At 43.3% G+C, this 121,896-nt stretch overlaps 1 protein-coding gene across 1 annotated transcript; it reads right to left on the bottom strand.

Moving 5' to 3' along the window:
- Window positions 1-16,826: 16,826 nt before the first annotated feature.
- Window positions 16,827-88,503, bottom strand: TET2 (tet methylcytosine dioxygenase 2). Its single transcript, XM_032108384.1, is given in 22 exon segments — window positions 16,827-21,594; window positions 22,817-23,174; window positions 24,507-24,644; window positions 27,184-27,273; window positions 29,439-29,589; window positions 30,406-30,614; window positions 31,722-31,815; window positions 35,292-35,382; window positions 37,548-37,620; window positions 37,623-37,652; window positions 37,655-37,717; window positions 37,720-38,414; window positions 38,417-38,536; window positions 38,539-38,857; window positions 38,860-39,186; window positions 39,188-39,234; window positions 39,237-39,290; window positions 39,293-39,346; window positions 39,349-39,424; window positions 39,426-39,524; window positions 39,526-40,950; window positions 88,374-88,503. Coding segments are annotated over 22 exon segments (5,955 nt in total). The 5' UTR covers window positions 88,404-88,503; the 3' UTR covers window positions 16,827-20,182.
- Window positions 88,504-121,896: the final 33,393 nt, after the last annotated feature.

Genomic DNA, 121,896 nt, shown 5'->3' with positions numbered 1-121,896 from the left:
ATCCTGGATTGCTGGTTAGCCATAAAACATGGGAAATTGTGGGCAAATTATTAGCAGATACACAGTTTTAGCATCGTTTCTTTTTGGGAAATTTTAATAAGTAACAGGGAAGCAAGCATGGCCTTGGATTTTGTTTCATTTTCTGAATGAGCAGATAGTCCTGTGATTTGTTTATATCTGGGCTGTTGGGAAGCACTGTGCTTGGGCTCTGTTCTGTTGGGCCTGGTTATCATAGACAAGAGGTGCCGACTGTCCTGCCTCTGATCTGGAGCATAGAAGTACAAGCACTGGTCTGCAGGAAGAACTAGTACAGCTCCTATTGCAGCCCACTTGTGGCCATCTAACCTTGGAAACTATCCATGATCCTTGGTTTTCATACATAAATCCTTGGACTTCGACTGTCCTGCTGTTGCTGTTCTCAGAAACACCTCTGTTCTTTTCTTCATGGCTAAGTGCCATGGCACATCTGTGTCACCTGAGCCACAGACAGGCTGCTCTCCCTGCAGTGCTCAATCCAAGCAGCTTCCAGACAGGTCATTTTATGCAATGGCTCAGTGTTCAGTTCTCAAATTTCTGAGGAAATTCAGCCCTTGCAAAACTGAACAGATGGATCTGAGTTCCAGTATGTAGACACGGAACTATGTTTTATTCCCACATCCTGAATGAGTGCTGTAACTGCTAAGGAAGGGCAAGGAAACTGCTGCTTCCTCTGGTCGTGCTGTGTAGTAGCGATGTTGTCCTTCCTCACAAAAGCAAAGGGGTAAGCAGGGCAGAGCTCAGCATGCTGAACTGCAGATGAAAAGCAGGGCCTCCTGTTGCCCTGCATGAACAGCCTGAGCCCCCTGAAGAGGGGGATTTAAGGAGCTTCTCCCTCCTTGGTGCTCCCTGGTGCTGGTTGAACCAGTTCATGGTGCAGACAGCAGTCTGCATGGATTGTGCTCTTTCCTGCACATTGCATGGGGAACTTACTTGCTGAAATCACAACTGTTGCTTCTGCTGCAAAATCTGGAGACTACAATAGTTTTATGTCCTTTTGTGTAGCCCTGCTGTGCCAAAAACCTAGGTCCACAAATAGATTAACAGCTTGTTCCTTAGGGGCCATTAACACCACAATACTCTGGAAGTATGTGCTTGTACAGAGGAAAAGTAGCGTTTGGCACTGCTTTCTTCCCAAGCCTTCCTCCCAGCAGGTTGCATATTAAATATACATTAACTCCCCCAATAACTACACAATTATGACAGCTGAAATAGAATTAGAGGAGCTACCATAAAGCCCAGACCCCGTGTCCCACCTTCACTGGAGGCTGCTGGCGAGCACCTGTCAGTTGTGATTTGCATCGGTGCGATTGTTTCTTCCCTGAACAAAAAACCCAAAAAAAGCAGGCTTGCTCTCAGCCATCTACCCCGAAAAGCTTATCAGTCACAGTAACAGCTATGCAGCATAGCCAGCATAGCTTCTAAAGAGTGCATCACCATGCTCTTAGAAGCACAGGTGACACAGCACTGACAATCAGTTCCTTGCATCTTGTTGCACTTCTGCTGCTGGTGAGACATCTACCAGCTGTTAAAAAAAAAAAAAAAAAAATCCAGCTGGTAGCATATCCAAAGTCTGCACCAGTATTTTTGTCAATCAATTTCTTAGTCTTCTGCTTGTATATAGCATACACAATAAAATAGCCATACAAGAAAAAAACCAGTCCACTTTCTCTAGAATGCTCTAAGCTGCCTGGGAAGGTCTAACATCCAGAGTCCTGGTGGTACATGCATTAGCACCATACAAAAATAGATGGCATCTTTCTCCTGATTAAGCAACATGCTTAGCAGGAGAAATAAGAAAAAGTGTATTCCAAATACCTGGTATAATGCATTGGCATTTTCAAAGGTTGATCTGGACTTTCAGCATTTATTCTGGTAGCCCTAACACTGAAATTGCAGTATATTGTATTCCTTGCTTTAGGTGGATCCCTTGTTTCTAAGCTAAGACCAAGCACAGAGGCAGTTGCAGTGTAAACATAATAATGTCTTTAGCTAAATAAGCCCAAGACTGCCATTTTTTTTAAATGTAGCTCTAACTCATTTGTTGCAAATTATGACTTTCTGTGTTTGCACTGCTGTGACTATGCTCCTGTGACTATGTTCCTGATGTGGGCTCATTAATAGATTATTTCCTTGTTAGCTGTAGGTAAAGCTTTGACCTAGAGCTGATTAGGGAAAAGAACTTCTGTATCTATTATCTTTTCTCTCTCATAATTAGTATAATTATGTTTCTGTGCCCCAGACAGCAGTCTCAGACAGTCTGCTGTGGAGCCACAGAAACCGTCTGGACTCCCAGAATGGGAGTTTGCTGTTAAGCAAGGGATAGCTGGGTTCTGTAGTGTCAGGGAAAAGCTGAATTACAGCATTACACTGAAAGTAACCAAACCAGTGGAGAGAGATTTCCCTTCCTCCCCACCCCGTTAAATCCAATTAAGTGTGAGGAATGCAAATAGCAGGTTTTGTCATTTCCACTTTTTTAAAGATAAACTGGCACACCTATGAGACAGAATCAGTCAAGGGCACAGTATTTCAGTTTATAGGTGAAAATGAGAGACATTGTTGAGGAGGAGAGCACTCAGCTGAAACTGCTCTGGTTTTGACACAATACTACAGCTTTTTAGTAATATGTTCACCTGCTCTCCATTAGCTGATTGAGAGTGTGTGCAGCTGGGCAGAGTGGGTGTGACTGGGACTAGTCCAGCACTGGGCTGGGGGCTACTCTTCAGCAGTGAGGGGAGGGTTTTCCCTTCCCAGGGTGCACCTGCTGCCACTTAAGTGAGGTTACAAAATAAGTGCAAAGGAGGGAAGAGTTCTTTTCAAGGTAGATCATGGCAGCTTTTAGGAGAAAGCAAGAAGGTGAGTTCAGTTTAATACCTACTACTGGTGTGTCTGGAAGGCACTGGGCAGTGTAACTGGCAAGAAATCTTGACGCTTAAGATTGGAAGGATTTTAAGAGTATGTTGGAAAGCAGTAACAACTGTCTTTTCTGTTGCCTCTTACCCTTCCCACTGTGTTTGCACCTCAGAGTATGTGTTACTCTTCCTTGTAGTGTAACTGCTCTGACAGGATTTAGCAGGACTTGTTCTTTGTGGCCATCTTGGGTATCGTTGCTCTGGTAGTGTAATTCCCTACATGAAATGGCAGCTGTGACTGAAATGCAAAGCTCAGTAGAAGGAGAAAGGAGATTATGGTAGTAGGTAATTGTGAGGAGGCAGTAATTTAACTCCTTCCTTGAGCTCAGGGCTTGGAGTCACTGCCTTGTGCCTTACAGTGGAGTTTTCCAGTGAGGTGGAAACAACTGGTTGTTCAGTGGGAGCAGCCTTCATCCAACTTTTTGAATTAATCTTACAACCTGAGAGATCTGCAGTCTGAGTGCCTATGCCTGAAGTGAAGAGGGAGGGTCGAGTGTTTTGTGCTCTTTTCCATGTAATGACAAATGCATGAGCAGCCACTGGAAGAGAGGAGAAAGCTTCAGGCTCTGGGATACTGTTAGCTTAAGTGTTAAGATGCTGTCTTGGGAACTAAGAATTATAAATTTGGATCCCCTCCAGAATGGAGAGGGTGTAAGGCCTAATCTGCTACACCTCAGCTAAATGCCAAATTAGTTGTGGTCTAAAATCAAGGACTCCTACCTTTAAAGTAGGACTAGAGGTGTTTTCTTTTAATCAGAGGATGTGCATTATGGATCAGTGGTGCTGCTTCTTTATAAAGACCTGTAGGTCACAGGGAGGCTGTAGGAGCTTCTGCCAGAGAGCCTGGGCTCTGCCACTTGTCTGCCACTGCATTTCCTGAGGAACCTCATTGCCTCTTGGACTTTGGGTAAGCTTAGTGCTTCTGTTGGCACCGTCCCAAGTTCCACTCAAGGCCTAGTGTTTGGTTAGATCCTGCAGTGCTATCTGTGGAGCTCGAGTCCCACTGTGGCTGAATTCCTTGCTGTTAGCCCTCAGCACTGTCAGAAAAGAAATCACTGAAACATGTGAAAATACTTTGTGTAATAAAGCACCTGGTAACTGACAAAGGATAGTTGGATTTTACTTTTTTGGTTGACTGTTTCTACTATATGAAATTTAGAAATTAATTTCTAAAAAAAGAAATTAAAAAAACCCGCATTAAATAAAAATATAACCCAGTTGGAAAACGATAAAAGCTCTCTGGGTTGTGCTGTGGTGTAACTATCCATGTTCTTTCTGTGCTCCACAAGTGATAAAATAGCCTGGGAGAGGGTCGAGTGTCTGTAATACCGTGCCAGGCTCCTTGCCTGGAGGTGTTCCATGAGCAAACCCAAGGATGGGCTGTGATAAGGGGTGTGTCGTGTTTGATGGGTGGGGGAATGAGGGTGAGGCTGTCATTAAGGCTCCTGTGAGGGACCCGTGAGAAAGTGAAAGGCTTGTCTGTGTTGTCACTGGAAATTGAAAAGGACTTTTGTGATGTAGGGACGAGTCTGCTCCCACATTTAACCATTTCCAGGCTGTGGTTAAATGCTCTTACAGCTAATGACTGTCTGATTTTTTTTTTTTTAAATACAGCATTGGTAATACTGTTTTGTTAGTGTAATAATGAACAGATTTTGGAAGTAAATATGTGATTGAGCACAAGAGCTTGTGTGTTTAGATTAGTTACTTTGGGCCCAAGAAAATAGGTAAAACCTCCTGTCAAGAGGAATGTTGCCATTAAATCCTGGGTTACCAAAGAGAAATTTGAGGTGCTGCCTGCATGTGGCACCGTTTCAGGCTTCAGCTAGATCTTTACTAACTTTGAGACTGAGTTCCCGTTAAAAAGCACAAATTAGTTTATTAACTGGCTGCTACTGACCTTTCTGTTTATTCACACTGCTAATGCTTTCTGTGCCTTACAGAAGGAATCACAGCTTAGGTTCTCTTCCTGTGGAGCTTGCAAGCATTTACTTTGCAGAGTGAAACCTCTCCCTTCAGCTGATAAGGAGCAAACCGTGTTAGAAGTGTAACTATTCAAACGGAGACAGCTCCCGGCTGGGCAGGGTGGAGGCTTGGAGTGCTCGTTAGCAATGGTATGTCCCTGTTCCAATGGGGACAAGCCCAGGGTGAGCAAGGCTGGCACGGAGCAGGTGAAGGAGCCTGGTGATCTTACGCTGTTTACACAACTTACTGCCAGTTGACCAAATAAATAAACTTGCCTGCTGACTGTATCCAGAATGAGTCAGGCCATTTTACAAGAGGCCTGTTTTGGCTACAGAAGTGTAGGAGTTTTCTTTTTGTGGAAGACATTGAAAAAGGGTGAGACAGACTTGCTTCTGATGCGTGTGCAAGTTCTGGCATTTGCTCATTGGCTTTCCTTGCCTCCTGTTTGCTAGTTGCGTTAGTGTGTATTACGTATTTCCTAGACTTTCTGAATATAATATATTTTTATTAGCTATCCAGTCAGCATGCCATCTTCCAGCCTAAGGGAATTAGTCATCCCCAGGTCCATTTTAACTTTCTCATTTTCAAGATGTCTTAAAATCAAAAATTTTAAGTTTGGGTGTGGCTCCCATGTGAGAGTACTTGAAAAGAGTGTTGTTCACTGACTTTCCTTTCAAAGTATCCAAAGTGAGGGTTTTATTGCTCATCTTTTTGTTTCTCTTAAAAGGGAAGATGTAGAAGGGTCACAATGCATGTCAATGAATTTTGAGTCCTACATAGTATCTTGGTTTAGATCCCATTCCTTGCCACTTTGTGAGAAAAGCTTTTTTATTAATTTTCTTACAGGTCATGAGTATTCTTTTTATAATACTTGTTTCTGTAGTCAGGGTCAACTGGTTATTGAGTTGCTGTGAAGGGGGGTAGGGAGGATTAAAAAAAAGAGGAGGGGAATAAAGAGAGCTGATAGGTATGATTCTTCTGGAAACTCTGACAAGCACCAAGAGATGGGCATTTCAGTGGCTGCAAAACCTGGTATGATGTTCCCTTCTAGAGTCCTATGTGAGTGCCTGTTGATGGTTGAAGTCTTTTGTTCATTTTCTGGGATTAGTACTGATGGCCATAGTAATAAAGATCTGTGGCAGGAAAATGTTATGAAGGCATAAGCAGGTTTGGACTTTTTTGACTGATGGAAGGTAGTGCACAATTGTACAATTTATTAAAATACTCCACTGTGAACAGAAATCACATAATGACAAGTAGAATTCACCTAATAGTCCTCAGAATGGCTTTTTATTTTTGCTCTCAAAATTTCTTTGCCAGCTGATGCTGTTGAGTCAGAGTGGTGAGCCTGGTAGAAGAGGTGACAGCTCTGAAAGACTCCTGCAAAGCTGCAGTCACCATGCAGTGAGGTGTAAAGGTCTGAGGCTATTGAGGGATGAGGGAAGAAGGATTTCTCAGTAGATGTAAGAGATCTTGTAAATGATGCATAAAAGTCTGGCTGTCCCAAGCAGACGTAACAGCCTGGGAAATGGTGTTGACTAAAGACCCTCCTTCTCTATTAGGAGAAATCTGTTTCTAACCTCTTGGGCAAATAGATCTCTTCAGCACCTGAAAATGGATGCAAAGAAGGAAGTCTTCAAATCCCTGGAGGAATTTGCAAGCTGCAGAAACTCCCAGGGCCCTGCATAGAATTGAGAGTTTTTTGTGGTTTTTATTGATGTCTTGGTACTCCCATGCTGCAGCTCTGAAAACTGAATTCTGGATGCCGGGATCGATTTCTCTGCCATTCCCATGGATGCACTTTACACGGTGCTCAGTTCCCAGGGGCTGCTCTGTAGGTAGTGCTGTCTGGTCATGGTTCGTGTTCAGGTCCCTGCTTATGAGGCCCATGGAGAAACTGGACACTCAGTAGGTTGCCTTTGCAGTGTAAGTGATCCTCTTTGTCTTGGCCTGACTCCTCCAGCTTGTAACAGGCAACGGTGAAATCACATCCACAGCAAAAAACTTACAGTTTCTCTCCCCTAAGACTGTCCTCCCTCTCCTTCCCCTTTCTGTTGTGCCAGGGTTGTGCTGCTTTTCACTATTTCTGTTACTTTTTTTTTTCTTTTTCTATAAAGAGATTATTGAATGAGATGGAGCATTTTCCTTTTTCTTTCTTTCAAGCCAGCCTTTCCTCTGTCACACACCATCCACTCAGAAATCCCTGGTCCATGTCTTGTTGTGATTGGTAGCAGTTACCAGATGGCGCTTCTGGTTCAGTGTAATTTGTGTGCATCTTGGAGTAAAAACTGTGGTGAGCCTGGCTGGAGTTCTGCCCATTTGTACTGCTGACTAATAAATAGGCAAGGGTGAGCGCAGTTCCCTGGCTTCTATGTCAGTTCTTACACCTTCGTGGTTGTTCTGTAGCACTCTGCAGAATGGCTACATTGTCTTGCCTTGAACTTTCCCACAAGTCCTATATCCACTGTCATCTTAGTGCTTTTAAACTTTAGGAATTGCCTTTTGGGAAGGACCTTTGGAGAACTAGGTTGTTGCGAGAGTTTCTTGGATCTTAACAGGGCAAGAGGGTCAGAGCAGTATCGTGTGAAACAGTTCTCGCAAGCTGAGCTCAGCCTTGTAAAGCAAGGCTCTGAGAAAGCCCTGGATTTCATAAAACCACTTCCCAGAATCTGCACTACTTATATCCCAGGTTTTGCAGTGTATTTAGACTGTTTTGTGAGCAATCAAAAATTGTGTAAAAAAAAAAGGTTTACCTTTGTAAATTTGTAATTGGGGGAAGAAAAAAAAAGATGTTTCAATAAGTAAGGAAATGGATGTTACTGTAGTCTGATCCACAGTTAGTCTGCACTCAAATACTTCTCAAAGTGGCCAGCTGAGTGTTGGCTAGTTAATGTGAGATGTTAAAAAGAAGGTGAAGTACCTGTTTACATTAAAATAATCAGGTGGCTTTCTAAGGTTTTCAGCAGGCACAGCTTGAAACCTTTTAAGGTTCCAAGAGTTTGTAGTGTTTTTGGGCACATACTTTCTATAGACTTCAAGATTTGTTTCTCACAGAATATTCTGAGTTGGAAGGGACCCACAGTGATCATCAAGTCCAATTCTAAAGTGAATGGCCCTTCAGTCACAGTGATATGAGGGTTTTGCTTTCTACACATACAGATTTATACTCAAGGAAGAGAATTTCACTGTCTTCACCTCCAATTATCTTACCCCAATGGGCCAAAGAATGCATTTGAGTAGAAAACACCTTTTTTGCTGGTGCCATTTACAATCCCCATCAGCTCTTCAAGGTCACTGCTGATGAGTTGGGATAGGGCCTTTCTGCTTGCACTGTCAGCCAGTGGCAAGGTGCACTTCTCAGTCTGACATTTGGGGGAGTTCACTGCAAGCTGGTAAAGTTTGGGGTGGGGGGGGGGAATGCTTTGTTTAGTGTTCTGTGCTGTTATTTCCAAACAAGGGAATAAAAAGGAATACAGTGTGCCTGTAATGCTGAGGGCCAGTCCCATTACACTGCTCTTGCTGTTGAGGCAACTACAAGCATGGTTGTTGAATTGTGTGGCACTTCTCCAGCTGAAAGTTGATTCCAGCCCGTGGGGTTTGGTTTTTTGCCCTTGCCAGTAGTTGATGGGATTAGAATTGGAAAGGAAACCATTTTGTATGGACTTCTACTGGGGAAAAGCAGTAAGTAGATCTACATTTCTGTTTCTGGGTTTTTTTAGTGTTTTGGGTTGGGTTTTTTTTCTGTTCAGCATCTTTCCCATCTTTTGATGACGCACTCTGGTTTTATGGATCAGAGTGAAATATTTGATTGATCATATTATGAAAAATCAATGAAAAGGCTGTCAGTTTTGTGCTGCCTGCTATGTATGCAGTGATGGGTTTGAGTGCTCACCATTGTGAACAAGAAGAAGATACCTTGGGGTGCCCAATTATAGCAGCAGTGAGAGGAAATTCAGAAGAGTAATTTTGGCTTCCTTCATTGCCTTTATGTTGGCCTCTGAGAGAGTGGCCATTCCACTCCTTTCAGGTTTCACAGCAGCAAAAGCACTAATGGCAGCTCTGTGCCATCCTGACTTCTTGTGTCTGTGAGACTCAATCAATGCTTTTCCTTCCACATTTAGTAAAACAATTTTACATGCACACTGAGCAGCTATTCTTATCTATACGTGCTTTGAGGTGGACTAGATGAACTGGAAGGTTTTATAGAAAGCCATCTCTTTCATTTGTTCTCCCTCACCCACCCTTTTTCTGGTTTTTTGTTTTGTTGGTTTTTTTTTAATAAACTGCTTGACAATGGAACAGTTCTATAAAGGAGGTATTTTTAAAGCAAAGATGAGGAAAAGCCAAGTGTTTTAATAGGGTTAAAGAAAGTTAACATAAACAGAAAAAAAGCAGTTGAGCTCTCCCAGTTCAAGCAGGTGCTGTTACCACAGTAACAGGACCTGTAAGTATCTGAACACTTAAATTGATAATGTGTTTATTGCTATAACATTCCCATGTAGTTTGGAGCAGAACCTTTTGGAAGGGAGCTGTGAGCTAGAAACTGAGTTTAGGGGCTTGGATACCTAAAGTAGACTCTAAGCAGGGTTTAGATGCTGAAATCAATGACTACAGTCTGTCTGTTCCCTGTTCAGTCACTACTTAGCCTTGGAGGTGATGAACTTCCCTGACATCCAAGACCAGGTGGATTTTCCTTTCATACCCACCCAGGACTGCTCAGAATGGGAGTCCCACAGCACAGCTCATAGGGAAATGTGATCTGACCCCAAAATGAAGAGTTTCTTTGCCTAAGTTGTGATCAAATCAGACTCATTGCTCAGGGGAACCAAGTTCCTGACAAGCATCACACCTCTGTTTTGGCAGCTTTTAAATTGTAGCTGGGAAAGAAGAGAGCCTACAGGGGAAGGTTCTTGCCTGTGAACAGGAAAGCAGGGGTCAAGTGCTGTTTCTGAGCACTGTCTTTTAATGTGCTGTTTAATAATAACATCACATTCATAAGCAGAAATGAGAACAGGCAGCAAAGCTCTTCATTCCCACACTACAGAGTCATGCTTCCCCTTAGGCATAGTTCTCTCTCTGGCCCAGCACATGCATTATTATCATTTGGGTTGAGTGGCAGGAGGAATCCCCTTCCTCGAGGAGAGGCATGTCTTGGACTAAAGCTCTCTCCCCTACACTGCAGGTTTGAATCTCTTCTGGCAGTCATTTAAAAACACTGACCCTGCTTTGTAACAGAAACCCAGGTGCATTTTGGAAGATGTTTGTGTGTGTGGTAGGCAAGAGATCTCTTTCCAGCCTCTGTGGCAAGAGGTTGTGTAATGTATAATCTCTCTTCTTAACTGTAATTGATTGATCAGTATTAACTGAACAGGCAAGCACTTACTTTGCTCTTTTGAAGGAGTTGTTTGGGAATACTTGCTAGCAGCAGGGCCTTCCATGGGTCAAACAGTGTCTGCTCACTGCTTAGTCTGTGATTTAGAGGCAAGCAGGTGGGCATCACATATGCAGCAAACCTTTGGGTTGTTTATCAGCACAAGTATAACACATGACCCTCCTAAAAGAGGGTGCTGGCTTTCCTAGGGTGACAATCCATGGCTTTCTCTGTAGGTAGGTCTTCACAGTGTAACTTAACGGCCATGTGTAACTTGTGACTATCAACTGGCTGCAAAGTACTTTTTAGGAAGAGGGAGAAAGTAGCTGCTAATATTCCCAGCTAGTCAAATATCAGCTGCACCTGACCATATGCATAGGGAAGAATAACCCCAGGCACCAGCACAGGCTGGGGGGCTGAACTGCTGGAAGCAGCTCTGTGGAGAAGGACCTGGGGGTCTTGGTGGACAACAAGCTGTCCATGAGCCAGCAGTGCCCTTGTGGCCAAGAAGGCCAATGGTATCCTGAGGTGCAGTAGGAAGAGCATTGCCAGCAGGTTGAGGGAGGTGATCCTGCCCCTCTACTCAGCCCTGGTGGGGCACATCTGGAATGCTGTGTCCAGTTCTGGGTCCTCAGCGCAAGAGGGACATGGAGCTCCTGGGGCAGGTCCAGCAGAGGCCACAAGGGGCGATGAGGGGACTGGAGCATCTCTTACGAGGAAAGGCTGAGGGAGCTGGGCCTGTTCAGCCTCGAGAGGAGACAACAGAGCGGGGAACTCATCAATGTCTCTTAAGTGTCTGAAGAGAGGGTGTCAGGAGGACAGAACCACGCTCTGCTCAGTGGTTCCAGGCAATAGGACAAGAGGCAACAGGCAGAAACTGATGCACAGGAAGTTCCACCTAAACATGAGGAAGAACTTCTTTACTACTGGAACAGTAGTAGCAGCACTGGAACAGGTTGCCCAGAGAGGCTGTGGAGTCTCTCTCACTGGAGATACTAAAGAACTGTCTGGATACAATCCTGTACCATGTGCTTGAGGAGGGAGGTTGGACCAGATGAGCCACTGTGGTCCCTTCCAGCCTGACCCATCCTGTGGCTCTGTGCTATGTATACTTAGCTGTATATTTGGGTAGTTCCATAGTGCCTAACTGCAAATGCATGAAGAGAGCACATAAGAATACCTGCTGGATTCACAGAAACTTGTTCTCTTCAGACTTTATAAAGCTTTCTTCTTTCCCTCACACTTAAAATGTGTTTTTCTGGGGGGAGTCTGAGAATATGTAACTAAGCTGCTTGCCTGGCTTTCCCAAGGAAGCAGCTGCTGCTGTGCAGCAGCAGAGAATGTGGTGGAGGAGGAGGCAACACTGCTTTCTTCATGTAACAGCTGCAGGAGATCTGAAACCTTGTGGCTACACTTGACCTGGTTTTCTTGTCAAAAGCACATCTGGTTTTCAATTTGATTTAACTTGGAAACTCTCCTCTGCCTGTGCTGGGGCTAGGAGTCCTGAGATGCAAATCCTTCAGTTAAAATTCCAGTGTGTCGCTGCTGGGAAAACTACCAAGAGAGCAGATCTAAATGTCGTCTTGGTAGTCCTGTGAGAGAGGCTCACCTTTGTCTTGTCACCTTATGTGGCTGGGATTTGTGCCTGGCAATTTGAGTGCTCCAGGACCTGTCAGACCCCCTTCTCCTCCTTGTACTGTTTTGGTTTGGCTGGTATCATCTGGTATTCCCTCACAGTGGCGTTGTCTTAGTACAGGTGACTTTCCTCTGAGCTAGTATTTCTTACCTGGCATTGTGGACAAGAGGAGCCCAGAGTGTCCTCTGCAAGGCATGTTCACTGTGCCATGGACTTGATCCCTGTCTTCCCTGAAGCAGTTTGTCTGAGGAGTTTCTGCGGCTCGCTGAAGGCTCCTGCAGGAGCTGGGTTGAGGTGGAAACAGGCTACTCTTGGCTGCATACTGTGCCAGAGATCTAGGAATTCTTTGGTGCAAATGAGCAATCCTTTTCATCTTAAGAGCTGGGAGAAAAAATGCCTGCAAACTGCAGCCCTCTGACAAAATGCTTGCTTGCTTGTGGTATGGAGAGTGTTAATAGCAGAGACAAACAGAGGGGAGATTTGCCAGGGTTTCTGATTATAAGACTGTATAAATTCTTGAAGAGCAGGCAAGCCTGAGGTTTTAAAATTCTGCCTTATACAGTCCCTTCCAGAATCTTGTCTTAGGAAGGTTGCGTGGATGCTGCAAAGGTTCAAATACAGACCCAATATTTGGAGTCTGGATGTTTTAAACCAGGGCCTGAACTGAAGGGCTGTCGTGCAAAACAAATGTACTGGGGTGGCAGTGGAGGAGGGAACAGCTAATAGATGTTTTCCCTTTGCATGACATCTGTCACCTTCCCCCATGCCAACCCTTCCTCTGTTTATAGCAAACCATTTGCTCCCATTAATTAGAACTGGATTGCTGCCATCTGACCAGCTTTGTGCCTGTACAAATGTCAACAGAGCCAGGACTACACAGGTGGGCAGAAGGGCCAGTCAGAGGAGATCTGTTGCATCTGTTTAGGGAGGGATAGATGGGGGAAAATGCCCCCCCCCCCCCCCCCTTCCCAAATCAGGCACATTGGCCTACAACAATAATTGAAATGCAGACTGGGAGCCCCAGGATGCCACTTTACCCAGCCCTTTTCAGAGCAGACTGCACTTTAAGCCATCCCCTCCAGTTAAATCTCTTTACCAAAGTGGTCTGTATGAAGCCTTACATACAAGAACATAATGGTGCTGTCATTTTTACAAATAATCACAACGGGACAGAAAAATAAGAGGAAGATGATTACGCCTGAAAATCCAATGAAGTTCCAGTTGCTAATGCAGTGGAAACTTAAAAGAAGCTGAACACAATCCCAAGCTGTTCCTGCCAGGCTGGCTTTTCTGCTGTGATTTAGGAGTGTACAGCTGTGTTGCCATGACATTAGGAAGAAATGTACCTACCCTGGGATGGTTTTCTTCGTGTAAAATACTATGAAGACAAAGTATTTAATGTGGTAGTTGAAGCAAATCTTGAATGGGAGAAATGGGTTAACCTAGTTCGGCTTCGCTGGGTTGTAAAAGAAAAATCCCTGCAAATCCTCCCATGGCTGCCTCCAGCAGTGATGCTCTGCTTCTGCTGGGACCTTGAAACAAGAGGGTGGCACTGGTTTTAACACTGAGGATTAAACCCCATCTTAAAAGGCAGTAGAACAGAAAGGCTTCCCTCACTCCTTCATATAATGGTGGGAAGTGTTTCTTTGTGATGTGGGATGGAGGGGGTTGATGGGATGTGCCTGCGTGTACCCCAGAGTACCTCAAGCCTTTTATATCCTGGAAGATGATCTGAATCTGTTCAGACATGGAGGACCTGAATGCCAAGGTTGTGAGTACTCCAAACACCTGAACTAATGGCAAAATGGTCTGGGGGAGAAAGAAGGGTGCCTTGTTCTCACAAACTTGCAAGGAAGGAGACTTTTTGAAGTCAAGAGTAAAGAGATTTCTAAACAGAAAAGCTTTGGAGATGTTTTTACACCGTGTAGGAAGTATGTCATTCCCTTCTCCATGGCCTGGCATCTGGGGATTCATCCTTTGTGTTCCCCTGCATGAACAGGGGGCCCTAGCCCCTACTCTGCTGGAGTGGCAGTCGTGTTTGTCTGGGCCTTAAGTGCCTCTTGCTGCAACATCCAAGTCAAGTATGCAGCTTCCAGCTTCAGTGTTCTCTGATCAGAAAGGACAGCAGTAGATCTTTAACAGACCTCTTCTGTCTTTCTCATGTTCTCACCCTCAGTGCAAGATTTTTCTTCCCCCTAAAAATGAGCATTTTTTGTTTCTTTATATCACCAGCACTTTCTGTGCTAATGACAGATGCTCCATTTGCTGGTTAGAGGTGAGGCAAGTAAAACATAGAGCTGACTTATCTCCCAAGTTCTGCAAGAATCTCTCCTGGCACAATATTTTTGCTAATTTAACTTAGGGAATCGTTTCCAGGTCAAAGTAAATGGACTCACTTAGTGCATAAACATAGTTGGAAGGCAGAGTGTCTCACAGAGTGATGGACGGAGAGCTGTCATTGTGGCTCATGGGTTGGTGGGGGTGGAACTGTCAGTCCTCTGAGACAAAACATGTGATTTCTGAGTGCCTCAAAATTATTAGTTGTGTCTGCATTAGGTAAATAGAGTGTAACGGGAACTTGACAGATGCATCTTTTTCAGGAAAAATAAATGTTACTGTGTCAGTTAAATAGCAGAGTATTAATTTGCTGCTGAGATGATGATATGTGCCAGCTTTAGTAACGGTGCTGCTGGATTACCAGCAAGCTTTTGGAGGTCTGGGGTGATGCTCGTGGCACATGTAAAAGTAAGGGAGAACTCTGCCGGCAGGGCTATGCTCTTGGGAACAGCCTACAGGCAAGAGAATGTGCATTTTTGTATGTTTTCTATGTTTTGCAGACAGGGTAAACCACGGGGTTCATGTTTAAATACAAGGTCTTGTCCCCCTGCTTGGAGTTTTACTTGTGAAAAGATTTGAGCTTTTCTTAAATATTTCCTATTTGAAGTGTGTTGAAAATGTGCATATGGAGAAACCACCATTACCCACCACTTAATCTCTGCCTTCTGTAAGGTGCTTTGCCTCTTTAAGAGAAATCTGTTGTGTTTTTCCTTTCCTCCTTTTTGTGTTGGATACTTTTCCATATCTCTGAGCATCATCACCTGTTGCTCTTAATTTTTGCTTGCTTGGGGTTTGTTCACCCTAGTTTGGCTTGTCACCACAGGCTTTTCAGTCATTCCCATAAAAAAGCTGTATTGTTGTCTCTGAGACGTCAAAAGGGGGAAAATGACAGAATAGATAGGGAAGTGAAGAAGAAAGGTGAGGCAGATGGATGCTCAGCTGGGCATTCCCGGTTGTAACTACTGTATGGGGGCTACAGCCAGTGATTTGGGTAGTGATGGTGAGCGGTGCCTTGTCACGGCCCCCCCAGGGCACAGGAGCAAGGTCTCGGGAAGAGCCTGTGCTCCTAGGGGAAGCACTGTGGGCAGATCTGGTTTGACCTCTCTGTGGTCTTGGCTATGAGCGCATTATGCCCATGTTAGCAGCGCCTCTGGAATGAGATCTCTGGAAGTGCACTGAAGAAATTATGCTGAAAGGCAGCCGATGGGAAAGTTCATTAATGGCTTTTCTGAGGATTCTTTTCTGAGGAAGGCTAAAGGGGTGCGAGAGCTGTGTTTAAGCCTGTGCATCAGTCTGTTCAGCCATCTAATGCAGGAAAGTGCACCTGTGCACAGCAAAGAGCAACACTTGGCTGCTGCAGGGTGCTGCCCTGCCTCAAGACATTCCCATCTGGGAATACATGCAGAGCTGGGGGGAATGTTACGGATTGCTGAGCGTTAAATCACTGCATTCCCAAGACACTGAGTGATCTGAATGTGCATAGCAGGGGGCTTTCCAAGGTGTGTGGCGTTGATGGATGGGGTAACCAGCACTGACAACAAACTCGGGCTCTTTATAAAGGAAACTTGAGAATTCTTGTAATTGTCACAGAAACATTTTGTAACTGTGGAGAGAGCAATTTCTGTCTCTTCCCACAAATAGGCTATTTCAGAATTCAGTCCTGATTTCCCCTGAAATTAAACAAAGGGACCAGAACAAGCTTTTGTCTGATGCCGCCAAGACCATATGTCCTGGTATTGATTCAGACACTCTTTCTTATGGCTTCTGCTTTTCTCTAGCTTGTGAGCTTGTGATTTAGATTATACCTGAGGTTTTAAGCTTTTATAATTTTGGATTTTTTCTTGGTCACAGAATAGTTTAGGTTGGAAAAGACACTTAAGGTCATTAAGTCCAACTGTAAACCTACACTGCCAAGTCCACCACTAAACCATGTCCCCAGGTGCCCCATGTGCAGGTCTTTTGAGTACCTCTGGGGATGGTGGCTCAACCACTTCCCTGGAGAGCCTTTTCCAGTGCTTACAACCCTCTTGGTGATGAAATTTTTCCTGACATCCAGTCTAACCCTCCTGTGGCACAATACTATTTGTTGCAGCATTCCACCATTTGGGAGTGATTTGAAATCAGGTAGAAAAATGCTTACCCAGGTACAGGTAAATACCCTAAACAAACCAATGAATGCTTAGAGTCTCCCCCTTGTTCTGCCTCTGCCAGGTGTGCATTTGTGGCTGTTACTTGAGCAGTGAGGCCACTGGAACAGTGAATATGCCAGATTCATTTGTGTACACAAACACCAATGGAAAACCAGCAGTGAAGCTCTACTGTCTCTTCCTCCCGATAGAAATGCCTCCCTCCTTCCCTGTCAACACAGATTTTATGGAGCAGTAGCCTGAGCTCAGCAGCCTGTGTCCCAGCCTGTTAGAGGTAAGAGTCAAAGCAGAGCTAGGAGTAAATGTGATGCTTAGGCCTCCTGTTTTGAAGTCCCCAGTGATGCACTTTGTTTGAGCATGATGCCTGCTTTGTTGTCAGCTGACAAAAATGACAAGGAAAGACACGTTTCTGCAAGACAGACTTAGAGTGCATTAAATAAATATAAATTTTATTAAAAACACCCACATCTCAGCGTTATCAGGAATGATATAATAATAAACAGCTTTCAAATAACCTGCATTACATTACAATACTTACAGTATTTATAACCATCCTCAGATTCTTTTTATAGACATACCAAACATCTCATGAAAATGAATGAAACTAAAGTAAAAAAAAAGTAGAACATAAGCATAGAAAATGCACACAGAAGTTCATTACCTTAGTGTCAAACTGCTAAAGTTTCCTACACAAGTTAACCACTAGCTTTAGAAGTGAACTTTATACTGCTGTGCGTCAATCAAGATGAAAAATTCATTCAAGTAAAGTTGACAACTCTCAGAAGCATCTTCAAGTATGGCTATAGTCAACCTGATAATCCTATACAAGCAACTCTGTCTGTTTTGTCATTCATTCCAACTGAGGCAGGGTTCTGTACACCAAAAATTACAGCTCAGGTATTTACAATACAAAACTGATTTCACCAACTAAGCTTCCTGCTCCTGCTGCCAGCAGTTTGGCAAATGATGGTGCACGGCATAGTAACCAAAAATCTACTATGGATTACATGAATTATATAGGATTAAAAAAAAAATCACCAAAATATGAAGATATATAATGATTTACTTAATCTGACATATAACCATCTTTTTTTTTTTTTTTTTTTTAAAGATGAAACTTTTGTTTCAATGAGTGGGTAAAGTCACAGACTGAGAAAAAACATAATTGCCATAATAAATATTTGACCATTAAACCCAAAGGCCTCCTTTGATTTGAGTTAGGTTGTGATTCTGTTGGATAGAATTTTTTTCGACCAAACTTAATCTTACAGTATATTGCACAAAATATAGCTGGGACATGGAGGTTTGCATGTTTAGGGAAGCCCTTGTACAGACTGTACCTTTTTATATTTTATTTTATTCATTACAGTATCTAAGAAGCCTTATTTAGAGAGTGACTTGAACAACTCTAGCAAACAGTCACTTGCCAAACCCCTGCCTTACATTTTTCCCTTTAATCAGCTCAGTGCATTCTACTTTCTTTTTGTTTATTCATTTGAAACAGTCAAAACATTCTAAATCTCTTAAACACTTCTGTTACAATAAAAAGAGCTAACGAATTTACAAAATTAGTTTTAGTTACACAATACATGTACAAGAAAAGTAAGAGAAGGGATTCAAAAGAAAAACATTAAATCCCTGAAAAAAACAAAACAAAACAAAAAAACCCCAAGAATAATATATTTAACCTACAACAGCTTTACATACACACAGGTGACACGTTGGCATAGGAGAACATGAGCTGAAATATCCCTGAATTTTTAGAACCAAAAAAAAAAGAAGAAAAAAAACAAGTTGAAGTTCAAGTTATACTTGCTAAAATGTCAAGTATTGAGAGTTTTTTTGTTTAGGTTTTTTTTTGTTTGTTTTTTTTTTCAAAGGCTATTGGGGGAAAAAGATGGTATACAATATATAAACTTTCACACTCAGTTCAATATCCTATTGCCAAACTAGTGTTGAGGTATATGACAAGTAGGAACATCACTCAAACCTTTTAATGTATTTTAGCTCACATTATGATATATTTGTAGCAGGCTGAGTAGCACCATGATGTGAATTCAGCTCAAAACCCAAATATATATAGATTTAATATTTTTACAGTACTAAAATACTAAAGCATTGCGTTAAAAAAAGTTTTGTTTACAATTTAATTTACTATACAACTCTCCTGCTTTTTTTTTTTAATAGAAATTAATGATTTAAAACCACCACAGCAAGCCAGCTGCCTATTTTTTTTTTTTCTATTTAATCAACGGAATCGCACAGAACTAACCCTGTTTCATTCACCTTGTGTAGGCATCGGTCTGCTCAGTCTTCCTGGAAAAGAGGCCACTTGCACCGAGAAAGGACTTGCACCACAATGTACATAATTATCAACACTAAAGCAGTTCTGCCATTCCAGTGGGAGCGCACAGATCTCGAGAAACAGCAGAAGCCCAAGCTAACTAGGTGTAGTTTGCTGCATGCTGCTAATTATTACCTGTGGTTAATATAAAATTCTCTCCTTAAAACTGTACATATTTGAGCAATGAACTTGTCATAATAATTGTAGAAAACAGTTTACAGTATAGCTGTGTGAGATGAGCACCAGAAAAAATGTGTTTTGTGTACTAAAGTATTCCCTTATATCCAGTAAGCCCCATTTTTACCATAACTGACTGTATTAAAAATGGATATGTAGCCCACTAGCTAATGCATGGCTAAACCAAAAGTATTTAAAAGCTTTTTTAGTTTAAAAAAATTATCTTTGCATTTTAAAATCAAAGTAAACTCTTCTTTTTTTTTTTTTTTTTTTTTTTTAATGTCTTAGTACCTTAGCATTGTTCAAGTTGCCAAGCTTAGGTAGACAAAGTGCTTTTGAAACACTATTTAAAAAAAAATATCTTTCTCTCTATTTTATTGTCCTTTTCTAGGACTTGACTGGATGAGCAAAATCCAGAGGTCTTTGTACTTCCCATATGTTAAAAAGTAAGCTTATTTTAACACCAGGTAACTTCAATACATACATGAATGAAAACATCCTCCCCGTTGCTGAAGAACATTTGACTACATCATTGACGTTTTGTTATAAAGGCATTAACTGTTTAACTGATAAAATAAAGACACCATTCTCTTAGATAGCACCATGGTTTTAGGATATTCAAACAAATTCAGTGTTTTGCTGTCTATTTGTTTTATACTTATCTACTTCGTTAAATAAAATCAAAAGACTATTAAGATTACAGTAAAAACTGCATGTTAAAAAGCCATAATTCCAGTATTTCAGTACATCATAGATTCAGCACCAGATGTTATTTTAAGATTCCTGCAGTTGTAATACTACAGTATTATTTTTTAGGGTTTTCTTTTGCTCCTGTTCCATGACTATGCAAACTTGATGACGTTAAAAGTGGCCACAGATGTGCAAAACTGTAAGAAAAAAAAATCTGTTTGCAGATTATCTCTTTCAGTAATAGAGCCAGTGTTTTCCAATGTAAATTGTGAAACACTTTTTTGTTGTGTTCTCTCTTTTTTTTTCCCTTTCCTTTTCTTCTTTTTTTTTTTTTTTTTTTGCATAGGATGCTTTGGTCTTGTTTCCTACATGCTATCTGTGACCACTTCAAAATCCATGGAAAACAAGTGCTCTAGTGAGATTTACCTCTTTTTGCTGGTGTGCCGAGGCTTTTTCCACTGATGAGTTCCGTTTCCTTCTCCACCCTTGCCTTCCCCGAAATCTAAAGCACTACTACCCTAGTGACAAGGTGTTGTTTCAAATGAGGTAACCAACCAAGGTGTGAAGTCAGATATATCGGTTGTAAGGCCCTGTAACCCGTGTAAAGGCATATGGAGATGTGGTTACTGTGGAGTCCGTGGTGACCGACAGTGTCCTTTGTGCCAGGGACTTGATGAAGCGCACGTACGTTGGCTCAGAGGGCTCGTGGGGCTCCGCAGGCTCCCGCTTGGCTTTTTTGCCGTAGGATTTCTGAGGCACGTAGTCTGGGCCGTACTTCTCGCATTCCTCTTCTTTCTCTCTTGCCTTCTCAGCCATCTTTGCCTCCCACAGAGCCAGACCATGTTTTGGCTCATTCATGCTCTTGTGCTGGTAAAATACAAGGGATATTCTGGTGGGATGGTTCCTGTTGGGATTTTTTAAGGGAGTCGTTGCATGGAGCTCACGTTTTGCACACTCTATGAGAATTGACCCATGAGATGGAGCAACTGCCACTCCTCCAATTTCTGGATCCAGAAAGTTCTGCTCACTATCTGACCAGACTTCATCGGGATCCTCTGCTTTTTCTGGATTCAGCACATCAGTTTTATCTAAACCACCCTGGGGAGTAGTCCTGTCATGGTTTTGACCTGGAAGCATGTTAGACAAACCATTAACTGCATGTGAAATCATTTCGTTATCCTTATTCTGGAGATGCAGTGAATTAGGAAGACCACTAAACATATTTGGAGCAGAATGGTAGTCATGTGGTAAATGTGGAGGGGGTTGCATGTGATGATGTTCACTTGTTTTACTCATGGAGGCATAATCCATGCTTGGATTACTCAGATTAGATTTTAACCTTGAGGCAACCTCCATAAAATGGCCATTGGCATCATGGGTGGAGTAAGAGGAAAATGGCCCTAGGTGGTGTAAATTTGGTCTAATGGTGCAGTTACTGAAGGAGTCTACTGGCATATTTTGGTTTCCATAATTCAAGTACTTGGGACCAAAACTCTGATTATTCCCAAACCTATGCTGGTATAATGTTTGAATGGGTGGTAGACTGAGTTTAGACATATGGTCTTGGCTCTGGCAACTATACAAGTCCATGTGCTGATGCTGGGAAGGGTAGGAGCCCAAGTAAGAGGGGCAGTTGTCCATAGCTATGTTTCCATTGCATTGGTAGGGGGGATATTGGTTATTTTGACTTAAAGACCCTGAATAAGGGTTCATGGGACTGGAAGAATTCAAATAAGACCCCACAGACTGTGATGAGGTTGTATAGAGGTTCATGGGATTGGACCCTCCATATGGATCTGAAGTGTACGAAGAGTTTGGATAAGCATTGGCTGGATTAGGCAACCTTCCATAGAGATTTGCAGAACCTGAACCCGAGTAAGAGTTAATGGGATTTGACTGAGGGTTGTTAGGGAGAGTGCGCTGTGGATGTTGCTGCTGCTGCTGTTGTTGTGTGGCTGGTCCTGAAAGACGTAAAAGATCTGTAGATGTAAAAAGGAAAAAAACAAACAACCACACAACAAACAGGCTTTAAAAAAAAGGCCCCAAACCAAACAACCACCCAAGAAATTACATACTTTATATGAAATTTATAAGAAAAGTAGATTCATTAGCAGACACTCCCTTTCTCGTATCTCAAACACCATCCTTTAAGAAGCTGAATAAATACTAAGGCTACTCTTCCTTTTTGGCATGTATCCAACGAGATCAGATGCTAGTGGCAGTGAGGAAAAGAGGACAGTGCAGTCTGTTCAGAGTCACATGCACAAAATCCAAAGAGTTGAATCATCTTTTAAGTAGCCCATGAACTGGAGCATCAAAGTGCTCCCAAATAGCCGTGCACAAAGTGACTTTCTTTTCCCCAAGGATAAATAATTCTTTTCATCTACATGAACAGAACTGTCTTCAAGAAATGTATGTTAAAACCAACATTCACTGATAGACAGAACAGCGCAGTAATAAGTGAGATCAACTGACGACATAAGAGCAAAAATACCATTCATTAAAGTGCAATGGCATCATTTAATGGTCACAACCCTTGCCTGGGTTATGGGACAGCTGACTTCTATTCATAGGTATTTCAGTGACCTTCTGGGTGGCCCTGGAGGTATCCCTTTTTTCCTCTCTGAAAACTGCTGTAATAATAAAATAGTTCTGATTACTCCTTTGCTCAGGACTCTCAAATCTGCTGCTGAGAACTGCCATAAACTCTTACTCCACTATGGAAAACCTGCTTTGCTTTTGGTCTTGAGGCAGAGAGTATAAATAGTGGTAAAGAGGTTACACTTGTATCTCCTCAAATTAGGAGGTTCTCTTTAACAGATTGAGTGATGTGTAAGTCATTCTTTCTTTGGCAGCAGCACCACACACTTCTCTTCATGGCTTCTAGCACTACTAGTCTTTTAAAGATACTTTACGATACACTGAATGGCAAGCAGAGTTTGCTTCTAGATTTCTACAAGTGTTAACTATCCAACAGTAAAGGATTTCTCAGTGCAGCTTTTTTTTTCTTCTCAGGAGTTGTACCAAATTTGGCACTCTAGTATTTATATAATATTGATATTCACTTTCAAGAATTCTCTTGCCTTTTTACTTCAATACATTCTTGGGCTGAAAAAAATTGTTTTCTTGAGGCTGTTTATAACTGGCCCTGATTTGTAGGATGCTTACCACTGCTGACCCTGCTCAGATTCCTGTGTTTACCTGCCAGCTGCTTTGCATGACCTGCTGCTTCAGAGGTGCCTTGCTTGTTGCGTGCTGCAGCAGACTTCTCTCTCTCTTTGCTAGACCCATTCTCCAAGGAGGCAAGCTTTTCTGCAGCTGCTTTCTTTGCTTCTAGCTTCCTTTGCCGACAGGTCTTAACAGGCTCTGCTAACATCCTTACTTTTCGTCGAAAGGAGGTAAGGACCTGGATGCTGCCATTCCTCTTCTTCTCCTCCTGGCCCTCAGTGCTTCCGAACTCATCCACATCAGAGACTTTGTATAACGGGAGCACATGGAGCTGCTCATCTTCTGGTGTTTGGCCAATTTCACGATTGTCTTCTCTAGTCAGTGTGCAAACCTGTCAGAAAGGTGTATTAGAGATGTGAAACTCTACCTCTGCATTGTGCCTTGTCCTGCCACTGTCAGCACTGGCATCTGGCAAGCTCTTTGTAAGTGGTGAGTTTCTGTGCAATTTTTGCGTACCACAACAAGCCTGCAAATGTAATTTCTTCCATTACTTTGTTAAAAGAAACAGAAGGTGTATAGATACCTATTTCTTTTACCTGTGCTGAAATGAACAGTATAGTTAGGGATTACCCTCATGTGAAATAAACTCCAATCCACTGTATAGCGGCCAGAGAGATAAAGCAGTAAAATCTGGGGCTTTGTACTCACCTGAAAAGTCTTTCACTACAATACATGAGGTAACTACCTATTAGAGACAGTGTGCAATACAACACACTGGTGTTGTATTTCACACTCCCTTACGGTGTAATAACATTACAGTGTCACAGTAATGTTAATACCAAGATTTAGGGAAGTTACTGTTGTTATGCAGCAGGCTTGTGTTAGTTCCAGCTAGAACAGGTATTAGGAGGATCTTTGTGGAAAAAGATGCCGATAGAGATAAATTGTTGTCCCAACTTTGGGAAAAAAACCTCAGCTGGAAATATACTTTGTACTGGTGGTGATTAACTTGTGAATTAAGTCAGACCCTGGAAACATTTAGTTGGAATTAAAAGGGCAGATACTCTCTTTGGTTGTAATAAGAGCTGTGAATCTAGGGAGCTACTTCAAACTACAGCCACGATGATTTTTCATAACTGGAGAGTATTCTTTCTCATGTTTGCCCCAACTGTTTTGTCACGGAAATAATCCAATACACATTGAAAACCAGCTTCCTTTTCTAGTATCTTCTACCAAGCTTCTGCAGTACATGCCAGAAATCAGAACTGAGGAGAGTAAAGGGTGCATGTACTTGCAGACTTTCTGCTCATCCCAAGCAGGAACAAAATCCAAAATTTCCAAAACTCTCTCAGAAAGAAGTTATTTTATTAGAAGATAGTCTCCAAAGTTGTTAGGAAAAAAAAAAGTGTTTCAAGAGGATAAATATAAACTGGTTTGTGCCAGGAACACTGAAATAGGCATTTCAGCTCTGCTGGGACCTTCTTTCCATTGTCTCCACACTCCTTCTTTTACCAGTTCTGCATTAAAATGTTCTTTAATACACTGTAAGCTCATTCATTTGAAAGAAAAATGTGTAGGGGGTAATAAGTTAGCTCAGTTACTGCCTAATTTATTTTTTACTAATCTGCATTATGCAGTATAACTTTAAACAGAGAGGAGATAATGAATCAAAGCCACGAGCTGAGTGCTGGAGTGAGGAGGCTGTTACACATCCCAGACTTACCAGAGTACTCCCGTTCTGCATATTGTGCAAGTCTCTGTGAGCATGAGCACAGAAGTCAAGGCAGGCAGTGACCCCTGAGAATGGGCGACCTTCCTTCAACCCCAGGCGACACTCGGGGGCTCTGTGTTCGTACTCGATCTGGAGAGACAGGACAGGTTTCACTGGGTGCTCCAGGACACCGAGTGCACAAGGAATGCTCTGCTGTGACAACAGGCAGGTCTCCCTCACATCTTGGAGGTGACAACAAACACATCTTGAAGGCAAATAAAACTACAGCAGTTCAATGGCCATTTTGTATCCATGCTTCATTCCTCGCTTCTTTGTTCCCTGGTACCTTCTTTCTCTGGTGTGATTGTGAAATTAACCAATAATACTTTTCCTTGTGTATTACTCCTGATTTTCTGCCGGGGGTTTGTGTTTTTACATGACAAATGCGGTGCATGGTTTCCGTGACTGGCACTGTGAGAGTGATATGTTTGTGTAGACTGGAAGTATACCAAGCTATTAAGGGAAAATGGCTTTAGAAAACTGACTTCAGAATGACTTAATGAAAAATAATAATTTGCTTTTAGATTTGTAATATTTTGGCACCTTAAACATGTATTTCATTAGTTTAAGTCAAATCTAACCCCTGACTGAAAAGAGAGAGAATTCAGTCAAGACAGTGCTTTGTACCCATGCAGTCATTATTAAGGAGCTTTACAAAGAATTCATAATGCAACAATAGACCTTACACAAAAAGTAAGGATTTTGTAATGGAAGATAAATCCTTAGAAAAACGATGGTTTCATGTTACATTTAGAAAATTTAAAATGAAACCACATTTATAAAATGCTTTGCTGAAATTCCTGAACCTTTCAAATGAATGCACAGAACATCTACACTTAATGGAACTTAATGGATCCCTTTTTAAGTTAAGGTCAAATTAGAAGCTTTGCCAAGTCTTCATTCAAAACCACTAAAAATATGTCTAGTTTGCTCACAGATATTTATTTTTCAAATCTGGACTATTTATTTCCCTGGAATCTGAAAATAAAAGCAGAACAGAACTTGAAAACTGTCTAAACTTCATTGGAATTAAATGTGAGTGGTCTGAAATGTTAGCCAGACTATAATTATCTGATCAAACTATACTGGTGCAGCTGCTCTCTAAGATGTTCCGTTTGGTCCAGTTGGGAAAACAGATCCTTTCCAATTCTTGATTGTAATCCAGAAGTGGTCCAGATTTGGATTAGAATAAATCTGGGAATTTGAAATTTGGTTTTAGGGCTTTTTTGGTTTTAGAACCTTTTATAATATCATACAAATTAGGACTCAATCATCTCTCTTTAAAGCCACTGACAGTAGCTCGAGTACAGTTTCCCCACAAATATAAGGTCTACATGAACCTCCTGAAATAGGCCAAGCTGTACACATGCCTTATTCCATAAGGTAAAAATTGAAGCTTGTAAAAGCATGTATTTTCAACAAACGTTGGGTAGAAGAACCACACCTTACTTGGAGAAAAGTTCTTTAGTGAATTTTTGTGGGAAAAGAAAAGAAGCCCAAACAAAGAAACATTTTATTGTTCCCCACCTTATTTTTTTTTCTTCCTCTTCCTTTTTTCTCTTGCAGAATGTCTCTCAGATATTTGGACAGATAACCACAGCTAGTGGGCACACAGCCACAGTTTTCTCCATAATGAATCTCCAGACATTATCTGATCAGGTAAGTGAAACTGGGTACGTCTGCACTGAGTCTGCTTACCCTGTCTAGCTGCTACTAAAAATGCAGTAAAGGAGTAAATTTTACAGCAGATAATAATGGACAGTTTTGTGTTTGTTTACTGTTTCTGCTAAAGCTGAAAATCTGTCTTGTGCTGGTTGTACAAGGCTGTCAACAGGAAAGCAGGATGATGTCCCAGTTTGCAGTAGATGCTCAAAGTTTGGGGCCTGTAAATTCTGTGAACGTTCCTAACAGTAGTAAACCTGAGCAATGAGAATGAAGGCCAACAGTTACGTGTTTGCAGGTGGTGTGGTGTCAAATTTTGGTGTAACTGTCTGAAAGACATTTTGTAATGAAATGTCGATGAGCTGCAGTCACACTGGGAACCTCATCAGAGCTCTGAACGTGCTGGTGTCTGAGAACACCGATCCACAGAAAACAGGTGCACATGGTCCCCCTCATGCAAGAAGGCTGATGCAGGCACTTGTGTGCCTATGCAGGGATGAGTGTGTTCAAATATAAAACTTCGCTTTGAAAGCATGTTTATAAAGGCTATTTTGGTGAAAACTAAATTCATCTGCTGCTTGAGAGAGCAGAACTGAAACTGTGGCTTCAGGGCTTGAGTGCAAACTGTTGCCAATCTCACACCAGATTCATGGTAGCTTTGCTGGTTTGGCTGGTAAGTCAGGCTAAATCAAGAAATTTGTATTTTAGAGCTGAAGAGTGAAATAATTTCATTGTGTTGATGTAGGTGAAAAGATTAGTTCTATTTAGTGGACCAAATCCTGCTAGTTTTACTTGTGAGAGAATTTTAAGTGTAATCATTCATTTCTATTTATCTTCATGCTGATGTCCAAGAAATGTTGGCACAAAATGTATATAATGGTTTGGTGCAAGGCTGAAGCATTGGGAAGTGTGTTAAAAATCAGGTTATTTCCATGACTGCTCATGTTCCTTTTTTCCCCCATCATACCTGGTTGTTATATGCATCAGGTGCAAGCTTCTTGTAGGTAGGTGCCATCAGGGTTGACAGATTCTGCAGATTGGATTCTAGTTTTTCTTCCTGTTAGAAGATGAAACAGGGTTCAATGACATTTCCATACTGCACGTCTGGGATCCAACAAGTTAGGGTCTTTACACAATTATGTTTACACTGATAGTTGTGGAAAGGCATAAACCAGTATCATTGGTGTTTAGACAGTAACTGTTGTGAATCTCCTTTTAATTTTATTGTTCCAAGGCCTTTAAAGGAATGGAGCAGTTACAGCAGTGTAGTGGGATACCTTCAATAGGATGTCATGTATTATTCTTGTAATTTGTTTTATATTAAGATAAATCACATTCTTCAACATGGATATGTTTTAGATCTAAGTGTGATAATCCTCATTATTTTCCTTTTTGGAGTTTTGGGAAAATAATTATCTTCAGATAGCTTGAGAGAAATAACATCAGAATGGTCCATCAAGTAAATCTGGCTAATTTTAAGGGTTTTGCACATTGCAATGACAACACTTTGACATACTGAGACATTTTTACATGCAGCAATTTAAAAATATTTAAATACTGCAGCCTTCAGAAAGTTCCCAATCCTTAAGCAATGCAGAATAATCATGGATGTGTCTAGTAACTGGAGATATGGAGGTGGGAATTACCATAGCTCCTTTTTTCTTTGAATTGTATGCTCTCAAAATAAAGCACTCTTTAAAAATAATGCAATAACATACTCCAGAGTTGTTCCCCATCCTCTAAGGATGAGAATCCTGAATTCAAAACCTCGCTTATATAAGGCCCTTATCTTTAATTTTAAGTGCATAAAGGACAGTGGCATACTGGAGTGGTGTACTCATTTTTAGGAGTTTTTGTATTTTAGGAAGATGTGAAGAGCTGTGAAAAAACAGGTTTCAGAGAGGTATGTATTTGGTGTGTTTAAAGTTTGTATCCCATACTACAGGGCAATATCCTAGTTTGGTTTGACATGAAATTGTCAAAAATATCTTGCTGTGACCTTGTGGCTGCTGCCAGAATGTGGAGCTTTGGTATGGCCAGTATGTTAGCATTTGTTAGTGCAACTTCTAGTTCTTTCGGTGAGAATTCTGTTTGTGCAGTCTATAAACTGTATCTATGCTGTGGAACCCAGCCCCTGGTCTGGATGCATGCTTTGGCTCACCCCAACTTTGGGACCAAGACTGGAGGGTAAAACCCTCTTTCCTGCCCAAGTCTGGCCTCCATAGGAAGTAAATGCAAGAATGCAAGTTGGAAGAGTGCCCTGGTGTGCTCTGGCCAGGTATCCATCTTAGAAATGTAGGTAGTTTAGGATTGCAGGCTGTGATAAAGAAGGCATTGTGCCACAGCATGTTTGGAGGAGAGCTATTCTGCAGTTCTTGGTGCTGTAGAAGAGCAGTGGGCAGGAAAATCTGTATGTTAGTGATGATGCACTCTTTTCAGCACAGACTGCAGGATGGAGAAGTACTTGTCTCTCTGATCATGTGAGAGGAATGCTTGGATTTGAGTAAGACACCAGAATACAGTGAAACTGTGGTCGTACGTGCCAGTACACAAGCAAGGGACTAAATTTGCGTGTCCGTGCCAGAAAGCAGACTGGGCCACTGGAGCTTCACATGACTTGCTGGAGGTGTCCAGGAATCATTGCAGTCATAACTTCAGGCTATCTTGTGTCCAGGCTAAGGTCAATGTTTATTACTCTGGCTTATTTTAAACATTTGCCAGTTTGCTGTAACACAGAGCCCAGTCTGGAAACATTCAGTGGGGCAGGACGGTATGTAGAATGAGTCTTCCTAACCTCTTCTTCCTATTGTCATCTCAGAGTCTCATCATGTTTATCTCCATTGAACCAGTCTGCTCTGGTTCTCAGTTGCAGTGTTAGGTGCCATTAGCTGGTAAACCTTCCATTGTGCCACTGGGGAATGCTCAATTGCAGGCCTAATAACAGCCAGAATTATTCAGGCCGTGCCCTCTCCTCTAATTGTGAAAGCCTGCAAACATGGTTTCAAGTCTCAGGACTTTTACCAGCTGTCAGAATTTGGACAGTCGATTCAGCTGGCTCAGTGACTGGAATCAATCGGTTTTGACTGGCAGTTATTTAATTACCCTACATGTACAGCACTCAGGGAGGCCTCAGGCCCTGCTCTTTTGTACTGTATCTCTATTTACAGAGTGACAGAAAACACTTCTTTGGAAATGAAGCTCATTTTGGAAATGGACACCAACCTCTTTTGGGTCATCTCCCATCAGCTTAAACTTTCTTGGAATCTTGCTTCTGGCAAACTTACAACCATTGTAGTACATGCTCCAGGAGCAACCAAAGGAAAATGAAGCACCACAAGTTTCAGGGTCCAGCCCTTGGCATGCACAAGTCCGTCTAAAAGATAAGAGAACACAGCTGTTAGCAGCAGGCAGGTCTCCCTGTGGTGCTCTGGCAGTAGGCATCGGTGTTCTGCCAGTGCTCCAGAGAATCAGCGGTGTGGATCATCTTCCATCAGTAAATAATGAAGAAATGCTAGAGGGAGACATACACATCGTAACAGAAGAATTTATCAGAGTGAATAATTTCATGGTTACAAAGTAGGGTCTTTGGGGGTTCTACACTTGTGTGAGAAACACGGCTTTGCTCAGCTCAGAGCACATTGCGTGCTGCCTTGTTAGGTACTGATATTCATGGTGCCTCAGAGGCTTGTGCTGACAGTACTGCAAGAATGTGGGAGCCCTCTGACAGGGACTAAGCAATAATTCCTGAAATATGACTCTACCCATGAAGCCAAGTAACATACAGTGATAGCTGTGGTAATTTTGGTCTAAATGTTCTTTTCTCTCAGAAAGGCATGGGAAAAAGATATAGTGCAATTTCTTTAGATTGAGGCTAGTCAGTGTCAGCTTACACAAGTATGATTTAGTGCACCCAGCTTTTATTTCAAGGTTGAGGTATCAGCTATCCTGGCGCCTGCTGAGATCTCTTCTTTTAAATACATTGAGATGCTTCACAACTCTGAGAAAGTGTTTTTCCTTATTTGTAAGAGGGTTTACGTTGGGTTTCCTACAAGGTTTGTGGGTTTTCAAACCACCTGAAATAGCTGGGAAGGTTGTAGATGTTTCAGGATAACAGCATGAGCAGAGGTGCTGGGTCTAAGGCTGAAGACAGGGCTGCAGGTTTGGTGAGCACAGCCTTTGCTCCACTTACTCTTCGTTCAGGGCACAGCGCCGGTTCGTGAGCGTGCCATACTTCCTCAGGGTGTCGGTGAGTTCAGAGTAGAGCTTATCAGCCAGGCTGGTTGGGATTCCCTCCCAGACCAGGATGAGAATCACGATGACGGCCGTCTCACACGTGTGTCCCGCTCGTTCGCGCACCAAGCAGAGCAGCTTCTCCTCCTGACTGCTTCTGCGGACTACCTGCATGTACAGCAACACACACCCCAGAGCCCCAACACAAACAATGCATTTCTTAACGTGAAGAGCAAGAGAATAGGAAACCTCAGCATTACTGTGCGTGTGGGGAGGTTACTTCTACTTGTGTCCTCTTTGTTTCTGGCAATTCAGTCTGTTTTTCTCACTGTGATACGGCAGGGCTACCCTTTGTGTTTAATGAAGCTGACTCTAAGAGGTTGACTGATGGCGTGGACAGCTATGGTGGTGGAAACCAGCTTTGTAAAAGTATCCTCCATGCTCAGATTCAGCAGGGATCCTCTCCTGAATCTGTGTTACAGTTGTGGTCCAGATTGATTGGTGAGCAAGAGGAAGTGAGCAATGAGGTGTCTCCCTGCACAGAGTTGGGTAGTGGACACCTGTCTTAGAGCAGGAAGCATGCAGGGAAAGGCAGGTAGTAAGGAAGGGACTAAATAACTGGACATTGGGAGCTTTTTCCCCTTTCCTTCCAAACTTAAGCAGCTATACTCATAACCAGCTTCACAGTTTTGTGACCTGCTGTTATTACATACAAACATCTACAGCAGTAGATGTTTTTCAAATAAAAGTGTCCTTCCAGTAGCATAAGCTCTGCCAAGCATTTCTTTAAAAGGGTGCAGTCTGGCATGCATAAACACTGTAATAATGTATTAGTTTTTCCTCATCCTGTCTTCCCCCAGCAATCCAAACCACTCAGCAATTTGTTCCAAAGTGCGACAGTGTTTGCTAAGAGGGTATCCTAACACTTCTCTCAAACTGGGAGGGTATTTTAAAGATATCCCAGTGGTGCACTGGACTTATTTGTAGGCTGAAATTAAACAGCAACAAAAATGTCAGGTGGTGTGAAACATAAATCTAAGCAAACATGCCTTTCTTCTTAGGTTTTTGTACCTTTAAATCAAATTTTATTCTTGCTATTCTCTGTGCAACAAGTAAATGGAGTGAGAGATGGGTGGGAGCAGGCTACAGGCACCCCATATTACTGCTGCTGTTGAGCTGTTTTACGTTTCCTAGTGTCAGCTAACAGGACATGTCACTGCTGTCAGCTACATGAACCATCATACTGAACTAGGTTAATTTGTTTACATCACTTACCCATTTAGCAATTGGACATCCTTGAGAACTTTTGCCTTCTTTCCCAGTGTAGACAACCCTTTCAATCCTTATAGCTTTACCCTTCTGTCCAAATCTTAAACAAAACAAAAATAAACAAATAGCAGATTCATTTGGTTCTTTGTGAACACTGAAAAGATGGAGCACATTTGCCAGTCTTACCTTAGAAAAATAAACACTATGAATTACAGGGAAAGATGTGCAATGTGGTTTATCTTGATGATTTTATTACAGTGGTGGAATGATATATTAAGAGAGGCAAATGTCTTTAATACATCTCAGATGGATAAAAATTATCAATACCACATTAATATTACCAAACATTTTAACCATGTCTTTAGAGCATTTGTTACAGACGACATTTTGAAAAGCGGACTTTTCAAAAAAAAAGAAGTCTCTTTATTTTGTTGAAGAATTTTTTTTTTTTTAAATTTCTGGGTTGAAATTGTTTCTCTGAAATGTACATAATTAAGTTGTCATGGAACAACTGGCATGTAACAGTCACTCTATTAATTTTCTGTGCTTGTTTCTGGCTGAGGCAGTGTGAATCAGTTAAGTCAGGATTAATTTGCATCTTATCTTTTTTTTTTTCCTTTATCATCCACTCATAAATTGTTACTTATTTACTTCGACTTCAATACTCCAGTTAGGATCACAAGGTGCCCTCAAATAATGCCATTTGTGTGGCTTTTTGCAGCCAAGGTGGGCAAGCTCAGCTCGTGCTGAAGCATTTAATCAAGGGGATTACACTCTCAAGGCAGACTCTAGCCCATATGCAAGCAGTGCTGTTGCCAGAGCAAAGAGGATCCACTTTCCAGGTGGAAATATGTGGCAAATGCCATATGAAGCAAATCTTGAATCAGTAGAAAGTGCTGGATCTGTTGAGCCATTTCCAGGCATTTCTCTGGGATTGCCCACCTGCTGAGCCTGGGAGCACACCAGGGCTCAGGGAAGGACAGGGGCAGAAGCGACAGTGGCTGCAGTGTTACAGACTGAGCTGCCCTGGCTGCTCGCCTGCTCCTTGGGCACTGGGCAAACTGCACTTCCATCACCATTTCTGGAATTCTGCCACTCTCATTGGTGTTAACTTTTAATAGCCAAGTGTGGGGACTGACTAAATCATTCTCCTTGTTCTTTGCCTTTACCTACAGAGCAATCAAGGTATGTTCCTTTTATGCAGCCATTTAGTGATGCCTTAAGAACTTTTGACCTTTTTCCCTCTTGTTTTTGCACTAAAATTTTGGTGACATATTTTAGGGCTGGTATCTGTGTTTAAACTTTTGTCCTGTAAAGGAAGTGAAAAATGCTTATTTTTAGATGTGATCTCATTGTGAAGTTTCAGTGTTACAGGAAATTATACAAACAAAATCAAGTTGTACTACACATATTCTGCAGGCAACTGTTAGGTCACTTTTTCCTGCTTAGGCTTAGATGTTAGTATTTATTTGTTTCCTTAATTAACCACATTAAAAAACCCCATTTTTAAATCTTAACATTTTCTATCGGTTTTCTAATCTGGATTGCAGGACAACTGTGCGGATGCCTCTATAGAAATATGTTGTACATTACACACTGGAAATGAAATGGACTTTGTCTCAAATTTTTTCAACTGTCAGAAAGGAATTTGTGCCTGATGTTTGTCATGCTTGTTTTCAAGCCAAAGCTGATTGGCTTTAAAACTGGAGCAAAACTCACTGAACATGAAGTAGAAATTGGGAGAAGGAAGAGGGAAAATGTCAGTATCCGGTGTGGATTCTGCAAGAAATTAGTTCTGGTATAGCTAAAATATTAATTGTAAGTCTAAATCCAAATCCTGGCTTCTTTAGCAGTGCTGATACCTTAAAAGTCAATCCATATTCATGGAAAGCCAGGTTAAAAGCACTTCAGTTGTGATTAATGTCACCAGCTGCATATGTATGCTTGAGAGTATCTTTATAGTGAAGGGTTTGGGTTTCTTTTACTTAGGGATACAAAATTAGCTAATGAGTTCTGGAGTTCTTTGGTCAGAGAATTTCACAGTTCATACCATACAGTTTAACACTAGGTATTGTTCAAGTAGCTGCCCTATACTCTGCTGAACCTGGCTGAGTAGTTGCATGTTACCTATGATCTCTCATTATTTCCTTCTGCCAACATGAAATGAAATTAAATTAAAGAAAAAGAAAAGGTAAGGTCAATATTAAGAATGAAAAATTACATTCCAAAGTAAAAAAAAAAAGTCATCTCTATAACTGACATTACAACATGAATGACTGTCCTCTTTTATTTATTATTTGTAAATACTCAACAATTAACCAGTTGATGAGAGCTCTGGAGATAACAGATTGTAAAGAATTTCTTCAGAGAGTCAGCATTCACTTTCCCTTCCCAGAACGAAGCTGATTTATGTAGTTTACATGCACTCAAGCTGCTCTCAAAGCTGAAAATTATTGGGGCAAGAGTCACAGGGAAGGAGGTACTAAGAAAGAGAAAGGACCTCAGGACTTAGAGGTAATCTGAAGGGTTTAATAGGCTCTAAGTGCCCCATGGCTGTGCAGTGATGAGCACAAGCTAACAGTGCTAAGAAATGGTGTTCCTTAGCTCAGACTCAGCACTGCAACAATGCCCACTTGCTTTTGCTCCTGCAACTAGCTGGAGCTTCAGTGTTGTTCTGGAGTCGAGATTTTTAAGGTACTAACAAATCAAATTCCCATCTGTCTCTGACTTAACCGAGAGTTTTTTTGTTTGCTTCTTTGTTCAGAGGGGGAACTGAATTCCCAGATACCTCTAAAATCTGGTCATTATTGGCTACAAGTAATGCAGAATTCACAGTGCAGAAGTCACTTTTGTGACAGCTTTTAATTTATGTGTCTTAGGCTGGTGGGGTTTGTGCTAACACATATTTTAAAACAGCACATATCATATTGTGGTTCTGTTCCTTTAAAAATTCCTTGCTTTGGTTGGTGTTGATGTAATAATACGCCACAGGATGCAACATGATAACAGGGATTGTGCCACAATCAAGATAAGACTGGGCTTGTGCAGTACTGCCAAGGCAGGGGAATGTTTTTCTCACAACACTACTTATTGATTCTTGGGCTGAAATCCCATCCAACAATTTTGTGGCATTCCTCTGGACATGAATTAATTAGATTTAGATAGTTGGTAATTTGGCAAGAGGAAACTAATGTTGAAATTCAGTATTCTGCTCTTCATCCTCCTTCTCCACTGGCATTCTCCTAGCCAGAGGGAACACCAGCCCCATGCCTGCCTTTGCAGCCACTGCCAGACGCCTTGCTTGGCAGGCTGGTGAGAACTTGTTCCGGCTTGGGTTTGCTGGCATCTGTCTCCAAGGGCACAGCCCGTGCCAGCCAGCAGACTATTAGCCCTGTCAAATATTGTGACTCTCTGGTGAATAGCAGGGTGCGTACTGTTGGCAACACTGGAGTAGCTAAGCCTACAAGTAATTACTTGATTTGCAGTTGTTTATTTCTTTATGTGCAAAAGCTGGAAAAATTCTGACATCCACAAAAGGATAAATGTTAATCTGCTCTGTGCCTTTGGACTAATTACCTTTCTTCCATGATTTCTCTAATAGCTGCCACATTAGGACCGGCTCCTAGGTGGGTATAGAAAGGACCTTCATCTTTTTCAATAATTTGCTCTGTTTAAAACAAAATAAAGGTTATTACTTTGAAGCTTAATTCTTTCATGTAAAATGTCACATTGCAAAGCTTACATCTAGCTTGTTGGAACACTGCTGTATGGGCCTGGGGTCAGTTTTCAACACTTATGTCTAAGGTATTTGCCCACACAGTTTGTACGAAACATGCAAAGCAATGTTAATCCTGCAAACAGCCATGATAGGGACTGTGTGCCTTCCCTAACGCCAACACTTGTTCCACATCGCAGCTCTACACTGACTTCAAATTGGCGTTTTCCTGTTATCAGCAACAATTGTTTCTCCTTCTTCCACTTCCTCCTCTCCCAGTATATAGAAGGAGGATAAATGGGGATAACAGTGGTAAATATTGAGTGTTAGGGAGCTGTACTGTACTTGTTTTTCAGCAGACATGTTACAGTGCAGAACTTACAGCTTGAACAAACTGGCCAGTGAGGTTACACAGAGAATTCCTGCAACCCCAGAAAGACTGTGAAATGAAAAAACAAAAACCCAGTTTGCTGAAAGAAATCGTGCACAGGAGCTGGTCAAAAATGCTTGTATGCCAAGAATGTGCGCTCGGTTTTCTGTGTGTAGGTAGGACATATCAGCAGTCACAATACATGCTGTGTGTTTGCTTGGTTCCGGAGGCAGGCTCCAGCGGTGGTGAAAGAAACGGCCAGGCCCTGCTTGGGTTCAGGAGATGGTGGAGCTGTGCTGGATGCTTTCTGCCATGCTCACTCCAAGGGCTGGATGAGGTGGTGCTGCCCTTGACAGACAGCCTCTGGAAGCATGATGAAGGCATGGCATAAATCTGAACGTGTCAGTGGGGAATGGCTTAATTTAATCTTCTTAAGGACAATATTGATAAGAAAAAGCAATAAACCTGTAGATTATGCTGTGGCACTGGGTTCTTCAGAGAAAGTTTCATACTCCTGTATTTCCTAGTGTCTGCCAGGACTGAAGAATTAAAATGTAAATGGAGGATAAGTTCTTAACTTTGCTTAGTGGTTTCAGTACAAAAAAAAAAAAAAGAAGGTAAGGAAATGACTGCTAGAAAAACTTGTGCTAACTATATGGAAGAAACGATATAAAAAACCCCCAACAAATAACAACTGTGTTTTCAAAAAAACCTACATTTTGAAGGTTGTTTCTTATAAACCAAGGAATTGACTTCCAGTGTTCTTCCTGGGAGCTCCAGAAATACACTACTTCCTGGTTTCGTTCCCATAGATCATCTCTGAAGCATAGCCCCAACATTCAAAAAGGCAAAAAGGTCCATTTTGCATTTTGGAGGAGCATTGATTCAACTTTCCTCTTTTATAGTTGATACAAAATCCTAGTAACTGAAACTGTAACAAGGATTTTTATTTCCTTCCCCCCATTTTTGGTGCTGAACCTTTTGTCTCAGCCTGAATAGTTTATCAGCAGAGTCTGAAAGTGCCTGTTATACTTGGCTATGTGCAGTGTCAGTACTGTGTGGAAGCTTGGGCTAGGGGGCCATGCCTGTAATCCTACTTCCCTCTGCTCTATTTTTCCAGCTTTTGGAGACAGGGTATGCCATCAAGCAACAACAAGGGTCCCCCCCACTGCTTTTTTTGGTGCTGCTTGTGTAGCTATTCTATGAAACTGTGGATCTCTTTACCCTTACAGGAGACAAATGCCTGAAAGGGAGGATAAACTCTTGCAACAAGTGAGGAATAATCTGACATCTGTTTTTGCTTAGGCTTGACTAGGGGCAACTTCAGCAATTTCACTCTTAGAGCAAAAAATGGCCATAAGTTTTGGACTAGGACTGGGTTTTTAAAAGCTGTATCTGACCTTGACAAGTAAATTAGGTCATAAAGTTATGACCTACTTTTTATCAGGATGTTGTTGTTACGTCTGCTGCTCAAGGAGAATGGATGTGAGGCCATAAGCATTCTGACTGAAAAATCAAATAGGTAATTGCTTTATGAACTATTGAGGAAGGGCCCATGTGCAGGATTGGTAAGTGGAGTAGGCATAAGTGTTTAAAATTCCAGTTTTATCAGTCTTCACTAATTGTGTTTCTTAGAAAACCCCAAAAGATCTTCCAGCAAAAACATCCAACTAACCCTGTGATCCCAACTTGAAGGCTCATTTCCCTCCTGTGAACTATTATGTTTTTAGTACATCTCAGCACTTACCAACACAGCTGCAAGATGGGAAATCATACTGGGTTTTGGCAGGTGTGTCCAATAAATTTTTTACAGGAGTATCCCAATAAACTTGGAAGGTGAGTCTAAAAAATTTATTGAGAACAGTTTCCAGCTGTTCTTTTGGTCGGGGTTTTCTCAGCAGACAAGTTTTGCTTGCTGATCTAAGATTGGGTGTTTGAGTGTCAAAATCTGCAGCACTGGTATTTCGTGATAGGATGGTAATAGGGCCTGCTGTTTCAACCTTCACATGTTTGGGTGATTTGAGAGTAAAAGTCTTATGATCAAACAGTGATTTGACCTGTATCTGTTTTAGCTGCTGCTCCATTGTCTCAATGATGCTCTTTTGTTGTGTGTTCTCGCAGCCAAAGTGCTGATTCTCTTGTTTAATTGTTTTTTTCCACATTTTGTTTTCCAGCTGTCCAGCTGATGGGCTCATGCAGACATTAGACTTTGTGCCAGCCTCAATTTTTATAGGCTTGCGTGCTGCACTGGGACCAGTCTCAGTTTTGGGTTGCTGGTATGCTTGCTGCTCCTGTTTTTGCAAGAGATGCCACCGCAGAGCAGCGTGCTTTTGAAAATCCTTAGAGGTCTGGGACTGCAAATGACAGCCTCTCTGGTCTTGGGCGTGGGGGGCAGTTTGGCTGTGTGGTAAGTACTGCTGAGGGATCTGGGGAGCTTGTTTGCTCGGGAGGTCTTGGTTCAGACTAGCACCATAGCCCTGTGAGGGCTGGAGGGGTGGCAGCTGCAGAACTGAGGCTTGTTGCGTCTGTTGCTCTCGTTCTTGAAAACAATGATTCACATCTTGCTTTGCGGTCAAGTTATTTGAAAAATACTGCATGTGCTGCAAGTCCTGCATTTTGTGGCTCCAAAGCATTCCATATTTGCAGCGTTCCCTTTCTTCTTCTCGGAAATCACGTGCCTGTTGTTTGGGCAAGGGTGCTGGACACTGACGTTTGCCTGCTGAGTGTAAAGGGGAGCTTGTGTTCACGGTCTGTACCCTGCTCTAGGCCTAGCTGATGGTTAGGCAGTGGGAATGCAGCTGATTTACCATACTTACTCCCAGTCTGGAAACATTCATCTGCTTTAAGTTGATTGAAGGACTTCCTGTCTAGAGACTGCTCAGCATTGCTTTGGGGCTGGGATATGGCTTGGGGCAGGTCTTTAGTTCTCATTTGTGGAGCCTGCTGCTGGTTTGGGGTTAGCTGTGGACTGCGTGGCAGTTGCACTGGATGTGCCTGTTTTTGCAGCATCTGTTGCAAAATATGTGAATGCAAGAATTGCCCCTTTCTCCCCTGGCTGGAGGATTCAAGTGCTGCTGTTTCAAGGGGGCCCCTAAATGCTGTTCAGCTTGTTGTTCTGATCTTGGCTGGAAATGGAGCTGCTGTGGTGGCTGTTGCTGCACTTGCGACTTGAGAAGGGAATCCACCTTTGTGAGCTGTGGCTGCGGTGAGTGTTTGTGGAATGGCAGCTGCTGGTCAGCTGGGGGATGCGGCTGCAGCTGGGAGCTCTCACTTTTGTACAGTGGAGGAAGTTGTTCCTTTTGCATTATCTTCTGGCTCTGGGCCTGTCCTGAAGGCCCCTTTAATGAATCAGGACTTCCGCATACTGTTTTGTATAGACCTGTTTTGGGCTGTGCTTGCCTGGTACTGAAGAATTGACCGCAATCATGCTTCACTGGCTTTTGGGGAGGCTCTCCCTGGCGGAAGTGGGTGGAAACCAGTTCTATCCAGCTGGTTTTGAATATTGTTGAGCCTGTTGTACAGGCTCTGTCACTTGGTCCTTTTCTTGTCAGGAGGAGTCTCAGGTTCTCTCTGTCCTGGGAAATGCTGATAGTGTTGTTGCAACTCACCCTCGCTTCTGTGTGCTGTGTAGGTTTTGGAGGGGAGGTTCTGATGCCAGTGTCACTTCTTCGGGGCGCTGCAGAATTGAGGCGGCCACAGCAGCTTGCGGTTGCATTTCACTGACATCTTGTTTGTGATGTTTGTGCCCTGTCGCAGAAGGCTCTGCTGAGGTGAAGTTGTTGTTGGCTGAGGCTGGGACTTTCTGACATTGGTCCCTCCTGTTGCCCTTCATTTTTTATCTCCCCAGGAAGAGTTTCATCACATCTGTTGTCATAGGAATGGTGTCCTTCTTGCACCACGGCAGACAGTGCACTGTTCATTTCTGGAGCAGGAGGGGTGGAGGAATCTTTGTGAAACGTTGAGTTCTGTGTAAAGAAAGCACCATTATTTTCTGCTTGCTCAGAGTACCTTTCCAGAGCAGTGCTCTGAGCTTGCAGGTTACTGCTGGAACTTAGAGAGAGGTCTTGGTTGGGAACCTGCCCTATGCTTCCATGAATTTTACTGTTTCCTACAGGTAACCGGTGAGGATCATAGCCTGCAATCTGTTGCTGTAGCTGTAGTTCTGGTTTCTGAAGTGAACAGCTACCTGGCAATACAGGTGGTTTACTGGAGTCTTCTGTGTTGTAGACCTCAGTAACCACTACAGCTGGCACTTGAGGCAGCTCAGAGTTTGAGGTCTGTGAGGAAGTGATCTGCCCTGAGGTATGGGATGAATGTGTTGTCTCATAGGACAACTCATTAGTAGCCTGACTGGTAATGGCATTGATATGAGATGTGTTCTTCTGCATTGCTATGGAAACATGTTCTGGATAATATTGAGACAGTGTTTTCTCCAGGAGTTCACCATGCATGCTTTCCATGGAAGAGGCAGAAACTGTAGCACCATTAGGCATTGGCACTGCCTTGTTCTTAAGTAGTAAGACAATGTCCCTGTTATGGCAATGAATATTTTCCCGCTCCTGCTCATCCTGAATCAGAAGGTCATGAGGGTTTTCTGAACCAACACTGTTGTATCTTGTAGATGGAATCAAATCTGAAGCATCCTTTTCTTGTCTTGTAAAATTCTCAGGTTTCTTCTCACTATAACAATTGGAGACACTTGGTTTTTCACTGTTGTCCTCTGGCTCAGCTTTTTCTCCATTTACCTCTTTGTCTTGTTTCACTTTCTTGCTGTCATGAAGTCCATACAGAGCGGGCTCGCTATAGGTGCGCTTGATCCCACCATTTTCGCATATATTTCGAATAGACTTTCTTTTCTTGTAAAAGGTCGGGGCTAACGCCAATTTGTTGGGCACTTTCCCTTCGGCGTGGGGCACTCCAAAGTTGCTTTTATTGAATAGCGGCTTGCGGTCTCCATTTACTTCCACGTCAGGCCTCTCTGTTGCTGGACTCCCATTCTGTAGCTTCACTGCAGAAGGCTCTGCCTGGCAAACGTGAGAAGACTGTGGTATTAGAAATGGACTCAATCTATTGCCGTCAACATGGTTGGTTCTGTCCTGTTCCATCTGGCCTGCTCCGGGGCCATCCACAAGGCTACCCTCTGAACGTATCTGAAAGAGAAAAGAAACAGGAGAGAATCTAAGTCAGCTTTAGTTTCCATTGAAGGACAGCCAGTTACTGACAATGCCTGCAGCACTCAAGCACCCATTGCCCTGACCAGCTCCCACACAGAGTGAGCCTGCAGGCACACCTGAGGGGCGTTTCACTATCCTAGCACATCTTGCAGCCCCAGGTCTCCCTTTTTCTTGAAGGTTTGTTCTTCAAGATGAGGAGAGTGAAAATGCAGAGTGGCTTCCTTACACCATTTAACATACAAGATATTTTGCCAGAAGAAATTGCTCGTAGTGGTGCAAAAAATATTCTCTGCTTTTGAATGATTTATATAGACTCCTCTGTCATCACATTTTGCCCTTGGTAAGGCAGAAAGTCATGTTGAAACCATGGTTCCCAGACTTGGTGCTAATCCTGTAATTTGATTAAGTGTGCCAAACCTCTTTTGTCTGACTTGAATGAGTATGGTCACCAAGTTTCCACTTAAAGGGGAAAACATTTTTGTCTGTCCTCAGCTGGTCTGACAGGGTCTTTTAAAACTGGCATTCCTAAAGACCATGCAAGTGGCACTGCACAAGACAAAGCCATGCTTGCCTGCTGTTCACAGGAACTCTTACAGTTCATCAACAGATCAGTAATGTTGATAGAAAAAGAGTGATTTTTGAAAGGTTTGATGGAATTTTTTTTTCTGGTATTAATATCCTTTCGAATTTACATCTAGACATCAAGCATGGCTTAAACTATGCATTTGGGTTTTGAATTGAGCTCTGCAGCTGTGGAGCTAGGATTTTTTTCTTCTTTGTTTGGATGGGAAATCCCATTTTCTCATATACTCTTTATATTTTATTTACAAAGTGAAGTTTTTAGCTGGATAATAGTACTGACAATGTGCAGTGAGCAAATTCCATACAGTGACAAGCTAATCCTCTTCACATGCATCTTCCTAGAATTCACAGACCCAGTTAACATAGATAAAGCCCTTGTTTGACTCTGCTTGTAATTTATTCTTTGTTGGTTTATGGTTCTCAACCAGTCACAAATGACAGAAGGCAGACTGACAGTGAGTCTTACAGACATGAAGTTGCACAGAGAAAATTTGGACATATGCATGTCTGTCTGCAACTTTTATTTCTGGTTTGCATAAAGGAGAATCTGAAGGATTCTCCATTACCAGGTCAGCTCTGCTTGGACTGCAAAGTCAAGAGAAGCACTACGTGTGGCTCTATACATGGTATTGCCACTACATAGGAAGAACTATGATACGGAAAACATTCTCCCATCATGGTTGCTCTGCTTTTGTATTTATCCTACATTAATATTTTTATGTTAATAAAATGTAATTTTAAATGTTATTTAAATGTATTTTTTACAGTTTTCAATGCAGTATTGCCTTATTCAGTTTAGTAATGTGATTCTAAAATGCTTTTAAAAGTAATATTAATTCATTAAATACATTGCATCCAGCAGAATTCTCTCTGCTTGCAGCTCTAATTTCAGTACCAGGACAATTCAAATGCACATTTTGACTGGCAAGCACCTATATGATAACTTGGATTCATTTCCTCCGAATCCCAAACTTGTTTTTAGATTTACTTTTGACCTCCTGAAGTTTGTTTTTTTAATTCCTTTACTCAATTTATGTTTTTTATGACAGAAGTAGAGAAGTTCTCTCTGCAAGTAACAGTAGTTTAAAAAAGTATTTTTGGCGGGAAAGCTACGAACAGGGGGATGAAAAAAATGTTTGTCAATCTTGCCTGGGTTTTTTTGACACGGTAGTGCAGGCTTATTCCCTTCTAGAAGTATTATCCACCCTAGCTTTAGAGTACCACAACACATGAGCATTTGCAGCTTTCCCAGGGAGATGATGTTCCGTGCTTAGCAGAAAGCTGTATGGAAAGGATTCCTCTGATGTGTCATTCTAGGCCAGGCAGCAGAACGATGCTCCTAGAGTGTTTCAAAAGTAAAATGCCAGCCTAATTTGGAAGCCATTCTTTCCCTTCACACCTTTCATTCCTAAAAACTGCAGGTGAACCACAACTCAGACACAAGTGTGTAGGCTGCTGCATTTCACAAGTATGAAATTAAATAAAGGGTACCATAGTAATTAACACCATGCTGTCAAGCTGCTTCTAAAAGATTTATTTCTTTAAAAAAAGTTTTAGTCTGTGCAACTAAGCTGTGAGAAACTTTGTCTGGCTCTCAAAGCCTACCTTGCTGCTTTTTTTCTAGTGTACCCTGTGGGTTGCAACTAAATTCCTTCTGAGAATTCCCCGGCAATCTTTCTTCTCAACTCCTTACTATCTAGCAGATAAACCCACCATTTCCTTTAGAAGTGGGGTCTCCCTGACTTCTCTAAACTTAGCTTGCAAACTCCTTAAAGGAGTACATGTGTGGTCAGAAAAGAGTCTTAGGTTCATGCCGTCCTCAAAATCCACAAGGTTATCTTGTGACATGAATTATTGTTCATGTCATTCCAAAAGACCTCATGGTATGTTCCCCCAAATTCTGACAACCTTCAGTGTAAAAGGCACTGGTGTTATACATTGCAAAGAACATGGGAATCATTTGGTTCTTTAAAATACAAAGTTAATTCATGCATTGAAAGTGCCAGATTTGCATTCTTTGAAATGCATCTGTGACTTTGCATTATACTTCTTTCTCTGTCTACACTCAAGTTATTCGCTATCCTCAAGTCAGACCTGAGTAAAAATCTTCCTCAAGCACCTACAAGTCACAGCAAATGTAAAGTAATGTAATTTGTAATGTAGAACTGGCAAAAATAAATGGCCACGATATCCCTATTACTGGTTTAACTGGGACACACCATGAAGTAGTACTCCTACCTGCTCGCACCTTAAAAAGGCTCTGTGGTTGTCCTTACAATCATTGTCGGGTGAACTGTTTGCCTCTCAAAGTAAATCTACCTTTCCCCAAGTGCAGCAGTTAGTCTTTTTGGTCTTTCCCATAGCTGTATTTTATCCAGACCATTTAGAAGCTCCACATATTTCTCTTCAGCTGTAATCCATTAGAAATTCAAGTCACATCATCAGCATCTGTGAAACAATTACTGCAATCTAGGACTGACTCTGCAGTCTAATCCATCATAATTATGACTGGCCTCTTTGAAGATGCCACGATGCGTGACTTTAATATAGTACATTACTGTGCAAATGGATCAGCATCTCATCCCACCAATATGCATTCAAGTTAGAATTCAGACTACCACTGTTTGACTTTTTCAGATGCAATTGATGTATGTACATTTATTTCTTGACACACGTAGGGCACAAACTGGAAACTAGGCACTGAATGAGAGCCTGAGATTTTTGTGTTGTTTGTTTTATGGACAAGTTCAGCATGTTTCTGCCACCTCTTATCACTTATACTATGGAAGGTGTTGTTTGCAAGCACAACACACATTTCTGCAGCAACAGAAGTTGTGTTATTTTCTTTCACAGAAAACTTTTCTTTAGTTTTAGCCAGTTCTAGGGGTTCATAGCTTATTTCCTATAGCAGCTGTATCTGAGCAGTTTGTGAGTGCAAAGCAGCTCAGATGAATGAATGGATAAATACACCTGCTGCAGGGGAGTACAATCTTCTGCAAAACTGGGTGAGATTCCCAGGAGAAAAAGTAGGTGGGGGAATAGCTGTGGTAGAGGACTTGTGGATCTAAAAGGACCAAAAGGTGGAGTGTCAGATGGGTTGTTTGAGACAGACATTTATGTCCTCAGAGGTTTTTCTCCCCAGCAGAAATACACATCCTCAGATCACAGCCTGACTTGTGCTCAACTGATTATCAGGATGAGACTCAGGAAAGCAGAAGTCAGATACCCAGAAGCTTGTTGATGGCTCACTGGGTTGTTCCTGGAGTGTTGCCACAGTCTCCATCCTGCTGGCACCCTTCTGCCACTGCCAGATGACACAGAGGTCTAAATTGCTCCTAGACAAGAAACCCCTCTGGCCCTTTCTCGACAGGAGGTGAATTTACCCATATGTTTTGTCAAACTCCCATTTGGTAACTGTACTTTGTGCTTACACTCTCCTGCTCCTGTTGTGTGTGTAGAGGAGCTGGCTTCACTTGTGGCTGTGTATCCTTATGTGCTGTGGTGCATTTGCATCTCTCCACTGAAGCTCATGCATCTGGTAAAGAGTTCTAAATACTCCTGAAGTGAAAAAGCTCCTGAAGTTAAAGGTTTGGTTTTTTTCCTATTTCACTGCTGAATGAAAACTTGAGAAGAGGCACAAGTGGTTATTACTTAGGTAAGGGCACTCATTGCATGGCTTGTCAGAAAGCTCAATTTCTGCTCTAAAACCTTAAATGTTCTGGACTTGCATACTTGCACAATTGTTTCTGAGTTAGCCTGTGACAAAGTTTCCTCTTCTTTAATATTGGAACAAGACGTGTAAGCAGTTACAATGACGCTTAGTACCAGGATTTGTTATTATGAGATGTGGTTCTCTGGCCTAGCTAAAGACCGGTTGCTGCAGCTGTGCCCTGGGTTAACACCTGTAAGCAACTGCCAGTGTCCCTAGAGGAGAAAAGACGTGCAGTTAACTCAGATGGCTAAGGGGTGGCGTAACACATCAAAGCTCCTTATTAGTGAGACATTTCCATTATTGCTGGGATGAAAAGTTGAACACGTGTGGTATAGTTTAAGGATTTCCTATATGTTTAGCACCTAAGGTACTGTAGTTTGTACACAGAGAAACAACATGAGCTTCCACATGGAAACTTAGAGGAGAGGCAAGACCAGGAGAGATTCGAGAAAGATTGCATTCGTACCCAAGGTGAATTGAGGCTCGAAACCCCACAACATCCCCTAAGGATTTGCTCTGCTCCTTAGCAGCATCACTGCTGCCCCACTCTGCATATGTGGTGGCTGAGGAAAACACAGTGAAACTTCAGGGCAGATGTAAAGGAGGCCCCAGAAGGACAAGGACACACTGTTGTTAGCTGGGCTCTATGGCTTACAGTAGGGTCCTTTTGTACTTCATTCAGCTGTCTCTTCATTTGGATAGTTTATTTATTTAGGGCATTAGCAATGCTTTGGAAAAAACTTGAGTAAGGATGCCATGCCTTGCCTGTCCCTTGAAGTTTTTTAGTTAAAGGTATATTTCTTCCTAAAATATACATACTGCTTTCTTATTGTAGCTTTAAAGAGCAGTTAAGGGGTTAATCTAGAAACTCCTCAATGACTCTGTGACTGTATTCTGCAGAAGGTCATATTACATGAATATAATTGTCTTCTCTGGCATTTAGATCTTCAATACTTTGTGTCAAACAAAAGAAAATGTGGGATGGATAAAATTCGTTACCTAATTTATAGCTAATTTATCCTTCATTTACAGGGAAAATGGTGACTAGCGAATATAGATATAAGCAGACGTAAGGGAATGAAGAGCATGGGATTTGTGACATATGAGGATTAATAATTCATTAAATCTTATCCAAGCCAGAAGCTTCAAATTCATGCATTTTAAAATCAACTAGTACTAACCCCCCCTCAATTTACTGACATCAGTTCCTGCTTTTCAGTGATACAATGGTCTAATTGCAAAGGCACTTGAATCAGGTTTTTTCTTGACCTTAATAGAGAGGGCATGATAGTAAAGCTAAACAGTCATTTCTCCTTGCTACATTACATAACTATCAACAAGACTGAATACTGTGTAATTTCTACCAGATGTGAAAAAATTGTACTCTTTTAAACAATTACAAAAAATCAAGGGAAGTAAAAATTAAATACTTCTACAATATGGGTGGAAAAAAAAGCAATTATGCAAAGGAAATGAATTCAGGATTATAAATGGAAGTAAACAGAAATTATAATGTCGCATCATACAGCTCTCCAGTTCCCATTTTTTTGTGATTTATCTTCCATACAAACTTTGTATCTAATTGTACTATGTAGCATTTCTAGCAAAACACCACAGCTCCTCAAGTAGTTGCTTTTAATGCCAACATGGTATGACCAGATTAGAAATGTTTCCCGAAAGGTCAAACTTCAGAACCAGGTTGAATTTAAGAAACAAAAGGACCCTGCCATTGCAATAACCAGATCATTCAAGATGAGGTTGGCATCTACGTCTGTTCTTGCTGGTTGTAAGCTCTTTTCTGTAGTTTAGGTTTGGAGTATGGTGGATCCAGGTAGTTTGTACTGACAGACCATTCCACAAGCTCCCCAGCTTGTTTGGTGCTACCTTGGCTGCTGGGATGCCAACATACTCTAAGTCCAGTATTACTCAATTTCTTGAGCACCACCTTGACTAGCAGATGTCTTTAACAAATACAGGGAAGCTGAACTAAAGCACCCTTTCATCTTTGCTGTTTTTTTGAGAATCTTTGTATCTAATAATTATAATAGGAAGGCTGAGGGAGTGGGAGTTAAAGCCTTAAATCTCAGGGGTGCTCAAGTAAGTGTGTGTTGAGTGAGATGCTTTTGCATAATGAGAAGCTTCTCTGTGAAGTCTGGACCAGCAAAATTCTTTCAAATTGTGACCCACACAGGACATCATTTGGTAATTCCCCAGCACCTGTGAATTCAACACTGGCAAAGATGTTGGTGTTGGAAAACAGAACAAAGTCTCTTTTTCTTTGTCTTAATCCATTATGCTAGGCTAGGTGTGTTGAGCAGTGTTAATCAGGTGCACAACTAGTGCTTTGACCTGTTTCTGATTTCTGAGAAAGGATGTTATTTGAGGGGTGATTTTCCTCTCAGTACTTCAGCTGGTGATGATGATACGGGCTGCTGATTAAAATCAGCTCCCTGAGAGCAACAGCTGACTGCTCTTGCTGCTCTGGCCAAGCTCTGCAGTGCAGCCTCTTATGAGAACACCAGGATAAACAAACGTTGGTGGCTGAACCATTCCTCAAGACACACTTGATGTTATCAACCTGCTTTTTAGGGACGGTTACCAAGAGGTCATTGTCATCCTTATCTTCCAGTTTCTGTGATCTTTGTCCATTTGGCTTCAGACCTGGATATAGCATGGATTTCTTGGGTTGATGACTTCCTAGCACCAGTGAAAGGTCAGTTATCCGTGATGATTTCATCACAGCTTCTAGCAGAGTGAAAAATCCCTGGATGGAAAAGAAAAACCACTTGCAAGCTAAAAATTTCAAGATTTCATCGTGTTGGGACAGTAACATTAGAAAATAGGCATATGAGTGGAAGAACTGATAGAAGAGAATAAAACACTCTGGGCTGCACCATCCTCAGAAAACCTATTTACACAGCCCTGGTTTCCATTATCCTTTGAACTTCAAATAGGAAATCCTGTTGGTCTCACAGTTCTGTTGAAAACAGAATTTTTTACAAAATGCAGTTTTCTTAAATTTTTTTTTAAAAGTCGAAGATCATACTGAGAGGAGAGTGGGGAGAATGCAAAGAGAAGGTTGATGGCTCCAAGGTGTACTCTGACTGGTGCTCCTACATGTCCAGGTGGTAAAGCAGAGCTTTCAGCCCTTTCACTGGTGTCACTATGGTAGCCTTTACACCTCTCTACATATTCCTCCTCTGTTTTTCTCATGGTTCTGCCACACCTAGTCTGGGATGTTGTGGTGAACTTAACTTTTGGCTGCTATGTTTTGAGAAATGAGAGGCAGCCAGAGAGGCAGCTCCCACACTACACAGTGTATGCTGCATGTGCCAATATAGCTGAGGGGCAGGTTCTAGGGATCCCTGGCAGGGGCAGTGAGCCACGAGATGCCCTGTGTCCCTGTGAGAGATGCTGCCTGCCGCTGCATGTCCTGCTGGGGGTCCACTTCCACACAGTGGAGCTGGAGGAGTTGAGCCAAAACAAGGGTACTCGCTTTGGAAATATCTTACAGTTTTAATTGTTGCATGATTTAATTTAAAAATGTGTTTTCATTCCCACTTGTGATTTCGTTTTATTCCTCCCAATTTGTGCCTTTCGCGACTTACAAACCAGACCAATTGCTCATAAACACATGGGAAAAATAGGTTTGTTGGTGCCCTGTTCCTTGGCTTCAGGGCAACACTAGCCAGACCTGGACCAGTCCACTCCAACCTGCTTTCAAGAGTCTCTGATGATGAGGGTTGCATAATAACACAGTTACATGCAGTAATTAATCTTACTTATTAGAAAGCTTCTACCATTTAAAACATAACCTTAGATCAGCTCATCCCATCTGCCACAGACATGTGGAGCAGGTTTTTTTTCCCTTCTGTGCTATGGCTTCTTTCTCCCCATGTAACTGAAGACTGTCATTAATGCTCCCCCCTTAGACAGAAAAAACAAACCAGTTCATGACATCTGATCTCCTCCCTGGGTGGATCTGTATCCTTACCATTTGTTCCCTGACCAAATGCATGGAGGTCACAAAGCAAATCCACAGTCTGTTCTCTGGAGACATTATGCACATCCTGCACTCCGCTAAATTTTCTCTCAAATTCAGCTGTAACATGTATCTGTATAATCTTCGAAAAACCTGTATGAATTACCTTGACTTTCCCCTCAGTAACTAAGCAGTTTTATTCCCTCACTGTATAAATCAAACTGAAATCAACAGAACAGGCTTGTTACTTCTAGCAGAGCTTTATAGAACAGGTTGTTTCCTTAAAATCTTTCTGTGTGCTTAAGTCTTCGAGCTACTCACACAAACATCTCTTCTGACTCCCACTGTTGCTGAGGCACCACAGAAGATAAGGATCTAATGCATTTTTAGATGTCTATGAGAAGATGCTCCCTGGAGCTGTGGTTGCCATTCAGCTTTTCTGCATTCGTGTGTGGTCTTCAGGAGCAGTTTTCATGTGGGTTATTGCAATCTACACACAACAATGGCACGGATTATTGTGCTGAAATCCAGATCTGAGAAAACAGTTACAGTTACCTCTCCAGATGCACCAGAGATGAAAGACAAGGTGGTTTTGATGACCAGAGCCAGCTGACGACCTAAGAGTAGTTGAGATCTAATCCTGATAAAAGCGAAACTGGGAGAGAAACAACACATGGGAGCTGGTGCTGCCTTACCACAGTTCCGAGCACACAAGGGAGCTTGGCATGGGTACTGTTGCCATCCCCTTCAGCTTTAGGCTGGAGATGAAGATGTGGGACTGCGTTTTCATTTTGAATACTCAACATACAAGCTTGGGAAGAACTTGGTCATTGATCTTCTTAGATAAAAGGGCTCAGGACCCAAACAAATTGTCAGTCAAGAGACACCAGCTTCACATCATGGCAGCATTTACTGAGAAATCACAGCCTAGCTTCTTAAGCCTGGCTTGAAAAACACATTTTCTGTAGTTACCATCTTGGCTACAGTAATTTTCTTCCCTTTCTAATTTTAGCTTTATATCGCTTGCTGATAGAGGTTTTAGGTTTTTCTTTAGAAGGCCACTGTTAATCTTGTTCTGAGGATAAAGTGATAGGCTCCAGTTCATGCTTCCACACAACTGAGGCCATTTCTCAGTTCCTTCTTACCTTGTTCTATCCCCACTTACAAAGGATGTGGGGTTTATGTATAGCCATTTAAAACATCTTAGTATTTAAGCATAAATGGGCAGTATATGGGGAGTTCTATGTATTTTGTGACAAGAAACATGTAAGAAAACTACTAGAGAAAAACATTATTACAAGGATACAGGCTTTTTCCTTTCTGTGGATTATCCCTTCAGTATTCCAGGGAAACTGGAAACCAGTAACAAGTCTGGATTTTGTGAATGGGATGTTTGCTTCAAAACACAGCTCTAGCATGAAAGTTTCTCCCTTTAACCAGATTAAAAGACTGGATAAAAGCTTGGAATTGCTGTGCTGAGAAACAGTTGGGACCCCAGAACGAGCTGGCATTCCTGCTTTCCTTTAATTTCCAGTAATTCAAAGGAACATTGTTTCTCCTGTTTAAATTTTTCCCTTTGTGGCGGGATGCAACATGAAGAGGCAGAAAGTTCACTGCTGCCAAGCTAAAAGGAGCCAGGGGAACTGGCAGATTGTGATTTAACTCTCACTAAGACTTTTAGACTCCCACAGCTGACACTTGGAAGAGCAGCATTTGAGCAGTCCTGAAGGGAACTGTAACACTTCTCTCTCTGTCCTTCCTTTTCAAATATTTTCAAAGCTTTGAAAACAGTCGGTTGTTCTTCATTCTGGCAACTCGCCACTTGCTGCCGGCTCACATCAGTTCATAGTCTTCTGAGGTATCTAGTGGCCTGCATGGATTTGAGAGAGTTTGAAGCTCTAATGAAAGACCTTTGATATTTCGGGATATTTAAGAGACATACAGAAACGGGTGAGTTAAAAGAGCTGTTGTCAGCTTCTGCAAAGCCCACTTCATATTCTGAGTCATGAGATACCGTTTCACTAATTGATTATTGTCTGTCCACAACACAGTCATGCTCTTAGTGCACAAAACAGCAGTGTGGATGAAAAGCTCACCATTGTAAAGTACACACTCAACTGGATTTAGAAAGCTGGGAACAACAAACGAATCTAAGATATGAGACTACTTTGAATGAAACTCATAAATCATAGCTGAGACATTTTTCAGCTTAAGTCAACATCTTTCCTACAGACGAAAGTTAATGGAAGCTTTAAATGCCTCTCTTTAGTCTTCCTGAGGACCTAAGCAGGGGAGCTCTCCTCTAAAGGGTCAGGTGACTTTTCATTCTTTAAATCCACACCTCCAGCAATGAGGACTTGATCCCACAAGCCCTGCAGAACTGCTTCTACCTGGCAAGGTTGTGCTGAGTGTTTGCCAGGCTAGTCCTTCAGCCAGCAGCCTCATAGCTGCGGTGGTCTTGAGCTCAGGAATGCAGGTGTAGGAAAGAATGCCCTGTGTTGTGTGCTTGAGTTCCTGTCAGTGTGTGTGTGTCCTCAAACACCAAGTGAATTGCACAGCACAGTTCCTGCTTTTCTTGCCAACACAAACCTACACTCCCTCTGTGACCCTTGCTGCCCCAAAACACATCAGGGAGAGAACAGGTTTGGGGGCAAAGCAAGGATGATAGGCATTAAGCTCTGATATATGCAACTGGTTTTGCTCAGAAGAAATACAGCGCAGTCTGTGATTGGTAGTGTTACTTCTATACAGCCTCTGGGGGCAATGAACAGCTGCTTTTTCTTATAAAAAAACAAACCAGGGGGAGTTGGGAGAAGAGAGGAGACATCTATCAGGATACTTAATGTCTAATGCAGTCAGTTAAGCTAACATGCATACCACTGTCAAATGCATGCATATAAGGGCACTTTATCTTTGGTTTGTTAACCTTTGAGGGTCAGCCAGGTCGATTATGAGAAAATGAGGTAATTTTATTGTGGGAAGGGTGGGGGACAAGGATGAATGGCAAAGTTCATCTGCTTATTTTACTCCCCAGTAAACAAACCTTCCTAACAGCCTCATCTAGCTCACAAAAGTTGTCTGTGGAAATGGTGTTTAATAAATCAGATGTGTGCCTCAGCTTCCCAACCAAAATTGTCTTAAGAGTCTATGATAGGTATTGGTGATTAAGCAAATGTTCTGAAAAGTTAGTTGCACCTAAAATTAGAACTGAGAACAAGATGGGCAAAAAAATATTCTGGCGTACCTGCAGTTAACCTTTAAAAAAACATGTGGAAGACTAAAGCAAACCAGGTGAGTGCTAGAGACAGAGTATGTCCTCATACTGCTGTGCATCAACTGTGCAGCATGACAGAGAGAAATTATGTCATGAAGCTTTTGGACTCTATGATTCAGGGTGCTGATGGCTCCAAGCCCATCCTATTTCCTACCGTTTCCCTCTGGTACTTTTAAAGTCCTTTCACTGAGAGGTCCCAACAAAACTGTGCTCCTCTCTTCAAGCAGAGAGGCCAGCCGAACATGCAGTGGATATAGGGCATGTGTCAGCACTGTGCAGCAGGCCACCAGTCCCATCCTGGAAACTGATGGGGATCCCAGTGGCTCCCAACCTTCCCCTGCCTGTGCTCCCTGCCCCAGCCCTTGTTCCTGGAGCTGTGGAGGTAGAGATGTCTTCAGAGTTGTTAGTTGTTTTCTCATACACTGCAATATAACCAGGCAGCACAAAAGTCTCAGTCTGTGCTTCAGTTTTTCTGTCTTCATTGAAAAAATTCAATGTCTTGAAAACAGCTGGTACTACTTAATGATCTTTTGGTAACGAAGGCTGATTCCTTTTGTTATGCTCTCTGAAGATTAAATTTTGCTCTGGACTCTATTGCCTGAAGGAGGCTATTGTAAAACAAGATACTCAGAAATCAGCAAAAAGATGTTCGAGCTAAAACAGGACACCAAAACATTTTAACTCTAGTGCTGCTGCTGCCAATGAGTTAGAGAAAAGATCCTAAGATTATGCTAAAACCAGTCTGGTATTGTGGGCTAATGACTGAGGAACTGCTTTCTAAAAGTGTGCACAGCCTTGTAAATGAATCAAACCTCCATGATATAGAAGATGCTTCTTTGATGTTCAGTTTTAAATCCTGACTTGGTCAAACAGGCTATCATGGAAATAACTAGATGCTGGTAAGCACTGCTATTGCTTTAAATTAAAGGAGGGAAATACAAAGCTCAAGGATTTGCAGTCCCTTTTACAAGAGACACATTGGGAACAGCCTGTGTCTACCAAATACTGAAAAGCTCAATCAGGATTCCAAAGGAAATTGCTATAAAAGATTAAATATGTGGTCAGCAGTAATAACTCTCCCTCTGTTTGTTGTGTCAGATTGTATTTGTGTTGGAGGAAAGATTGGTGTAGTTCAGATAGCAACAAGGAAAAGAGAGAGAGAGATTTTGAGAGAGATTTTCCATTACAAGGTTAACAAGAGGAAGTGGATGGGGATGAGGGAATGTGCTCCACAGAACTGCAGGAAGCTGAAGTTGGAGGAAGGCAGTGCAGCATCTAGAGACTGTGGCTGAAAGTTTTGATGGCTACAAACACTGACAGTAGTTTTTAGAGATGAAGTTACCAAGGACTAACAACCAACAGAGTCTTCAAGTCTCTGTTGTTGGGATGCTCCTGCAGCACCTGTGGGGATTGGCCTCTGAACCCTGGAATTGACAGGCAGTGACCTTTTGTCGGGTGTTAATTACAGAGGCTTCCCCTGGGACCTAGCCCACTAGGAACCTACTGCAGAGTTTGCACTGACTTATTTGAAAGTTTAAGCTCATGCTTTGCAGCTATGGCACTCATCTCCAAGTAACTGCAATAACTTTGATTCAAATCAGTCTTTATAGAAACTGGCCCATACGACCCTTTGACCCCTCCCAGTCCAGAGCAGCTCCGCATGCCTTCCCAGTTCTGCTTACTTGCACTGGAGTACTCTCCTCCCATCTAGCCTGGCACCAGCACACACTCATTTGACCTGAGATCCCACCTGTGGGGTTTGTGAAGCCACTGCTTTGAGGCTGTCTCTGCCCTCCGGCTCCCCACAGCGAGTTACTGAATGATACTGGGGTTGCCTGTGACACCGCTTAGCCTTCCTTCATGCTCCAGTGCAACAGGGCGGCAGCCTTTGCCAGTTATTTTGTTCATATAGGTCACAAGCACAGATAGAGATTCGCGGGGAACTGCAGTAACCAATACATAACAATGCACAAAATGCAGGAAACGCTTTTTGTACGCACTTTGAGTGTCATTGTTGCCTCTTTCTGTTAAAGCTATAGATATGCATTTATAATACACAGAACCAGGTTAATTAAGGCAAGAACTGCCGACATGATCTTTTAGGAGTAGCTTTGCAATTCACACATGAAGACATGAACAGTGACTAGTGCATGTAATGCTAAGCATAACTGAGTAACTCTTCCTGAGGGATTCAGGGTGGCCAGACACTGTAAAACAGTGGCCACAGGCATGAGCTGCGTACAGCGTGGCATGGCAAAATGTTGAGCACATAGGACAGGATATAGGGTGTTTTTTTCCAACCGGAAGCTCAGGGATGAACTATTCATAGGCATTGTAAAACAAACAGCTAAGCTTTTAAGTTTTAAATGAACTTACTTGACTTGAGACTTAGTGGGTTTTCAATAAGCTGACTGAAAAGAGGAGCAGCTGTAACATCTGTTATTAACTTGTTCTCATTTGTGGCCTTATCATAATTTAGATTTAGTTTTAGGTACAACAATTTACCTAAGTGCAAAATTATTTGTTACTTTATTAATACTTTCATTTCCATGGACTGTACATGGAAAAGAGGACCATAAACTTTTGCATCCAGTGCAATGGATGGAAAAACTGACGTTGACTAGGCCAGAAATCAGATTTTTACACAGAAACATTACAGATTCTAGTAACTTACAGGTGTTACCATTGGCTACAGGAAAAGTAGTGGTGGTGGTATTTTGTATATTGGTCATGCCCCAGTAACTCCACAGTGCTCTTCTGTTGTAATACTGAGTCTTTCATGGCTTGACAATGTTTTTTTGCATTCTTTGTATTTTTTGCTTGAAGGGAAGTTCTTCTGTAAGCCTTTTTAAAAAATAACAGAAAAAATCCCTTTATTTTTTAAGTCTAGTTTCTGTATTTCTCATCTTCTCATCTCATTCTAATCTTCTCTTTTCTCAAAGGGAAAAAAATAGATTTATAGTATCTGAATGAAGAAGACAGATAATATTAAGTACCTGACACCTCAAAAGAGCAAAGATCATCAGCTTTCTCTTTCAATGTTATAGTTAGACAGTGCATTTGACAAAGTTAGGCTGTCAAATAGATCATCTACTGGGAAGATTTACACAATTCTCTCACTTGTTATCTCTACTCATGACACAAAGCTTAGCTAAAGTCAAGTCACCCCAGATGAAAAATGAGAAACTGTGCTTCTTCACTTAAAATCTTTGGTGATTTTAAAATGCACAAGGTAGATCTGTTAGTTTCCTGCCCTGTACGATGGTGATCCTGAATGCGTATTTAGCATCTGAGCTTTTGAGGCAGAGCTCAGGAAAGTCCAAATGACAGCACAAGGTCTTAGATAAGAGGGATATTCCTGAAAGGTTCCCCATACCCAGAAAGGTGTGTAAATTCATACCCCATCTGACTTTGCTCCATGTTCAGCGTCTGTCTCACAAGCCTAATTGGAAAATGCTTTACAGCGGAAAACGGAATCACTGTCGGATGGGCAGAAATCTTTCTTTCTTCAGTTCTACAGTCCTCACAGCTGGTTGCTTTTATTGTTTTCATTTCAACTTTAGTTGTGTTTGAGAGCTGGTGAGGAAGAAAGAAAATCGAGGCCAATCTCATGCTTACACTTGTGTCTCACAGAAAGTGTTCTGTATCCCTTTTTCTTTTTTCCTCCCAATTTTAAAACAGAGCTAAGAATTTTCTTGGCTATCTTTAGGGGTGAAGGAAAGGGATTATTTCCTAGCTTTAAATAGAATTTTAGCTATTCAGAAAAACAAGCCTTTGTCATAATGAAGAACAGTATCATCGCCTTGTAGCAGGTGATACAAGTGGTATAGCAAGATTTTTGGTTTTGTAAGGGTAAACACTAGTTCTGTAGTTCAGACATAAAATAGGAATCTTTCTAGATAGGAGTTGACCTTTTCTCTCCTGGAGCTTATGGGTGTTTTCTCAAGAAGTAGAAATTCTTGTTCTTGCTGTGCATGGAGAAGATAAGGACAGTATCACAGAGGGAGGCAGTTGTGTTTTCTCAAAAGGTAAATTACTGTTTAAAGAGGGAGAGAAAGAACAGACAGAAACTGTCTGGGGGGGATTTTTGCCCAGGGGAAGAAGGAAATATGTAGTATTACAGCTGAGACTAATTACACTGAAAGGACTAAGAAAAAGAAAGAACAACAGTGAAGACAGGAATCCAAAACCTGTAGAAGTAAAATGCACCCACCAAGGGTACAACGGCAGAGATTAGCATTCTGATTTGAAACTGAATTGATCTGCTGGCTTTCTACAGAAAGAAAGGGGGGGATGAGGTTTTTGGGTTTGTTTTTTGTTTGGGCTTTTTAAGTCATCATCTGATAAAATGCTTAGTTAATAGTCAAGAAAAGAAAAATCCAAATACAAGAAATCTTCCTGTGTCTCGGTAAAGAAAACTCTCGGAGTCACTAAAACATTGATTGAACCCTGTTTTAAGCAGGTAATGACTTGAAACTCCCTGCTGAAAAGGTGGTTCACAATGATACATGACAGATGCAGAAGCAATGTGAGTGTGAGATGGCACGGTTATTTCAGTTTCAGGGATGATGGGAGTTTATCTAAGGATAAAGGAGGGAGGGATTCCCTGTGCAAGGTCAGTGTAGGGGAGAGATCCAGGGGGAGACCAGCTGTCTGTACTTACTAACCTCTAATCCAGGAGGATGGCTTTGTTGTGCTGCTCCAATACAGAACAGGTTAGACTGAATGCAGATGAGGTACCAGCCATCTAGGAAATCATTTTCTGTTTCACTGATTTTGGTTCTCGTTGTTTTGTTTTCCCTTCCCTTTGTATGTAAAACAAGTGTTGAAGGAGTTCCTGAATAGAGGTTGATCTGCTCCTCTCGAGGAGCGGCCTTGTGAGCAATGTGGCTCTGCTGGCCCAAGGGCTTGCCAGCACTTCACAAAGGGCCCCGATAGTACATAAATTCAGATCTTCACCAGATAGATAATTTTATGTGGTATGCAGAAGAATAGGCCTTTGTCAGAAGGAGATGATAGCTGACTTTGTTTGGGAGGGGGAGGGGAGGGACGAGTTTTCTCCTTTTCTGTGTACTTCTATTCAGCTGCTGCAGAAACATCCCCATCTGCTTTGAATCTACATTTTAATTCCAAACCCTTGCAAGAAATACAGCAAGCTGGCTTGTTCCGTCTGGCAAAGTACACACATAGCAAGTTGCTGAGCTGAAAGCTGTTCCAAAATCTAGGAATGTAACAACCTTAAAAGCCAAGTTACCTGGCCTCATGCTCTGTCTAACCATATGATGATGGTAATCAAAAAATAGATTTCATTTGTCTGTCCTTTAAATGTTGTCACTTACTCAAGAGTATGTGCTTTCTTTGCTATCTGCTCTGTCAGGAAAATGTGGTTTAAGGATATGAAATGGGTTTGGGTTTTCATTTCTCTGGTGAAAGCAGGCAATGGAACTTTTCCTGCTTTTCCTGCATGATGAAAAGGTAGTGAAACAGGAGGTGCAAATTAAATTGTTGATTACCGTAATTTATAACACCTATATCTGAATTCACGTAGTATGACATGACTTTTGCTAGTAGCAGTGAAATCTTGCATGGTTTATATATGTGTGTGTGTGTGTGTGTGTGTGCATGAAAGCTGAAGCGCTTATTTTAGCTTTAGGATCTTCACAATTTGTGTTTCTGCTTGTCTGTCCTAGTGCATAAAATTTTATCCCTAACTGTCAACAGGTGTTAGAAACAGAAGCAGCTGGAGCCAGAGTTGAGCACCATTTCTGTTCTGATCTGATAAACTTGCAAATAAACCATGTATAACTTCTGTTAGGGACACCCAGCAAGAGCTAATCGTGATGCAGACCTTAAGTTAATTTCTGTGCCTGTTTCACAAACTGTAAACAGGATAGTGAGTGATACACAGACTAACTCACAGGCTGATAAGCAGAACTGCCGCTAAATTGTTCCTGGTTGAAAGGAATCATAGAAATGCAAGTTATTTGCATGGCATTCTAGAGAGAGTACAATTTAAAGGGGTTTTTTTTGTGATGGAAAGAAAATGGACAAGCAAAACTGTTCAAGCAAACTTAAGCTGTTGTGAGAAAAGACAGAAAAGGAGAAGAGCGTTTACTGTGAGCTGAAAGGGAAAAAGAATTGAAAGATGCCCATTCAAATGCTTCGTCTGCCTGCTAATTTTAATTAAGACTCCTCCTTTGTAACTATGCCACAGAGCCTGAGTCTTTAAAAAAAAAATTGTCACTAGGCAGATTTCTGAGAGTCTCCTGATTGAATCATCATTTTAATCTCTTCACTGCTATTCCCCTCTCCTGAGCAGAAGCTACCCGCTGCACTATGTGACAATTAACATGCTGAGAAATGCTACTGCACTCCTCAGGGAGTTTCAGTGATGCAAAACACTGTTCTGCTGTGTGACAAAAACACCAAAACATTTAAAATATCTCTCTGGTAAAATACCATGGGTTTCTAAAGCCTGGATGCACACCTTATTTTCACTAGGAAAAAATACTCTTCATTAACTTTTTCTGAAGAAAAAAGTATTCCTTTCCTTCAACTCTCCCGCAGCCCTCCCTAAAATCCTCTCCATGTTTGGAGAACTTGATAAATACTTTGCAAATAATTAGCAACCAGTGACAAAACCTGCTCTTTCTGGGTTTGCGCGTCTTTGCTCAGTGTACTTTTACTTTCTCAAATCCTTCATCATCCTTGCCTTAGTGCTTCATGTTTCACCTCTCTTCCCAAACAAAGCACTAGAAACAGCTTCTTGCTCTGTGCCTGATGTGGTCCCAGCCTGCTCTTCTGCACTGTCTCACTCCAGTCCCACGGGAGCCAAGCCAGGTTTATTGAACTGGGTCACTGCCCCCAGTTAGACACCACCCACTGTACCAGTCTCCTCTCCTAGCAACACAAAAAAGAGGGGGGTAACAAAAAAGCAAATGAATCCTTTCTGCGTCTTTTCTCTGTCACCTTTGTAAGCCACAGATCAATCCAAGCAAGGTCTGCCCACAGGGACATGCTAATTGAGATGCTGTTTGGCAGCAGACTCTGTCCTTGCACAAATGTTCACAAAATTACTAATTAAAAACAGGCCTCTTGCCCTGCTTCCTTCCCTTGACAGGCTAACATAGGCACGTTTTTCCTTTCATTATTTTATGGACAACAATAATGAACACACCAAAGAAAGAACACTTCAGGAACAGTTTTGTCTGAAGAAAATACCAAGAGTGGTTGTCCCTTTCTTCTTCCACGCCCTGATGGCTGCCAGCATTGCTGGGTGGGTACAGTCCAGGAGGAAGTCATCAAGAGGGGGGTGTAGGGGAAAGGTGAGTCACTCCAGGCAATTCTTAATTATAGTGAAAAAGGAGGAAATATGCCTTAAGCAGAAGAATTCTGTTTCTGTTGTTCCAAAAGTATTTTGGGTATTTGCAAGGAGAATAAACAGATTTTCCATGAAGCCTGGAAGGTTAGCTCTCAGTGAGAAAACCCTTTGCGTTCTGCTGCTCAGCTGAATGTCTGTCCTCCCATGGCCTTGCTTGGAAGCCAGAAGGCACCAAGTAGGAGTGCAGAGTACTGCGTTACTCCAGAAAGTATACACCATGCCAGATGGGCAGAGCTCTTAATTACATCATAGATAATCATAGTGTAATCATGGAAACATGCAAGGAATGGGAGTAACTTTAATTCAGGAAAAATGGCTAAGTGGGTTGTGTAATGGGGAAAACCAGCAAATGCAGAAGAAGAGCCACAGTGGTGAGGTGACTGCTGCAAAGCAGGCAACAGAATGATTTCCACAGTGATCAGAGATTGTGAAGCAACAGGCTGGATTTTTATCTGGCTGCTGTGCGTGACTAACATCAGCTCTGTGTGTACATGAAATGCTGAGGAACTGATTTCACTGCTACTCCACTGCATGTGTGTTCATTGTTGTCTAAACTTGAGAATAATTGCTGTGAAACTTTCAAGCGCATAAGAGTTTTCCTGTAGGCAGAATGGACAAACTCCGAAGGGAGAAACAAGTTGGCTCCTTCTGAGGACCTTGATCTCTAGACTTGGAGAGGAACAGCTTTGCTGTGCTGGAAAAAGCTGCATGCGCATCCACGTGCTTTGGAGGCAGCCTCCTCGCTGGGTGTGAGCCAGCTGCTGAGGAAGCAGCTCTCCACGCACGGCCAGACTGCTGGGTGAGTGCCCGCAGTGCACAGGGACACGGAGGGGAAGCCGTGGTTATTCCTGCTGAGGCTATCAAGGGACAGCAGTGTGGCACTCAGCAAAACTTCAGTGTGAGACGGAAGAAATGAGCGAAAGATGGGCCAAAATGTGCAGTGGTGTTTAAGCACATAGACGTGCAGATGGACACATCATGGGGATTTACAAACATAAATAGAAACTCTGTGGAATTACAGAAGTACTAGTCTGACTCTCTAAACATCTGAATGCCTCTGGAGAGATGGTCCTTAGGGCCTGTTTGACCAGAAGTCAGGTACGCAGGTTTGGTGACCATAAAATGCACAGCTCAGATGCTTGTGAAAGCAACTGTCCTGCAGGATACCTGAGCTCTGCTGTGGACTGCTGGTGTTTTGGTAGCCCATTCTCCATAACACCAGCCTGTGCCATTCAGTTAGCAGTCCCATATGTAGTTTGTGGGACTGCTGGTGACCTCCACAAGATCCTGCCAATATGTGGACAGTTGCCAGAATCAGCCTTATGAAGCTGAGGTCAAAGCGTTATGCAAAAAAAAAAAGAAAAAGTGCAGTAGCAATTTCATCTTGATACTGGACCTCCCTTGCTAAGCAAGTAAATAAACTTAGTCATAAGGAAAAGCCAAATGCTACAGGAAGTAAGATTCATATTTCCACACGTAAATCCACCTTCCCTTTATGTTAGCTCCAAACCCTCAACACAGAAAGATTAAGTCGCCTGGTTTACAGGCACAAAAATCTGTCTTCTTCTGAAATAGTTAACTACATTTTTGTTCAGAGTAAGGAAAGGGCAGGAACTGAAAAGAGTGATCTCTATATGTTGGGTTTTTATTTATGTAAACTATCCAGAACACCTCGACAATCTTGGGGATACACAGAGCTATATATAGAAATGTGAATTAATCTATTAGTGAGCATGACACGGTGTGCAAGCCAGAATACTCCTGAGTGTTTTAAGCCATATGCTTTCCTTCTTCCGTATAGCCTTGAGTAGATTATTCTAAATCACTTTCGCACTATGTAAAAGATTTTTTTCTTGCCTTTTATAGTCATTATTTCAGTATGAATACTATGTAGTCTGAGACTTCCTCAAAACCTCCCAGTTTGTCTTGAAGTTTCCCCATAATAAACTTCTTTAGGGTCCTGTAAAGCTGTATCTCTATCCCATTGAAGTAGATTATTCTGCAGTGAGCAGGTTATACAGAAACCTCATTGCTGAAGAAGTAGGTGTGCTCTGACATGGGGATCAGTACATCAATAACCCCAACAGGCTGATGATTCCTCCAGAGTCAGTACATACCTATCATTATCCTGAGTTACTTACAGAGCTTTTTAGAGCCGAATGTGAACCTGAGAGGTAAGGTCTTTTCCAGGGCATTCGGTACTGTTCCTGTTACTTGTATTCTGAGCATGAAGAACACATGCTGTGAACTAGTATTTGGTACTCCTGAGCTGAAATGCAAATGCTAAATGATTCTGACTGGACTGGGAACTATTCCTGATTTGGGACCCATGGCATGCTTTCCAAGCAGGTAGTTTCAGGAGCACCAAGCCTCAGGAAGACTAAGATTACCCTGGGTTTGCTTTTCTTGGGTGACTGAGAGTTTCAGCAGTGAAACTCTCCTGCTTCACAGGAAGCTTTTCCTGTGGCTGGAACATGTTTAAGGGCTCTCTCCCATGGCTGTTCTTTGGTGTTTAATAACACGTGAAGTTATGCATTTGTTGCTCCCTCACTGGGATGTTTACAGGGTCTTTTTCCTTTTCTCAGCTTCTGATCTTCACAACAGTTGAAGCACTAAATCTGTCATCTATGGCTGAAAGCAGACAGTTGAATCAGACTTCCTTTGTGGGGGATGGACATGTGCATATGCACAGTATCATCCCATATTATTCCCTGTGCTGGGGAACTAGCTTAATATATATTTTTCTAGTCACAAGAGGGATGTATGACTGCAATAGCTTGTGGTAGTGAGAAGAACAGTCGCTGGTATTCATGGATAAGGGAAATATGTTCAAACCAAACAGCACAAAGCTGTCAGACACAGCACCTTAACCACAAGTCAGAGGACACTAGGCAACACTATCTGTAAGAACTGAAAGTAGAGAGGAGACAACAGAGACTGGTAATTTTAAACAAGTCCTGAACCTCGCAATCCTCAGCGGGGATTATGCGAGGAGCTCCTCTGGAGGCAAGTGGAACAGGTTCATGGAAGACACACCCTGTTTGGGTTCACAGAGAGAGGTGAGAAGGTAAGAAGTGAAACTGAGCAAGCCTTTTTGAAGCAACAGACTTACTGTAATTTGACCGGCTAGAGGACAGGACTTTGGATTGACAGCTTTCTTGACTTCTATGGAGAGAAGCTTGATAAGTAATGTTTTGGGGAAAGTAAATCAGAAGTAAAGCCCAGAGCAATGCTTCAGAAGGAGGAAGGGCAGACAGGTGGTGCAGTGTAGAAAAATTCTGTGTTGTCTTAATGCATGCTAAGTCATGCAGCTGCAGGGTAGGAATTTTGTGCCAGTCAACAAGTTTTCCAAGAGAACACTTCACACACACTAAAGTGACACATACGTGAAAGGCTGGAGAGCCTCAGAACTAAAAGGGACAGAAAGCTGGGAATTTGCTAGAAGAAGTCCCTTCCTAATTTTTAATTTGGGAAGGGAGCTGTTTTGGAAACAGTTAAAGATAGTTGCAAGGTTTGGTCGCAGGAACTGAAGAGAGAAGTTTGAAGGATGTGAAAGGAAGCAGGGTAGTCACACAGGCAGAAAATGTGTAGGTGCTTTGGGAGCAAGCAGCTGCCAAGAATTGAGTAAGGAGAGCGCTGTATATATCCAGATACAGATGCAGACCTTGGTTAGCTTATTCAGCTGTCTGGCCTTCTTTGGGAAAAAAAGCAGTGAGATCAAAGGAAGGATTCTAAAGGAGGGCAAGAAGCAATGAGTGAGAATGTGAAATGGAGAAGGCTAGATATGGAAAAAGAGGTTCTGGATAGTGGAACAAAAAGCTTACAAAAGCATGTTTTGAAAAAAAGCAGTGATATTTTTCAAGTTGCAGAAAGTGAACAGAGCAAGTGAGAGGTGAAGAGTTTATAGAGGCAAGAAATGAGATAATAAATAAGATTTTCTATTTTCTTTTAAAACTAATCTAACAAAATTGTGAAGTTCAGCTTTCTGTAAATGACAGTCATTGTTCTTCCTTCCTTCTAAGAGCTAGGGGGGTTGCGACCAAATGGTAACAGTTATGAGCACACGAAAAAGGTCTCTGGTGAGGCAAAAATACAGGAGGATGAATTTACCCATCTAGTTAGTTCATAATGTGTGCTGTGAACGCCCCATTCAAAATGATCAAATGGTTTATACGATATCTTTTCTGTGGCACGTGGAACCAAATCTGTGTGCTGGAGTAAGGTCACTACACTGTTAGCTGGGTGACAAACCTAGTTTGAGCATTGACTCAGGATTGCAGGCCATGGGCCTCAGGCCAAGGGATGTCAAGCGTGTCACAGAGGTGAGGCGCGTACTCCCGGCGGAAGGCTTCCAGTCCATCGGCACGCCGCCATGCCTTCCCCGTGCCAGTTTGTGGAAAGGCAGCTGGGCTGCCTCCAAAAGGAGTGACTTGTCTGCCTGTCCAGATGGATGTGGCACTGTGCTGGCAGCAGTGAAACCTGGCAGAGAGGAGGAGGGGAGTCTGTTGGGGAGCCACTGGCTGTTTGTGACAAGCTTTATAAACGAGACTGAACACTTGCCGAGGATGCCCTGTTAGCTTTGGCCAAAAATATCTGGGAATTTTGCAAGAAATAGGGGAGACAAGGGCAAGTGTTGCACTGCTGTGGATCAGGGTAGCTCCCCTGATTTCAGCAGAGTCATACTGGTTGAGTTTTGGCTCAAGGTCTGAGCAATAGCATTAGCACAGTGAGGCTGTTCTGCACTCCTGTAAAATGGTACCGTTCCAGATATTCCTGGTATAACACAGATGTCAGCCTGTGCCTTGAGCGTTCCTGTTAAGATATGTTGCTACTGAGACTTTATTTGGGGTTTCTGCATCGGTTTGAAAGGTAGCAACCTCGTTGCTGCAGTTTAATCCTTCAGACAATGCTGTGACAACTGTACCACACGGTGCCTGCCAGGTTCAAGCAAGGACATGGTGGAGCATACGTCAACAGTGGAGCTGCAAATGAGGTAATGTGTTATCAGCAGACAGGTCACGGCTCTATGTATCAACTCCTGGAGCACAGAGTGACTAAAAATAACTTTCTATTGCAAGTACCCATTTCCCAAAGAAGGAAATGCCCTTGTTTAACACCTTCCACCCCAAAGAAACCAGGAATGACTTAATGTAGTTCCCATACCCCTTGACATCCCAGTGTTGGATCTAGTTGGATGCCTGGCTCAAGTGCTCTGCTTTCACCTCCAGAAGGTGACCATAAGTCAAGAGTAATATAAAGACCTGAGCAATCCCAGCCACAACCCCATCACCTGACTGTCACCATGGATAGTATTACAGTTAAGCACCAGCCTGTCTCTGTCAGGAATGTGAGTGTCTGGAGCAAGTGTGGAGAGGAACTATTCCTCGTGGCTTTTGAGGTACACATCATCAGGTCAGGATCTAGACTACTAAAGTGCCTCACATGTCAACTTCCCACTTGGGTCTGAACTGTGAACAGAGAAGCCTTTGGCTTCTGTTATTAGACTGGACTTTATACCCATACACAGACACCAGAGAGATCCCAAGGAAATACTTCTAGCAAGGGTAGAAGTGAGTGAGGTCCAGTTTATTATTAATATTGGAGGACAAAAAAAGAGTCAAGCTTAGGTACTCTAACGGTATTTTTGCATCTTCTTAAAAAATGTTTATCTGATTTCTGCAGCTTGTTTCACTACCTTGTCCATCAGCTCTGATGTTTTCACTCTGGCCAAGCAATTTCTATTCCTCATGCCCTCCTAATTATACTTTTCCATATATTTACATTAGTAAGTCATGGAATATGCTGATCCTGTCAAATGAGAGTGACAGGCTTACAGCTGTGCCACTACAGGCCAATGCAGTCTTCTCCTGAAGACACTACTGCTTTGAGAACATGCAGTTGAGGGCAAAAATGAAAAAGCAAAAGCATTTTGAAAAGGCACCCACTAATAGATATACCAGAAACAAGCATGGTAAATAACTCATGGCACATCTCCTAGTGACCAAAACCACAGGTGTTTTAGTAACACACATAAGAAATGAGCTTAAGCAGGGCCATTGGATCAGGCAGGCCAAACTCCTCTGTGTTTGCGTTATTTGACTCAGGATTGGGCTTTTTTTTTTTTTTCCCCGACTACAGACAGTGCAGCGAGTATAAAAAGGACAATTAAGCACCACTGCTGAGCAGTCTCTTCTTCCCATGTTGCACACCCTGGCAACAAATCAATTTTGTCTTTTGCTGCAAGACTCTGCTGGCTCAAAATTACTCTCCCAGAATCCTCTAGAGCAACTATTTTTTCCCCTTCACAGTTCATCCTGCCAGTTGCCACTTCAGTAAAAAGCATATAGCAAGCAATAGCTTTATGTTTTCCATTCCCTCTAAAGGTTAACTATAGGTGAATGTTTTATTCTTTATAACAAGTAATTGACATGCATGAGCCAACTTTCTGTTCAGAACATAATTTGTATTCTTGAGAGATCTGTGCGTGTTCTTGTTCATATTGCTTCTTCCCTGAAGGGATCAGGGAGGGGGAAGAGAAGGAGAAGCTTTTAAAGTTTGGCTCACAAAAGTTACAGAGAAAGATCTAGGCTTTCAGCTCCATCAGATAAATGCTAATGTAACTGCACCGTGTACAGTACAGTGGCACGTACTGATAGGAAAAGAACAGAGTAAATAAAGGGGAGGGAGAAGGGGAGAAGAGAAGTCGGCAGGCAAAAACCCCAGAATACTCAAGTGTTCAGGCAAGCTGGCTGCTAAAATATAAATCATCAAACTTTGATACCGAAGGTTGGTGGGCTTATTAGAAATACAATTCAGGTGGGAATTTAATGAGAGCTTTCTAATAAAAAGTCAATGTAGTTCTTCATATCCTTACACCTGGGCACTTTGTCAGCATTTGCTTAATCAGACTTAAAGATATGATCCCACGATCACTGAAATCAGATTTGTTTCACTCACTTCAGTGAGTTTAGAATGAAGTTCAAAAAAGCACCGTTTTAATGGGGGTGTGGCAGGGACGTTCACAGAGCATACTTCTTTCTTTTTTTTTATAAATCAAGAGTCTTCTCATGTGGTTACATCTTCTTGTGAGAAGATCTTTTTAGGATTTGGGTATAAAAAGAGTGTCAGCACATATGCAACCCCTGTAATTTAGAACATAGCTTGCGGGTTGTGGTCTCAGTCAGCCTGATAGGTGTGGTGGGTACAGCTGTGTAATCCTTGTGATGCTGGAATCTGGCAGCTGCCATATTAATGTTACCACACAATAGTGATTTCTTATTTTGTAGTAAGGATCTTCAGCCCCCTTGCATATAGTTTTTTCAAAATTAAACAGACTTAAGACTCCCTTTAGCAAACACAGACTATTTTGAAAAGCTAATGTAAAATCACAGATAGAGACTTGATATTCACACTTTCACCTATGAGGGTAGGTCCTGCTGACCAGCAGTAACTCTCTCCCTTAGCCTGTAACATTCAAATTTGTGGTTTTGAAAGAGTGAACAGTATGGTTTTACTGAAGAAAATACAATTTGCAGACAGAACTGGGACAGGATTATGTATTAGTTGCACATGATCATGACCATTTATGAGATTTAGGTAGTAGAGTCTTTATGCTACTTAGGTTACAGTATCCTCTTGTAGCCTGCTCCTTGCAGTTTTCTGCTGCACCCACTAACAAGCATTCTCCACACACAGATCCCAGTTGTCTACTAAAAAATACTTTAAATGCTAAGGAACTAGGCAACTCAGTTGTCTACTAAAAAATACTTTAAATGCTAAGCAACTAGGCAACTCAGGCAGACAAAGCCACCTATCTTGTACAATAAATAAAAGATGGAAAGAGCACCATGAGGTTATTCTTTCCACTCACACTTTATTTCAAACAGGTGTGCAAAGGGGACATATCAGAGAGATTTAAATAGGTTAAGCAGACTGTGAATTTCCATCTACGCTTGGTCTAATTAAAGCTATAAACATACGTGAGACTGAGAATTTTGTTTAGAGTAATCCCCTTATCAAAACTGTCATATGCCAGGAAATGTTAGAAGCAGAGTTGCTTATTCCCCGTGTTCTTGAGCTACTGTGTGTGCCATTTAAATATCAACATTTCTCAACAGCTTTCAGTTTAACCCACAGAGGTTTTCCCACAGTAACTTCTGGCTGACTTGTGAGCCCCTTACTCATACCGGTGATTAGTTAATTCCACAAATGCAATGGGATCACATTTAATTATGACTGCATCAATGTAAAAGGTTTCCAGTCCTTTAGGACTAACTCAGATAGTGCTATGAGATAATCTCCCAGAGGCTGTGAATCACCAGACTTTTTTTCTACTTCTGCTTGTGTGAAGGATAAGCCACTGCCACCACAGACAAGTGACAAAATGTTCCTATTGCAAGCTATGCTAAGCATGGTTTGTTTTTTTTTTTTTTCTATTGTTATCTTCCTAAAAAGAGCTTTCTGCCTCTTCTGACTCTTACATTCTACCATAAAAGCAATAATTTTAAGGTCTAGGATGCAAGGATTTTCCCAACTTTACACCGTATCACTTGATCCACTTCCAAGCTTTGCACTTCTACCCAGTATTTGCACTTCTACCCAGTATTTGCACTTCTACCCAGTATTTGCACTTAAAAATAATTAACAGATTATACAGAAAAAATATTTATGTGCTATTTATGTACCACAGGAATGTCTTCAGGCATCTGCTGAACTAGGGGGCCTCCTGTTAGACACTGGAAAGATATATAATGTCCTTTTGATTCCCCTCACCGTTACCTGTTTCTTCCCAAAGGGCTATAGAGTGAGTTCTTCCATGGATGCATGTACGTTCTCACATGTGATCTCTCTGCAGTCAGTGACATTATTTGTGAGATTAATTAATCACCACTGTGGAAAGGCACTCATGTTCATGTTATTTTTCATGAAAGGAAAAGGGGGGAAAAAAGCTTTTCAGTACAGGGACTACAGTCCTACATGGAGCAGCAGTCAAAGGCCAGGACTGGAAACAGGTGCTCATGGATCACGCAAGCCCTCCTGAGGCCACCAGAAGAGTCCGGGGCTAAATCTACATACAGACCACAGGGCTACCCATTCCCCTAGGGCTCCTTTTGTTGGTGTCTGTGGGACAGATTACCCTCAGCTTTTGCCTGCAAGTCACAAAGCTTTCTTTTTTTAAGAACCGCTATGTAATAACCTAAAATAGCCTGCCTCATCTATCCTGAGTGCAGCCAGGCAGAGTTCCTTCATAGTATCCGTCATAACTAAAAATATTCCTGTTATGAAAATAGAGACAGAGATGTCTGTTTTTGTGTGCTGTGCCTGTGTTTAATGTACATGTAAGTGCATGTGGAGATAGTCTGGGGGTAAGCTTCCTCATCCTCAGAGAGTGAATGCTGTACTGAAGAATTATTTAAAACAGTAAACATCATGAATAAGGGCTTGATACCTGTTTCTGAGTATCTGTCTATAGATCTATTGCTGCACTGTGAATATATCTAAACCAAAGCAGACAGTATGTGAAACAGAGCAGGGAATACCACTGACTTCTAGACTTGCTAAACTTGCAAAGCTGTGGGCAGTGCTGCTCACACTAATAGTTCACAGGCATGAGAGAAATACAATGAGCAATGAGGCAGGGTAAGCTTACTAAGTAAGTGAGATGGGGTATAAAATGGGAATGTTTGGAAGGAAAGAAACTAAAAGACAGAGCAAAGTAGGTAAGATGTACCTTGACTGGTGTATAGAGGGTGACAGTGGTGAGGGTCACAGTGAGAAGGCAGAAAAGTGGGAGGCATTTTAGATCACATGTGGTTTTATTTCTCTGAAAGTTTTAAGTCATGGAAAAAGCCCATAATGGAGTCAGACATGACCATGAAGAAAAAGGAACTGAGGAAAAAATTTAAATCTCAGGGTAGAGGAAAACCCTATTTGCTGAGTGTTTCTCACAGGTTTTTTTTTTTCCCTTCTTGCTTTTGAAATGATGATGTGTTCAGCTTCCTGACAGAGGCAAACCCTGCAACTGAACCTGCCCAGTTTAGGTGTTCTAAAGTGCAAAGGGAAGCAAAAACATGCAAGGACAAACACCTGCTGAGTTTAGGAGAACAGAAAGAAACAAAAGAAAGGATAAAACAAAGAAAAGGCCCAGGTTGTTTCCAGTTCCCTCTGAACCTAGTCCAGGTCAGCACTGTTGCTGACTATAGTGCAAGACAGGAGTTTCTGCGGGATGCCCAGATAACCTTCTTTGATTCATAGTTTCTACAGTCCTACAACCAATATCTCCATGTATTCACCCTTTGCGACTGCTGAAAACTACTTCTAAATTCTCTGGAGGGAAAGACACTATCAGATGAGGTAGCACTTTCACTCCCAGTTCTGCATACAGAACCCATAACCTGTCCAAAAAGACTGCCATTTACCCCCCTGAATGTCCCAATTTAGTTCAAATCATATTCATAAATATAATTAACATTTAAAAAGGATTTCTAAAGTCTGTGTCATAGCCTATAAAATGCTTTGGCACATGCAGAGGAATTTAGGTACTTTCAGGTTAAAACAGTTTTGGTGAAATAAAGAAAACCAGAAGCAGTAATAAAAAGCCCAAATCCTTAAAAGTACATGATGTGTCCTTCCCCATGCATTAGGCTGCAACAAGTGTGTTGATAGGCAACAGTAGATATGCAAGGATGAAGTAACCAAAAAGCCCAAGGATTATAAAGTAAATATTTGGGTGTATTAGCTAACTGTTTGGGGGTGTTTTGTGTTTTTAAATTGGTTTGTGTTAATGTTTGAGTCCAACTCACCTTCCAAAAAAAAGATAACTGAAATGATCTGTCTTCTGCCCGCAGTCATCTCCTCCATCAATATTTTTTCTTATCTCTCTTCTCATGTTTCATGTTGTTTCAAGCAGCTTTTTAGCAAGCCACAAAAATGCTAGCTATCCAGCTAGGTTTAAGTGGACCCCAGTTGAAGTAAATACTCCAAGCATATTATTTTTCTTTTCCATTTCTTGGTTAGTCCTCTTTGGGCCTGCTACATGTAGAACAGGAGTCTTTAAAGTGTTTAGTGAGGGAACCATGCATTACAGAAACTCTTGCTTTCACAGTACTGTGTTTCTATAGTAACCATCTTATTAAAGCACTGCAGCCATCTGCTTTAAATACTAACTTCACAAGACCATCAGGACTAACTTAAAACAATATCACATGTTCATTAAATATTAAAACTAGAAACAAAAGGAGAGAACTACAGGAGAGAGCTTTTTCCTTCAATCTAATCTTTGAAAAAAATGCAACACTTGTTTGCTCTTTTTAGATAATTTAACCATTTGTGCCACTGCTTTACAAAGAACTGTGGAAGTGGCCACACTTGCTGCTGGTGGCATAAACTACAACTTTCTGGGACGTTGCAAAAACAAACAAATGAAGGAAATAGCTGCTTGGGTAGGTGGTCAGTCAGTATATGTTCCTGATAAGAGATTTTCTGAACCCTGTTTTTGCAGCAGTACTCTCAGGCATACTGTGATGAAGTCTTCAGAGGAAGGAGCACACAGAGAAACAGCCAGCAGCAGCTGAGAAGTGCCACACTGAAGCAAACAACTGTCTGTTGTTACCATAGTCTGCTAAAGGGCAAATGCCTCAGAGAAATGTATAATCACTCAGTAATACATTCAGCCAACCTACAGCTTATAGCCAAAACCATGAGCCTTAAACTCCCTATAGATCGTATCCTTAAGGAGCAGGAGCCTAGACGTGGTCCTAATTCACAAAAATGTCTGGTACTTACAAAGGAACCTGCTTAAGCGACAGGCTGGGACGGCAGGGTCTTTAGATTAAGCACACCTGCTGTCTTTGTTTCCTTTCAGCAATTTGAAATATGTTGGCTGCTGCCTTCTTCAAATACTAGCTTTCTTCAAATTGTGCTAGAGAGCCAAAGGTAGCTCCTGAGAGCCCTTCTGTGCCTTTAGTGTATGTTAGCTAGCTCACACTCGGGAGTTATTTTCACTGTGCTTTACTTCCTGCTCCCTCACTCTGTGCTGCCCGTTTTGAGGCGCCGATCCAGCACAAGCTATTGTATTTGGAGTCAGAATACATGGGAACATTCATAATTTGCAAGTTTCATCTGAAAATGCCACAGAAACAACAAAGAGGAGGAGAATTCAGATCTTCCCATGGACAAACCATACACCTCTGTCACTACAGATCAGGAGAAATATTTTCTAGTGTTTTGCATTCTCTGAAACATGTTTCTGTCTTCATTCACTACAGCTTAACAAAGCCATACATACTATTAAGATTAAGTACTGTGTTGCGTCTGTTTTTCCCACTTCTCTTTACTGCCACATTTAGCAAGTGCCTACACTTCAGCTGTTCATTGTATTGTCCAGATCATCTTCCCTGGCAGAGAACTCTTTGCATTATGCACAGAATAGCAGCAGTGTGTGCCCAGGTAACACGGGCATGGTCCTTTGGCCAAGAAATTCACATTCTAATGGATCACCAGACCCTCACAAAAATGTGTAATTACTTAATTAGTAACTCACTATGCAGTTCCTCCTCCTTGATGACACCAACTTCTTTGTTTCACACACTAGCTTTTTTTCTGAAGTTCTTCTGGGGTTTCTTGCCTTGGTAACCTGAGGGCCATGTCTCAAGGCAGGAACAATCATGAGCAAAAACACTGAATGAGGAACAGGAGTTCCTGGAGTTAGAGTGAACATCAAGCTGAGAAGTTATGTCAACCTTTTTAAGAAAAAAAGGCAATTTTTGCACAGGCTCTTTTGTGTGACTTTGTCAGATATTAAGTTACTTTTCTTCTTAAGCCTTGGCAGGGCTTCAACTGGAATACTTTATCTGTCCAAAAGGAAAAAATGTTCATCAAAATGAGAAGACTTGGAAGAGTATAAAATCTCTACTAGCAGAGGTCTTCTAAAGCAGATTATCCACCTATTTATCAAAAGTGCCAGTTATGATTTGGCTGATTTGGGAGAAGAAGATGGAATAAATGGTCTCTTCCATGGCTATTTCATACAACTTTTAGGAATAGCTTGTGCATCTTTCTCACTGCTGTGCACTGGTACAGGGGAAGGCTGTTTAGTATATCCTGCAGAGATTTTTCCTGGATAAGGGTGCAAGCAAGTTTGAACAGGCCAAAAAGGGGCTCACAAAGGAAAGATACTCTTCCCCTTAAAATTAAACTAACCGAATTTCTCCACATCAAAACTTTACACTGAAGCATGACATTGTTTGTATGGAGTTTCATGAAAATTGTCTTTCTTGAGACAACCATACTCCACATTTGTGGACCTACAGCAAGGATAAAAAATTAGGAAAAAGAAAAAAAAGGCTGCTGGGATAGTGAAACATGAGTAGAAGAGAAGGTCTGATTTTGCTGCTTCTGGTGTATCTCTGTTGAATTCATACATCAGGGTTTCTGCAGCTTGGCTGTTAAATATATGCAGCTGCTTACTTTCGTTGATACATAACTTGACTACTAGAAATAGGGCTTTCATCATATTTTGAAGCTTTGGAGGTTGGCCATGGCCAAAGTCAGGCTGGAGGGCAAAGCACAGTAGTTTCTTGTAGGACTGAGAGATACGGGAAGAAACCTCAGCACCTCACTGGTTTAATCCTGTGAATATGAAGGAGAGCCATTGCTGGTATGGCTCAGCCATCTTTTGTTTTTTTAAACTCACTCTTTTAGGTGGGATTTTCCTGCTTTCCTAAGTACATCTCCAGGCATTTTACCCCACACATTCCCAAGTGCTGTAAAAAATCTGAAATGCTCCTTGTTCCTTTCATTGCTTTTGTTCTCTTTTTCACATATTATAGTTCTTGTGACTCTTGAATTTTAAGGAATTGTTATGTTTTTAATTACGGTGATGGGAAACATTTTCTGCCAGTAGTTTATACTGAACATATATTTTGGAGGCCTGTTGCATGTTCCCACCTTGCCTTTGAGTGCTGTGGGCAGTTGTTAGTGTAACTCAATGTATTTTCTAGCAGGTGTTCTGTACATTTTATTCTCATAAAAACAATAAGCAGTTGGTCTGTTAAGGAACCCTCTTCTGCTGAGACAACAATGAGTAAGAGAGACAGAAGAACAATTTGACCCCTGTCTGTCTACCTTCTAGGTCAGGAAGTCCTCTCACTGCCTCATTCAGTGCTGCAACTTTTGGAGCAGAATTGATGTGCAGTTCAGATAGTATCCAAGATTCCCGGGTCCAAGAGACATTAATGCAAAACCCTCAGGTAAATACCAGAAGTGCTGTTTCACCTCTTTTCCATCTTCCCCTGCTTTTTTGGTAGATAGGTTTTTCAGAGGGGTGAGGGAAGAGGAGTATTGACTGAAAAATATAAACTGGTGAATAATCTCTTGCTCTCTCCCACACATCTAGGTGGCAGAGAGACTATGGCTGAGAATAGTTGTTTATTATGCCAAGGGATTTTCTTCCCCAAACTGTGCACTGTCATGACTGTAGATCAATCCATCTAAGAAAAATAAAAACTCCTAAGTCTGTTCTCTAGGAGTTGAATAAAACTCTTTAGTAAGACTTGCACCCATGCATCTGAAGACATAATTAAACTTTAGGTGTGCCTTTTGCTGAACTTGTTAAACAAGATTTCCACTGCTTTTTTTATGTAGAGGACAAACCCATGACAGAGTCTGTATTTATTTTCAGATACTCATCTAAACTGACACAATGGCAGTATTCACTCTGTAGCATACAATGGTAATATTACACTGTTCCCTTCCCTCCTGCCCCAACTAAAAGCATTGAATAAAATAATCTTCATCATAAGCAGCACTTCTTTGCTTATATTCCTTCACTGGGTGACTAAAAGAAGCTCTTCATAGAAAGTAAGAAAATACTATAAATGCTAATAATAGGAAGATTCTCTGAGTCAAAGACGGACCAAACAGAATTTGTGTATCTGTATAGACCTTACACTGGTTAAGTTAAATGTACTGGTAAAGCCCCCAGACACTATAAATACTAATAATCCAGTCCTTGTAAACCTCAGTACTTTCTGGTTCAGAACAATTTAAAGAGTGCTTCCGGGTTTCTGAAGAAAGACTCCAGAGGATGTATGGTGATGTACCCAAGAGGAAAGCTATATACATTAAGGGATGATTTTATACTAAGGCTCTAATTCTCCTTTCTCTCATTCTGCCCATACTTGTACAGTTTCACAGTAAGGTGGATTTGCTTTCCTCAGGCAGGAGAAATGCTACAAAGAGCTCTTAAAACACAGCAGTGACCTATTTTAAGTACTTCCATTCTTATTTCTAGGTCTTTTATACACAGTGTAATGAACACTGAGCAGTGAAAAGACATCAATAACTGACCAAGTACATTTGCTCACATTCTAAATACAAGATTAAAAGTAGTTAGGAGACTGAACAAAACTGGCAACGGGTCAGGAGCTGACCTCCAGAGCACTTCCCCAGCTCAGGTCAGAGCTACCTGAGACCACATGAAATTAGTCAGTAACCAAGCCAGAGTGAACACGTGTCAGCCTCTCTTGTTTTATTTCGTTTACATAGTGAAAAACCTTTGCAGGAATTTTGACAACTCTAATGCAGAGCTGCCATGGCTATGGTTGGAAAAGACGATGACTCACAAAAATTTTATTCAGTAGAGGGATTGAACTGTATTGCAGAAGAGGTGTAGAGAGGCCCATAGTGTGTCTTTCCTACAGGCTTTATCATTATGATATTTACAAACACTGAAATGTATTACAATAACTAATACAAAATGGAACTAACATCTTTCTACCATCTCATCTACTTCTGAACAGTCAAACTTTCTATTTGGGAGGGGAAAAAGAATTTTTCATCATTTAGGAGGCTTTTGCAAAGCTGAGATTAAATTCTTCAATTCCAAAAGTGAAAACTGGAAGTAATTTTTAAGTATGGGTTATTTTTGCTCATTTAGCAGCTTTTTCAAGAAAACTTTAATTATCTTAAGCAATCACTCACAGTTATAGTACCTGTCTTCCTCCACACACTTGTATTTCTGAGACAACTTCAAGAATGCTAGAATATGTCCAAAACTAATTCTTGGACTGCGTACTCCACTTTACTATAAACTGCTAACTTCTAGAAAGCAAACTGCTTTGGAGTACTTTGGCATACAATACAAACTTCTTTGAAAAGCTTCAAGGGTGAGGAAGGGATGCTTTCTTTTTTTCAGTAGACCCATACTGTAAAAAATATACGTGTGAAGATAGAACATGGACATTTGACAGTTGAGCATTCAGTGCTTGGTTTGCTGAAACAAGAGTTTCTTTCGGCTGTGCTTTTTTTTCTTAAGGCCCATGTCAAAAAAACCAAATCAGTCATACAGCGATACTCATATTTTGTAGATGGAGGTGTTTCATTTGAAACTACTAAGGTATTTTTTTCCTAAATGGATGGTCACAGCCTGACTACAAAGCACTCATTAGTGCCTGAGTGCAAGTGTTAATAAAGGAATAAAAAAGGAACTGTCAATCAGGAACTACACGATCATGCAGTGTTCTTTTCTTTTAGCCGAAGTAAGCCAGCTTTGCATTTCCTTCCCGTTGTGAAAATTTTATGTGCTGAGTTAGTTCAACGCAGAAACAGACTTATAGTGCTGAAGAATACAGTCACTTCTATCCCTGAGTTGCTGAATCACTTACCCGCTGCTCCTGCTAGTTAATAGTAGCTATTTTTAGTTTATGGTGGAAAACACTCTCATGGTGGCAATGATACTTCAAAACAGTTTGGGAGCAAAATCATCAGCTTTGAACGTCTCTCAGAGCCTGTATTGGTACGAATGCCTCGCTATTCATTCCCAGTGCTGGCGATCTAGGTCAGTCTGGTGCGCGAGATGTGGCACTCGCTGCCTCTTTCATAACTGCCCGTAAGAGTTCTGGGGTCATGTTTGTAAACACTGCTGCCATGTGCGCGTGAGCACGTGGCGAGACACCAGCATGACCTGGAGTGCCAAAGCCGAGAGGTAAAGCTTGGCGCCAGCGTGATGTCGCTGAGCCAACCAGCGCCAGCACCCCGGCTGGCGCACACCCCTTGCAGCCCTGTGAGACACCGCGGCGGGGTGTTTGAAGGGCAAGTGGGAACCTTTTTCCTGTACATGGCACACGTGGACGTGTGCTAATGTTGATGGTGGCCCCACAGGTTCGTCTATCAGTGTAAGCAAATGGCAGTGCTGAATTGTTCTTAAGAAAAGTGGAACTCCTTTCTGCCCTAAGTCACTAAAATTGGAGCCCATATGGTCCCAGAACACAATGCAAAACTGTGGCTCTTAGGGAAAAAAACTGTATAAGGGCACATTGCCAAAGTTTCCAAAATTACTTCAAAGACACATAACAGAGACTTCGTGTCTGTAATAGCTTTTTGCTGGCTTTGCACTGATGAAATTAAGACCACGTTTCAGGCATTTGAGGAAGTAGTTCCTAAATTATTTCTGTTTATCAGTAGAAATTGCACGATATGGCCAGTACAAACAAAAGTCACGAGTCTTTCATTTCCTCTTGATGAGAAATAAGCAGATCCAACCACCCAAACCTATGCAAAGTTTCATCTCACCCTTGCCACACACCCTATATGCTTCAAGAAAAAAGAAAAAACATGCGAGAGGGGGAACAGTCTGTGGTCAATATCCCTCTCCTCCGTTTCAAGTGCAGCTGTAAGTCTCATTTGCTTTGACCTTTCCTGGGAGAGCTGAGAATAGGACAAAGAGTTAAAGTGTTACCAGTCCCTGCTGAGTCTGCACTTCTCGGCCAGGCAAGCCAGAGAGGCGGCTGGAAGAGGGTGTGCACACAGCAGAGGGTGAGCGGGAGGGGGTGCAGGGAGGGAGAGTAAAACAAAAGGAGAAAAATAAACTGTGCACACCCCGAAACAAAACAGGGGAACGAACAAGTACAGAAAAAGAGTTCGTCTTTGAAGAACAGGAACTTTTCTGTTTGTTTCCCTCCATGCAGTTATATCTTGTTATCTGAACTCAAGGTACGGTAGATATATGAGTCCTTGAACTCTGAACTGGTGAGGACAATAGCAAAAGCAAGTCAATACAATTTTAGCTGAGCAGCTGGAAAGGAACAGGCTTTGTCTTTTTGTGCCTTAGCTATGGGAGGCCATTTAATGCTGCAACACACAGCTGTTCAAACCTCTTTCTTACTGTACACCAATGGCTTGCTAAAACAAAGCAGAACTAAGGCAGTCTTCTCTGAGTGATAATGCAACTCTGATTTTACAGAGTAGCTGCTCCGAACTACTTGTGTTTTGTTGAGCCCCATCTCTTAAACCTGGAGAAGAAATGGTCCCTGGTTTGTTAGTGGGAAATGAAAAAAAAAAAGCGTCCATTCATTTCCACAGGCTTTTTGAAATCCTGCCCTACTGTAAACGTTACCCAATTCCCTAGTAGTGTTTCTGGAAAGCAGAAAAGGACCTTCCTCACTGTTGTGTGTATATCTAGCTAGCACTCTCCAGTGCTACTATGCTATCGAGCAATGAAGTTTCTATTTTTGACTCACTGTGGACGACCTTGCTCTAAACCCCTGGCCTGAATATTGCTTAAATGTTAAAATGAGCAAACCTGAACAATCTAGCAGGCTCCACAGGCCATCACAGACCTGCCTTTAGCTACAACTGCTACAAGCAGCCAAGAACGTAGGTGAAAAACAGGAGCTCTCACAAGCTGCAGTGTGGCACCCAGTGGTGCCTGGGGACACCTGGGAGGGTGTTTGTAAACAGCAAGACCACGTGCATGTGAGCCACGTGGGGCTTGGCTGGCTGAACCTCCAAACTGCTGTGGGGAGAGGAGCAACTGCGGGAGGCAAGTCCAAATGCTCTGCTCCATCTTTTTCCAAAGTAGTTTGCAGTGCTATTGTATCTCTAAACATGGCAGAGAAAAATCCATCTGTTCTTCAAAGTCAACTGCGTCTGCCAGCATCCAGAGATGCTGCACAAGCTAAATTACCTATTGGATTTTATTACCAAATGCATTTCATCATGGATTGTATCACAAGTCCATGAATGTTCTGAAGTTAAATAGGGTAGGCTCTTGGTTAAATGCGCTATGTAACCAGGCAGGCTGAGCTGTGACTATGACCCACAGCAAAGGAATTCATAAAGGCCAGAGACATTAAAGCTTACCCTCTCCAATCCCTGTGATGAGATAAAGGGGGACTCTTGAACAGAAAGCTTTGAATGCTGCTATAGTTAATGTTACCTGCAGGTTTGTGCATCCCATCTCCAGTAGAGATTTCTTACAACAAATTAAAATTGGTTTTGTTTTGGTATTTTTCCCTCCGTTGAGCTCTGCTACCAAGTATGATGTCAACATGAGGGTTCATGGACCCTGACAAACCTTTAATTGATAAAACAGATCAAATGGGAGTTGTGTGGTAGGTTGGAGCTGATGTACATGAACAGTTTGCAGACTGTGGGAAATCTTGCCTGAATGAATAGGAGGATTGAGAGTATTAAAGGGAGTTAACTAGAGTACCTACTTATAGAAGTGTCATAACTGTTTCACACACAGTGATTAACTGACAAAACATACTACTTTTAACTATTGTTATTTTAATTATTTGTTTGGAGGTACATGTAGACACCTACAGTGCCAGTAAAACCGAGATAACATTCTTCCCTGCATCCTTTCTCACTTGGAGTGGAGGGTTTAAACAGTGCTGCAAAGCAGTGAACAAAAAGCCATCCTTTTCCCTGAGATTTGTTTAATTTTCATTTGCTGAGTTGTTTTGGTAAGCACTGCTGATTTAGAGGTCCGTAAGTTTGTGCAGCAAAACCAGAACAGGTTGTCAGTCAACAGAAAATGCTACTGAAAACCAAATTCTGAAAAAAAGTGAAAAGCATCTAGTTTCTGTTTCTTAAAATTGATACTTCTGTTATCTTAGTAAGCAGAGAAAACGATCAGTAAACTTCTGAATGAGCAGGAAGGAGGGTATCATGGGTAAAGCACTGGGGTTTAGGAGATATGGGTTCAGTTCCCAGCTATACCACAGCTTTCCTGTAGGTCTTCTAGGGTTAAGAAAAAAAAGGCACAGAAATGAATGATTCCAGCAGGGTTTGTACCACATTGCATGATCTCTGTGTGCTTTGGTTCTCAGTTGTTGCTTATTAATTTTATACCCTTTCTCTCCTTCTTTGCGTGTTTTGCCTGCTCATTAACATTAGCACCCTGGGGAAAAGGCTGCAGCAGTGCTGCTTAGGAACTCCTCTGACACACACACACACATGCACAGAGCGGGCACTAATAGCAGCTTTGCTTTATTTACTGCAAATATTTAGTTTTTTGAAAGGGAGCTGCCTGCCTCTGCTATAAACAAGAGTTACTAACACTCCGGCCCCTTGTGTGCTGCCAGACCTCTTTTCTCTGCCTCTTTTACTGAATTAAATGGTAAGACAGAACAAAAATGGCTTATGTTTGTATAGCCCAAAGCACAGTGGGATTCTGTTTCATGGCTGGGATATGAGGTGCCTCCTAATGTGCAATAATTAATTTCACTCTATCCACTCTCCTTATATTTAGAAGCATCAGAGTTGCCATCCTGAATTAGACTCATGCTCCAACTTGTCCAACGAAGTATCTCCAACCAGCTTGTTGTTTCAAGAAAAAGCAGCTATTCTGAGTAGTTAGACTCACTCTTCCAGAAGCATAACTTTTAATTCATCTGCTAGAGTTTATGTTTTATAGCAAAATACATGTTAACTTGCAACTGCTTTGAAAAGTTGGAGGTTTTTAAGTAAAAATTAGATTTTAGCTTCTATACCTGTAGTCTTTCCATCCATTTCTTCTTCCTGTCCCCTCAAAAAAGAAAAAAATAGCCCCAAAACAACTTTTTCTTTTTTCCAGTACTACAAAGTATATGACTGACTAGGTGCCTCACTGCTCCAAGTGTCTCTGGTATAGCTTCCTGAGCCCAAGGAAAATGAATAGGGCTTTGTGAAAATGGCAGTTTGCAGGATCACAAGTCAGCTGACATGGGGGAAAAAAAAAGCCACCTATACTTAATGTATTGTCAATTTCACAACAAAGACACAGTGGAAAAATAGATAGAAATCTGTATTTTCCTGTCTGGTTTCTCACTTGTCAGGCACTACACACAATAATAGAAAGAAAGAAAACAGATCAGCACAATTCTTGGTTTTCTTACTGCTTTCTCACACCTACAGAAGCTGTTCTGCATTAAGGATTACAGGGAAGCAGAAAAGTACAATTCTAAACTTACTTAAGAAAAATAAATGTTCCATGTAGAGTATGGAAAGCACCATAAAAACAACAGAGGAGTGAAAGGCTGTATTTTTTTGGTTTGTGTGCTTTTCATCTTTATAAATGTGTTTTTCCCTATTTGGTCTGTATTTTCACTTGCTCCTAGGTATGTGACGTGTACATTTGCAACTACCTGTGCATGGAATGGGAAACACACTAGCATACATTTTCCTTCCCCCAAAATGTCTACTAGATATACAAAATTAAGTAAGTGCTAAATCTGACCCTTGCCAGTTGTTCAGCTTTCATGTTTTTGATTTTTAGTGTTGCCATTTAAGTAATACTTCAGAGCTTTTTGGGCAGACAAACTTGAAATGAAATATAAAAGCATGCAAAGGAGTGCAGAGGGAACAAAAATTTGGTAACCTGAAAAGAAAGTATGTTAAAATCTGTAATATGTACACACACATACCACCACTGCTCCATATCCCAGGAAGAGATGAGTCCCATGTATTTCCCAGCTTTCATATGTTCTCTTTAAGGGATAAATGGCATTCCTTTTATTAAGCTGTACATGCACGTGAAGCTTCATGGAAATGCCTTACTTCTGTGGTCTTTAACTTTGGGAAAATGGTAGAAACTCCTTCCTGTTTGACTGCAGCAATTCCTTTTCCTCATTTTACCGTGAGGAGAGTAATGCTACTTGCACACAAGAGAAAATACGCAATCATTCTTTTCTCCTTTTTGCTTACATAAGAGCTGAAAGAGTTTTGTGTCCTTTGGCAAGTATAAAAATTTTATAACTTCAAAGAATGTGACTTCAAACACAAGTGAAGTAGCACTGAAAGAACAAACAGATTAAACAAAGATGAAAAAAAGCATCAGGGGCATGAAATGGGGGTGAGTGTTGCATGAACAGTTGTTGTCTTTTATTCCAAGGGACAAATCTGGAAAGATACTAAAGGACACTGAAGTTGAGGGCAAGACTCTCCCACCAGAATCAGGCCCAGGGTTAATGTTTACCCTTTGATCTCTCTAACAACCGTAGAAGTGGCAAGAGAAGGAACAAATAGTCAGGGCAAACTCAGGAATGCCTTTGTCACATATTCTCTCACATGCCTTACTCTTGCTTGCTACCTTCTGCTACCCAGCTGGTGCAAGAGTAATGGGAACTGTAGGTCAAAAAGAAGCCAGAAAAGAAAATGAAAGGTGGTAAAGAGCTTACTGAAACAGGAGCAGATTCTGGATATGACACAAATCATTTTGTCCTGAAAATGACAGGACAGGTGAGCAAGAAACCACTCCAGTGTAATTACAAAATTACAGTGTTGTAATAGACATCAAGATAAAATGGGAGCAACCAATGTGAACGTACAACTGCTAGCAGCAGCCATGTGTATAACAAGATCTGGGATCAGCCTTCCTACTCTGTTGCATGACAGTGAATACCATGACTCATCCAGACAAATTCAGAATATGGAAGAGGCATTTGTACCAATTGCTTCCTCCCTATGAGGAGAAAACAGATTTTAGGATTCATTTTGTAAAGCAAGTGATGTGCTTTGCACAATGTTCTGAGTGCTTCCTACAAAACTGCTAAGAAAGTCTGAAAAAATGTGCATGGGACTGGATAAGGAGTATTAGAACCCCTGATAATAAGGTCCTACAGCACATGCAGGGCATAGGCTTCAAATGTTTCTGAAGACCAGAACTGGCCTGACAGGTTTGGTTTAGGTCCAGAGGGTAGAGCATGAAACATGTTGTCAGTTGGGTGCTTCTGACCAGCTACAGTGCATTTTCACAGAATCACAAAATTTTCATCTCTGCAAGGCATCCCCAATGATTACCACCACTTCTCCCCACACTTTTTTTTTTTTTTTTGAGCAACAGATTGGTGCCATTATTCACTTGGTTGGGTAAATGCAGAAATTTCCACCAAGCTTCTTACATTTAATGCAGGTCTAAAACTTGCCTTGCAGTGGTATTAGCTTTCGTAACAGCAACGCCTCTTTGTGTCAACATGTCTCATTAAGTAATAAAGACTTTCAGCTATTTGATTTTACTCATAAAGTTAGTAGGATTCATGATTTCTTTCTTGTTCTTTAAAAAGGGAATTGTTCTAGTATCCTAACAGGCAGTGAATCATGCTTAATTAAGGAAAAAATATATAACCATTTACAGTAGGATTCTTGTATTGTAAAGAGCTGAGCTGTTTTGTCACAAAAGCTTTTGGGACTTGAATTAATTATACATTTTTAAAAGGGGAGGAGGGGCACAAAAATAACTTGAAACCTTTGTGACAATTCCCTTAGCCCCCATCTCATACTTTGGGTCAGTCTGTTCCAGACAAACCCGTCAACACAGCCCAGACTGCGCTGAAGCGCAGAGGATAAAAACAACGGCATTTGACAAAGGACACAGTGGTCTAGAATGCAACGCAGATGCAGAAAGCTCAGCCAAAACCCAAACTATGATATGTGTTCTTAAAACTGTGCAGTTTTTTATTCCTTTCCCCCTCCTCCGCTGTCCATGAGGACCAGGGACATTCCTAGAACTCTGTCCTCACTGGCTACGTCAAGGCAGCTGCCGAGGATGCTGGGACACTGTTTGTAAACACTCAAACCACGTGAACGCAACCACATGGAGAGTCATCCTCCTGACCTAAACCTACCCACTTGGTAAGCTGGGGTTTCACTGCAATGGAGCCAAATCCTTTCCCAACACAGCGTGACTTAGGGTAGCTCACGCCAGGACACTGGAACACAAACTTGGACTGCTTATGCATTATTGGAAAGGAGATTAGGCAGAAGAGTTGTTTAAACTTTAGTCATTGAAATGTACATTTAGGGACAGAGTAGCTCATGTAGAGTAAAGAATGCAGAAGATGTTCTTTTATACAGCTGCAAAAATTCAACTTAAACCTGGAAACTTCTCCTCTGCCATGCATACACCTGGTAAAACCAATATTCGTATGCTGGGAAAACGCGTGGAATATATTTGAGGTTAGAGGTAATGCTGTAGAACATGTGAAGATTATTTCATTGTCTAAATTGCATCATAGTATTTAATCAGAGTGCCGATGGTACTGCCCTGTACCTGGGGAAGACACTTCCAAGGGGTATTTGGTTATTGAGCTATTCCTGGTTATCTTAGCTATCTAAACACTCACTCGCTCACTCTGTCTGTTGTGGTTTAACAAAACTTGTACTTGATTAGGCTTAAAATGCTGCATTATCCTTTCTTGCTGAACTTGAGCATAGAACAAGCCTATTCCTTTCCACACTGCAACAGAAATGCCTCCTGTATTTCATTTATTATTTTTGTTTTGGTAAGAGGAAAAACACACACACAAGAAATTAGGTCAGATACTGCAAGCCTTTATTTATCTGAAAGAATAATCCTTCTGGGATTTCTTGCCATATGTATACTACAAGGCAATAATACTCCAACTTGGAATCCCCACCTCCACAGAAAACTTTGCTTTTTAAAGACAGCCTGAATTTTGTTCAGGTTACTAAGATGATTCAGAGTTCTGGGAGGTGTTTGACACAGATGAGCAAGCCTGCTTGAAAAGATAGACACGAATCTAAATCTTTATGATTTTATTTGTTAAAGTGTTTTTCAAAGCATGGCAATTGTCTTTAAAGTGACCCCAGATTTAAAATCCTTTACTATGAAAACCTAGTAGATCCACCTATAAGTTAGGACTTTTTTTTTTCTTCATTTCAAGAACAGTGTGAGATATGTGGGTGAAATTAGTTAGCTGTTCTTTCTATTTCTCAAACCTTGTTTTTCTCTACCTTCCTCCTGTTACTCCCTGCTATGTAATGCAGGGCACATTCCCAGTATTTTAATCCAAACAACCTTTTTGGGTCAGTCATCAGCTGTCCTTGGGATTAGTCCAGCTGATGCTGGAGGTTCAGAATTTTATTCCTTAACCCCACCATCTCTGCATCCACCCACTGAGCAATTCCTTGGCAAAATTGGTGATTTTCCATATACATATATATACACACACTCACATATAGATAATTCTTTAAAGCAGACTTATCTACCCTAAGGTAAGGCAGAAGTGATTTCTTTTCAATAGGTGACTGAGAGGATGATTACTCACGGTACTTTCCATTTGTAAGGTTTTATTATCTAGGATTATTGGGACGAGGTATACAAATTGAACATGTAAGCAAGCAGTGATGATAAAGTAACAACCGGAACTATGGCAACTTGTTAGTAGTTATTTGTTCAGTGTTCAAAAGCGTATTTCTGCTGCAGAATATCACTAAATGAGTAAGATGGTATTCACTGCCTTATGAAGTAAGAGATGGGAATAATGCTGCAAGTGTGATTGATTCATACAATTCTCTTTTTGGCTTTCAGCCATGATGCAGTCATATGCTTTATAACTGTTCAGACTACAGCTTTTTTTTTAAATAATGAATCATAGTACATCCCACTCCATTTCAGAACCAGCACATTGCCTTTCAAAATGATGTCACAACACTTAGTGCTGCTGGCTGACTGCCTTAACAGCAATCAGAGAGCTGGACTAAATAAATACTGTATATTATTTGCCAAAATAATTTGTGGTTGTGTTCTCCAGTGCAGTTTCCAAGATAACCACTGACTCTACTTGAAACTTGGCAACTTTGTTCTACCACTTTCAAGCTCCAGTTGTGAAGCTGGCTTACAGATGCTGCTACCATGCCTAGAGCTACTGTGCGGCAGCCCAGGGAGAGAGGCAGAGGGGTCACTCGCTGTGACAAGCCAAATTTGACAGCTCTTCAGGAATTCCACCTTGACAAATTGTCAGCTTTTTAAAAAGGACCTTACTTGGCTCCTGTAGAAACACAAAATACATCTTCCACTTGGAACAAAATGGAACAAGGGATTTAAAGTCACTGCTTAGGCACACTCTGATAAAAACACTACTATCCATGCAAGTAACTTAGGCGTGAGGCACTCCCTGTAACCCTGACCAGGGTCAGTAACATTAATGCAACCTGACCTTCATGTTTTTTAACATCCAAGCAGCAGGTTTGTTCCAAAATATGGTGAGGGGTTTTTTTTTCCCTTTTCTTTTGGGCTGTCTAACTGTTGCTAATATTTAACGGAATCATGTGGAAGACACAGGCCCAGCATCTGAAGTGCTTGGGGCAAGAAGGAACAGTCCCATCCAACTTTGGCAGCTGAAACGTCCATTCCAGCAGCAACTACAGGTTCTCCCAATTCTGCATGCAGAAGTCAAAACATTTACAACCTCCTATTTCTGCTACCCAGTGCAGCACTGGTACCAACAAGAGACCTTGGAAATCTGTCCATCGTAAGAACTCCTCAATAACTCTGCAACAAGCACACGTTTCTTGTTCTTTAAACAATGCTGACATGCCAAAGTCTAGGACCATGTGCAATGTATCAAAACAATACCAGTTTTCCTGGCTAAAAGCCACCACAATGAATCACCACAATGCCAAAGTTCTCGTTAAAAACCTTACTACCAACAGTGATAATTCGGTAGATTCAGGTGCCTCAGTGTCTCCCATTCAACCTTGTCTTCTTTTGAAGATTTGTTGGGAATGGGCAACACAAAACAACTTTCTGAGGTTCCCTGGATGCATTCACAAAGGTCTTGTTTCAATGTCACTTCCCAAAGTGAAACAACTATTTCCACTGATAGATGACTTTTGAGTTCTTCATCTCACATAAACAGCACTTTAGTCCCACGACCAAAACAATGTTATTTTCCACATATTTGCCTTCCTTTTTTTCCCTCCTCCCTACACCCTGGCTTCTAGATTTAAATGTTTTCTGACTTCACTGGCAGGGTTCATACTACACTTTCCATGAGAGAGGCAAAATACTGCTCAATAGTGATTTATTTTCATTGGTTCCAAATGGTCATTTTCTGCGGGGTGGAATCCAAGATGGGTATGTTTTTTCAGAGAGTTTACAGCAGCAGTCAGATCCCCTTGCAACTCTACCTTATACATGACTACTGACCACTGACATCTTCCTGTTGAGTATCTTCGGCAACCACGTCCTGTTTTGCACTTTACAGCCTCCAGAGAAAGTGCCATAGTGGAATACACATGCGGATACACAAGGGAATGTGTGACTGCACTCACCCCCTGCTGCAGTAAGTCAACCTGCCATTAACACGCCAATAGAACGGCCTCATTAGCCGACAAACAACACCCACTGACCTGCTTTCACTAGGGACAGTATATCGCATCATCTCTGAAACTCTTAAACTTCACATTGAAAAGGAGAAGAAAATAAAATGATGCTGAACATATATTCAGAGCTGCCGATCACTGCTCAAAGCCTGCACGTTCGCATGCCGCTCATCATGGAAAACAAATCTTGTGATGAGATCTTTGGTTGCAGCGTTTCGATGAAAGCACGCTAGACCACATCACTTTTCCCTTCACCTCACTCCGAAAAGGAAAATTACTTAGCAGAAAAGAGTCTGCTGAATTTCCAACACTCAGACCGCGAGCCGAAAAGCCTCCTTTTAACTCTGGGCACGAGAATGAGTGCTGGTGTCTAAGGGGGTGATTTAACGCCGATACACGCCGCGATGCGAGCGAGCGAGCGAGCGCACACTGCCGCGCGTCCGACTCAGGCGTGGTGAGGTTGTTGCTCTTGCCTGTCATCTGGCGGGGAACGAGCCTGACCTCGCCGAAAGCGTTATTTTAGGGGAACACGCTCGGGAAAGTGATTCTCCTTTTCATCCCGTGGCCACATTGTGCCCCGACGGCAAGGTTTAGCAACGCGGGCAAAACACGCATGTGGCTCATTGCACAGAAAAAGGGAGGCCTCGCTCCGAGCCCCCGCCTCGCCCGCACACACTTCTCCCTCCCGAGCCCCCCGGCACCGCGGTCCGCTCGCCACCCCCTCGCCCTCCCCAAGCCCCGCAAGCCCCCCGCCTCTCTGCCCTCTCCCCGGGCTGCGCCCGCCTTTGTGTCCGCCCGGGGCCGGGGAGCGGCACAAAGCCGGGGCGCCTCCGGCCGCCGTCCCCCGTCCGCAGACAAAGGCGCGGGGAGGGGCGGCGAGGCGAAGCCCGGGTCCGGCCCCGCGGGGAGGGGGCGGCGGCGCCCCCGCCGGCCCTGTCAGTCAGCCATGTTGGGGTACCCACGGCGGCGCCCCCTCCTCGCCGACCCCCGGCGGCGCGGCGCTGCGCTGCGCTGCCCCGCGACACCTCCCGGTGGTGCCGGGCGGAGAAGGCGGCCGGCGCGGGAATCCCGCTCTGACCTCTGCCGTGTCCCTCAGCCTCGCCGACATCCAGCACGCACAGCCCGGGCGCCGCGCTCCCCGCTCCTACAGCGCCGCCATCTTGCTTCCTTCTGCTCCTTGGCGAGCGCGGCCGGGCCCCCGCATCAATATGCGCGCGGCGCCCTGACGTCGGCGCCCGCCCCGCGCACCGCCCCGCGCGCGCGGCACGGCTCCCCCCGGCCCCCCCCAGCGCGCGGCGCGGGGGCGCCCCCAGCACCGTCACCGGCGCCGTCCCTGTTCCCGACCGCGCGGGGCTTTTTTCCCGGCTGCTGACGCTCTTTCGGCCTTTTGGGGATTCCCCCCCGCCCTCTTGTCCCCCCACCCGCCTCTTCTGCTTTCGCCGGGGGGTTCGCGGGACACGGCGGGGCGCAGGGTACCGCCCTCCAGCGCCAGCCCCCGCCACCCCCCGTGGGACGCCCCCCGTCCCGCATCCCTCCCGTCCGCGGGGGCCGGCGGCGCTTTCCCACGGCCCCGAGAGCCCGTCTGCTATCCCCGGGCTGTTCTCTCCCGGGGGTGCAGCTTGGTAGTGCTCGGTAGCCGGCTGACAGCGTAAAAGAAAAGCCAAGAAAGAAAAGGGGGGGGGGGGGGAATCGACAAAATCTCCTCAGGCTTCCAGGCTTCCCCAAAATGAAGCCCTGTCCCCGCAGACACTGGGCTGCCAGGGAGGGATTGCTCAGCACGGGATGAGCTGGACACCCAGCTCGGGAGCGCCTGCAGCCCCGCGGCTCGGTGCGTGACGAGAGGGACTAGCGGCACCATTCCCAAACTATGGGCTCGTGGCTTGCCCCAGGAGAAACCGTGTTGTGCCCGCGACAGCTGGAGCCGCAGAAGGAGGTCCGGCTGCCGTTCCCAGCCCCGCAGCCCCGAGAGCGGAGGTTGGTGCCCCCCGAGCCTGCCAGCCCCCGCCGGCGGCGGACAGGTTCCCGCTGCCATCCCCTCCGTGCGCCGCTCACCACCTTTCACCGGGGGAGCTGGAGCTCTTCCAGCTGGGCAGCTGCGGGGAGCAGAAGTAAAAGTATGCAAAATCGCCTCTCTGGGAACCGGCGGTGGGCTTTCACACCGCCGAAACACCGCGCGGAGTCCCGAGCGCCGGATGAAGCCGAGGGCCTCCCCTCCAGCGGGTCCCTCTACTTCCCGCTGCGCCAAATAGAGCAGCCTTCAGGCTGCTTTCCTCCGGCCTGCCCGGGACGCGTGCGGGGCCAGGGAGGATTTTAGGAGAGCATTAGTTTCACGGCCAGACCCTCTCCCCCTCTCCGGTGTGTCCTTCACCCCGGGGGGTGTCAGGAGAAGGTCTACAAGCGCTGCGTTCATCAGTGGTGCCCAAGAGATGCTGAATCCCCATCTGTCCCCTGCCTGGCAAAGGCAAGCTGGTGAAAACGGGCTTCAGCAAGATGACAAATCCGGTGCATTTGATGCAGATCAGAGTGATTTCTAGGAAGTTCAGGTCATCACTGAATAATTTGTTTTTCATATTATAGTTTGTTCTCTGAGTTTTGGTTTTACTTTAATTTCTGTGAAACATTTCAGAAGCACACTAGAGATAAAAGTTTGCCCTTACAACTTGTTAAAACAGCTCTGTGATGGTGGCAGAGTGTCAGATCTGTACCTTTGCAAGGCAGCTCGTTCTCCCCAGCCCTTGGAAAGGTGCTGGGCTGGCTAGCCCTATTCTGTAGGAAAATGCATGGCGTTTCTGACAAAGATGTTTGTGTTTACTTCTGCAGAGCCGATTTCTGCAGCATTTCGTGCAGCCTAAAGCTATGCAAATAGACTTAGATCTCTCTCTTTTTGGAAAAGTAAATGAAGCAAAAAATGGTCAAGGCCTGCCTCAATTTTGCCTTTTTAATTTTTTTTTTGTGTGTGTGCTTTCACAACACTTGCTTGATTTCCAGCAGCCTTTAATCAGTGTTTAAAACTCTTTGAAGTTTGCCTGTTTTATTAAAGCCTGGGACTGCCTTTTCCCCTGGTGTGGCACATCCAGCTGACATTACAAGGAACGAACATGCTCAGCCTCTCAGTGGGTTCAAAGTGCTGTCTGGTCCCTGAGCTGCTCTTACGGCACTGTAGACACCTCCATCCTCTGCACCGTCTTGTTCTGCCTAACCAGGACTCGGCGTTGACAGGGTTTGGCAGGGCCTCTCTCTCTGTGCTTTTCTCCAGCAATTTGCATTGCGCTGGGAGAGATGACCGTCCTTTGCATGGCTCAGATCCTTCCCGTGCCCGTGAGCCCTCTGTGGCTGCAAAAGGCAGGTGGCTGGTTTTGGCAGGAGACTGTTGCATCGGAGCAAAGACCTATCTTCCCTTTGCATGAGCAAGCAGCTGCAAACGTGGGTAACTGATGGGGTGGGTAAAATAGAAAAAAAAAAAAAGAAAGAAAAAAATTCAACAAGCACCAACCCAAAAACCACAAGCAGGAGTTTGAAACTGAGCTGGGATTCTTTTTGTTTTCTGACTGTATTCCTGTGCTGAAGATAAGGGACCACTCATGCATGTGTTACCTGCACGTATGAATGTGAGAAACGTGTGCATTTTTTAAATGCTTCTTGACAAAGGTGTGGTTCCATTCCCTATTCTTTTCTCTCTCTCACTCTCTCCCTCTTTAAACTTTACTGCCCTAATGACAGGCTGTTGTAATCACCAGGCTCAATAAACCCAGGAGCAGTCCTGCTGAACCAGCAGTACTGTCTTGCCTCCCGGAGCACAGGGCACATTTACCGGAGCCTCCCCTGCCCTGCCAGCTTGTGCTCAGCTATCTTGACCTACAAACCTCCTAAGTGACCCAGTGCCATCCCGTAGTCCTGCTACATTTTGACAAACTGCAGGATATTTTGGCTTCCAAAGCAATGTCTTTCTGTTGTGCATGCCTCTGTCAAATGTAGCGTGCTCTGCAATCATGTTACTTGGTATCTGTTAGCAGCCTGATGGGAGGGGCATGAACCTAAATTCTCCCTTGGAGTAGTTCTGTTTGCTTCAATGTATTTATTGGATGAGAAATTTTGACCCATTTTGCTTTGCTGTATCTATCAAACGGGGAGAAAAGTGACCGAACATGACCACGGTGAGAAGGGACATAAAAACCCCCACACCTTTTCACCCTTAAAGAGTTGGGGGCAGAAAGCTTTTTAGCTCTCAAACATCCTGTTCCCTGACTTAAGTTGTATGCATTTCTCAAAGCAAGTATCTGCTGTAGAAAGCAGATATGCAGCTTCCTTGGAAATGTGCTGAAATGCACTTAGCTCAAACAGTGTTCTGGAGCTGATTCTAGAGCTATCCCAGCCACACCATTTTTCATGGGCAAAACATCAGGTAAAAAGCATCCTGCAGTTAGAGCATTTGTGTGTACAGTGTGTAATTGTGCACAATTAATCCAGCGGTTTCAAAGAGCATGGGCCTTGCCCTTTGCTAGAGAAAAAGCTCACCATGAAGGATGTCGGGGTGGCCAGGACGAGAGTTGCAGCCAGTTTCCTCCTAAAGCTGCAGTGAGCAAACCTGACTGACTTACTGAAGGAATGTAACATAGTTGGCCTCCTCAAAGCCCCAAACAAAACATCCAGAGAGACATACAGTGCAGATAATATTTCATCCTGTATCCCACATTGCAGAATTTGTATTAACTACCCCCTTTGCATAGCTTGCAGGGACAAATTGAACTCTGACTTAGAAATTCTGTGCAAAAACCAGTTCAGAGCCATAATTTAATTGTTTCTACTGAGACTTCAGCTTTTCATATTGTTTTTATCCATGTTGTCTTGCCCCCATAATAAAGTGTGAACAGCTATTGAGGTGAAAGGAAAGAAATTTTCTAGATAGCCCATTTCACCTCCTTGAGCAAACCTCTGGAGCCCAGAGGACTGTCTGCTGTGACATGATAGGCCTGCAGAAAATCTCTCATGTCCTTTCTCCACACAGATAGTTGTCTCTGTCATGAGGGACACTGATATCTCATGGACCCATGTCCAGATCACAGCAGCATCCACCAGAAGCCCTAGAGGGACACAGTGAGGGAAAGGCAACAAGTCCAGTTCAGTGAGCTATTGTTTTGTTTTGGTTAATACTTTCAGAAGGGCTCTTTCAGGTCCTGAGAAATCTGCTCATTCACGAGCTTGAGAGTCCAGCCTAGAACTGAGGGATCACACTGATGCTGGGGCTGCAGCCATGCCAACAGGCAGTGGGAGGTGGCCCTGCCAGACTCACATTAATGACAGGATCCCACCTCACTTTTTTGCCCTGAATTTATCAAAGACCACTATTTGTCATTTCTTTGCGTTCCTAGCCTGGTCAGAAAGGGGCTTTTCCAGGACTGCACAGATGAGTTGTTGCAGAGGAAATGTGTGGGAAGCCCAGTTTTGTTTGTTTGTTTGGGAGTGAGGTGCCCAGTGGCTGACATGCCTGCAGGGGTGATATCAATGCTGTGATGTGTTGTCTGCCCAGTGCTGTCATTCTGTGGGTGGGAGATGTGTGTTTCCTAAGAGATATAAATGGCTCAGTTTTTAAACCCTTGGCTTTTGCCAGTGGGTGTAGGTGTCTTTGTGCTGCTCTTCAGTGTTTATGGCTCTAAGGTGACTGTAGCCATGTGATTGCTTAGGCATTTTTGGCTGGAAAGCCTGAATTTTGGCACCCTAGATATTTGCTAGGCAATTCCTGCCCCCAGGATCATGGCTGGGATGAATGCCCTGGGGCAGTGGAGGAGAGGTAAGGGAGGCTTAAACATAGGTGAAGCAGGAGGATGCTTTCTGAAGGTACAACTTGTCCTTTTGGGGTCCCAGGCTTGCTTTTTCATGGTTGTAGGAGTAAAATCTCGAATCCTCCATGCAAGAGAAGCAGAAACTCTACTCAAGGGATGTAGGGAAAGGTCTGGGCTGAGAAATGGACACTGGGTCTGTGGTTACTCCTGATGAGTGGTGTTTCACTTACTGACTTCTGGTAATAACCTTCCAAGAAAGGGCCAGAAGCTGACCTGCAAAGGAAGAGCACTCAGCAGTGTGTATAGATCCTGGATGCAACTGAGTTGGTGACATTCAGGATCAAAGTCAATTCTTCCTGCTCTGCTCATCCCACTCCCCAGCCTGCCAGCATTTCTCATGTATGTCCACTCCTGGACTGCAGCACCTTTGGGAAGGCAGCAAAGCTGGGAAAATAAGTGCATCAACCCAGTACCACAGACCAACATAAGCAGAGGGGCAGGAGCAGAACAGATGGTTGCCCTTCCTCAAAACACCTCCCTGTGAGCAGAGGGCAACCAGTCTCACTCCATCAGTCAGGCTTGCTGTGGCTGAATGTTCTCCCACAGGCAAATCCCTGTCACAGCAAAGTGTGGTGAGCTGTGCTGTGTTTCTGTCAAGTGCATTACGCAGCCATCAGGTGGTTCAAAGCCATGCCATCAGTCAATCCAGCTCTGGGGAGGAAAGCTGTGCTTTTAGCCCTCTGAAGAATCATTGGGCAATGATGTGCGACCAGGACTGCTCCACCAGTGTCAGGCTCTGTATGTGACAATGTGCATCTCTCACTGACTTTCTGGGCTAGAGCAACATTTGGTAGCTGTATCTATCCATTCTCTGATTGTTGGAGGAATTAAAATCCTTTGATAACCCCTGAACTGTGAGCATTTTGCTGCTGCATGAATAGTTGAGGGCTCAGGTGGACTGAGCAGGTAGGGCAGCATACAGCTGCCAAATCCTTTACTGATGTTTTTCCCCTGCCTTCTCTACTGATGTTTGGTTTTCTCCTTATCTTCAAGGCCTTCCACAGCATTGTGGGTGTCATCCTGGCATGGATCCTTATGTGCTGCCCATGGGGTCTGCTGCACTGCTCGGTATCACCTCTCTTGTTGGCAGCTCTTGCCCTGTGGCTCCGCAGCAGCATTAAGGGAGCAGGCAGGTGGATGAGGCCATGGAGTCTCCTGTGTGCTCTTCCTAGTCTCTGCTGGTGGCAGTGATGGAGGGGGATCCCTTGCATATGATGAGTCCTCAGTAGCAGTGTGAGCAGAGCCTGTGTGAAGTGGGGCTGGAGAGGCTTTTGTGGGAGTTTGGTGCTTCTGTTGCTGGATATCAAGTAGTGCTCACTCTGCCTTCTCAGCTTTACCAAAAAGTGTCCCAGTTTGAACGGTGGCTTGTTTTCAAGGGCCTCTCTCTCCTCTGTCCCTGAACGTGACTTTTGCTTGACTACAAATTGAACAGGATGGATGGAGGGCTAAATTCCTACAGCTGCTGGGCCCTGAGAGGGGCTCAGTGTCTTTTCTCCTTGGAAACTGATTCCACATTCCTCAGAAAATCATGGTAGAAGATGAAGAAGTGACTGAGCACTGATCTCCTGAAACCACATTTTCAAATTAGGTGCCTGAAAACGGGCTCCCCATGTCTGTACCCCTGAGGAAGGGTGGCTGTGTTCCGGGTGAGCTTGATGTCTGCTGGTGACACTAGTGACAGTCTCAGTTATCAGTACTGGTCCCTTTCAGTTACATATTTTCCAATGTATGTATTCAAACATACAGCTTTAGGTATCAGGAATTTGGTCATTTTCTACAGTTCATCTCTCAATTAGGAAGGAAGAGGTCTTGCTGTTAACTGAGAGAAGTCGGGGATATATGCCACTTTCTGCAGTGCAGCCTGTGATTTCCTGGCATATAATGAAAGGTGGCTCCTAAGAAAGTCTTGCAAAGGGAAAGGTGCCAAGGGAAAACTAGAAAGGACTGATGAAACAGTTAAACAGGCTGATACACAGACACCTGGGATGTGATACGGCAAATGCCAGTCTTTGGAAGGAGCCTTAGCTGTGTGCCTGGGCAGGAGCTGGGAAAGGCAGGGGCTGCAAGGTTGTGTGACTCAAAGAGCTTTACCTTTTCATTTTTAATCATTTGCCTTTTTAACAAGCTCAGTAGGACTTTACTGGTTGGTTTCCATTCTCCCAGTGCATCCAGATGAGAAGCCCAAACCTAATCATGGGGTTGCCATTGCCCTGAGACTCAGAAATTCTCAGCCCTTGAGCAGAAGTGTCATGTTTGTTCATACTCTCAGTGCAGGCACAATTATATTGAGTTAAATTCTGCTTAAATCAATTTTACCCTGTAAATGAAAGCTATATGCAAAGCTAACTGCTTTGCAGCATGCATTTAAGCAGCTAAACAGTATTCAAAAGCAATGTAAATGCGTGCGTGCCCGTGATCTCTTTAGTGTGGATTTTCTAATCTAGAGGTGATGTATAAAGAAGATAAATGTTGTAGCTGTCTTTGTCTCTTTTGATTTCCTTCTACTGGCAGAGCAGTTTGTCTGTGGTCCTAGCTGAGCTGTCAGCTTGCTTTGATTTTTTCTTATATGCCTGCTACTGGTTTGGGCAGTGAGTCAGCACCATAGCTCCTTGGGGGCAAGACACCTGGGGGCAAGACACCTGAGGAATCTCCCGTTTGGACACAAACTGGCAGTAGCCTGGGGTTTTGCAGCTCAAGGAAGGATCTGTGCATCCAGTCCTTTTTCTGTGGGTAAATGTGGGGATGTTGCATACAGTTGCCCTTCTCCCCTTCTTCAAAAAGCTGTTGAGAAGCTCTGCTGAAAGATGCAAACATACATCAGAGCCACAATCACTGCATGATATTAAAAGGTGCATTTTTATTTCGGGATCTGAAGAACAAGAAGAGTAGACTGTCAGGGCTTGGCAGCTATGAGGTACCAGCAGAAGCCCTTGCCACCCTGAGCAGCTTAAAAACACCACAAATTCTCTCTTCTTTGAGGAAGAGGCAGCTGCCTTCCTGGCTCATTGGGTCAGCTTTCACTATCACAAGTTTTCCTCTGTCATCGAAATGTACTGACCTGTGCCCCTTTCTGGCTGGCAGCGGGGTGATGCAGGTGGAATTTGCTTTTGGTCACTGGCATCAGCAGGTACTTTGAGTCAGGGCTGAGGCCTGGAGGCCAAAGTGTGTTCAGTGGTCAGCCTTAAACTGGCAACACGCACCTTTGCATGCAGCCCCTGCCTCTAATGTAGTATGCTCCTCTCAAAATGAAAAATAGCTGCAGTGCTTCTTGGTGGTGACAACCTGCCCTGTCTTCTGCTTCCCTTAATGGGATGTTGGGAGATGAGGAAAAAAAATTTTATGAAGCTGGTTAAAAAAAAATATATATAGCTGTTGAGATGATCTCTGCCATGCTAATTCCATCTCTGAAAAATTAGGAGACATATTAAAAAGTAATTGCTCTGATAGAAGAAGGTTGTCTATGAGCGAGGACTCTGACTGCCACAGAGCCTGCAATGTATTTATCTTATTTCCTTCCAGGAAAAAGCTGTGAATGAGCTCTCCACCTCTGTGGCAGGATCCTCAGTTTTCTGGAGTATCAAGGGAGTGGGGATGCTTGGAGGTCCCTAAACTGAAGCACCTTAAGGGGCATGAATTTTAGAGGATATTTGTTTGGCATTTTCAGAAAATTCAACTGCTGGGTGCTTTCAGGACATCTCAAATTAGGGACTCATGGACTTTATGAGATTATTACTTCCAGTCCTACTTTGCCTGGCTCTTCTATTTGTAAATAAGAACACTAATACCCTTATCAGCAGAGGGATTTAGGAAAGATAAATAGATTCAGTTTTAATTCCTTCAGAAATCGTGCCAGAAGTACAGAAAATAAACAGAAGTATTTGAATACTCAGCACTGAAGCAAACCAGGATTTAACAGGCACCACAGAGACTCTGGGGGACAGATTACAGCTTGGAAAGATGGATATGGAAGGGCATGGCTGATTTAGGAAAACTAAGCAGAGAAAACAGGGGTTAAATTTTGTGACAAATACTGGGAAAGGCTGTTCTTTATCTGACATTCGTGAGGAAGCAAGAGGAAGATTTATTGAATGACTTTGGAGACAGATAAAGATGAAAGAGAGGGGGGTGTCAAGAGGAGGGTTGTTACTTGATGGGAAGGGAGATGTTTAGGAAGGTGCTGCACAAGCAGCTGCTGAGCAGTCACCCTCTGGCAGTGAAGGGCACCTGCCCTCTTACCATGGGTCCCCAGGAGGGGCACAATCTTGGCATCAGCAGAACAGGAGCCAGCAGCCGAATGGTGCTGTCCAAGGGCAAAGTGTGCCCCACAGCGTGTTTGCCGTGGGGAGGCATCCTCTGGTGTTCACTGCTTGGTGAAGCTTCAGATGGAGACATGCAGCCAGCTGGAGAGCTGTGCTTCCAGTAATATATTAGAGGAGGGAGTTCAGAGATGGTTTGCAGGAATGACAGCTTATACAGCAAAGCTCTCCCCCAAGCAGAAGGGTTTGGAATTGCTGAATTTGGATTTTGGCAGCTGTGAGGACATGGTAAGTCATCTGCTCCATGTTAAATTCTGTTAAAATGCTGAGCGTCAATTGTCTTTCACATCCTCTGGAAATAAAGCAAGAAAAACCTGGGCTAATGGGCAGAAATGCACATCTATTGCCAGGACAATAATTTCTGACTGTAAAGATTCTTCTGCACTTAAAGAAGTTGCCTGGAGGCAGGGCAGGGTCTGTCAGGAAATATCTACCCATCTGAGGCCAAGGATGGATCAGAAACCACCTACAGTCCTTCACAGACTGATATTTCCATTTTGCCAAGAAAATGATGGACTTTTTTAAGAGTCTCAGGAAGAACAACAGTGTCCCACTTGGAGACCATGCAGAAAATAAAATCTGGGTGCTTGGAGTAAGATAAATAGTGGAGATGTGCCATTTGCTGGCCTGTCCACACTTGGAGAGTTAGAGAACACATTGTCACAGGTGAAGGAGGGGGCATAACTTGCTCTTTGCTAGGATGCCAGGGAGTGGACTGAACCTGGAATATTGAAATATACATTAAAAAATATGGCTGATTGTAAACCAAGGAGTGACTTGAATGGAAAATGTTCTTTAATGTATAGAGATGACAGCCCAACAAAACCAAGCTTCAAAAGTCTTTAAAACTACTTAAATACAGCAGAAATAGGTAAATGTAAAGTCAAGGAAATAAAATTCTTATGGGGAATACAAGGAGGAGGGGACATTCAAAGTACTTAATGGAAAGTTTTACCCGTTGGAAGGTGGAAGACTGTGGTGTTGCATCCAAATGATGCTAACAGGTTGGGAAGGGTTTGGAGAGGATCTGAAAGCTTCCCATCAGTTTCTGACCTTTTGTTTTGAGGTCAGAAAAACTTGTCTCCCTCTGAGAGATGCAAATAAATTTAATCCATTTATTTTAAGAAAGGCAAGATTAAGGTCACGGTCCTCAAATGTCGACAAAAGCAAATGTTCTCTGTTGCAGTGGGGATCCTGCAACACGCATATATCAAACCAGGAGTCCCGTGGAAAGGAAATATATACGGACAGACGGATTCTTGCTAGCTGTTTCAGAGAGATGTTTATTTCTCCAGCCGCATGGCCGGAGCTCTGCTGAGGAACTGTTCCAGTCACGGGACCAAGGGTCCTTCTGCCCGCGCAGGGAACACAAACCAACCAATGGGAACGAGGCTGAGCAGGGGCAGGGAAGCCCCGTGTCTGTGCCCTCAGGGCCCCTCTCCCAGGGCTACACGGCGGGGGAGGGACCCCAACACCTCACCCGTTTTATTTTAATAAAAGGAGAATGAAAACAACTGGATAAACATAACAAGAACAGTTTCAAAACAAAACAAGCCACCCTCCTGAGTCTTTAAATGTCCAAACAGATTCTCTGGAACATCTTAGGGCTGACAGAAGGGAGACAGAATTCTCTGAGCATGCTTTGTGGGGAAACTGAGGCAGGAGAGGGTTTAACTTCTTCCCTCCCCCTTTTCATCCCCCACTCGGCATTGGAAAGGGATTTTTGGGGAAACAATTGGCAAAAGCATGGTTTTGTGAGGGAAACCATGGATGAAAAAACGGATTGGGAATACACTGGGGGTAATAGGACATAGGGTAAAAGGGAAAGGTGGGATTAGGAAAGGGAGACTGTAAGGGGGACTTACAATGGAGATACTGTCTAACATGACTACGATTTTTTGCATATATACTGCCTTTTACAGGAACACCATCAGGCCCAGTGACCTGCGATGCTTGTAACCCTTTTCTCCCTAGTACAATATTAAATTCCACCACCTCTCCATCTCCCAAGCTTGGGATGCATTTTTCAGGGTTATTCTTTTTAATAGCAGTTCTACGCACGAATATGTCTTGCTGGTTGTCACACCTTGTTATAAAACCATAATTTTGCTTAACATTATACCATTTTACTATCCCTAAGGTCTTAGTTACTATGATCTTTTTCCGAGTGGCTGCTGTTTTCTGTCTCGCTGCGTCTTTGCTCTCTCCTTCGGTCGCTCCCGTGTTGGAATTGTCGGGGCTGCTCGTGCCTGCGCGCTCTTCCCGGCGTCGCGTTCGGGGCTGCGCGGGCCGGGCCGGGCCGCGCCGCTCAGTTCTCCGTGCGTCGCCTCCTCTGGTCGCAGCTTCGCTGCCGATGCCGGGCGCTGCATCCACGTCTCGGCCGGGCCCCCGAGCGACGACCCCCCCGCGCCCTGCTCCAGCGCGCGTCTCGGCTGGGCGCGGCTCCGTTCCACCGCCGCTGCCGCCAGCCGCCGCCCGCGCGCCGCCCCTCTCGGTCGGGCGTTCCCGGGGCTCGCTCCACCACGCGCTGCACAGGGCCGGGCGGGCACCGCCGGCTCCCGCCGCTCCCGCCGCGCCTCGCTCCACCACCGACATTGCAGCTCGCGTGGCTCCGCCCGCACGCGGGAACTGCCTCGCTGCTGCTCGCAGAGCGCTCGGTGCACGTGGCCTGGGCCGCACGGTCCCTGCGCCAGGACACAGCTGACATCGCTCAACAGTCTCGGTAACTAAATAATATTCACGAAAATATTCTTCCATCGGCATATATTTTGACTCCAGTATTAACTGTGTCCAAACGGTTTTCCAAAAGCCCTTGGTAAGAATTAAATCCCAAGAAACATAGAAAAAGTTCTTAAACAACCATGCCAGGAAGTGTTTCAGTTCTTTCTGAGCTTGAATCAAGCTAAAATTTACAAATCGTTGTTCAAGAATCGTTTTAAGTTTAAGATAAATGTCCATATGCGGCTCGGAGAGCCAAGAGTCTTCCCACGGTTCCTCCATAGTTTAGATATGGAATAGCAAAGCAAAACCAAGAAGAGGAATCCAAAGTTTCCAGGGTTTACTCACACAAATCAGTCGCTTAGGGATCGGGGATCGTTCTGCCCGCATTCTCCACCATTTGTTGCAGTGGGGATCCTGCAACACGCATATATCAAACCAGGAGTCCCGTGGAAAGGAAATATATACGGACAGACAGATTCTTGATAGCTGTTTCAGAGAGATGTTTATTTCTCCAGCCGCATGGCCGGAGCTCTGCTGAGGAACTGTTCCAGTCACGGGACCAAGGGTCCTTCTGCCCGCGCAGGGAACACAAACCAACCAATGGGAACGAGGCTGAGCAGGGGCAGGGAAGCCCCGTGTCTGTGCCCTCAGGGCCCCTCTCCCAGGGCTACACGGCGGGGGAGGGACCCCAACAGTTCTCAGCAGCTGCAAGTTCTTTAATCAATCAGACAAAGACAAAACAAAACACAGTAGATGAAGGCTAAAGCTAGAGAAATTCAGCCTGAAATGTTCTCATTTTTAAGATCAAGTGGCATTTTTTTCTTAAATTGTGGAATAATTTAGCAGGGGAAGTGGCAGAGCCTTTCCATCGAGGGTTTGTCTAAAAGATGCGTAATGGTGCTTTAGCTGGTTACCTAAAGGCTGTGCTGTGTGGGAAGTCAAAAAAGATGATTGTGTGGCCCAGTTTAGTCTGTGGATCACACTTTTAAGCCATTTGTGTGTTTACTGTGATGAAAGCATGACACAAACCTGAAGATTTCTGCCCTGTTGTTGGAAGTCTATTCAGAGAGCAGACGCCTGGCATTCCAAAGTGGAGAGATAAAGTCAAGATGTCCCATGCAAAAGAATTGTAATGGTATTAATTTCATAGTTCTTCCAGGGCTTTTGAATCCAGGTATTGACAGAGGAGTCAAGAGAGGTGGCTGCTAGACCACTAGGGAGCTCATGAAGCTCTTGCATGTGTCCTGCTTATCAAAGAAACTGCGGGCTATTGCTGTGGGGCTCCTGTGGCTTTGACTGTTTCAGCTGACTGTCTTTCCCTGCCAGAACTCTTCTTAATTTTCAAGCGAGAAATAAAAGGGTGCTCCATCTGAGGGAGGTCAAGAGAGCAACAAGTTTATGAAAAGGGCAGGACTCAAATTAATAAATGTGGGTGGGATGGAGATAGTGAGGTGCAGTTGTCTTTCACATCTAGTCACCCATGTTAATCTGTCCTAATTGCATTAGAGAGAACGAACAGGCAGCAGAGCTGATGTTTGCTGAGGCTGATGTTTGTAACAGCTCTGGGCATCTGGTGGGAGATTTCACCAGGTCAGCTGCACTGAGGGCAAAGATGCCGATCGCAAGCGAAGGCAGACACCACCTGTGCATGTGTACATATGTCTGTACTAGGTTAGTGACAGGAATGTAATCATACGTAGGCATAAATGCTCTCAGGAAAGACAGCTTGAAAATTTGATTAATATAATGCACCTTCACTCCAAACTTAGGTGAGACCCACACTTTGCATGTTGAAAAACAAGCTCTTCATTTCTCATTTCCTCCTCTTACGTTTTGAACATGATGTTTTCCCAGCAGATAACATTCATCCTGTCCCTTACAGTGTGCTGGCTCTTTCGTACTGTTCTTCTCTGGCAAAGCTTTTGAGCAATGAATTGTGTCATCAAAGCTTCAGAGCAGATCAGAGTGTGAGTCTCACTGAGGACAAACTTTCCTGAGGCAAGGAGGGGAAGATCTGGTCTGGGAGCTGAATTTAAGTACATAGGCACTTTAAAGTCAGGGGAGCAATGTCAGAGAGTGACGGTGTGACCCAGCCTGCCCGGGCTTTAACGCACCAAATTGAAGAGAGCAGCGCAGCTCCCGGTTGCAAGAGGGGCAATTTAGGAAGGGATTTCCCTGAAGAGACAGGTAGCCCTAGGCAGGAGAAACCTCTTGTGTTCTTTTGGTGCTTTTTGCAGGATTTCAATGGCATTAAATCCCTCTGAGTCCTGCAGGTGTGTTTTTTCTCCCGAAGTAATGCTTTTTGGTGGAAAATTGCCTATAAAATGTCCATCCTTTGAGAGTACAATCTGGGGAGTTGACTTTTGATTGTTAATTTTGTCAATGTATTTATTTTGCATTAAGGTGTGAAAAACATATATTTACAAGAAAGCAGCCACCGAGATAGTCAGTAAAAGCCTTGATGGTGTCTCTCAGTTTTGAACAGAAAGTGATGTTCTCTGAATGTCAAAGCCAACCCAAATCAGCACAAACAATCGTTAAGTCATTAGCAAAGACTGTGAATGCCAGTAGTCCTAATATTAAGCCTTCTGGTGCTCTCCCTGGAATTGTCTGACTCGATTGCATCCTGTTACACTTGCAATCTGCTTTCTGCTATCGGAAGATAGGCTGGCAGATGTATAAATTCTCATTTAGAAAAATCTGAGAGCACTTCATTTGGGACATTTTGGGGTTTTCTCTGGCTTTTTTTCTTGTTCTGACAAAATGTTATGGTTCCCAGAGGGCAGCCTGGGGGCGGGCTTGTTCTCCCTTGGGGCTGAACAGCAACAGCTTGCTTTTGGGCTGGTACAGTCAACAGCAGGGACAGCTGAGAGGAAAGGTGAGCCTTATTAGGTGTGGGAGACGTCAGTGTGCTGCTCCCACCTCCATCCTCATCCTCTGTCCCTGTCTGTTATTGGGTTTGTTTTCCGAGGAGACATGGGAGAAGGAGATGCCAGCGTTTCCGCAGCCCAGAGAGGCACAAGCCTTTTTAGGGGGTTTTGTGGCACAAGGAGGCAGCATGAGAGACGTGGGGGGAGCTAGGTGTCATGGAGCTGAGATTTGGGCTAGGCACAAGGATAAACTTAAATCTTCCTGGGGAGAGTGAGGTGAAGTTGTTCTTCTAACATGATCAGGGAAGTTCTTCCTCCTCAAACTATTGCGCTCCTCCTCCTGACACAAAACACGGGGGAGCAGGAAGAGCCCCCTCTTCCGATCAGCCCCTCCTGCAGCCATTTGTGCAATCCTGACCCTCGGGACCACATCCCAGTGCTGTGGTGAGTCACTACTGAGTGAACAGGGCTCCCCCCGAGCCTCCCACCCTCCTCCCCGTCACCTCCTCTTTGCCGGGATGTTTGCTGGAGACACCTGGCAGCACTGGCCCCTGCAGTCGCCTTTCAGTCTCATGGAAGATTTCCCTGTGCAAACTTCCCCGGCTGCCCGAGGTGAGAAGCTGCTGCTGCCAGCGGCACTGCTTGGCACCTGCCATTTTGGCATCCACAGGTGTGAGACACCGCAGGGGATGCCAGCTACTTACACAGCCTGTGGTGGCATTAAACACTAATTCATTTACTCCGTTTTACTACAGGCAAGGCATTTCCAGAGGGTTTAAAATGTGCAGGGACATGAATTTCCCCTCCTGAATGCTTATGTGTAAGTCTCTCATTTGCACAACTGTGAAGGTGTCAGGAGGTTTCCTGTAGGATTTGGCTGGGATGCCGACCCTGAGGGCAGCTTTTGCATCCTTGGGTCTGCTATGCGGGAAGGATGTTTAGATGTGGGCAACCTTCATACAAACACTATCTGCCCAGCTGCTGGATTTGGGAGACTTTGTCCTGAGGGAATATTTTCTAATTTTTGGTCATGGCTCCATGACATAATGAACTGTAACCATGTCCTGGCATATCTATCTGTATACAAATCATTAACCTAGTGTGAGAAAAATCATTTGCCCAGCAAGGTTTAGCTCCTTGGTGCTGCTTTGCACTACTAAATTCTATAAGCAAATAAAGCCTGACAACCTCATTTTTGTCTGTAATGAACCACAGCTATCCTATTGACTGCCTCCTGAGAGAGGGCTGCACACATCCCCCGTCGAGGAGCGCCATCACATGTGCCTAAGCCGTGCTGAGGACTTGAGGAATGCTTTGGTGAGCATATTTCCTCCATGGAAGATGCTTTTTTGGATGGGGCTGGGAAGCCACAAGATGCAGATACATCCCAGCTGATGGCAAATCCTTTGACCTGGTTCCCACCAACATGTGAAAACTGTCCTCCCTCATTCTTTCAGTTCTGTGTGCTGGGGGCAGGCCTGGCCTGGGGGCTGGTCCCCATGTGTGTGGTGGAAAGGAGAACTGCTGGGTGGTTTGGGGCAGTTTGGTTTAATCTCATCTGCCGAAAGCAATCTCAGGGGAGGCTGAGGAGACAAACGAATGCCGGGCTTGCCTCATGTCTCCCAGTGAGACACACACTAAATCCTCAGACAGATGTAGGAAGCCTAGGAGAACCAAAGGACGTTTTGGTAGATACTCTGAAGTGCTCCAGGAGCAAAGTTAGGACCACCAGTTGAACAGCAGGCTAATGACTTCAAAATACAGCCTCAACATGCTCTTCTCAGGCAGCCCACAAATCTCTTGCTTCCTCTGCTCTGCAAAGAACCGGACCGAAACACTGGAAAAGTGGCTACTGCATGTCTCTCCCACCTCTCTTCCCATCTCCTTTTGGCTCTGTTGGGAAAGAGGGGTGCTGGTGGTGCTTTCCCTGCCACAGCTGAGCCTCCAGCTGCGTGGGCAGGTGTGGGGACTGCACACCTGCCACCGTGCCTACAGGCCAAGTTTGTTCCTTGCAGCATCTGTTTGGGGAGGAAATGGCTCCTGCCGCAGAAAGGGGCTTCATAAGGAAGGGGCAAAGGGGAGTTATGTCACTGCCAGCTCCCCTCCAAGGAAGTAGAGATCTCAGGAGCACCACCAAACACTTCCAGGGAACTTAATCCTCTCCTCAGAGACAGCAGAGGAGACAGTGGCTGGACCAAGACCTGCTGGCAAGGTTCAGGATGAGAAATAGCTTATGTGCCCTGAGGGGAAACTCCTCTCCCTTCTCCAGGTGACAAGTTTATGACATGTGGCTAAAGGATGCTCAGTTTCTCAGAAGTCACAAACATCCCTCAGTGCCAAGAGCTGCCAAATTACGTGTACTGTCTCTGGGTACACATACGACGTACGTATGTGCGTATCTATGCAGATTTATATGCCCACACGTATGCATGTGTATGACGTGCACCCAAAACTTCTATCAGTGAACAGGGTTTGACTCGGTGGCATAGAGATGTCACATCATGGCATACGTTCCCCACCATCCGTGGCTTCCTCCCTCCCTCCTGCGAGCTTTAGGGTGGTCTCCTCCAGTGTGTGGGTGCAGGGGCTCAGCAGCACTGTCTTTGGCACCAGCTGCTTCCCGTGGTGCTGCTCTGAGTCAGCACAGGTGGCAGATGATTCATCTCCAGCATCAGTATGATGCTCATCTGCACAGTCTCAGGTTAGATGTGTTTTTTTTCTATATTTTTCTTTTTTTCAATGGCAAGATGATTAATCTCCTTGTGCTAGTACTTCAAAAGCTTCAGTCCCGGGGGCACTGTTTTATGTGGTTGGTCTTCTAAAGAAAATTGTGCCACCACTTCCCTTCCTCTGTGCTAAGCTGCACTGTCGGGGTTTTTGAGCTTTGCTCCTTCCTTTCATGTTGACTTATGGTTGGCTTTTTGTGGCATCCGGATAGCATTAGCTATTCAGGAGTGATAATTCTCCTTGCCACCTCATCCCTAATAATTTAGGAGGGCAGTGATTACCATGGCATCCTCCAGTCTCACTCCTGCAGGACTTGGTCTAAAGATGGTGAAATGGTTTGGCTGAAAATGTCTTACACAGCCTCCTCAGCTGCCTCTCCCTGGATTGAGTGGGCATGGGGAAGGAAACCCAAATGCTCGCCCAGTGTGAAAAAACACATACTCAGCTTTTAGCAGCGCAGAGGTGAAACCTTTCCAGCTGCTGGCAATGATAGGTATTAGTCCTCAGCCATAATTGCTGGCTCCTGAAGTGGAGAGAAAGAGCTGCTGGAGGTAATGGGAATGAGGGGCATGAGGGCTTTAAACTGGGTATTTCCAAGCACTGGCTGGAGATGGACAAGAGGACATCAAAGAGTCACAGGATTGGTCCAGAGAGAGAACTTTGAAAGTGCTGATACATCCAGAGGAAGGAAATACCCTTTCTTCCAGGAAGAAAATATCCCCATGAATGCGGAAAAGGGGGACAGTGAGGGAGGGGGTAAGGTCCAGTCCGTAGCATGGATGCAGCAGAGACCACATGGGTTTCTGGCTTTGATTTTGATTTTAATGTTTCTTGAAAAATAGTAATAGTTTCTCAGAATACTCTGGCAGGTGTGAAATATGTCTTCACCACAGATATGTTTTCACTGTTTGTGGTATTCCCTCTGAAGTGGGCTGTAAAAAACCTGCCTTTCTAATTGAATTTTTGTGTAGATGGAGAAGGTGCAATCTAAGATAATTAATGCTAATTAATTATTGCATGGTCAAATGAGCAGGAAATGCATATAGAAACTTGAAAAAAATTAATTATATGAAAATAGGATAATTGCTTGTGTGTTCAGATACACATTTATCTGGGCAAGCATATACTCAGCATTTTAAAAAGGGTTACTGTAGGACAAAAAAAAAAGCTGTGAAGAGAAAACATTTCCTAAAAGACTCCCTATTGCATATTAAGAAAACCCCAAAGGTAGCAAAAAATAGATGAAGTTAAGAAGAGGCTAGTTTCAGTATCACTTGCTTTTGAAAGGGAAAACACTGACATCACACAGCCTACTGCACTCTCACCATACAAACACACCTGGCCTCTGAATGTAGCCATTGTTGAAAAAAAAAAACCAGAAAAGGCTAAATTTTGATAATTTGTCTCAGTGTGCAGCGCTTTGTTTTGTAAGGAACCACAGTGAGGCTGGAGAAAGCAAGGTGAGAAGGCTGACGGGTGAGTGGCTGAGACCCATGGGATGGGAGAGTGCCGAGGCAAACTGATGGTTTTTACATCTGCCACAACTTGGCCCTAATACCCATTACAGCTGCAGCAGGCAGAAGCTGGTTTCCTTACAAATACAAAAATACTTGCTTAGAAAGTCTCCAGAGCTCTCAGGATCCAGGTTTTCTTCCCATATGTTTTTTTCCCTGTCAGCTCCCTGACTGTAGCACATGATGAAGTGCTCCTCCTTAGCAGCCAAGGCTGGGCTCAGAGCTGGTGGAGGCAGGAGGAGATGGTGGCTGCAGCCTGGGAAACTGGGGCTCCCTAAAGGGACCTGTGGGGTTCGCCTCCCTCTCTCTACAGGCACTTGTGTGTAGGTAGAACAGCACTACATTGCTAAGCAGGTGCACCACCTCCAGGGTTACTGGTGGGTTGGGTGGGACAGTTTGTGATGGAAAATCTGTCCAGGGAGCATGAGATGGACTCCCAGGAGAGAGAGATTTAAAATATAAACCTTTATAGCCAAAATTTCTCACTTTCTCCCTGTTCCTCATCCAAGGATTCTGATTTTAGATAGTTTATTGAAAAAGCAAGCTTGCCAAAGGTTTGCAAAAAATTGCTTGGTGGGAAATCTAATTTTATCCTGAAAGTGTGTTTGATTCAGAAATTCATCCTAACCCTGGTCTGAAGACTTGCAGTGCCAAGACACGTGTTTATCTGCTTACAGCTTTCCTCTGAGAAGCAAGTGATAGGAAGATGACCAGAGCTTGGACCTTTCTCCGAGGAAGACCACCACAGTTTGCTGTTGGTGCACCTTAGTACTAACTTTCTATCATCTTTGGACAAAAAGAAAGAAAGGTGGAGGAGCTATCCTTGGAAATGGATAGTGGGCTCAACATTTTCTGGGATTTGCTCTTGTCCAGAGGGCTGGAGGAGGAGCTCAGCGCTGCACCTAAAAGCGTAATCAAGTCCTCAAAAATATCTAACAGCTAAATTCTCATCTCTGAAAGGCTGCAGCAACACTGATTTGGGATTCATCGAATATCAGGTATCAGGTTGGCTTCCAGGAAGTGGGTGGATGAAAGTGTGAGGGGGAGTGTATGATTTGTATTAAATTAGAAATAATCAGTTAAGCCAATAGTGGTTCCAGGGAGCCCCAGCAGACCATTTCCAGTAATTGATTTTTTTGGGAGCCCCGCCGATACATCTTTTTTTTGTTTTATAATGGATCTGTCCCATGATGATTAAATAAGCAGTTTCTCTAGCAATTACATCCTCTCTGAAATGACAGTTTCATGGCTTAGAAGTTACTGGGAGCAGCTGTGATCATCGAGCCTGTGCAGTTTACACCGCTGGGGCAGTCCCACCTCATCCCTCCAACACCCCCATCCCTCTCATCTTCATCTGTCCCCACTGCTTGAGCCCCACGCTCTGTCCTCTGTGCTTGCACATGAGAACCTCATTGCAACACTGTAAATGTGACATAAAGATGGCAAATGCCTCCCACCCTGGCCCCAGCACAAGGGCCATGCCTGGTCTCTTGTTGGGCGCTGAAGCCTGCGGGGTGGGAAGGGAGGTGTTGGCAGATGTGGGGGTGACTGTGGAGTGCAGGAGTTGGGGCAGTCATCTCGTTTCTCACCTGGAACCTCGGCATTTGGTGACACTGGGGACCTAGTGGTGCTGGGCAGTAGCTCAGGCAGGAGTGGCTTGTCCTCTCTCAGCAGCCATAGGGGTCATGAGCATTTGCAGTTGGAGGTGTGACCACTCATGGAGGAAGGCTCTCCATCTGCATGTGGGGCCAAATGTGACACAGAAAGATGATCTGGATGTTGATGTTGTACCCTGCTCTGCTTCAAGGTGTGTTTTGGGCATACCTAGCAGATAACAGACATATTTCTGCTATTCTATTCTATTGTATTTAAAAGTGCCTCCTTAACTGTAATAGTTAATAGACCATGATTAACCACTTTCACCTTTGAGCGGGAGCTGCACAGGCACATCTTTTCCCAGAAGAAAGCTGTAAACTTGAGGGTGTGTGATGGAGACAAGTCCCTGTGGCCACTGGCCAACAGCGAATGATTACAAACCAGCAGGGCACTCACCTCCTTCAGCTTCATATAAACCGGATAATTATCCTTTGGCTTCGGTATCATCATTGCAGTGTTGGCTTGTCAAGTTGGCAGGAGCCTGCTCAGTCTAAGCAACAGGAAGTTTCCTCTGTGAATACTTAAAACTTTAATAATAATTTATTGAATAAGTAGGATGAGAGCCAGGACACTGCTGAAATGCGAGGAGTTTCCCAGGTGACTTTCCAAAATCTTTGAGATAGTAGCAGGTCCAGCTCTAAAGTTATTGAAAGGAAAGAAAATCTTCTCTAAAGAGCTTTTGGCTATTCTTCTTGCTCTCTTTCCCTCCCTCATTTATCTGGGCAAATCTCTTCAATCTGCCTTTATTTAGTGAAGTTAAGGAAACTTTTTTTTTTAATAAACTGGGTACTTCCTGAGTGATCTTGGTGGAAGAGATGGAAGAAGAGAATACAAATCACAGCACCATGTTTATTCCTGACAATGGGAGCTGTTGCTGCTAGTCCCAAGACAAACAGATAAGTCCAGTAATTATAGATAAGTGCTTTTGTTTGATCTGTATAACAATTTCTGCATTTTCAGGTAATTTCCCTTAGGCGTTCACAGGCAGGTGGGAAGCTGTTCTTATACAGTCTGTATTTTAATCTATATTCAATTGACTTCTTTACGAGAAGACAAACAACTTTCTTCCATTTTTAGGACTAAGCCTTTTCCTGAGACTGTTTATGAGCCAAAGTTATGACAGGATTTTAATATTATACTTTCTGACTTCTGCCCTTTCCTCCAAGTAAGTCAGCAAATAAAATAAAATGAAGTTGCTTCACTCTTGATTTTTCCCAGTAAAAAGACCTTCAAAATGCCCTAGCATGTTGCAAGGCCACCTTGTAATACAGAAGCCAAAAGCCCTCATGAAGATTTGTCCTAAGCCTGCTAGAAGTTATAAAAACTTCTCCAGAGAAGCGAGTGGTGTGTGAATAACTCAAACCCTTCATTTTCCTAGCCTTCAGATTCCTCTGAAAGCCCACTGGGATGTTTTCCAGAGGTATAAACAGACACAGAGGCGCTTTGCTAAATCCCATTCGCAAGCTGACATGCAATCAGAACTTCAGGGCTGCTTGCAGACATGCTCCCTTGGCCAGGAGGTTCGAAAGTGGACACGAGGTGAAGCCAGCTCCGCTATGGAGTGATGAATCCAAGCATTTGCTTTCCCACTTTCAGCTGCCTGAAACAAAGCCAAGCTGATAGGGCAGGTTTGGGAGTTAGCAGGATGGCTCATGCAGGTGTTTAGAAAGCTCTTGCCTGTCTGAAATTGCCCCACTCTGTTGGTGGTTTTAGGTGATTGTGAGAAATTTCAGAGGTTTCTGCTCGGGAAGAGTGTATTTTTTGGTGTGTGAAATGAATGCAATATTAGTTAGCTTGTCAGTTTGACTGGCAATTGTTCTTTTAGTGGTGAGAGAGCAGCAACTTGAGAAGACTTAAAGCAAGGTATGTTGAGCTTTGCATCTTGCCCTTCCTGCTCTTCTCTACTCGTTCTGTCCCCAACAACAGTAGCCTTGCACTAGTACAACAGCATTCACTGCTCCTGTCTCAAGGCTCAGTTTGGCCCTAACAGCAACCCCAAAAGGGGTGGCCAGTGGGTCTGGCTGAAGAAGAGAGTAGGTAGGTGGCTTACTTCTGGTTTTTTTTGTGTCCAGCTGGTGCTGATGCAGGGTGGACTGAATGATCAGAAAGGCAATGAGAGTGTGGCCCAAGAATCATAGAATGGTTTGAGTTGGAAGTGAACATGAAGATCGTGAAGTTCCAACCCTACTGCCATGGGGTAGAGACACCTTCCACTAGACCAGGTTGCTCAACACCCTGTCCAACATGGACTTGAACACTTCCAGGAATGGGGCAGGAATTTGCTTGCTCTGCGCAGTACCTTGTGGCCTTGTGGCAGCTGCCTCCTGATGAGGGACAGTTGTCCTTTGGCAGTGCAAGACCTCTTGTAGTCAAAGGAAGCATCTCTCTTGGCAGTGCTGTGAGCAAAAGCCACGTCTGAATGGATTCCAGCTCAGCTTCTTGCAATGAAGCTTCAAGGATGTTTCAGTGAGGTTCCCAGGGCCTGATGAACCCTAGAGTTTCTTAAGCATCTTGTCCGTATTTGAGTTACTGCCACCTTAATGAAAAAGCTGATGTTGAACTGGATGAGGAAACATCAGTATAAGGCAAATGGAGAATGAGGCTCCTATTAAGGAGCAAGGAATATCTAGTGGGATCATGTTGTGCGGTGTGATTGCCTGGCAGTGAGGGAGCACGGGTATTTAATTGCGGGCCACGTTAGTGTCAGCTAGGTGTAGAGGGAATGAGTGTCTAATAAGTATTTGACACAGTTCACTATCAGTCATGGTAGATTAAATAACAAGACATACATTAACTCATTTAATAATTAGCTACCATCATACCAACTTGATAAAAGAGTACTATTAAGTTAGTCAGAGATTGTATTAATATAGTCTTTAATTTTTAACACAGAAGATTAAGATAAAGCGACTGTCAAGGATTGCATTGTAACACCTTTTCCAGCTATGTTGGGGTAAATATCTTTTCGACAGGTATTAACCCCCATGTCTGGTATTTTTCTGAATCCTTGTTTTTGTTAATTGCTCCCTTGCCTCCCTTTCCTTTGGGAAAGAGCAAACTTGGAATGGGCACCTGCCACAGCAGAGCCAGTTCCAGGGGAGGAAAGGCAAGGATGTGGTGAAGAGTGGTGACAGTCCCATGCCGGGAAGCACAAGAAAGAAGGATGGATGAAAGACCTGGCTTGGGTCTGTCCTGGGGTTCTCCATGATACTCAAGCTCTTCACTCACCTCTCTTTGCATTACTTTATCTGTGTAAAAATAGTAATACTGATATATTTTTTTTCCGTGTCATGTTGTTCGCTATGTCACTGCTAGTGTTGCCATACTTTGTGTGGGGTTAACCACATTTCCTGGGGTGGTTCAGAAGGCAGTGAGAGTGAGAGGGCTGCTGTCCTGTATGCATTTCTGTTGACCACATGGAAAGTCTGGGTTTACGCTAATGCGGCAACAAAAGTGATGTGTGGTTTGTGAGTGACTTAAGCTCGTTACACCTAGCAGATACCTTCCTCATAGTGAAATTGAGTAGGAAGTCAGATGAGAGGCAATCACTTGGGTTATGATCATGTTGTATAAATTTGCTGTGTGTATATTTTGTCTTTTATTTTGCTTCCATTGGTGCTGGGGGGGTTTTGTACTAGCAGTGCTTGTTTGAGCCCTTCAGGTAGCACCTACCCTCCAGCAGGACCTTTGAGCCCTTGCCTTCACTTCGGATTTCCCAGCAGGGGAAGACTGCTGGTGGGAATTACAACCAGCAATAAGTGGGGGTGTAGCAGCAGCTGTCCTCTGGCCAAAGCACTGCTGGGCACCCAGGGGAAAGCAGAGCTATGGTGGGGTTTTCCAGCAGAAACTTCCCCAGTAAAGGTGCCCCATAATGGTGCTGAGGAGATTTCTTTTGCAGGAGCTCATCTAAACTTCTTTCAAACCTATGTAAGCTTTCAGCACCCAGGAGGATATACTGCCAGGATTGGCCAGCCACTGTGCAGATGAGTTTCTTTCCCATCTCCAACACGCTGCCTGCAAGTTCCTTTCCATTCCTGCTTAGCTCCTGTGTTAAAATGAGTGTGAGTAATCCATGTCTGTTGATGTGCACCAGCTTATTGCCTTTGCTATGTCACTGGGCAAGTCACTGCATATTAATGTGAAGGTTTTGGGGGGGTTAATTTCAGTTCAACTTCAGAAACCAGATCTTTTTTTTTTCTGGAGAAAAACTGATAGAAGATGAGTATTTGGTTTGCAAATAGATGTTGACTAATTTGAATATTAATTTCTGTGTTTGTTGCTGACATGAAAGAGTAAGTGGCCACACCATAGAGGGGTTGGAGAGATCTTTATGAAAGGGACTTAAATACTGTTATACCCATGCTTTCCTTGTTAAATGCTGCAGTAATGCCAGTGGCTGATATTAAAAAAAAAGGGTAGATTCAGAAAAAACAGAAGTCAGCTTAAACTCATAAGAAGGAAAGGAATATATATACACACACATCTGTAGAGAGACCATTTTAGTTCTTATTTACCCATTGGTTTTTGAGCTGCTGTTTATGCTTGCAAGCTCTTTTCCTACACTCATATGCTGTATCAATACTTTTTTATTACATTGAAAATGAGGTACACGTGATATTACTCAGCTGGAAGGCAAAGGCTTTAAGAAAAGTAAGTATGACAAGATTCTTGATAAAATCATGGGACGTGACAAGCTACTGTAGCTGTTTAAAGCGTCTTTTCTGGTGAAACATGTTGAATAGTCAGTTGGGAGTGGGTACAGGTAATGATTCTGAAAAATTGCATTAACAGTGTTCATTCAGGAAAATGAGCTCTTGATGGGAGGTGCTAATTGTTATTAATTAAACAACTTACAGGTGATATGATTAGTATTGACCCACAATATTAAAACAGTAAATTACTTACAGAGTGGGCAAGACTACAATACGGGAAATTGAATAAGTTAATAAATCAAAATTAATGGGTGTCTGGAACAATTATAGCCATTAGTGGAACTACAGTCACTTTAAATATGTAAAGGGAAGTTCATAAAAGCTAATAATGTTGCCCTGAAAAGGGACTTCTTGGACCAAAACAGACATAGAGACTACCCCAGATCCCATGTAGTAGGGACATCAAATGAGGGGTCACCTGTGGTCAGGAGAGACTTTTCTTCCCTGTAGCTTTCTTAAAGTGGCTCACAGAAACTGTTTCCAAGCTGTATGCAAGATACACCTCCCCAGTGATGCCAGTGAAAATTAATGACTGAAAATACCTCTCAAGATCAGGCTTTGATGTGAAGTCCTCCCAGAGATTTACAAAAAATAAATTGCACTTAATTTAATAAGCCCAAATCCTGCTCTACTCTCATAAGGACTTTTTAAAGTGCTCTGAAACTTGGAGAATCACTAAGGGTTTAGAAGAAAAACTACTGCTTCTTGGCTGCTCCTGGGACACTGAGCTGCCAGTGACTCACGCTGCTTTTGCTTTCTTACCCGGCTATGTTGGTACAGCTGCTTTGTTCCAGTTTGGAGCTGGGACCTCAGTCCATAAACCTTCTCTCGCCCTGCTGAGTCCAATGGTGATGCCTTCACTGGCTTGGGTGGAGAGACACGCTTGGTCAGATTTTGGAATCTCACATATCCCTGTGAGGTTTCCATCTGTGGGAGGGAGAAGGGCTTGCACTTGTGGGATGAACTATTTCCACCACTAAGGGCAGAGGACCTTGTGTTCAAAGATGATCTTGCTCTTCAACAGGAAGTTGCGGGTCCTGGTCACCTCTGGAAACCATGGCCACTGGCTTCTGGCCTGCGGGGTTGTGAGGACACATAGGGCTCCTTTTGCAGAGAGAGGGACAGGAGCACACTCTGAACCTGTGTAAGGGCAAAGGAGATAGCATGCTATGAATCTGCCCTCCCTCATTTGTGTTAGCTTATGTGAAAACTCAGTGAAGTCTTAACACCCAGTCACCAGGAGACGGAATATCTCCAGCCAAAGTTGTACTCTGTTACTGAGGCAGATTTAATCAACAGGAACCAGTGCTGGAGGGCAGTGACAGATAAGCAGAGAAATTAGTCCCAGAGTCATTGTAATTAAAAACATCTGGGTGATGTCAGCCTGTCTAAAAGGCCATTTTCATGAAGGGTTTGTGAGTACTCCTAAACCCCTCAGGCTAATCAGCAAGAGCAAGCCTGTGCATCACCTGCCACCCTTTTTTTTTTTTCCCTGTGTGCACGTGTGCATGTCTGTGCAATATTTATTGGTTTGGATATTCCCACAAATACAATTTCCCATTTTTCAGTGTTGGAAAACCAGTGCCACTTAAGAATTTGCAAGCACAAATTGATGGCCAGACTCTTTGGCAGATGGAAATATTTAACAAATTTCTATATCCACTGGAGGGACTTCGACGGATGTATCTTACCCAGAGACTTCAGCCAAGTCTTTTTTTGTACATGGGGAAATGTTCTTTTTTTTATATGAGAATTTTCTTTTCACTGACACTGAGCAGAAACAAAGAAACAATACCTCTCATCCCCACCTCTGAGGCAGCAGAGTCAGCTCTGATGGATGCAATTGAAATGAAAAATGGGCAGAGTTCATCTCTCCTTCCTTGGATGTACAACAAGACTTTCAACATCAGTGCCCTTCAGTCGGGGAATATGTCCTTTGCCTTATTATTCAATAGGGAGAAGACAGATGGGTTACTTCAGGCCAACACTGGAGTAGGAGTTTTCCACTGGGACACTGGGACGGTTGAGCTGAGTGCCGGGCATGGGAAGGGATGTTGAGCCTGGCACTGCTCTGGTTTTCTCCAGCATGGGAAAATGAGGACACAGAGAAGGAGTGGATGGGGTGGGGACACTCTCATCAAGGCACCGCAGTGCACAGGAAGCAGGGCTGACTGCTGACAGGCACCTGTGCTGCCTTCCTGGGGATGGGCAGCTTAGGGACATGACGAGGATTTCCCTGCCAGGGAGATCAGCCAGGGCAAGTACAGACACAAGATATTTTCCCTTTCCCAAGGTCAGTAAGACTTTTTGATGAGGAAAGACTAATACGCCTAATGTCTGAAAGGTATTTTTATTATTATTTTTTATTGTTCAGTTTAATTGACAGCTGGCTGTGATTTTTATTGTTTGTAGGGCATGCTTTGCCCCTGCTAGACTTCACATCTTACTGGTTTGGTTTACAGTCTGAGCAAGAGTCATCCTCAATAATGTCAGTGTGAGACTGTCGAGTAAAAGAGAGCTCAGGCCTTTTTCAGATGCTCTCCTTGTTATTTTATGTAATCTAAAGCAGAGGAACGGATGCTTTGATGCAAACTTGCTGCCACTGCAAAGACTGGTGTGAGAAGCAGTGGCGAGGGTCACCGGGAGCTGTTGCAAGACATGCCATGCAGTGAAATGTCACTGACATCTCCATTAATGAGCTGCTGCAGGAAATTGTAATTGCACTGAAATTAACCTGGGGTATTATTTAAGCATTTTATCAGGCTGATCTAATCTGCTTTTGCAGGTGTTTATAACATAACCAGAGTTGGATATTTTTGCATGCTACAAAACTCTCTGAAACTCTGAACATGTTACTTTAGAGACTAAGTTTTCTCTGTGTAAGCATCTCCCTGGAGCAGAGAGGGCTTCCCTTGTTTTTGCTGTACAGAAGATAGAAAGGGATTTTTTTGGATGAGGCCAATATAATACATTCCAAGCTCGTTTTGACTTTATGGTTCTCTGCAGCAGAGAACATCATCCCTTAGCCCCACACTTTCGGGAGCAGCCTCTAACACGCAGTGCTATGTGCATCAGGCCGGTTATTCTGGTGCTGGCTCACAGAGGTGTGGAGCTTTGGCTTCCCACAGGCCCTGGCGAGATCCTCTGCAGCTCTGAAACAAGCCTGCGGGCTGAGCACACCACTACTGACGTGTGAGAAAAATAGCAGCTGCTTTTGTAGATGTTTCAAACAAAAGGGAAGGAAAAGAGCCGCATTCTCTGACCTCTTTGCCGCAATGTGCTCACCATATTATTTCTCCTGGCCCAAAGGAGGTCATGTTTTCTAAAGTGCACAAATAGCTCCCCCAGTAGCCAGGGCTATTTTGAAGACACTTTTCTATTGTTTTTTTCCTGCTGTGCAGTGTCTTGAAAATATTTTAACTTTCTGTTAAATAGAAAGTAAGTTTTCTTAAGGAGATTTGTATTGTAGGAATCTGCACAGAAGGAAACCATGACATGCATTAAAAATACCCAACTGAACCATTTCAATTTGTGTTAAAGTGTGTCAACAATCCCATGAGATGAATGGGCTGCATTTGGGCAAGGTCAGACATGCTGTCTTTTAACCAAGCTTCAAGACCAGTCATGTGGTGGTGAAGTCCATCCAAGCAAAGAAACAGTCAGTCAGAGGGAGGCTTATTGTCAGCCCTGCTGCCTCATCCTGCTTTTCCTTCCCTTGCAGTCCCCAAAAGCTTCCTCTACAGAGGGGATGAGAGTGTTCTGCCAGAAATGCTGCATGGCTAGGATGGAGTAGAGTTGTCATCTGCCCTGCCTTTCCAGAGCTAATTCCCACCATGTGTCCCCAGGTTGACCGTGGTAAATTCCAAACAACCCCAAGGAGGCCAAAGGGTGCCCATAGGATGGGGTGGGGGGCTTGTCCAGTTGCATTTGTTGCTGCTCTCCCTCCCAAGACAGTGGTGGGTGAGAGGTGCAGGCCCTAACTTTTGTCCGGCTCCAAAGCCTCATAAGACATAATAGATCAGATCAAAGGCGTCTGCAGCTTAATAGACACTTCCCTCCTTCCCTCCTAGCTTTTTGCTAAGGCAGTACTGGGAGTACAAGCCTGAATGAACAGGTTGTGGGCAAAATCACATGTTTTCACAGGGAATGACATTTGTGCTTCAACAACCAGGAATAAAAAGACTGAGACCAACAATTTGCTGAGTACCACAGCTTGCTAGTATTAGGCATGTACAAACCTGAGGGAATTGCTGCTCCCACAGCCTTGTACTCAGCTGGAAGTGGGCAGGGGAGGTGGTGATGCTTTGGCTGCCCTTTGCATCACTCATCAGCCTCAATCTTCCTTGCTTCAGCAGTGCAAACTGGTGGTACCCGCTCCGTTGGGATCCGGGATCTGCCGTTCCTAACAGCAAAGCTCCACGGGGGCTGGTGGTGGTGCACTGAGGGAAGAGAGATGAAACTGCCCGTTCTTGTAGCTTGGATTAATTAGAAGGGTCTGTGCTGGTGCAAGGGAGGGAGGGGATCCCTAACAGGTGGATTGTTGAATGAAGAACTGTCCTTAACCCCATGGTGTGGCTCCTGGGAGTGAAATCTATTTCATGCCTTACTGTTTTTCCAGCTCCCATGCCTCAAAATGTTATTTCCAAACAACTCAGCCTGTTTACTGGGGAAGTTGATCATACCAGCTGGTGCAGATGCTATTGAAAACTAGAAGTTTTAAACTTTGGAATGTCACCAGCATTTCCAGTTTTCTTGCCAGGCTAGGCTGCATTGAAAACAGTAAGTGAAACTTCTAATAATTACCTGATTCTTACTGAAAAAAAAGGTGCAGGGCAACTTAGTCCTTGTCACCTGCAGTGCAAGGTGACAGGTCATCATCAGAGGAATGAGATCAGGATTTATGGAATGGCTTGCTCTATAGCAAGTGGGTGAATGTAGTGTGATGCTTTCCATGAATGTTCATTCCGATTTTAAGTGACTTTACATCAGCTATTCTGGGGTATTTGGTGTCTCTGGAGACAATTACCCACTTAGGGATATTGGCAAATTTGTGTGCCTTGAATTTTTTAAAAGCAAAGGTCCTTTGCAGTGTGTTTTCCAAGTGAGATGTTTTTTACAGAGATGGGAATAGTGAACACTGCCCCGTGGGGTCCTCTCCCCCAGCCTGCTGCAAGAACAAGTGTTCCAAATACAGGGGGTTGGGGAAGGCTTTTTACTATGGTGGTGAAGGGAACTGAGGGTGAGCCAAATTATGGCTGCTACTGTTATTCTAAATTTGGAAGGAAATTATCTTGATATCAGGTATTTTATAGCATGCCTCAAACTTCCTCTTTTTTTCAAATTTCAAGCAACAAAGGTTTTTTCCAAATACGGACATCAAAGTTTAGATTGGTAGCAGTGCTGGATTAGGGCTGTGTCCAAATATTGTGCGGAAGCTGAGTAACACCACTTCATTAGGCAGCAGGTTTGCTCTTGATATCCGGGAGTGTGGCAGAAATGGAAACACACAACACAGATGGAATGTCTGTCTTGGGAAGGGGCCAGTTGCCTGCATGCAAGGTTGCAGCTTGCAGCATGCAGGCTGACCAAGTCCAGCCTGCACGGGTTATAGGAAAAGCAGCTCCATCACTCCAGAAAAGCTGGAGATCTTTAAACACTAGAGGTGCTGACCATCCTCAGGAGCCCCACCTGGCTCCCCTCCCTGCTCCCCACAGCTGCCTGGCAGGCAGCGACAGCTCTGACAGCTGCTGGGAATACATTTGTTCTAAACATTCCCAAGCTGCTGTTCAGGTCATCAAGACCCTCCTTGCATTAGGGGAGGAGGAAAGGGGCCATGAAGTGAACAAAAGAGCTCCTGCAAATATTCCGGTATTCTCCAGCTTGGCTGCAGATGAGCTAGTTACAGAAAACACATATGTTAGACAATGTGTGACTAAAAGCGTGGGGCAGCCCCTGCTCTGGTGCCTGGGACATGGAAGGGGTCTGTGGGAGTTGCCAGCCCTGCCAGTGTCTCTCCTTGATCTGGTCCTGCCCCAGGTTATAGCAAGGCCAAATGTGGGACCCAGAGGGGAGGATGCATGGAGAGGCAACCCCGCAACCCCCACCAGTACATTTTTCTTGGGATATCACCATAGAGTGGTTATTTGGGTTGCCAATTTTTTTTTTCTGTAAAACATTTACTGCATTAATAAAGAATGTTTCGCAGGGCTCTGCTTTTAAAAGAAAAACCAAAGTAACTTTTGCAGGGTGTTGTCAGCCCTACCCACTCAACTACTTCTAGCTTTAAAAGACCTTATCAAGTTGAACACAACTGACAGGTCATATTGCAAGGAAACGAGCCAAAAATGTTTTCACTATTTAGTTGGGTAAATTCGAGTGCTGAACAGTTCAACCCCAACACACCCTCCTCATTTGCTCCCTACACACCTTTTAAAATTGGTTTTGGAAAGGAAAAATGTAGCTTGGCTGTTTGTGCACTGAAACATAAGTGTGTGTTTTTTACAGCATTATAAATATGTGGATGATCATTTAGTAAAAGGTAGCCAGGGGTAAGGGGAAGAAAACCCCCAAAGGTGATTTCCATCAGTGCTTCCAGACTCCACTTCCACTGTTACGCAATTAAATCCAATTCAGTTGATGTATTTGTTACCCAAAATGGAAAGACAGGAGGTTTATCTCTCTTTCCATTATTATGAGTGTGATGAAAGTACCACAGGACCCCATCCCTGATAGGGACCGCTATTGTCTGAGACACAAAGCTGAGTAATAAACACAGTCCCCTTGGGAGATTCTCAGCCTGTGTAAATTATCACAGCAATTAATGTGCTATTTTGAAGTATGACAATTTACAACAGATGATAATCTTCCTCCTGGCCAGGAAGAATTACTGATTTTAGCACACGATTCAATAAAGCCAGCTACAATTGCAAACTGCCCTCATTTTACATGCTCGGCTAAAAACCTCCTTCTCTGTCAGTTCCTGTGAATTAAGAGGATTAAGTGCCTCATTTAGGTTCTCCCTCTTTTTTACAACAGACACCTCTTGAGCACCCACCTTCCAGGTGCAGACAGTAGTTTTAAGGCATTGTTCTTCTGGTAGAGAGTTGTCTCAGCCTCATGAAGGCAGTCTGGACTTGCCCTGTTAGCTTCACCCTGCCTGTGCTGTCTTCCTGCCTGGTGTTGTGGAGGTTTGTTGCTCTGGAGGTGTGGGGTTTTATAGTTGCTGCCTTAAGGAGCCTCTAAAATGATCTTTGGAAATGAGATGGAAATGCAGGCTTTGAAAAGCAAAACAGCAGGCAAAGGAGGTGTATTTCTGCAGCTGTGTTGTGGCCTGAAGGATAAAGAATGATGAGGTTAGAGGGAAACCCTTCTGGAGCCTGTCTTGTCACAGTAGCTACCACAGAGCTTTGCCTCACAGGGTACACTCATTCAGCGCCTTTGGGCACATAAGTATTTATCTGCTAATACTTTTGTTACCCTTTTTTGGCTTCGGTGTATGTAGGACACCAACATCACAGAATAAGCTGAAGCAACCCTCAGGGATCATTGATTCCAGCTCTTGGCTCTGCACAGGAGCATCCCCAAGACTCACACTACAGGCCTGAGAGTGTTGTCCAAACAGTTCTTAAGCTCAAACAGGCTTCATGCTGTGACCACTTCCCTGGGGAGCCTGTTCCATTGCCCAACCACCCTCTGGATGAAGAACATTTTTCTAATATCTAGCCATGATCTCCACCATGGCTGAAATACTTCCGTCCCTCTGGAAGACTCTTGAGGAGCTCTGCATTTTTTAAAGAGATGCATACAGACTTCTACAACACCTAAAGGAGAAATGTCAAAGTCTGGCTGTGGATTTAGGCACCTAAATTATCTAAACCCCTCTCAAGCAAAGTTATTTTTTAGTTGCCTTTCACTTTGTGGAGGTCGGATTGCTATTGTTTCTTCTGTACACATTTATTTTTAAACCTATGAATTACACTGAAAGCTCACAAGAGTGAGGACCCCTCAGATGTACTTTTCACCTGGCACAAATGCACACTATGTTGAATCCTGGCTTAATTTTTTCTTTTTTTCTTTTTACCTGGAGATATTCCAGATGCCAGTGCTTTTACACGTGTGCGATGAAAACAAGATTTTTTTATCTGGTTAAGCACTTTTGGATCCTGCAGGATGTAGACATTACTATTTTAATAATGGTTATGGTAATTTCCAAGGTAGGCAATAAATCTATCACTTAATCCATCTC

Source organism: Corvus moneduloides, chromosome 5, assembly GCF_009650955.1.
Source record: "Corvus moneduloides isolate bCorMon1 chromosome 5, bCorMon1.pri, whole genome shotgun sequence".
Lineage (NCBI taxonomy): Eukaryota > Metazoa > Chordata > Aves > Passeriformes > Corvidae > Corvus > Corvus moneduloides.
This window is presented reverse-complemented; position numbering and strand designations above follow the sequence as displayed.